This window comes from Gossypium raimondii, chromosome 6, assembly GCF_025698545.1.
Source record: "Gossypium raimondii isolate GPD5lz chromosome 6, ASM2569854v1, whole genome shotgun sequence".
NCBI classification, from domain to species: domain Eukaryota; kingdom Viridiplantae; phylum Streptophyta; class Magnoliopsida; order Malvales; family Malvaceae; genus Gossypium; species Gossypium raimondii.
The window spans coordinates 8,177,359-8,321,537 of NC_068570.1; the positions used below are offsets into that span (position 1 = coordinate 8,177,359).

The following is a 144,179-nucleotide window of genomic DNA, read 5'->3' on the forward strand; positions in this document are numbered from 1 at the left end:
CAAAAGAAAGGTGTACGGGCCAAATTTTACCCTGGCCTTAACCACAAAACACAAAATAATAAACAAAATTAAAACAAAATCCATAACACAACAGAGGCCCAAGATGGCAAAACCCTAGCCCAATTCAGCTCACAACCAGCAGCCTCAGTGCGCCGTACGTCTCCTCGTGCCTTCGCAGCGCACTCGACGCCCGAAGCACGACCAGTTTTGCACCAAAAGGGCTAGGTTTATTCTTCCAATACCCGTTGACCTCACCAAAATCTGCAAACAAGAAACAAGGAAGACAAACATAGAAGCAAGAAAAAAAGAAAACAAAAAAATGACATGTAAATCGGCTATAAAAGGCCGCACCAACCATGTATTTTTACAGAGGGAGATTTCATAGAAAATCTAATACAAAGAAAAATCAGTTCAAGGTTGATATTTTTAGTTTTTGTTTTCGCTGTTATACTGTTTCTATATTATTATTATTACTATTATTATTATTATTATTCTGCATACAAAGATAAATAAGTAAAGAAAAAAGAGAAAACTGACCGGTTCTTCGAGCCTGTACCGCCGAGTACGGCTGAGGGAGCCACCTCCGATGATAGGTGGTCGGAAGCCGAACGGTTTCTTGTGGGGGGATTTTTGGTTTTTTTACGAGATTTTGGGCGTCTCTATTTTGTATTTTTTTTCTACGAGATTCAGGAGAAAAAGAAATAAAAAAGGGTATTTACTGATTTCGATCTAAAATATTTCTTTTTATATTTTTTCACTCTATTTATTTTCACTTATTTTCATTTTTATCAAAAAATACGAAAAATAAAAAGAAAAGAAGAGAAAGGAAGGATTTTTCCTTCATCGGCGGGCCTCCGGGGTGTAAAAGCCTCAAAATCGAGCTCTATTCAAAAAGAGGAGCAAACAAAGGCCGTTTTGGTTTTTTTTCTACCATCATGACGGCGGGCGTGCTGCCGGTGGTCGATAACCGGCGCCATGGTGGAGGAGGAGGTTTTGAGAGAAAAGAGGAAGAGTTTTGATTTTTTTTAGGAATGGGGGTTTAATGAAATTTTTTAATAGAAATTTGGTTTAATACCCAAATGAAACAATACTGCTTTTGGCTGTTTCATTCGGCCTCAAACGACGCTGCTTTTTGCTACTCATGGCTAATTCGACCCGTCCGACCAGGATCCGCGCGTTTTTAAGGCTAAGGGTATATTTACCCTTTTAGCCCCTCCTTATTTCTCCCATTTTATAATTTAGTCCCTTTATGTTAGGTTTATTTTATTTTTAATTTTACCCTAAAATCTTGTTCTGATTTCATTTAAGTCCCTCGAAGTTCTACGTTTTGGTGGATTGGGATATTTTTCACCTCGGTCCCTCTTCTTTCAAGCGCGTCACGGATTAATCCTTTACTTCATTTCATTTTTTTATTTTTCCCTGTGATTTTGTTTTGTTTTCAATTTAGTCCCTTATTATTATTATTATGTAACTAATTAGTTATTATTATTATTATTATTATTATTATTATTATTATCATTTACTTATTTATACTGCTTTTAGATTTGTTATATACATATATATATATGTGTACATACTTATATACATACTTACATATTTCTAATTTTCATATATGTATATACTTACATTTTTATATATACGTTAATCTATATACATGTATACATACATATTTTTATAGTATGTGCAGCATATATGTTTTTTAGTTTATATATATATATACCTACCTTTATATTTTATATATTTCATAACTTTATATATATACATTAGTATACACATACATATTTACATATATATTTACGTATATAGATTTTTCACACTTTCATAATTTTATGCTTACGCATATATCTTTTACCTTTTATAATCTTATTCATTTATTTATTTATTTCATTTTCATTATTGATTCGAATGAATGCCTTAATTTTACTTGCTTGTATACATTATTGATTTGTACTTTTTATTTATCTTATTTTTGTTGCAAGTGCTCGTATTATTTTTGCACTATTGTATCCAATATCGCCTTGTTACGAGTATTAACATCGTGTTTTATTAGATTAATTTATTTCAATGCATAAACTACAATTTTTGAATAAGCAAAATCTTGTGTTTGGATTTGAGAATATCGTACCCTAACTTACTGGGTCTCGATTTTCACAATAAATCTAAATACACGAATCTTTTCAAACTCAAGTTCTAGATGATCTCCGGCATTAAAAAAGATCGTGTCCTAACTTACTGGGCATGATCCCTTTTCTAAACCCGAGATAATTAAATATCTTTTCTAATAAATTTTCGACATTTATTCTCGTATCGAGAATTCGAGACATTGTGTCCTAACTTACTGGATATGATTCTTTTTCTCGATTAACGTGAAATATGCCTATTTTCCCAAAAAATTTTAACATTTCAATAAAGTATTGTATTTTTAAATCTCTTTAAAGTTTTCAATTTTCGACTTCAAGACATTAAGTAATCAACTAGGTACCAATTTTGGGCGTTACGAGGGTGCTAATCCTTCCTCATACGTAACCGACTCCCGAACTCATTTTTCTGAATTTCGTAGACCAAAACCGTTGTTTTAAGAAAATTAAATTGTTTATTAAAAACAACCCCTTTTACGAGGTGGCCCGATCACACCTCACAAAAAAGGATTGGTGGCGACTCCCGTATTCGTTTTTTAAAACCCAAGTCGACCCCGTTTTCAATCAAAAAAATGGTGTCAACAGCTTGGCGACTCCGCTGGGGACTTAAATAAGAGAGTCAAGCCACGAGTTGATTATTTCTTGTCTTTTTGTCGAAAGTTAAAAATTTGGTTTAAATATACGATCCTCTCATTGCATTTCATTTGTTTTGAGTTATAGTTTTTATCATGTTTTGTATTTTAAACTTTTATGTCTCTGCACATCGCATTGCATGACCGTTGGTCACACCTTTTAAGTGGGAGTGAGAAACTACGCCTTCGTGAGGTTTTCACCTCCGCATGGGATAGTGAATCGCTTCTGGGATACATCCGTACCTATGTCTTCGTGAGATTTTCATCTCCGCATGGCCATAGGGAAATGTATTCCCCTGAATTGAACTCGGCCCATATGAGCCTATAATGGGTGAGGATCGAGGAATCTACTGGTTCAGGTACCCTTACTTTAGAACCGAACCACATGTAGTGAGCCATAGGAACCCACCTAGATGGAACTCCGCCAAACCTTAGTTCTTACCCAAATGGATGCTTTATTTATCATCATTTACTCTAGATCTTGTTCTGTGTTTAATACTGATTTGTTTGTTTGTGATTGCATGGCATTTTCATTCTAAAAGAGGTGTCGATTCACGTTCAGTATCTAGATAGAAAGCTTATCATGGAAAAGGGGTTTCTTGATAAAGTAGAAGATAATGCGGCTGTGCGAATATGGGCTGAGACGACACAACGAGAGAAAGGCGATAGTCTTACCAAGGGACACATGTCAGAATTGTGGGATTTCGCTTTCAGACGGTGTAATCCAGAATGACCTTCGAGAAATGAAAGAAGTCTGGGATCAATGGGATGTCGAGACCAAGCAGCTGTTCTATTGCAACTACGGTGACCTACCTTATCTGCTCAGTGTCAAAGTGGACAAGTATTTATTTCGAGCCCTTACTCAATTTTAGAATCCCGCCTATGGTTGTTTCACTTTTAGAAAAGTGGACTTGACGCCTACTGTGGAGGAGTATACGACCTTGCTTTGGTGCCCAAAGATTCAAGTCGACAAGGCTTATTCTAGAGCTGCTGGGGCCCTTCCATTATTAAAGAAATTAATGAACATTACTGGGATGAGTGAGCAGTGGAATGCTGCCCGAATCCAGCAGAAAGGCGATAGTAAATGCGTTCCTTGGAAAAGCTTACGAAATTTGGTACTGGTACATCCTGATGTAAAGAAAAGGGTCGATGTCTTCGCTTTAGGTATCTACGGATTAGTGGTCTTCCCCAAAGCATTAGGACATATAGACGAGGCCATTTCTGATCTGTTTGATCGGCTTGGTAAAGGGGTTACTCCCGTTCCGGCAATACTGGCTGAAACTTTCAGATCTTTGAACGCATGCCGGAGAGCTGGAGAGGGAAGGTTCATTGGATGTGCTCAGCTCTTACTAGCATGGTTTCATAGCCACTTCTGGAAAATAGAAAAGATCTCTTATCGGGTATTCTCTGATAGCTACTCTCCTCTAGAAGAATTGGTAACCACGCCAAGACGGGATGACGTTTCAGAAGAAAAGTGGATGGCGATACTCCAGAATCTCCGAGATGAAGATGTTGAGTGGAGGGCTCATTGGCTAATTCTTGATGAGATTTTATACAGGTGTGGATATTTTGACTGGGTTCCTCTACTCGGAATATAGGGAGCTATCGGATATGCTCCTCTACTCGTATCAAGACAGTTTAGATCACGACAATTCATACCAGCAACACAAGGGTTGGCCCATTGTGAATTTTCCTATAAGGAGGACAATTACAAGAAAAGGGTTCGAGAAATGTCTAATGCCTGGAACCAGACTCGCCGAATGAAAATCCTAGCTGTGGGACCGGTGATGACCCCCGAGTATAGTCAGTGGCGTGATCAAAGGGTCAACGATAATATCCCAGCATCAAATCCAGAAACTGCTCGATCTTTAGAGGAGCACCTACAAATATTGCCCTCAGAGATAGAAATCATCAAACAAGAATTTGAAAAGAGGAGTTTGGAGTTAGGGAAGAAGATAGAGCAACTAGAGGAAGAAAAACTACAGTTAGGACTGGATGAGGACATTCAAAGACTGGAGGCCGACAAATTGAGAAAAGGAAAGAACAAGGCAGAAGAAGATTTAGACAGCCTGAAGACGGACTACAAGAAGCTGCGTAGGTCTATAAGAACTGCTGGCTTGGGTAAAACGCCAGAACAATGGCGACAGGAAATTCAGGAGGAAAAAATGAAAGCTAATCAGTGGGAAAAGAAATTTCAGGATACTCGAGCTCGAGAAGTTACTTTGGGAGAGAGTCTACTAGTCTGCCAAAATGAGAAGACGGAGTTAAAGGTCCGAGTAACAGAACTAGAAAGATCGCTTTACCAATACCGTAGTCGTAATTCTACGGTTGAATTAAAGGCAAGCTTAGACAAAATTGAAGGATTAAAAGGACAAGTAGGAGAGCTCGAGGATGCATTGCAAAATAGTGAACTCCGAATAGAGCTTCTGGAAAAAAGTAATGAGCAGTGGCAAGGGCAATTCCATCGATCTCAAGATCAGATCAGAGAAAGAGATTATATTATGGGTGAGGCGGTGGCTCAAGTACGCGAAGTAGCTGATCATTTGCAGACCCTAGCAGTTCAGGCTGATTTATTAAGTTTGAAGTACGAGTCGGAGTCAGACCGGGGCCGTGAATTAGCTTGGCTTCTTAGAAAGGTTAAGGCTTTGAGTGTAAGAGCAAAGCCATATATGTAATCTGTTTTATGTAAAGAAACTTCTTTTCTAGTAAAGTTTTCTAATGAACTTGAATTAGAATCAGTGCCTCTTTTTGCATTCTTTTCATGCATTGCATCACATCATATGCATTAATGACCATTAAAGAACCCTAATCGAATAAAATTATTTCAGTTAACCTAGAAAACCGACAAAGTTACGGCACTCGAGCTAAGTCAAAAATTATGGACCAAAGGCTGGAAAAGCTAGAGCGACTTCAAAAGGAAATGCAAGACCAGTTGCAGGCGCAAATGAAGGAGCAGATAGAAAAGATTCAGCATGACATAGAACAAAAGATGCAGGAGTCTCAAAATGATCTGATAACTAAAATGACACAATTATTGAAGGGAGTAGATAAGGGGAAAGGACCTGTGATTATTAATGAGGAAGAAAACAATAGCGAACCACTTTATCCTCCAGGTTTCACGCCTCCGCACGCGCAGGTTCAGACTGAGCTGCATCTACGAAGACCCTCTGTGTCGGTTAGGCCTCAGCAGTTCCAAGGCGATGCTTCAATACCAATGAATTTTCAACCTGGAGTGGGCTCTAATCCTGGAGATAGCCTGAATAATATTACTATCCCAGATCTTGATGAGATGGCTGAAAAGGACAAGGCGAAGGAGGAACTTCCAAAAAACTTGAGGAGAAATGGAAATGGATAGAAGAGAAGTTTAGGGTAATAGAAAGCATTGAAAGCTATCATGGGATAGACGCAAAAGTCCTGAGCTTGGTTCCGGACTTGGTGCTACCTTACAAATTTAAAATGCCGGAATTTGAGAAATATAATGGGACCAGTTGCCCAGAAGCCCATATTACTATGTTTTGCAGAAGAATGACAGGGTATATTAATAATGATCAATTATTAATACATTGCTTTCAGGAAAGTCTTACAGAGCGGTGTCAAAGTGGTATAATCAATGAAAGCGAACAAAATTGCTACTTGGAAGGATTTGGCACAGGCTTTCATCAGACAATACGATCATGTCTCGAAAATGATGCCTGACAGGATAACTCTGCAGAATTTAGAAAAAAAATCGAACGAAAGCTTCAGACAGTACGCGCAGAGGTGGAGAGAGGTGGCGGTTCAGGTACAACCACCTCTTTTAGAAAAAGAGATGACGACGCTTTTTATTAATACATTGAAGGCCCCATTCATTACTCACATGTTGGGAAGCGCTTCAAAAAATTTCTCAGATATAATCATGAATGGTGAAATGATTGAGCATGCCATTAAAAGTAGAAGAATAGATGGAGGGGAGAATAATAGAAGGACAGCCCCGAGGAAAAGAGAAAATGAAGTGAATAATGTGAATGCCTACGGTAGGTCAATTACTGTGAATCAACCAAAGAAAGTGGTTGCTAATCAACCGGGATCGTCAAGACAAGAATCGAGAGCTAGGCAAACTACTGAAAAGCCCCAATTCACGCCAATCCCAATGTCATACAAGGAGTTGTATCAGACTTTATTCAATGCACATGTTGTTGCCCCTCGTTACTTGAGTCCTCTACAACCCCCGTATCCAAAATGGTATGACACGAATGCACAATGTGATTATCACGCGGGAATTTCAGGATACTCAATAGAAAATTGTACAGCTTTCAAGAAGGTAGTGGAATGACTTATCAAATTAGGTGTTGTTAAACTTGACGACTCACCTAACGCAGAAAATCTGTTACCTAATCACGCTGATAAGGGGGTGAATATGGTGAGCGAAGGTACGAGAGGAGAAGTCAAGTCTGATATTGCTGAAGTAAAAACTCCGTTGAAACGGGTCTGGAGAGAGATGGCAAAGAGAGGGTTAGTTATTTCAAATTTTGAGGAAGGGTACGAGCTGGGAAATTATTGTGAATTCCACCATAAAACAGGGCACGAAATCCAAGAATGTGAAGGATTCAAGGCCTTGGTTCAAAGCATGATGGATAACAAGGAGATGACGTTTTATGAAGAGGCGGAAGAAAGGAGGAGCATATGCGCGACAGAGTCAAGAACAGGAACCCCGAAAATAAATCATCTTGTGGTCGTTATCTCACGCCCTAAGGGTAATGAAACTAGGGCTCAGGTAACACCAAAAGTTGTAATTCAAAAACCATCAAATTTCTTGTATAAGGATAGCAAAATGGTGCCGTGGAATTATGGGTGCAATGTGACCATCTTGGGAAAAGAAACAGAAGAAAGCCAGGAAATAGGTTCTTACACACGCAATAGGAAACGATACAACACTCAAGCAGAGTCGTCCAGGGAAGAGAATTAGAAGAAAGAACAGAGGAAAGGAAAAGCAGCAGAAGTTGAGCCATTGATTAATGAACCAATAAAAGAAGAGGAGGCAAAAGAGTTTTTGAAGTTTTTGAAACACAGTAAATACAGTGTTGTGGAGCAACTGCACAAACAGCCAGCCCGCATTTCTGTATTAGCTTTACTTCTAAGCTTAGAAATACATCGGAATGCGCTTCTGAAGGTACTAAACGAAACATATGTGGCCGACGATATATCGGTAAACAAGCTAGATCGGTTGATCAACAACATAGGCGCTGACAATTTTATCTTCTTCAATGATGACGAAATACCATCCGGAGGAAGGGGTTCTACTAAAGCCCCGCACGCATCGTCGATGCAAAGGATACACACTCCCAGGGGCCCTGGTTGATAATGGATCTGCACTGAATGTATTGCCTCTATCCACTCTTGGTCGATTACCGGTGGACAGTTCGCACATGAAAGCATGCCAGAGTTAGTAAGGGCATTTGATGGAACAGAAAAGAAGGTTATGGGGAGAATTGAAGTACCGTTAAGGATTGGCCCAATCACTTATGAGGTGGACTTCTTGGTAATGGATATTAAGCCTTCCTACAACTGTCTATTGGGAAGACCGTGGATACACTCATCAGGGGCAGTACCTTCATCATTACATCAGAAGGTGAAATTGGTATCGGAGGGTCGGTTGGTAACAATAGATGCAGAGGAAGATATTATCGCAATGATGACCAGTGATGCACCTTATGTGGACATCAACGATGAGGCACTGGAATGTTCTTTTCGGTCGTTAGAATTTGTGAACGCGATATTTATTGCAGAAGGAAGCAGAATTCCAATACCGAAAATATCCAGGACCACCGAAATGGGGTTGCGATTGATGGTAGGAAGAGGAGCCTCACCAGGGAAAGGACTGGGAAAATATCTTCAAGGAAGGATTGAAGCTCCAATGCTGAAGGAAAAGTTCGATAGTTTTGGCTTAGGATACAAGCCAGACATGAGGCAGAAAAAGAAAGAAATAGAGAAGAGACAAGAGAAAAGAATGGCACGTTTGAGCGGATATGAAGCTAAGTGGGAGCCTTTAACCTTTCCCCACATATCTACATCCTTTGTGTCGGGAGAATTTATTCATTCTGAGTGCGGAGTGTCCGGTAGCAAAGGCATTGAAGGAATGCTGGAAAATGTTCATATCAACACTGTGGAAGCAGCGAAAAAAAGGGCCTTGTTGGAGATCTGCCCTTATGAGCCGGAGAGCGAGCTAAACAATTGGACTGCTGAAGAAATCCCTGTAGTCTTTAGGGCTTATTCAGAGTAATGCTCAAAACATTCCTGTTGTTTTGGCCTAGGAACGATATGGAATCTTTTGTGAAATAGGCTTTGGGCCTAAATATCATCATTTAATGAAATACATATCTACATTCATCTCGATCAGTCACTTTTTTCCTTTACATACAAATAAATATTTTCCATTTGATTAATTGTCTTACAAATAATTCTTTCATTTGTAACTCTTTTGCACAAATATTTATTCATAAATTTATATATTCTTGGTATATTCTTTGATACGCCTTCATAGGTCTTCAGATATCAACGACATGAGTGATGCTTCTTCAAACACGGAGCCCATTTTTGAGCAAGAAATGTGTTTGGAAGGATCTCACGACCTTGAAAATGACGAAGATTATGGTGTGTCTCCGGACTTGTTAAGAATGGTGGAACAAGAGGATAAACAGATCCTACCTCATAGGGAATTATTAGAAATCGTGAGCCTAGAGGATGGAAAAGAGGTGAAAATTGGTACTGAAATCACTGCAAAGACAAAACAAGACCTCATTAATTTGCTCCGAAAGTTCAAAGATGTTTTCGCGTGGTCGTACCAAGATATGCCCGGGCTAAGCACTAACATTGTGGTGCATCGTCTGCCCATAAAAGAGGATTGTAAACCCGTTCAGTAGAAGCTCAGGAGAATGAGACCTGATATTGTGTTGAAAATAAAAGAAGAAGTCAAAAGGTAATTCGACGCCGGATTCTTACAAGAGGTCAAGTATTCGGATTGGGTAGCCAACATCGTCCCTGTTCCCAAAAAAAGATGAAAAGGTACGAATGTGTGTGGATTATAGGGATTTGAACAAGGCGAGTCCAAAAGATAATTTTCCACTGCCTCACATTGATACCTTGGTAGATAACACGGCGGGCTATTCATTATTTTCTTTCATGGATGGCTTCTCTGGGTACAATCAAATAAAGATGCATCCTGAAGACATGAGGAAAACCACATTCATTACCTTATGGGGAACATTTTGTTACAAGGTAATGCCCTTCGGATTGAAAAATGCGGGAGCAACATATCAAAGAGCTATGGTGACTTTGTTTCACGACATGATGCACAAGGAGATCGAAGTCTATGTGGATGATATGATTGAGAAGTCTAGAACGGAAGAAGAGCATGTTCAAGTCTTGAAAAAGTTATTTTTGAGATTGAGAAAATTTCAGCTCAAGCTTAACCCGGCAAAATGCACATTTGGAGCCAGATCAGGGAAGTTATTAGGCTTCATAGTTAGCAAAAAAGGGATTGAGGTTGACCCAGACAAAGTAAAAGTAATACGAGATTTACCTCCCCCGCGCACTCAGAAGGAAGTTCGAGGTTTCCTAGGGAGATTGAATTACATTGCTCAATTCATCTCACAACTGACGGAGAAATATGATCCGGTATTCCGTCTCTTAAAGAAGCATAATCCGGGTGAATGGGATGAAGAATGCCAGAGAGCTTTCGATAAGATAAAGCAGTACTTGGTTAATACTCCAGTCTTATGGCCACCAAGTCCAGATAGGCCATTGATATTATATCTAACAGTGTTGGAGAATTCCATGGGATGCGTATTAGGCCAACATGATGAGACGAGAAAGAAAGAAAAGGCAATATACTATCTCAGCAAGAAATTTACTGATTACGAAATGAGATACTCATCAATTGAGAAGTTTTGTTGCACTTTAATCTGGGCAACCCGAAGACTAAGGCAGTATATGTTGTGTCATACGACTTGGTTGATTTCAAAGTTGGATCCTTTAAAGTATATGATGGAATCTACTGCTTTAAACGGGAGAATGGCTAGATGGCAGATCCTGCTCTCGAAATTTGACATAGTATATGTAAGTCAGAAGGCCATAAAGGGAAGTGCGATAGCTGACTTCTTAGCTAGTAGAGCCTTGGAAGACTATGAGTCTTTGAACTTCGATTTTCCAAATGAGGACTTGAAGTATGTGGCGAACACTGAAGAGAATCCTCAAATGGATAGCGTATGGAGGTTAAATTTTGATGGAGCTTCGAATGCTACGGGTAATGGAATTGGGGCAATCTTGGTATCCCCAAATGGAGATCATTATCCTGTTGCTAGCAAGTTGGACTTCGATTGTACTAATAATATGGCAGAATATGAAGCATGTATTATGGGCATTCGTGCAGCCATTGAACGAAACATTAAAGTGCTAAGAGTATATGGGGATTCTGCATTGGTGATATACCAACTCAAAGGGGAATGGGAAACTAGGGACCCTAAGCTAATTGATTATAGAAAACTAGTTCTCGAATTGGCTGGTGAGTTTGATGATATCACCTTCTGTTATCTCCCACGAGAGGAAAACCAGATGGCTGACGCATTAGCTACTCTAGCTTCGATGATTTAGGTGAATAGACTTGAGGCAATGAGGCCTATTCAGATGAGTATCTATGAGACCCAGCTCATTGCTGCAATATTGAAGAGGAGGGAAAAGATGATTGTCCTTGGTATCAGAATATCCTACGGTACGTGAAGGATCGGGAGTACCCTAATCAAGCGACAGAGAATGACAAAAGAACTCTGAGAAGAATAGCCATCGGATATGTCCTAGATGGGGAAGTGTTATACAAAAGAAGGAAGGATCAAGTATTGTTAAGATGTGTGGATGCCGTGGAAGCCAAGAAAATATTGGAGGAAGTACATGAGGGTATTTGTGGGACGCACACCAATGGTTTTATGATGGCCAGACAAATCATGAGATTTGGGTACTATTGGCCCACCCTGGAAGGAGATTGCATAGATTATGCCAAGAAATGCCACAAATGCCAAATTTACGGAGACAAAATACATGCGCCTCCTTCACATCTTCACGTTATGACCTCTCCTTGGCCGTTTTCCATATGGGGGTATGGATGTTATTGGGCCAATATCACCAAAGGCTTCTAATGGGCATCGCTTTATCTTTGTGGTCATTGATTACTTTACCAAGTGGGTAGAGGCTGCTTCATACACAAATGTCACGAAGTCAGCAGTTAGCAAATTCTTGAAGAAGGAGATTATTTGTCGATATGGAATGCCTGAGAAAATTATATCCGACAATGCGTTAAATTTGAATAATAGCACAATAGCTGAGGTTTGCAGCCAATTTAAAATCAAACATCATAACTCATCACCGTATCGTCCAAAAATGAATGGCGCAGTGGAGGCGGCTAATAAGAACATCAAAAGGATCTGGGGAAAATGACTGAAACTTACAAGGATTGGCATGAGAAGTTATCATTTGCTCTCCTTGCCTATCGAACATCTGTTAGAACTTCTACCGGAGCAACACATTTTTCTCTGGTATATGGAATGGAGGCGGTATTACCCATTGAAGTTGAAATCCCCTCTCTACAGGTACTATCTGAACTACAGTTGGACGAAGCCGATTGGGTCCAATCTCGGTACGATCAGTTGAACCTAATAGAGGAAAAAAGGCTTAGAGCTATTCGTCATGGGCAAATGTACCAGAAACGAATGATGAGAGCCTATAATAAAAAGGTCTGCCCCAGAGAGTTTCGTGAAGGAGACTTGGTGCTAAAAAAGATTCTCCCCATGCAAAAGGATTCGAGAGGAAAATGGATGCCAAATTGGGAAGGTCCCTATGTTGTAAAGAAGGCCTTTTCCGGTGGGGCTTTAATCATATGTGAGATGGATGGCAAAAGTTTGCCAAACCCTGTAAACGCAGACTCCGTCAAGAAATATTTCACTTGAAAGAAAAAAGAACCAAAGTGAAAACCCGCAAAGGGCGCTTTGCTTTCCAAAAAAAAAACTTTGGAGAGGCCAAGGATAAAACCCGCAAAAGGCACCTTGAGACCAAAGGGGGCTTGAGTCGAAAACCTGGAAGGGGCGGCTCAAATATTGATCGGATTGGGCCATGAGGTGATTTGAGTGGATCAAATTTTGATCAGGGGTATATGATGGTTTTGCTTTACCTGAACCAACAAGAAAGGATATGCGGCGTCTTGGAGCATTGACAGAGTATTGCAGATCTCCTAAACACATGTCAAACTCAGAATGGTCTTCAGAAAGTTTGTACAGAGAAATTCAAGCTGCGATAACTGGGGCACCTAGTTCTTATTCTATTTATATGTGTATTCTTGAAAATACATTTTTTTTCTTTCTTTTGTTTCTTCTTTTCGCTAAGATACACATTCTCGATCCACTTCTTTGTTATCCTTCTTTCACTATCTTCGATGTTTTATTTCTTTTGAGTTATGATCAGAGCCAGCTTTATTCTTGTCCATTGTTATGATCTTTTGCAAACATGTTGCATTGGAATAATGATTAATGGACTAATAAAACTTTCACGAAAGAAGTTTTGCATATTACTCTGAAAAGTTTCTAAATAATATAGGAACCCGGGACAAGACAATTGTTTAGAACACCAAATTTAGGAGTTGAAAATTTGAAAAGGAAGAGTCTAAATTTAGACTTTCTCCTTGGATTATGTTGTCAAGTGCATTGATTGAACAAAATGACAAGGTGTAGCGTTAACAAAAAGCTTAAATAAACAAGCAAGCAATGATCACCAAGCAATAGGAAGAAGTTTCCTTGGAGAAGAATTTTTTTTATGAGCATTTGGCATGACATCATTAGAATGGTATAAAGGACCAAAGAATTTCACATCATGTATCCTCGAATAGTGAATGAGAAGATTGAGGAAAAGCCACATATTTTTACCCTTGGATTACGTTGGAAGAATGATGGTATAAATTCTTGTGCCCCAGTGGATGAAACTTTAAGGTTTACAATGGGAGGCAACCTGGCTAATTGTTTCTTCAGAAAAGCCAGTCAGGCGAGAAGGCGTTGTAGCACGTCAGTCGCAAAGCTTTAATGAACTTCGAGAAATGAAAACCTAAGCGGGATCATTCTCAAAATAATAATAATAATAATAATAATAATAATAAAATTCTGCATTTCTGCAAACACCATTCACACATGTCTAGTTAGGAGCATTTGATTCATTTTGATCATGTCATCCTAATCATTAGGCATAATTAGGTTCATTATACAAGTCATGCTCCCCAGATAACTGAATAATGAATATTAGAGATCCTATCTCCCGAGATTACAATGAGCAGATCGAAGACACTATCCTATCTCCCGAAGTTACGATGGAGTGGATTAAAATAAAGGATCTTATCTCTCTGAAGTTACAGCAGAGTAGATCGCATCAGGTCTTATCTCCCTGAGGTTACAGTGGAGTAGACTGAAGAATTTCAGATCTTATCTCCCTGAGATTACAGCGGAGCAGATCGAAGACACTATCCTATCTCCCTGAAGTTACAGTAGAGTGGATCAAAATAAAGGATCTTATCTCTCTGAAGTTACAGCAGAGTAGATCGCATCATGTCTTATCTCCCTGGGGTTACAGTGGAGTAGACCGAAGAATTTCAGATCTCATCTCCCTGAGGTTACAGTGGTGCAGATTGAAGCAAGAGATCTTATCTCCCTGAGATTACAGCGGAGCAGATCGAAGATACTATCCTATCTCCCTGAAGTTACAATGAAGCGGATTAAAACAAAAGATCTTATCTCTCTGAAGATGTAGTAGAGCAGATCTCATCTAGTCTTATCTCCCTGAAGTTACAGTGGAGCAGACTAAAACCACAAACATCGTCCCCCAGAAGTTGCGGCGGAGAAAATTAAAGCTACAAGTCAGATCCTTTTGAAATGCAGTGGAGTGGATTGAAGCAACAAGACACAATGGACTGGAACGAAGTTATTTGAAGAAGAGAAGTACCAGAAGAAGTCAACACTCGGTGAGACCGGGCAAAATTGGCCCTTTTGAAGTCTTTGCTCTGTTCTCGTTACACGATAACGAGCAAAGAGGGGCAGCTGTACGGGCCCAATTTTACCCTGGCCTTAACCACAAAACACAAAATAATAAACAAAATTAAAACAAAATCCATAACACAACAGAGGCCCAAGATGGCAAAACCCTAGCCCAATTCAGCTCACAACCAGCAGCCTCAGTGCGCCGTACGTCTCCTCGTGCCTTCGCAGCGCACTCGACGCCCGAAGCACGACCAGTTTTGTACCAAAAAGGCTAGGTTTATTCTTCCAATACCCGTTGACCTCACCAAAATCTGCAAACAAGAAACAAGGAAGACAGACATAGAAGCAAGAAAAAAAGAAAACAAAAAAACGACATGTAAATCGGCTATAAAAGGCCGCACCAACCATGTCTTTTTACGAAGGGAGATTTCATAGAGAATCTAATACAAAGAAAAATCAGTTCAAGGTTGATATTTTTAGTTTTTGTTTTCGCTGTTATACTGTTTCTATATTATTATTATTACTATTATTATTATTATTCTGCATACAAAGATAAATAAGTAAAGAAAAAAGAGAAAACTGACCGGTTCTTCGAGCCTGTACCACCGAGTACGGCTGAGGGAGCCACCTCCGATGATAGGTGGCCGGAAGCCGAACGGTTTCTTGAGGGGGGATTTTTGGTTTTTTTACGAGATTTTGGGCGTCTCTATTTTGTATTTTTTTTCTACGAGATTCAGGAGAAAAAGAAATAAAAAAGGGTATTTACTGATTTCGATCTAAAATATTTCTTTTTATATTTTTTCACTCTATTTATTTTCACTTATTTTCATTTTTATCAAAAAATACGAAAAATAAAAAGAAAAGAACAAAAAGGAAGGATTTTTACCTTCATCGGCGGGCCTCCGGGGTGTAAAAGCCTCAAAATCGAGCTCTACGCGAAAAGAGGAGCAAACAAAGGCCGTTTTGGTTTTTTTTTACCATCATGGACAATGGCGCTGTCGCCGGTGGTCGATAACTTGGCGCCATGGCTGGAGGAGGGAGGTTTTTGAGAGAAAAGAGGAAGAGTTTTGATTTTTTTTAGGAATGGGGGCTTAATGAAATTTTTTAACAGAAATTTGGTTTAAATACCCAAATGAAACGGCGCCGTTTTGGCCTGTTTCATTCGGCCTCAAAACGACGCCGTTTTGCGCTACCCGCGGGCGACCCGACCCGTCCGACCAGGATCCGCGCGTTTTTGAGGCTAAGGGTATATTTACCCTTTTAGCCCCTCCTTATTTCTCCCATTTTATAATTTAGTCCCTTTCTGCTAGGTTTATTTTATTTTTAATTTTACCCGAAAATCTTGTTCTGATTTCATTTAAGTCCCTCAAAGTTCTACGTTTTGGTGGATTGGGATATTTTTCACCTCGGTCCCTCTTCTTTCAAGCGCGTCACGGATTAATCCTTTACTTCATTTCATTTTTTTATTTTTCCCTGTGATTTTGTTTTGTTTTCAATTTAGTCCCTTTTATTATTATTATTTAACTAATTAGTTATTATTATTATTATTATTATTATTATTATTATTATTATTATTATTATTATCATTTACTTATTTATACTGTTTTTAGATTTGTTATATACATATATATATGTGTACATACTTATATACATACATATTTCTAATTTTCATATATGTATATACTTACATTTTTATATATACGTTAATCTATATACATGTATACATACATATTTTTATAGTATGTGCGCATATATGTTTTTTAGTTTATATATATATATATACCTACCTTTATATTTTATATATTTCATAGCTTTATATATATACATTAGTATACACATACATATTTACATATATATTTACGTATATAGATTTTTCACACTCTCATAATTTTATGCTTACGCATATATCTTTTACCTTTTATAATCTTATTCATTTATTTATTTATTTCATTTTCATTATTGATTCGAATGAATGCCTTAATTTTACTTGCTTGTATACATTATTGATTTGTACTTTTATTTATCTTATTTTTGTTGCAATTGCTCGTATTATTTTTGCACTATTGTATCCAATATCGCCTTGTTACGAGTATTAACATCGTGTTTTATTAGATTAATTTATTTCAATGCATAAACTACAATTTTTGAATCAGCAAAATCTTGTGTTTGGATTTGAGAATATCGTACCCTAACTTACTGGGTCTCGATTTTCACAATAAATCTAAATATACGAATCTTTTCAAACTCAAGTTCTAGATGATCTCCGGCATTAAAAAAGATCGTGTCCTAACTTACTGGGCATGATCCCTTTTCTAAACCCGAGATAATTAAATATCTTTTCTAATAAATTTTCGGCATTTATTCTCGTATCGAGAATTCGAGACATTGTGTCCTAACTTACTGGATATGATTCTTTTTTCTCGATTAACGTGAAATATGCCTATTTTCCCAAAAAATTTTAACATTTCAATAAAGTATTGTATTTTTAAATCTCTTTAAAGTTTTCAATTTTCGACTTCAAGACATTAAGTAATCAACTAGGTACCAATTTTGGGCGTTACGAGGGTGCTAATCATTCCTCGTACGTAACCGACTCCCGAACCCATTTTTCTGAATTTCGTAGACCAAAACCGTTGTTTTAATAAAATTAAATTGTTTATTAAAAACAACCCCTTTTACGAGGTGGCCCGATCACACCTCACAAAAAAGGATTGGTGGCGACTCCCGTATTCGTTTTTTAAAACCCAAGTCGACCCCGTTTTCAATCAAAAAAATGTGTCAACAAAAAGAAAATACCCAACTTACCAGTGAAGGGATGAACCTTGCAAAGACTGGTTGTCAAGACATTTCAAGGGCTCTTTGTCTACTCCAAGTTCAACTGAGAACAACAAACCTTAGTAGCCCCCACTCCCACTAATATTCTCGCAACTAACCCTTACCGAACAAAAAACCACAAAATACGTGTCCACAATTTAGCTTTCCGATAGCCTTACGAACTAGAAAGACCAAACTCGAATCAACAGTCTCAACCGCGCGGGTCGTTTAGATCCGATTGCTATTTCTCTTAACAGGATCCAAGCAACTACTTAATCGGACACATCAGTGTATTCTTTGGTAGACTAAAAATGAAAGACGATCAACTCGGTACTTCCAACTGTACGCCTACCAACACCGAATCAATGAACTCTTTTTAATTAGATGTCAATATTACTTTATAAGATGACAGTGTCTATCTCCTAAACTGGAGAAACAACAAGTATCAGAATGAGGGTAGGTTCGAAACTCACAACTCTTTACTAGATTATTTATTAGTCTAAAACTATAAAAAAACAAAATATAAAAAAATAAAAAAAATTGCGCAATGTTGCGCGAGTCAAAAGAAAGAAACATAATTGAAATTTGCAATTGCTTTTAGTCCCACGTACAGGGGTTCAAAACGTCCCCCCTGCTACGCATATTTATAAATATATATTAAAAATATAAAAGCTTAATCCTACTTATCTCTAATCTAATCTAATATTAAAGAGTTATTTAAAAATAACTAAAAGATAAAATACTAAAAAATTAAAAATATCATTTTTACAAATAAATTTTCAAAATAGATAATTATTCATCAACTTTATTCTTTGGCCTAAAAGTTTTACAACAGCTCGCTTCTTCGACTTTTTTAATATTTTTTTAGATTTGTTTTACACTTAATCAAAATTCAAATAATAAAGCTAATTTAAAATATATCAAACTTAAACACAATAAATATGTAAATTGGACATATTATCAATAAGTGCATATTTAAAAATAATTTTAGTTAAGGAAAAATTTTATACTTAAAAGTGTCTATTGCCACTTGTAAAGAACTTACCTCGTGCATAAATTTTCCAATATATTCCATAATCGTTGTTCTTGATACTGTTGTGAGTTTCTTGTTCTTTAAAAGCTTAAGAATAAATTGTTTGATGAATGAGGAAGGTAAATGTTCCTGTGGGCATTGACCCAAAAAGAAATATTACAAAAGTACTCATAATTTCTTTCTGAAAATAATCCAGAAAATTTATTTTACACAAACTTCAAAAATATCTACCAAAATTTTTGAAACAAGTTATTTTATAAAATAAATAAATAAATCTCTTTCTACTATTAAAACTAATAAATCCCTAGTCTTTTATTTTCCTTCAACATTCATTACTTTTTTCTCAAATTTCTCTTAAGTGGGTCTCGCTAATATAGTAATAACTCTTCTTTCATTTTCAAGCTTTATTAATTAATCTCTAGAAAATTAAGATTATGATTAACCCCAACAAATTAGAATTGTGGTTTTTCTTGTCATAGATTAGGATTTTTCATGCAAGATTTAGTTTTTATTTTGTATGAGATACCTATCATCTTGATTGTATTTATAATCTGAATTTCTTGAATATTAATTAGAAATTTAACATTTTATCTGAAATAGTTGTTGTTAGTGTGATTATTGTGAATCTTGTATTTGAAAATTGACATATTGCATTCTTATGATATTAATGATTTTAATTTTTGTGAAAGAAAGTTAGAAGTCCTATGTTGGCTTCGTAACAACTTTTAAGTTTAAAGTTTATATTTTTTTGTTATAAATACTTAACAAGAATGGAAAATATTTTAAAAGAACGTTTAATAGTGAAGCCGAGTATTTTCTAAATGTTGACTTGCGTTGATTTTGCTAGTTGCTACAACAGGGGTGGAAACAATATTTTTTGCAATAAGATCTGTGAAAGAATCGTTTGAGGAAGTGAATTGGAGATCAATGAATGAATAATTATATGATTACATAACTTGAGAAAGATATTTTTAACAACATTAACAATGAAAAGATAATTTAACGGTTTTAACATATCAAAAAGCATCATGAATAATTATAAAAATAAAGTATGTATCATTCAAATTTATTTGATGTATATTTTTAAGTTACTCTTTTAATAGTTTTGTAATAATATTATATTTAACTAAATACATTGGTTTATCCACAATTAATATTATGCATGATTTTATATGACTTTTACAAATATTTTACAGCAATTTAAAACTTGTAATACATAAAAAATTATTTCCATTATTTATAATTTTTATATTTTTAGATTATATATTTTATGATTTTTAAATATTAATTTTATAATTTTAAAAGTTCACATATATTTGATAAAAGGAAATGTATATTTTACAAAAGACTGTCATGTGATGCTATTTGATTGGCCACCAATTTTTTAATATCTGTTAAAAATTGTACCATAAACTATAAGGTAGTAATACTTAAAGTATGAAATTAGACAAAAAAAATTAGGTGTCAAAGTGAGAAAATGAGTATACTTTAATAATCAAATCGTGAATTAAAACTTTTATTAATGAGGTATAGGTTCAAATCTTACCATAATTTTGGAGAATGATTTTATTTTTCAAAAATCTAAATTACTTATAAAAACAACTTACTTATTATTTCTTTTGGTTTACAATTTTGATTTATTTGTATTTTTTCAATGCATTAATATTTAATTAATTTGTAATATTTTGATTTAAATTCAACATGATTGCTAAAATTCCTCCAAAATCTAAAAAAGTCAAAAATATTTCCAAAAATATATGATAAATGATATAATATTGAAATGAATTGCAGCTAACATTACTCAGGATTTCAGTTTCTGTTTCTGCCTTTGAGATATTATTAGCATTAATTTGATTATACTTATGGCTATATATATTTCATTGTTCTCTCTCAAATCTCTTAATATTTGTTATCTGTATTTTCATAAAATATTTAATATGTTATTTATATTTTAAAAATATCTAATATGGTGCATGAATTATCAATACGTGTTTTATTATGATATATTTATTTTCATAAAATGTTCAATATGGTACTGTATTTTAAAAATGTCTAATGCGATATTTGAACTATCAATATGTGTTTTATTATGTTCTCTGGTGTTAGCAATGTTAGTGAATTGCTAAATTAGTCAATGAAAATTTAACATATAGAATTACTTTTTTTCCAAATCATCAAGTCTGCATGAATAATATAACATTATGTGAAAAACTAAATAAAAGAATTAAAAATGACTAAAGATATGGTTAATAAAAAAGTAAATACTAAAATTAAATAAAAATACATGTACCTTCATGGATAATAAAAAATATAATTCAAAATAAATTAAAATAATATTTCAAATGTGAAACTCTTTGGAGAAGATGACCATTTACTTTAATGGAGAAAATGAGGTTTTTGCTTATATTTATTCCTTTTATTAATCATATGTATTTTTTTATACACTGAGCGATATCCCTATCCATAATTATCTAGGAGAAGGTGATATCTTAGATGCCGTGGAGAATTTTTCGCATTGAAAGTTTTTTAATTGGAGAATTCTTCATTTTTTGTCTTTGAAATAAGGTTGATATTGAGTCTTAGGTCCATACCAGTACCAAGAGTAAAAAAAAAAATTAAGACTGTGATTAATACTTATCAAATAGTTGATAAAATGGACTTTTTTATTCCACAATTTATCAAGATAAAAAAAAAAACTCATCCAATAAAAAAGAATCCCTTTCGATTGAATGGAACAAAATGAAGAAATATTAATTATATTTTTTTGTTTAATTTAGTTTTTTATTTATTTTAATTAACCACATTGAAATGCCATGGGGCTAGAATTATAGTATGACAAATCGTGTGACCTTAGACAATTTCTTGGGTTCAAATCTGCCTAAGTCAGCCTTACTCTTGAAAAATGAGAATTCTCACAGAAATTTAATGTAACACCCCTCACCCGTCTCCGTCATCGGATTAAGGTTACGGGATGCTACAGTAAATAATAGAACAGAATCATGCTATATCAATTCAAATTTCTCTAAACGATTATTAATAATCAATCATAAAGTCAAAAACAGGTTATTCATACAATATTGGGGTTAAATCGAGCTTACTAAAGCTTTAAAAATAATTCAGAATAAAACATGGACTAATTTGAAACATTTTTTAAAAATATGGCAAAAATAGAAAACAGGGGTCACCCAGCTGTGTGGTCAAGCCGTGCGATAGGCTGAGGCCGTGTAGGGTTGTAACACACAACCGTGCCCCAAACCGTGTTACAAACTGAGGTCGTATAAAACAGGGCCACACGACCATGTCGATAGGTCGTGTAACAAACTGTGGCCGTGTGGACCTAATTGTAAAACTTTGCAAACATTCACACAGTTGGGTAGCTAGGCCGTTTGAGAGATTGTGCTCGTGTGTACTGAAAACCAACCTAATTATACAGAGCACATGATCGTGTCACTTGCCTGTTTGTCACACACGACCTTGTGTTAGACCGTATATATCATTATAGACCACCTAAAGCATAGCACAAACCAACCTTACCAAAATGACCTATAATGCAATCAATATCCAATGTAAAAATTGTCCCAAAACTTGATCAATTCATGATATATCATAGCATAAACTCTTTCCAAAACATACAACCAATATACCCTTATTGGCACCAACACAACATTAGACTCAAGTCATTATAATTCAAACCAAAGCCTTTAACCATTTCATACCAGATTTTATTTCATATTCATACCAACATCTAAACTTTGTCATTACTATTAACCTTCTAAATACCAAACTTGGTATCAAACCATTCATCACATAACAAGTTACCACATAAATTTCATACAAGCATAACCATACCAAAACGCATTCATCCACTTATACAAGTTTAACCATCCTATGTACATGCCATAAATAACCAAATTCGAAACATCAAAAGTCTATCGAATTGAGAGTCGAAAGGTGTGTGCTTCTCGCGGATTCGGTTGACACGTTTTGGATGTCCAAAATCTACAGAAAATTAATAACATGGGTAAGTATTTAAAAAAACTTAGTAAGCTCGTACGATATAAACGATTACTTACCTCAATTACTTGTCACACATTCAATTCATTATGCAAAATAAGTATCCCTATCAAGACACAATGCAACAACATTGAATACATAAGGCTTTGAGCTTAAACCATGCATATTACTTTGCCAACATCCAATGGAATACCATCACATTTTCATTCACAATGTTGCCCGATGAAACTTCGTAAAAGCACTCCATACACATGTGAAAGTAGTAATTCTAGGTTACCTGTTTGGGTTAAATCTACACGAATCGAATAATAGTGCTCGGTCACCGGTTAGAGTTGAACCTACATGAATTGGATAATAGTGCCTGGTTAGTTATTAGGATTGAACCTACACGAATTAGATAATAATGTCTGGTCACCCGTTAGGGTTGAACCTATACAACATATAGTCTGCCCAGGGCTTAATAAACTTGTATTCTCAAGTCCACAACACATGTTGGAGCTCAGAACCTACTGACAAATAACCCATAACCTCGTATATGAGACTTTTACTAATTTCATCGAGATTTATCTCACATTATATCACAATTCATAGTCACCAACACTCATCATTACCAAATCAAATATAACATATTAGTATTAACAATTTAATTATACTGTATGAAATTACTAGGGGCTAACAACAAAAGCAGAAGCGTCAGAAACTAGTTTGTAAATTTCTTTTTTCCTCGATTATCAACCGTCTTATTCAAATCTTGATCTATAATATAAATTTATTTCAATTTAATCACTCAAATATCATATATCAGCCTATTACAAATATATGTAATCTCAATTTCATTCTTTTGGTCATTTCTTTAAGTTTTATGTTTTTTCAATTTAGTCCCTAAAATCAAATTTATCATAACTTATAAATTTGGACTCCAATTTTAAACCAAATTCAAATATATCCAATTACAGCCCCTATTATAAAAAATTACAAAAATTAGATCCAATTTCAAGATATTAATAATTTAGTCCTTATTTTCCATCAAAGCTTCAAAACTAACAAAATCCCTTCAATTAACATCAATAAAAATTTTAAAAATCTTTAACATTTTTAAAAAAACATTGATATGGGTTAGTTGATCCCAATTATACCGTTCTCAAAAACATAAAAATTACAAAAAATGAAAGATTGATTTTGACTTACATGCATCAAAACAAAGCTCAACCGAAAGTTGGTCTTCCTCTCCCATGAAAAATCGGTGGTGAAGGAAGAACGAAAAGATGATAATGGCCACTTCCATCTTTTGTTATATTTTAATATACTTTTAACTAATATTTTATATTTTTAAACCTTCAAGATTAACAAATAAATTGTTAATTACTAAGCATGACCGTCCACATGGTCTAATTCTCATTTTCGCCTTTGCAATTATTTTTTTTCTCATTTAAATTAAGTTTTACGGTTTTTATAATTTAATTTTTTTTCTTTAATTAGCCATCTGAACTCTAAAATTTTCGGACCAAACTTCAATTCACTAAAAATAATAACTCTGTAAATATTCATTAATATGATTTACGGACTCGTTTTATAGAAATGAGGTCCTGAAACTTCATTTTCCAAAACCATTTGACTTTCGGTACGTACCACTTGTATCTTAACTAGCTAACCATTTAATAAAATTTATTATATCACGATTCACTATTATACTATATTTAACTCGTAAATATTAATTAAATATATCTATTGACTCACTCGTCAGAGTTGTGGTCCGAAAATCATTGTTTCTGATACTATTAAAAAACGGGTTGTTACATTCTCTTACTATTAAAAAACGGGTTGTTACATTCTCTAAGGCACCGAAGCAAAACAGAAACAAACTTGAAAGAGAAAATAGTTATGAATGAACAAGAAAAGCCACAGAAAAATAGTGCACACCAAGTGTTGACACCATTTTTTTGTAAAACGGGGTCGACTTGGATTTTGAAAATGAAAACGAAAATGGGAGTCGCCACCAATCCTTTTTGATAAGGTGTGATCGGATCACTTCATAATTAAATCATTTTAATAAAAATTTAAATTTACTAAAACGATAATTTTTGGTCTTATAAAATCTAGAAAACGGGTTCGGGAGTAGGTTACGCACGAGGAAGGGTTAGCACCCTCGACACGCCCAAAATTGATACATTGTTTATTAATTAGTGTCTTAATATTATAAATGTGCAAAGATTTTAAAATCCTATCCTTGTATTAAAAAACTTGTATAAATCAAATCACCCCTTAAGACCCTCTCATTTCGAAGAGAAAAAATATCAAATCCAATGAGTTAGGGTATGATATTTCACCTCCTCACAAATGAGCTTGTCTCAAAAACTCGTGCAATAAAATTTAAAAAGATATTCAATTGTTTAAGTCAGATGAAGAAATCGCAGCCCAATACGTTAGGGCACAATTTCTCAAAATTCTAAACATTGAATATTGTCTTTATTATTTTTTAGAAAAATTCTCATCTCGAGAAAACAACATGTCATATCCAATGCGTTAGGACGCAACGTATTGAATTCCCGATAATGAGCTTTTTATTTATGTTTTTTAATTAAATAGCATTCTCGATTATTTAGATTCAACGAAAAAAATTGGAACCCAATACGTTAGGGCTCAATCCTCTCGAAGATCCCAAATACCGAGTATTGCCTTTATTTTCAAAATTTTCTCTTTTTTACGAATTTGGATAAAAATTGATGTAATGTTAAATTTGATATATGAATAAATGCCGCATTAATAAATGACAATAATGAATACGACGATGTGAGCATAGATAACTCGAGCAACCACAATAACATTAATAAATAAAGAAAAAAAAGGACAAATCGATTGCATATAAAATAACAAGTAAATAGACAAATAAAACTAAAATATTTATTTTTAAAATGATAATGGACATATAAATAAATAAATAAATAAACACCAAGTGAAGCAATTATAACAACAAAGAGAATAGATAAAATTATAAAATATAAAATATATATATGTACATATAAGAAAAATATATATGTACGTGAATAAAAGAAATAAAAATATATAAAATATACATATTTTAAAATGTAAAAAATATATAAGTATGTATATAAAATTATGAAGCATAGAAAATATATAAAATTATGTGCATATATATATTTATAAATATTAAGAAATATGTACGTATATATATATTATAAAATGTATGCATGTATATATATATATATAACAAAATTTAAAATTTGAAAGGTATAAATGAATAAATAATAATAACACAATATTAATGGTATAATATAATAATGATAATAACATTAAAATAATTAATTAAATAATAAAATCGCTAAAAACATGGACTAAATTGAACTAAAACAAAAAATGGGGCGAATTTGAAATAAATGTAAAGGAATGACTTATTTGAACGCACGAATAACATGGAGGGACTGGAAGGGCAATTTTCCCTTCTCTTCCAAAACAATGCCGTTCAAATAAGGGCTAAACTGTAAACGTAACAAATTTTGGGGTACAAATTTAAAAAGATTAAAAAAAGAAAAAGGGAGTAAATTAAAAGAAACACAAATGCTGCAGGACCAGGGTTGCAAATAACCCATTCTGCGAAAACACGCGGATCCTCCCTGGAACGGGTCGGTTCGCGCGCGGGTCTAAGGCAAAACAGCATCGTTTTGCACCTGGAGAAGTCGCCCAAAACGCTGTGGTTTCGTCTCTTCTATTGAAGCCTCATTTTTTTAATATTTTTTTCATTTCTCTCCCTCATTTAAAAAAAACTGCAAAAATCCTCTCAAGGCCTCTCATCTCTCAAACCCCCACCCCACTCGACCTAGGGTTCCAGCCATTACTGCCGTCGTAGCGCCACCGTGGCCGGTGGCCAGCGCTGCGCAAGAAAGGCATTTCAAACCCTGGTTTTCGACGCGCACAAAGGCGAGGCCTTTTTTAACCGATGAGCCGCAAAAAAAAGGGTGTTTCGAATCCTCCTCCGAGTCTAAATTTGACGCCGACAAGGGGTCTCCGACGGCGTAAACTGATTCAGGTAAAACTTCCCCTATTTTATTTTATTAATAGTTTTTTTTAAGAAAAATAGATTTAAAAAGAAGAGAAAAAAATGATATATAAAAAAATAAAATAATAAATAGAAAAGAAACAGCAACCTTTTTCTTTAATTTTTGATGTTCGTAAAAAAAGGGTCCCCCTTTACATGCATCTGGTTTAGGCTTTTATAACCGATTTACATAACACTGTTGTTTCTATTTTTGCTCTATTTTTCTACTTTCTGTTGTTGTGTGTTCTCTTTTATTTTTGCAGGTGAAGCAGGTGGGTGAAACAGTGGCGGTGGCAAAGGAGGCGTGCGGCACAAGTGATGGTGACAGACCTTAGGGAGCAGCGCATTTAGGGTTAGGGGATTAGGGTTTTCTGATAGCTTTAGGTTATTGGACCATTGGACTTGGTTGGATTTGGTTTTAGGCTTGTAATTTTTGTATTATTGGGTTTGAAATTTTTGGGTAGTGGGCCTGGACAAATTAGGCTTGTTACAACTGCCCCTCTTTGCTCGTCGTCGTGTAACAAGAACAGGGCAAAGACTAAGAATGACCAATTTTGCCCGGTCTCACTGAGTCTTGACTTTTTTGGGTTCTTCTCTTATTCAAGTAGTCCCCTTCCAGTCCATTGCGTCTTGTTTCTTCGATCCACTCCACTGCAACTTCAAAGAGATACGACTTGTAGCTTCAATCTACTTTGTCGTAACTTTAGAGAAATAAGATTCGTGATTTTAGTCTGCTCCACTGCAACTTCAGGGAGATAAGACTTGTTATGGTAGATTTAATCCGACCTATTGCAACTTCAGAGGTATAGGATTCATCATTTTAACCCGCTCTACTGCAACTTCAGGGAGATAGGATTAGTAGCTTCAATCTGCTCCACTATAACTTCAGAGAGATAAGATTGAGTATCTTCAACCTATTCCGCTGCAACTTCAGGGAGATAAGGTTTGTTATTTCAACCTACTCTATTGCAACTTCAGAGAGATAAGGTTTGGTATGATCTACTCTACTGCAACTTCAAATAGATAAGATCGGTAATTTATAGCTTTAATATGTTCCACTGCACTGCTAGAGAAGTAAGATTCGCTGTTGTAGCTTCAATCTATTTAACTGCAATGTCGGGGAAGTAAGATTCGCTGTTGTAGCTTCAATCTATTCCACTACACCGCCAGGGAAGTAAGATTCGCTGTTGTAGCTTCAATCTTTTTAACTGCAAGGTCGGGGAAGCAAGATTCGCTGTTGTAGCTTCAATCTATTCCACTACACCGCCAGGAAAGTAAGATTCGCGGTTGTAGCTTCAATCTTTTTAACTGCAATGTCGAGAAAGTAAGATTCACTGTTGTAGCTTCAATCTGTTTCACTGCACCGCCAGGGAAGTGAGTTTCGCTGTTGTAGCTTCAATCTATTTAACTGCAATGTCGGGGAAGCAAGAGTCGCTATTGTAGCTTCAATCTGTTCCATTGCACTGCCAAGGAAGTAAGATTCACTGTGATAACTTCAATTCATCCCACTGCAACCTCAGGGATATGGGTAACTTCATTGATCTGTTTTCTAGGGAATATGACCTGTAGAATTCATTTTATGGACCTATTTATGCCTAGCAATTAGGAAACCATGATCAAAATGAATCAAATACTCTTAACTAGACGGGTATGAATGATATTTGTATGAAAGAAAAAGGTAATTTTTTTGAGAATGATCTTTCTTTATCGCTTAGGTTGTCGTTGCTCGAAGTTTATTAAGACTTTATCACTGACGTGCTACAATGCCTTGCTTAGCTGGCTTTGCTAAAGAAACACTTAGTCATATTGCCCCCACTGTAAACCTCCAAGTTCAATCCACTGGATGAAAAATTTGTACCATCTTCTTCCCGCTGTAACCCAATGGTAGAAAGATCTGGCCTTTTCTCAATCCTCTGCTATCACAATTCAAGGATATAGAATGTGAAACTCTTTGGTCCTACATCATTCCCAGGGTATCGTACCAAATGTTTATGCACAATTGTAGAACTTTCTCTTTCGAGAAACCTCTTCTTATTACTCAGTGATCAATGCTTGTTTGTTCATTGAAGCATTGTCACCAACACAACACCTTGTCATTTTGTTAACCAATGTTTGGACAACAAAATCCAAAAGGATAGTCTTAACTTAGACTCTTCCTTCTTAGACATTTCAATCTTTAAACTTGGTGCGTTCTAAATGATAGTCCCGTTTCAAGTTCCTGTATTATTTAAAAACTTCTAGAGTAATATGCAAAACTTCCTTCGTGAAAGTATTACTAGTCCATATTCCAATGCAACATGCTTACAAAAAGATCATAACAATGGATAAAAATAAAATTAATTAGGAGCATAGTAGCCAAGGCAATAAAAAGAAATTGATTGGGGCATATCTAAGAATAAGGTAATCAAATATAGCAAATTCAAAAATGGGTAAGATGAAAAACTAGGTGCCTCAGATATCGTAGCCTGAGCTTCTCTGTACGAACTCTCTGAAGACCATTCTTAGTTTGATATGTGTTTAGGAGATGTATAGTACTTTGTCGATGCCTCAAGATGTCGTCTATCATTTCCTGTTGATTTAGGTAAAATAAGATCACCACATGCCTCAATTTGATCCAAATTTGAGCTGCTCTGATCACTTCATATCCCATTCTGATCAAAATTTGAATTGCCCTTTTCGGGTTTTCAACTCAAATCCCCTTTGGTCTCAATGCGCCCTTTGCGAGTTTTCACCTTGGCCTCTCATTTTTTCTTTTCTTTTTCTTGTTTCTCTTTTTCTTTTCTTTTCTTTTTCTTCTTCTTCTTTTTTTTTTGAAATATTTTTTATTGAATCTAAACTCATAGGGTTAGGCATGTCCTTGTTATCCCTTCCGATCAAAATCAACGTTTTTCCAGATAAGGCCTTCCACATAAGGTCCTTCCCAGTTTGGCATGAAGCTCTTTCTATATGGGAATGATCTTCTTCAATACCAGGTCTCTCTCATGGAATTCTCTAGGGTGAACTTTTTTTTGTGAGCTCGCATCATTTATTTTTTGTGCATTTAACCATGACGGATAACTTTGAAACTTTCTTTTCAATCGAGATTGGATTCAAAAAACTCAGAGAGAAGGAATCTTGTCCTCAATAGGAAAAACCACGATAAACTCAAGAGAAAAGCATTGCCCCGGTAGAGTTTTTTTACTGCATTGTTCACATTGAGGTGACATGATGTTAATCTTAAACAGATTACAAATTTTTAATAGTGTGCTATTGTTCAAATTTAGTGCATTGTCAGATATGATCCTTTTTGGCATTCCATACCGACGTATGATTTTTCCAAAAATTTACTGACTGTCAACTTTATGACATTGGCATATGAAGCGACTTCTACCCACGAAGATAAATCGATGACCGTCAGAATATTTTGGCGAGATCGACCCAATGACCTTCATGCCCCACATAGGGAGAAGTCATGGATTACATTGATTCTTTGTAAGGTAGGATCTGTTTCTCATCTTGTCCTACTGTCTTTAACAAATCTGGAGATAAGTTACAGTCTTGGTCATCTTCAAAGTTCTGAGGTTGCTTTAGACATATATCTTACTCAAAAGGAGGCTTAGAGTCAATAGAAGTGTCGCTCATATCATTGATATTTGGATACCTGTTATAGGGACGAAGGCAGATCTAAAGAATAAAAGAATCTAAGAATATTTATCTGTACAGTATGATTATGAATGAAATGGAAACAATGAAAGAATATTTGCTTGAAGTGAGAAACAAAGATGCATTTTTATTGAAATAAGGATGCTGGACATAAGTCAATTTTACAAAAGGATTCTTATTGTTCCTAGGCTTAGAGCAATAAGCGTGTTTTAGACATTACTCTAAATTAGGTCTAAAAAATTGAGGGATCTCTTCCACAGTCTCATTGTTCAAAACACTCACATGTGTGTAAAGGCAAATGCCTGAAAAATTCTTTTCCCCGGCTCCCTCTTCGGATACGGCGTTAACGTTCAAATTTCCCAACATTCCTACCGGGCCTTTGACTTCTTCAAAGAATTCCAACTCTTTATTATATATTGGGCTTTGCACTAAAACTTTGAATTCAACGCACTCCTGGATTTCATGACCTTCTTCAGCGTGAAACTCACAGTAGCTCCTCATCCCTTTTGGTCTCTTCTCCGAATCCTGAATGATTAATCTCATGTCTATCATTTGTTTCAAAACCCATTTCAGTGGGGTTTTTACTTCTGCAACACTGGTTTTGATTTTTTTTCCTCCACTCTCAATTATTGCATTTACCCTTAAGTCAGGGTAACTGGGTAATGGATTTCCTGCCACATTAAGTCTTGATGGGTCGTCAAACTCACGATGCCCATCTTGATGAACTTTTCAACTAACTTTTTAAATGTAGTGCAGTTTTCAATTAAGTATCCTATTATTCCCGCGTGGTATTCGTATTGGGCATTCGTATCATACCATTTTGGGAACAGAGGTTGTACGGGGTCCACATAGAATGGGGATACCACATGTGTATCAAACAGATTTTGATACAATTCTCTATATGTCACCAGGATGGGTGTGAACTGGAGTTTTTCTGTGTTTGGCCTCGAGTTGGATTCTTGCCTTCAGGCACTTTGATAGCTAGTGGTTACGACCCTCGGCTGGCCTACAGTGATCGATTTAGAATACCTTTTACTATGCATACTCAGGTTATTCACTTCATTTTCTTTGTTCTTTAGGGTTAATCTTTTGACGCTTTCACTCATATCCATCTTCCCACTTCTTATTACATTTTTGATCATCTCGCCAGACATTACTATATCTGAGAAGCTCATGGTAGCGCTTCCCAACATATGGTTAATGAATGGGGCTTTCAGAGTGTTGATGAAAAGCATTGTGGTTTCTTTCTCCAAAAGAGGTGGCTGGACTTGTACTGCTACCTCCCTCCATCTTTGGGCGTATTGCTTGAACCTCTCCCTTTGTTTCTTTTCCATATTTTACAGTGTAATTTTGTCAGGTATCATGTCTTTCACGTGGCCATATTGCTCCATAAAATCCTGTTTTAAGTCCTTCCATGAGTGGATGTTGGCACGGCTCAACTGGTTGTACCATTTGGCAGCCGACCCGATCAGACTATCTTGGAAGTAATGAATTAAAAATTGATCATTATTAATGTATCCTATCATTCTTCGGCAGAACATCGTGATGTGAGCTTCAGGACAACTAGTCCCATTATACTTTTTAAATTCTGAAGTCTTGAATTTTGGCGAGAGCATTAAATTTGGGACCAAACTCAGATCCCTAGTGTCAACCCCGTGATGGTAATTAGCATTTTCTATTGCTCGGAGTTTTTCCTCCAACCACTTGTATCGATCTTCGAGCTGTTTTGGCATCACCACTCTTACTTTTTCTATTTCTACCATTTCATCTAGATCAGGAACTACAGGATTGGTTGGATTGTCCTTCCGATTGGAACCTGAGTAAGTTTGGTAATTCACCGGAGCCGAGGCGCCGACTTGATATTGTTGGGGTCTAATAGTAACGGGTGCCCCTTGTGGATATGCCTCCAGTTATGCCTGGGTATTAGTCGGGGTGAAACCCGGTGGATAGGTAGGGTCTTCATGATCATCTCTAAGATTGACTACAGGGCCCTTCCCTTTATCAAGCCCTCCTGCCATTAGTTGCGTTAATTGACTTATCATACTTCTTTGGGATTCTTCCATTTGTTCCCTTATATCTTACTAAATTTTAGTCAATCGTTCTTGCATCTAGTCTTGCATCTCTTTTTGGAGTTTTTCTAGCCTTTCCAATCTTTGGTTCATTACTTTGGTTTCGGTGCAAGTACCGTAATGGTGTTGGTTTTCCAAATTAGCTGAAATAATTTTACCTAATTAGGGTCTTTTAATGGTCCTTAATGATATGATGTCATGTAATGCAAATGCATGGAATGAATGCAAAAAGAAAGAGAGGTAGTGATTTTGAATTCAATTCCATTAGAACAACTTTTTTAGAAAACAAATTTCTTTACATAAAACGAATTACATATGCGGTTCTGCCCTCATATTCTAGGCGAAGACATCGATCTTTTTCTTCATATCCGGATGCTAGGATTGAATCTTGTGAATTTTCCATAATCTATCTCTACTATCTCCTTTTTGTTTGATTCGAACCACGACCCATTGCTCACCCCGCGATGCTCTTTAGTTTCCTTTGAGATGTGACAGCTTTCGAATAATCTTTGTTTGTTTGAATACTCAGGCAGCGAAGCATAGTCGTATATTCCTCCACGAACTTCCAGTCTTTTCTCGTTGTGTTTGATCAGACCATATTTGGGCAGTCGCATTATATTGCACTTTAGCAAGAAATTCGTTTTCCATGACAACCTTTTCTATTTAGCAATCAAATTTGAATTAACACCTCTTTTCTATGATGAAAATGCAAAGCATCATAAACAAAATAAAACAAAATACGTCAGTACAGAAAAAATAAACAATAGAATAGAACACCTATCTGGGTGACCACTAGGGTTTGGCGTAGCTTTACCTAGGGTAGGTTCTTAAGGTTCACTATATGTGGTTTGACTTCTAGGGCAAAGGTACCCGAACCAGCAGATTCCTCGATCCTCACCCATTACAGGTTCATATGGACTGAGTTCAGTTCAGGGGAATACATTTCCCTATGGCTGCACGGAGATGAAAATCTCACGAAGACATAGGTACGGATGTATCCCGAAAGCGATCCACTATCCTGCACAGAGGTGAAAACCTCACGAAGAACTAGTTTCTCACTCCCATTTAAAAGTGTGTGACCCACGGTCATGCAATTGAATGTGCAGAAATATCAAAAGGCTTGAACCAAAAAAGTAAACATATTAAAGACCACAAAAATGACGGACAAAATGCAACGAAAGGATCATACATCTAAACCAAATTTTCAATTTTCGACAAAAAGACAAAAATTAATCAACTCATGGCTTGACTCTCTTATTTTAAGTCCCCACTGGAGTCACCAAGCTGTTGACACCATTTTTTTGTAAAACGGGGTCGACTTGGATTTTGAAAATGAAAACAAAAATGGGAGTCGCCACCAATCCTTTTTGATAAGGTGTGATCGGATCACCTCATAATTAAATCATTTTAATAAAAATTTAAATATACTAAAATGATAATTTTTGGTCTTATAAAATCCAGAAAACGGGTTCAGGAGTCGGTTACGCATAAGCAAGGGTTAGCACCCTCGACACGCCCAAAATTGGTACCTTGTTGATTAATTAGTGTCTTAATATAAAAAATGTGCAAAGATTTTAAAATACGATCCTTGTATTAAAAAACTTGTATAAATCAAATCATCCGTTAAGACCCTCTCATTTCGGAGAGAGAAAATGTCACTTCCAATGAGTTAGAGCATGATATTTCACCTCCTCAAAAATAAGCTTGTCCAAAAAACTCGTGCAATAAAATTTAAAATGATATTCAATTGTTTAAGTCAGATGAAGAAATCGTAGCCCAATACGTTAGGACACAATTTCTCAAAATTCTAAACATCGAATATTGCCTTTATTATTTTTTAGAAAAATCCTCATCTCGAGAAAACAACATGTCATATTCAATGCGTTAGGACACAACGTATTGAATTCCCGATAATGAGCTTTTTATTTATGTTTTTTAATTAAATAGCATTCTCGATCATTTAGATTCAACGAATAAAATTGGAACCCAATACGTTAGGGCTCAATCCTCTCGAAGATCCCAAATACCGAGTATTGCCTTTATTTTCAAAATTTCCTCTTTTTTACGAATTTGGGTAAAAATTGATGTAATGTTAAATTTGATATATGAATAAATGCCGCATTAATAAATGACAATAATGAATACGACGATGTGAGCATAGATAACTCGAGCAACCACAATAAAATTAATAAATAAAGAAAAAAAAGGACAAATCGATTGCATATAAAATAACAAGTAAATAGACAAATAAAACTAAAATGTTTATTTTTAAAATGATAATGGACATATAAATAAATAAATAAACACCAAGTGAAGCAATTATAACAACAAAGAGAATAGATAAAATTATAAAATATAAAAATATATATATGTACATATAAGAAATATATATATGTATGTGAATAAAAGAAATAAAAATATATAAAAATATACATATTTTAAAATGTAAAAAAATATATAAGTATGTATATAAAATTATGAAGCATAGAAAATATATAAAAGTATGTGTATATATATATTTATAAAAATTAAGAAATATGTACGTATATATATTATAAAATGTATGCATGTATATATATATAACAAAATTTAAAATTTAAAAGGTATAAATGAATAAATAATAATAATAATAATAACACAAGATTAATGGTATAATATAATAATGATAATAACATTAAAATAATTAATTAAATAATAAAATCGCTAAAAACATGGACTAAATTGAACTAAAACAAAAAAATGGGGCGGATTTGAAATAAATGTAAAGGAAGGACTTATTTGAACGCACGAATAACATGGAGGGACTGGAAGGGAAATTTTCTCTTCTCTTCCAAAACAACGCCGTTCAAATAAGGGCTAAACTGTAAACGTGACAAATTCTAGGGTACAAATTTAAAAAGATTAAAAAAAGCAAAGGGGAGTAAATTAAAAAAAGCACAAACGCTGCAGGACCAGGGTTGCAAATAACCCATTCCGCGAAAACGTGCGGATCCTTCCTGGAGCGGGTCGGGTCGCGCGCAGGTCTAAGTCAAAACGGCGTCGTTTTGCGCTTGGAGAAATTGCCCAAAACGCTGTTGTTTCGTCTCTTCTATTTAAGCCCCCTTTTTTTTTTCATTTCTTTCTCTCTCATTAAAAAAAACTGCAGAAATCCTCTCAAGGCCTCTCATCTCTCAAACCCCCACCCCCCTCGGCCTAGGGTTCTGGCCGTTGTCGCCGCTGTAGCGCCACCTTGGCCGGTGGCCGGCGCTGCGCAAAAAGGGAGTTTCAAACCCTGGTTTTCGACGCGCACGAAGGCGAAGCCTTTTTTAACCAATGGGCCACAAAAAAAATGGTGTTTCGAATCCTCCCCCAAGTCCGGATTTCGACGCCGACAAGGGTTCTTCGACAGCGCAAACCGATTCATGTAAAACTTCCCCTCTTTTATTTTATTAATAGTTTTTTTTAAGAAAAACAGATTTAAAAAGAAGTGACAAAAAAGGATATATAAAAAAATAATAATAAATAGAAAAGAAACAACAACCTTTTTCTTTTATTTCTAATGTTCGTAAAAAAAGGGTTCCCCCTTACATGCATCTTGTTTAGGCTTTTATAGCCGATTTACACAACACTTTTGTTTCTATTTTTGCTCTATTTTTCTACTTTCTACTGTTGCGTGTTCTCTTTTGTTTTTGCAGGTGGAGCAGGTGGGCGAAACAGTGGAAGTGGTAGAGGAGGCGTGCGGCGCAAGTGATGGTGACAGGCCTTAGGGAGCGGCGCATCTAGGGTTAGGGGGGATAAGGGTTTTCTGATAGCTTTAGGTTATTGGGCCATTGGACTTGGTTGGGTTTGGTTTTAGGCTTGTAATTTTTGTATTATTGGGCTTGAAATTTTTGGGTAGTGGGCCCGAACAAATTGAGCTTGTTACACCAAGTGTTTGAGTAAATGCTCTCAAAAGTATTTTATTACTTTGAAGGTTTACAACTGAATGAATACAAATAAGGGGAAGATCTCTATTTATAGTTGAGCTTCCTCAAATCCAACGGTACAGGTTGAGTTACATCAATGGTTAAGATTTGTGTCTATCTATAAAATGAGAGTTTTAAAGGATTTAAACTCTATACATTTTTATCCCTCAGGATTTACATTAATTACTTTGATAACTCTAACCAAGACTTTAAGTAGATGGACTTCTGCATATGTTTCACGAATCGAATCAATTCAAGCGGGTCAAATAAGTCTCATTTAATAAGTTGACTTTTATGACACATTCTGTGCGTAATGGTCACAAGCTTTGATCCGTGACCCGTGACATTGAATTCTCATTCTAACGTTCCAAATTAGCGGTTTGCATCCACAAATTGAAGGTGAGAAACCAGTAGATTTTTCGACCCCATCAAGAGATCTCTAAACAAACCAATCGAAACAACCTTCGATATCATAGCAGTCAGCGACTCAACCTTCAGGTTAAAGAGAAGTAGGGAGAAGAAACAACCCTATCTAAGTCCCCTATTGATGAAAAATCTCCTTGTCGAGAAGCCGTTCACTTGGATAAAATTTGACACTCGGGAAATGCAGGTTTGGATCCACAATATCATCCACTCCCCAAACCCCATCTTAAACAAACAAAAAAAAAAAAAAAAGAATCAAGAAAGCTCCAGTCTACTGCATCATGAGCCTTCCTCAAATTCACTTTGAACATGACTCCCTTCAAACCTCACTTCTTCATGTAATCAATTGTCTCGTTCGCAATCCGTAATCTGTTTACTCTATTTTTCTTCTGGTACATTTAGATTTTATAATAATTTATGTATAGATGTTTACATTTAGATTGTAATCTTCTCATTTCCGTTGTATTATAGATTATAAATCGTGTCAAAATTTTAAGAAATATTGAAAACTTTAACAAGAAAACTACAGGAAGGAATTAATAGATGTATATACACACACAAAGGAGTCAAAGAAAACAACTCGATACAAAGCTCTGGAAGAAAAACCCGTTTTTATTACAGAATTCATGAAACATTTAAGTTTGTTGCTTGTGCTCCCTCCCTTGCATCGTTCTTGTTTCCTTTTTTTTCCTCAATAGAAAGAAAAGAAGAAGAAAATCATACATAAATGGAATTGGAATGCCGAGTGGCATATTATAGACATGCAAAAGAAGATTCCGTTATATAAAATCATGACTTACGTTTGTTTGAGACAATTTTCTTGGTAGGTTTACCAAGAACCCCACAAAAGCCACATCCTGAGATCTTAGGAGAAGGAGGATCGATGGTAGGGGATGCCGCAGTTACCGACATACGTCCATTGTGTCCTTCGGATCCGCTGCGCGTCATCAAAGCATCCGATCCTCGGTTTCCTTGATTGGTGTTAAGCTTTTTCATTAGGTTCAAATCCCCCGATAAAAACTTGTCGTTCCATATCATCCCTGACGAGCCTTGCCTCCTAAACGACGTCGTGGACCTCTGCAACTTCATCTCCATGATGATCTCTTGTTTCCTTTCCTCAAATCCTGTTGTTTTTATGGATTAAGTTTTTTGGGAATCATGTTGTTGAGTAGAGTTATTAATTGGAAGGTTGAGTTATGCGGTGTAGGTCCATGGAATGAGAGGATAAAACAACGGATGCTTACTATTTTCAATAACTAGATATATGCCCGCACCTTGCTGCGATATGAAATGATATTTTGTAGTAAATTTAGAAAAGAAGCAAATTAAGTAAAAAATGTATATGACAAAATTAAGCCTACATCAAATAATACTAAATCCAGAACATGAGAAATCATATATATAAAGTAAAACAGTCTTTTGGCGAATATTGCTCTTAGGGAGGAATCAAAAAAATTCTAATTATTTGGTAAATTGTCACATATTCCAATATGTTGCACATGATATTAAATATTCACATAAAGCCAAATTAGTGTAAATATGTGTGTACTCATATCGACTGAACATACAATTTAAATGCAGCAATTAAAGAACCTCCTCTACATTATATTGCAAACCTAAATTCACCAATGTCTTCAACCATTGTTTAGATCTGATTCTATTTTGGCATTTCATGTTACTGGTATCACAAGGTAAATGCCCAAGACCTTATTTTGGCATTGCCGCCTCACCGTTCCCATTTTCATTAAAATTAACTCTTATGTTTATGTCCAAATCAATGTAGAAAGACGTAAATTATAAATAATTATAAGCCGTATATAAAGCAAAATTAAACTCATTTGTCATCCATACCAGCATTCGTAGTTTTATACTTATCATTATTAAAAATAGTATAACCCCAATTTTAGCATTTAAAGTTCATCCTCAAAAGTCGCAATTCATTATTTAACTCTTAAACATCTTACCATATTAATATAGCTTTTAAATGCCTTTTATATGAAAATTATGAGTTTACAAATCACAATATTTTGGTAAATTATAATATTACTATTACTTAGGTAAAAAGTAATTTTATTTATGCCAAAATTACATTTACTTTCTCTTCTTTAAAATTGTATAGTGTAAATTTGCATTACGTATCTAATTAATAACTAAAATTTTATCTATTATATTATATTTACGATTACATGCATCGCATAAGCATAAGCACTAATGATAAAAACATAAACACCACGATAAATAAATATAATTTTTCAAAATCTACATAAAAATTATTGACATGACAAATTGAGAATTACTTTAATAGCGTTCATCATATTTTTAAATACAACATGAATATAATACCAAAAGAGAAAAACCATAATCATAATTATAAACTTATCAAAATCTATAAATATGTTAAAAACACCAACATGACAAAATTACATTTCTTTTTCTCCTTTGTGCACAAAAAAAAAAAACAAGGTGTTAGTTATACATAGTATTATATATCTAATTAATTAGATTTCAAAGTTACTTTTAAAATTCCTAAAATTACATGGAATATTGGGAAGACGTGGTTTTATTTCAATATTGTTTTGCAATTATTATTATTAAGGCAACTTTTCACTTTAAGATTTGCACTTTTTTCTTCATTTTAATGGTTGAATTTCACAATTATGTCCATTTTAATCTCTGAACTTGAAAAATATAAAAGTTTGATGATGTGACACAATCTCAGAGTACCATATCATCACTTGAAAATTAAAAAAAACTATATAAATGTTCAGGTGATGGTTTTATATAATCTCAAAGTGTCACATTCAGTGCTTTAATAATTGGACCAGTGCTTGAACAAGTTAGACCACCAATTCTTAATTCTATCAGTTTGACCGGTTCAACCGTTGACCAATAATAAGTAAATAATTAATTAAAAATTCATAAAACTATAAAAAATAAAAATAAAAAAGTTTATTATTCTATTCAAGTAGTTTTCGAGCAGTTTCAATTGTCTATTTTTGGCCCTATTTTTTTTTATTTTTACCAATTTCAAGCAGTTTTCGAGTCAATCAATTCAATCATTTTATTGGAACTATTATATCGACCAATTCTCGGTTTGTCCAATCCTATTCTAGTAACATCGGTCATATCATCAAATCTTAAAAAAAATCTAAGTTCAGAGACAGAAATGGACAAAAAATGTACAAATACTAAAGTGGGCCTAATTATCAATTTCAGAGGCAAAAAATCTTATTATTGTTTTTTTTTTCTCAAATTATGGTATTGTTTCTCCTGTTAGCTTTGATGTTCCAAGCTTTTGATATAACAACATTAAGATAAATTTTTATTTATATTTCCTAAGTCATTTGGTGAAAATAATTATTGAAAATTTTGTTAAACAATTTCAAAGCATTTCAAAGACTTATAAATTTACTCAAAAACTGTTGGATTTGGTGTCTTGAGTGTAGTATATTTGTTTTAAACTTGTAATTTTTCTAGCAGATTGGTTAATAAAATAAATCCATTAATTATTGATTTTTCGTAATTTAATACGTCAAATTAAGTTTTCCATTACACTTAAGGAGCTTATTCTTGAGCAATTTAGATGTCTTTTTGTTACTTTTGTTGATTTTTAATTTTATCATTAATAAATTATTATTTGTTAGTTTTATACCATTTTTAAGACCCAAATTGGCCAAACATGTCATGGGGAACCTAACAGGTTGATTGAGTGTTTTAGGGAGTCAATGGTGGGCCAAGAAAACATCATCTAGAAGGGGGATATCATGATATCGAAGTATGAAAGTCGTGATACCCTTGATAGTGTTGAAACGAAAAGGATTGAGGTAATCTACAATGGTATCGTGATACCAGCCATGGGTATCACGATACCAAGACATCCACGGACACCCAATTTCAAGACTGTCATGGGTATCACGATACCGTTGCTTGACGCATGAAAAAACTACAGGAGCAATTTTATGTTCAACAAGCTTAAGTCTATTTTTCACTTATGGGTATAATGGTCAATGTTATGTTAAATGTTAGTAGACTATAAATACAATTTTATAAGCCTTTCATTTCAGATTTTGTTGGTTGAACATTTCTTCTAGGGTTTTCATAGTTTTAGGTTAGGTTTTCCTTTCTTTTTCTTTTCTTTTCATTTTAGATTAAGTTTTCTCTTTCTTTTCTTTTCTTTTTAGATTAGATTAGATTTTATTTTATTTTATTTTTGTTGTTTTCTTTCTTGTTAAAAACTCTTGTAAATGAAGATGGATCAAGCTTTAAATGAGCATTTCTTACCCTTATCTTTATATTGTACATACTAATTGTTCGATGAAATGTCAATTTGGTTGTTAAGCTTTATTATGTGCTAAATTGTTTTATGGTTGGTGGATTGGTTATTTTTTAGTTTAAGTTAATGTTTATGCTTGATTAATTTATTGTTTGATTATATCGAAATGCTTAATAAGCTAGAATTGATGCCTCTAGTGGAAAATACAGATAAACGAGACAGAGATGAGAGTTTATCCTTAGATAGTTAGATATAATAGTGTCTAATAGTGAGACCGAGAGGAGATCTATATGCCTAGATGAGACCGAGATGAGAGCTTAGGTGGTATCTTTTAGTGGAGGATGACACCGAGAGGAGATTCCTACCTAAAAGTGGCAATAAATATAATCAATGTAGGTTTATTAGCTTAATTGGCGATTAACTAATCAATTGGTCATCCTTTTATCATTAACATTATCTAAAACAATAGGAAGAAAGTTTAGCTTAGTTGTTTAAGTGATAGGTTAATTTTAGTTTATAAACAATTTATATTTGATTTTACACTAATAATTTCCAAATCCATTAAATTAGTAATTGTTTAACTTGTAATTAACTTGATAAAACCTTATTTTTAAATTATTTTCATAAAAATTATTTGTTTTCTGTGTACACGCGCATGTGTTCAATTACATTAATATACTTTGTATAAATTGTCCTCATATGTTTTTTGCAAGCAAAGAAAATGGAAGCAAATATTGTTCAGTGGTTGTCTAATGTTTAACTAATACTAAGTGTTATTACGTGGTCAGATTGTAATATAGAAAAACAACTTATATTAGTAGACGAACCTAAACATGTCATTAGTCTAATCAGAAATGAGCAAATTGATTGAAACACTAGTATGTCGTTTATCAAGTCCAATTGGGGAGATGCCTTGTCTTGGACATTGGGGCGATTGACTCCCAGAATATAGAGACATAGATGTAACTAACTAGACTGACAATACATCGGATTGGACTCAAGCAGAATAAATTCTAAAACCGTTTATGGATTTATTCACTTGTGACGTTCACAGTGTGGCATACCTAAATTCTGAGTGGATGATGGACTATGTATGCATGACTCGTACACTTTGCTGTAAGTAAAAGTCTGAGTTTGAATAGATAAGGAACCGAAAGCTGGTGCGTTTGCTGTACGACTTCTACAGTATGTAGCATCATTCACAACAGTGAATTCATAAATTGAGACATGGGTAAATGATATCCTCTTATTAGTATTACATGTTTGATGAAAAGTAAACATGACAGTGGGTCGTTTGTCTTTGTAATGAATGACTTAATTACTATTTGATAGTAATTGACCTTTCATGAAGAAAGATGTAATGGTTATCACGAGATAAAATAGGATCATATTGGAAGAATGAATATTATCTCAAAGAGATTAAGGGTATCCTGTGAGAGTAACACACTTATAACAAGGTCATTGGACGAGAACTGAGTAGTTACTTTTGTAATGGCATGTCGTTAGGGAAAGTTCAGTCACAATACTATAGTGGAATGACTTCATGACTAAATGAATTTATAATTAATAGGCGAAAAAGCGGAACTTAATTATAAATCATTTGAGCCCTAATTACATATATCCAATTGGTCCCTCCGCTAACTCGTTGAAACCATAAACGAATTGCATGATGAATCAAATGAACAGATATTGATAGAAATAATAAAGTTAGAGAAATGTGATACATTAAGAATTGAATGTGGTTTTCTCACTTAGTATGAAAAAGACTTGAGAATTAATTTATGGTTTTCAATTATTAATTAATTAATTAATCAAGTTCGAAAATAAATTTATATTAATTGGTCATTGTGAAATCTGTTGAATGTAAAAATATTAAAGATATAATTGTTTGATGTAAAATGAGTAATGAAGAATAGTTTAGGTACCACTCGTGAACAAAAAAGTTTAAGTACCAACTTAGGGTTAAAGTATTTGGTGCTAACCTGTTTAGGGTATTAGAAGTACCAATTTTGGGAAGAAAAATAGTTTAAGTATCAATTGAGAAAAAAATTTAAATACTAAGATGAAAAAAATATAATTTAAATATTAATTTGTGAATTAAGCCAAAATGAAATGATAAACATTATCTAAAAAATCACAAAACTCTTTGAAACAAATCAAGAAAGATGCATCAAAATTTACAAGTAAAGAAACATAAAAGAAATATCTAAATTCATTAGAAAAGCAGAAAGAAAAATTAAAATAGTTTTGGTAAATAAATAACCCTAAAATCTCCATATCCTTAAAAAGGAAAAGGCGATAGCTAAATGCTCGGTGAAAATTGAAAAATGTGATATATAGAGAGAGAGATGGCTGAGTTGCAAACAACATTAAATAAAAACAAAAATGATAGAGTGAATAAAGGTTAGGGTTGAATAGAGAACCTTCTTGCAAGTGATAGGAGTACGGGTGAGTAAAATTCGATTTGATTTGAAAAAAATTTTGAATTTTGAGATAATCGAATCGAGTTATTCAAATTATTCAAGTCAACTCAAATAACTCTATTCGAGCTTCGAGTTCTAGTCGAGTTGAATTTTACAATTCGAATAACTTGAATATTTTAAATAACAGATTGATGCAAAATATCATTTTGGTCACTGTCAACTAGACCTGTCCATGGGCCGGGCCGGGCCCAGAAAAAAATTTTGGCCCGACTCTTAGGCGGCCTACCAAAATATGGGCCTGAAATTTTGCCCAGGCCCGGCCCGGCCCGGTTTTTAATAAACACAAAAATATTTTAAAAATAAAAAATTTAAAGTATTTTAAAATAAAAATATATATTTATTATATTGGTGGGCCCGGCCAAAAAGTTGAGCCCGAGCTGGCCCATTTTTAAACAGGTCTCGTTTTTTCCCAAGCCCATATTTGGGCCTATATTTTTACCCGAACCTCCCATATTTCAGCGGGGCGTCGGGCCGAGGCCAGGCGGCCGGCCGGCCCATGGACAGTCTCTTGTCAACTATGAAAATAAACAAATTGATCTCTCTCAACAAAAATTACAAAAAAAATTAAAATCATTTTAAAATTTAAAATATTTTTATAAAAATTTTAATTTTAAATTTTAAAATTCTAAAAATATAAAAAAACTTATGATTTTAAAATTTTTCTAAAATAATAATTTTGGGGACCTAATTAATTATTCATATTTATCATACTCAAGTATTTTATTTTTATTTTTTTAATTTAATTGAACAATTTCACTTGATTTAACTCAACCTAAATTTCATTTCACTTGACTCGATTCAAAAAAAATTTCAAATTGAGTTAGGATGATAAAATAGGACTCGTGAACTCGATTAACTCGAAATTTTTTCATTAGATTCAACTCGATTTGATCGAACGTTTACCCCTAGAGAAGAGAGGCTAATAAATAAACATAATTGTGCTACGTTTCCACAATCCTCCCTCCATTTCCTTCTTATGTAGGGGCGAAGTCAAAAAATTGTTTTGAGGGGAGGTCAAAATTAAATTGTATATTTTTACGATAATAAAAATGCAATTTCATCATTTTAGTAGCCTATATCTTTATAATTTTTAAATGATTAAATTAAAATTTTATCTTTTGGGGGGGAATGCAATTTTACTATTACTAATTTAAAATTGTATAAATTATAAAGGGACTTAAATGAAAAAAATTCATTTTAGGGTGCCAAGGCCCCTGCCAGCCCCCTTGACTTCACCACGGTTCTTATGTATTATAATTTATTGTTGTTGTGCATGAGAATGTGGCAAATAGAACTCTTTTTATAATTTCCTTCTTTTCAAAACATAAGAATGACAGAAAGAGGAATACTAGGTAAAAGTACTATAGAAGCTCTTGTATTTGGAGTCGGATTGTATTCTGCTCCCTTATTAAAAATGGGCAAACTGGTTCTTTTATATTAGATAAAAGAGCAAATTGATCATTTCTATTAAATATTTCATCTATTTGTACTATTAAAAACTAGTGTGGTTGACAGAATAACCAAATAGTGACATATGATGTGCCACATATATCTCATGTTGACGTACATGAACTCATTTTTAACACCAGAAATAAATTAAATTTTTAACAAAAAGACCAGTTTGCTCTTTGATATAATGTATGTTAGCTAATTTTCCTATTTTTTTTAGTACAAAAGGTAAAATACAATCTAACTCATAGTACAAGGGCCTCCATAGTACTTTTACTAGAAAAAGAGTGAAAGGAGAAAGTTGGGGTTGCATGGTGGAGGGAAAACCGAAAAAATGAAAGAGACAACGTTAGCGAGTAGCGAGCAGGGAGAATCCATTTCTATTTTTTTTTCGAGAGAGAGTGCACACCTAGCTTTCATTAATGGTTAAATAATAATAACTAGAAATTTTATAACATATGCGTGGAAATCATGTATTTAAAGTATAAATATATATTTAAAAATAACATACAACAAATAATAACACATAAAATTTGAAACTAATAATAATAACAGGTAAAGCACAAAAATAGTCACCCAACTATTTAGTTCATTCAATTTTTGTCACTCAACTATTAATTTTTTCGATTTAGCCACTCAACTCTTCGAAATTAAATATTTAGTCACTTTTGTCGTTAATTTAGTAATGGAAGTCTAATTTGGGCTTTTTTATTAGCCTAATAACAAATTAAGCCGTCAAATGTTTATACATTCTCTCAATTTGACCCTAAATCTAAAAATTCAACAAAATTTACCCTCAATATTTAAAAAGTTCATTTTAGCTCTAATTCTAAAAATGATTAAAAACCTTTAAAAATTTATATCTACTTTTTAAAAATTATATAATTTATATTTACTTTCTTATCAACCAAACATGTAAAAATCTATAAGTTAAAGCCTTTTTTTTTTTTGGTTATATTCTTCCTCTGAAATGCCTAATTAAAACTTATAAAAAAACTCAAAATTAATAAATTTATATTTTATTATTTTTAATTATAGTAGTATTCAAAATTAAGAGTATAGTGTATGTTTCAATAAAATAAGCCACAACCTTACAACTTTAATTAAATGCTGAAACTAGAACTCATACCATTTGATACAACATATATATATTTTGGTCAAAGATATATGAATCAATTATAATTAAAGTATAGATGCACTGTGAAATGATTGAGGGTAATTATTAAAAATAGATCCACCAAAATTATGAAAGATATTTTCTCCAAAAAGGGAAAAAACCAAAGAAAAATCTATTTTTCCATTTTCCTAAAGGGAGGCCATTTGATTTTCAGAAACCAGGAAAAGTAAGGAGGTGAGTAAAAGTTTTCAAAACGAATGCAGTCCAAACCAATAGTTAAACCAATCAAACCATCAATCATTTACCCAATTAGTTCATCAAGTTTGATTAAATAAACCATTCAAAGGTTCATAAAAAAAAAAAAAAAACACGTTCAACTGGTCTACGACCAGCCAGTCTGGTCTATTCAATCATTGCTTAAAATGACCAACTGCTCAAATTGTAACCAATCTGATTCGGACAGTATACCCACCCAACACCTGATTGCAGGGTCTCATAAAAAGCTCTGTGTCACGATTTCTCTAGTACAAGCCTGTGAAAATGTACTAATTTACATTGTATGTTTCACTACAAATATTATTCGATACCCTGGGATTTAAATTCTGCCCAATTCATTGTTCTTTCAGGAAGCTTTATTACACAAAATTTATGTTGAAACCCTATGAGAGTGTCGTCTCTTCAAATCCTTGAATTCCTCTATACTCAAAATTTGTAAACCATTTGCTCAGTGTATCCGAGTTCTTTGAGTATGCCGGTTAGCTGCATGTCAAGGATGGTTAAATTTAGATACCCAAATTAAGATAACAATTAGAAAGATGAGAAAAAAAAAAAACAGAAAATGTGTTTTATTACCTCTCCTTGTGAATAGTCTTTAGCCTTACCACCTGATATGTGTTCCATCATACCAGGTGGACCGCATACCTGAACAAACACGGGAGAGTGAGTGGATCTATTGAATATTGATCAGGTGGATTGTTTAAGGGGGTGCTTGAGACTTGCAAAATGAAATCGTAGGATTATGGCCATTTTCCAAAGCCATAACTTGGTCTTTAACATAGTTTAAGAATGTCCAGCACAACTCGAACTCTAAAATTCAAGAAACATGACCATATGAACAACAAAGGTTCATTCAGACTAGCCCTGAAAAGAGTTGCAGTAATGCACCAAGAGATCAAGCAAAAGCGTGATGTATGCTTATGGAAAAATCCTATTTGCAGGCTGCTTCTTAATCCGCTTAAATAGCAACCTCAGGTAGGTTTTAATCTGACAATACCTCTAGTTCAAGAAAGCAACAGATAAATAAAAAGCTTGAGCGCATGTTTGCAAGTTTTTTAATTTTTTCTTATCTTTACAAATGTAGTAAAAAGGTTCCTCTTTGTTGAACATTGATGTCAGTTCTTCACCATGAGTGACCAAGAAACAACAAAGAATGGGAATAAAAATGTATTCATGACTTCCTGAAGTTGAAACGATTTTAAAGAAAAAGGTGGCTCCACTTCAGATAAAACTTACTCCATGCCTTGGCAAACAGAATAAAAGAAGAATGGTTGATAATTAAGAAAGTGACTTACAAGGATAAGAGTATCTTCAGCAGGACCAGGTAAGCCTTTTGTGACCATATCCTTTGAAATGAATCCAGCACCTCCTTTCCAAGTTTTAGTTGGATTGTCTACAGTGTAATATACCTGGGGGAAATGAAAGATGAAAAATGAAAAATTGAAAGGAAATGAGAAAGTAAAAGTAAACAAGCAAGTTACTATTTGAATAACACGTCTACCGTTACAGCAACTATTTCATCATGAAAGAATTCGTACCTTAAGATTCGGATGACTAGCAGCAAGTATATCAAGCTTCTGCTTGAGCAATATATCATCAGGGGAGACATTGGCATAAAGCAGTGACACCTAATAGAATAAAGTTCAAACTAGGCTCATATTTGATCTAAAATAAGCACTAAACAGGTGACATTCAACAATAAGCAGAAAGTTAAGGTTGCATATCTACCAATCAGATATGCCTACCTGAGTCTTGTCATCAGGGTTCTTTAGTATAGCCTCAATAACCTGAAGCATTGGAGTTATGCCTGTCCCACCTGCAATCTGGAACAACAGCCCATAATTGAGTGTAAATGGAGATCATACTTTTTCAATAATCTTGGAAAACATAATACAGTTTTGATGATAACTATTCGGATTACTTGGCAGATAATTCGATTAAACATGCAGAAACCATGTGTCCACAAGTGTGAATTGTAGAGAATATAAAACTAGCATTGGATGAATTTTAGATATTAAGGGTAAAGAACACAAAATATACCATTAGCTATACAGTTAGTATCAATTTGAAAATGAAGTATAATATATAGAATCTGTTCGAAACATTGAATCCTTCAGCATAAAGCGTACAATTTCCATATGTGTTTTGCTTCTTTTGGAGAAAAATATAAACAGGAAAGTACAAAACCAGCTCTAACCATGCCAATGTGTTTCTTCATATTGGGTGAGTATCTGAGCTTTTCAATGGGCCTGCAAGTGATAACGTATTAGTTTAATATGGTTTTCAGCAAAATCTCTGTGGAACCTAGCATATAGGGATACCTACCCTTTCACCTCAACTACATCGCCTGGTTTCAAGCTAGCAAAATGCTGACTCATTTTTCCTTCTGGATACACCTGCAAAATTTATTTTATGGACAACATAATTCAATGTGTGCCTATTCATATGTGAGGCAAGAACATCCCCAAAAGTGGGAGAAAAAAGAGGACAAAGAGGTGACAACATTCATCACTTCATACCTTGATTAATAAGTCAAAGTATCCCTTAGCATCTGGATCTGATATAGGAGTATACCTGATAATTGAAATTATTTCATTACAATTATATTAACAACTAATATCCGTTAATTATGAAACAATTAGGCTGAAACATCATTTTGTATACAAAATATCAACTTAATCTTTTGATTTCTGCTTTTGGTTAAGAAACAGGCATACTAAGTTTAGTTTGGTTTAGAATAGGCATAAGAGATTCCAATTTTAAATCACGTCCAACTCGCACTCCACCTAAGCTTCTCCAATTACCTGATTTTAAAAGTTTCAGCTATTTCATTTATTATTCAAAAGGATTATTTTAATAGAACTCCAGATAAGTCATGATATCCATTATATGAATAGTTCTAAATAAGCAATCTCTAATGTAAATTCAGTTAAAGAAAACAGATGCATATAATCCTTTCTTATTTTGAAAACTTCTATAGACTATTATAGATTGGAAGCTCTCATCTATTTCAGTCTTCAAGAAGCAAGGCACATTAAAGACCTTACTTTAGAGGTATGGATAAACCAAAGCTTCAGAATTTTTTCCTCACAAGCAGATGATACTTGCCACAATAACAAAAGAATAAAATGGAAATTCGTGGAAATGCAGTTACACCATGTACAACTAAAATAACCTAAAAGCTTTAAATGACTAATGAATCACCAACTTGGAATAATGATCATGAAAAGGGAAGTCCAAGTCAAACCACTAATGAGTTCAGTTTGTAGGCTTACGGTCTTATAACATATTTGGTTTTTCCTTCAGCATCTTGTCCTAATGGAGCCCTGCAGCAACAATAAAGCATCAAAATAGTGAATGTAGTGGCATACTACTACTAAATCTCATTTAATATGCCCTTTTACATGCAACTTTCAAATTCTCTCACAAAAACAATAAGGTTTCTAATAAGTATCTCCGCTTATATTAAGAGAACATACCTAGTAAGGATGCATGAAGCGACATCCAATCCCAACTTAGCAGAGGGATCAAATGAAAACCTGTCAATTTTGAAGAAACTTAGTAACAAATTTACACGTTCTAGGACAGCTAGAGGAAGAATTTGACAATGCAAAAGCATAAGTTGAGATGTTGATTTCAAATTTGGAAGAACAACTTCTGTTCTGAGTCATATTTTCCTTTTGCTCTCAATCAGCAAGGACTGATTTCTTTTCCCACTTTAATTCCTATTTGAAAGTTCAGAATCCAAGAAATAGCAGTCTTCTCAATGTGGGCACAAATTAAATGAGAGAGATCAAAAAGATATTTAACTGCAAACCAAGGATTAAGAAGTAAATCTGATATATTCACTTTATCCTATGAGCCTTGAATGTCCATAAAAAAGGTTCAGGCAAATAACTAAGTTACTAAAATAGATTAAACCAGTACAACATATGAAAATGATTGATTAGAAGTTATATACCTGAACAAGTGAGTGTTGTGACTAACTCTTGCAGTATCTTGCAACTTAAATTCAAGCCACTTATCAGATTTCAGAGCTGCGAATATACAGGAAAATCTTCTGAGTTAAGCACAATATAAAAAGGATCAAAAGAAACTAACTCAGATAATTTATCTTTTATGCAACCACTTTCAACTAAACTTGATGAAATAGCTGAAACTTTAAACATCATCTGACCTAGATGACTGAATTGTGAAGTTTAGTTATGGCAAATATCATCTGCTTGTTAAGGCAAGGGGATCATGACCTAGATGGTTCAACTAAACTTAGCTATTCAGTCATCTAATAATGAGGAATACTAGTAAATTTGTGCTCACCAACTTTTCGACCAGTCTCTTCATTGACTTGATCTAGATGAACCTGTATTCAGAAAGCATAATAATACAATTACAGAATTTGGAATGTACACAATACACCGAGAAGTGCTAACAAAACAATGGTTAAAACTTAAAAGAGCTCATGTACGTAGGCCGCATCCAAATAGCTTAGTTTTTAATCATCAAATTTCATCAAGAATACCAAATCCACTAGAACCACCCAGATGTAACCTTTCCTAATTGAAATTCAAAACTCATGATAAGTATCAACATCCAACATTCATTTCAATATCAAAAACCTCCATATGAAACAATTCATTTTATAAAATAAGAAATCAAATCAAAAGAAAGTCCTACCTATACATTTCACCATTTAAAAAGTAAAATGCAAATATATGTAAACCCCATTACAATAAACACAATCCCTTCAATTTCCAAGCATCCCAAAATGCAACAAAGATCAAAGAGAAACAAAACCCAGATTGGAATTTGTGTAAAAACTCACCAAATTTGAGTCGGAGAAGCAGTAGTAAGTAGAGATTCCACCGGCAACGGTGGCGATGGTAGCGAAGCGAAATCCAGCAAAACCAGACTTGGGTTGACCTCGAAATGCATTGTTGAAGGTAGCTGGAGTGGCTTTGGAGAGTCTCCTAAAGAAGGTAGCAGCCATTTTCAATCTTTTCAACGCTGCAAGTAAAGAACAAAACGCTGAATCTTTTTAGGGGGAGGGTTTTAGACTTTTATATAGTGTGTGTGGAGTGCTTCGACTAACGTCCAGTTTGCAGGAAGAAGTAGTGGTACGGTGCCTGCCGTAGTTGGTTCTTTACGGTGAGTTCATTAATTATTTCCAGCCACGTTTCTTCCATCATGGGCTTTCAAACTAGTTTCATAAAAGCCCAAAAACTCAAGGGTGTTCCTTTTCTTTTAGTCACAAAGTTATTTAACGAGGAAAAATTAGTTTTTTTTCTCGAAATTTTAAAGGAATAATTCATTTTAATTTACACAATAATTTTAATTAAATAATCTTCAAATTTAAAATAAAATGAAATTAGATACTTTCAAAATTATGGCATAAGTATTAAATTATCAAGTAAACCTTTTTACATACGCTTAAAAGTATTTAAAATATATATTTTTTAAAAACACAAGTAACATAGAAACTGTTGAGGGATATGGCTCTTTTAGGAGAAATTTTTGAAGTACTATCCATCAGGCAACCGATCCAATCACCAAATAATCGAAGGTATTATCTTGATATTGGAGTTTTATCCTTAGCCTTCGCGAAGAGCAATGTAAGATTTCTAGAACGGGTGCCTCTATTTGTGATACCTGCAAGACTCGAGAAAGGTAGCATGAGGCTTGTGAATAATAATGGAATTACTTGAGTATAGAGCGACTTGGACCACCAACCTAAGGCTTATAGCCCACTTATCTAGACTTCTCCCGAAGAAGCCAGTCCCTCCTCAATCGAAACTTAACAAACCATTCGATACAAAAGATCCTTAGCAGCCTCAACTAACAACAAAAGGGGACAAACTAGCAAAATGAACATTATAAATACAAAGCAAGTCATTAAAACATAGTAGTTTCAAGGGAGAGGGATAAGAAAATTTACTCTTAAGACGACCTAGTGTGTCGACACACTTGTTGCCCTCTCTAAAGTTGTGTTTGATGGTATTTAGATCAAACTTTGATAGGACCACCTTGCCATCATCAATGAGAATGGAAAGTAAATAATTAAAATCTTATTTTCAGTAACTAAGATAATGACAACAATTGTATCCAATTCAATCTCAAGATTCTCAAACTAAAAGTTAGTTTGAGTTTATAACGAAAAGCCTAAAGTTTAGTTGCATAAGGCAATTTATGAGAAAGTAATCTAACCACGTATGACCTAGAATATGCTGAAATTAGGGTAGGTTCACCAAGATGGTGAGGTTGAAGTGAGCAAACCCAAATGATGGGATGTTAACGAGTCCTTCGAGATTACGGTAGGAAAAGTGAGGAGTCTGCCAAGGACTAGTCTAATCAAGTCTACCAATGAAGGTATGTTCTAAGAATCCTTGGGCGGGAAGACGAAAAAGTTATCATAAAGGTTCACAATAGGAAGTTGGTTTACAACCAAGTTAGTTTAAGGTCAACAAACATCCCGTGTAAGGGGCAAGTGTAAGGGAAGAAAGACGAGAGGTAAAGATAAGTTTCGCTGATATAGTGAAGCATCTAGGAAATAGTTGAGTGGAGAGTTCGACCGGAAGAAGGCCTTATAGTGAGTCGAGTGGTTCAGAGGATCAGGAGGAGCCTGTTGCCCTGATAAAGAACACTCGCTTTGAGCGTGCAAGGAGTTTATTTTACATTTGTTACCCTCGTGTAATAAGGTTTAATTATGGTGTAGTGAGGAACTCACTAAGTTCGTTTGAACTTACAAGAGTTTGTCCGATGTTAGTAGGATTTGCAAGGTTGACCGATGACTCAGAGGAGGGACCCAGCCAAACAGCAATGAGATAGGAGACTGTAAGAAGCTGAGCCATGCACATGGAAAGGGAGTACCATTGGAGGCTTCGCTTCAGAATCAATCATGGTGTAATCAGATGACGTCCTTAGGGTCTAGATTCTGAATTAGTTAACCCTAAATTAAAAATTTTAAGGTTTCATTGTAAACAAATAGTTTGATTAAAGGCAGAAATTTGAAGGACTAAATATTCTATAGCTTAAGGCCCTTGTTGTAAGAATTATTATTAATTTTATTTTTAGTCTGTTTTATAGTAGTTAAGTTGGCAAAAAATTAAGGATAGAACCTAGTCTTTTTGTGACACCCATACTCAAATCTGGCAGACGGGTCAAGTTAAGGGCATAAATGTGAATGCCATTAATCTTCATAATTTTTTCTTATGCTGCTCTTCATTACAAAAAAAACATAAATTTGACTTACAATTGCATCACTTCGAAGGGATGTTCTGCTTGACCAAATGTGGATGCCAAAACCTTGTTCTCTAGCAAAGGTTTTATAAAAGTTTTCGGCCTAATCCAAAGAGTCAAATTACATTATAGCAGATTTTTCTTAATCGCCTTTATATATTGATCATCACGAATAAGTGAGTTACTGACTAGTGATGATGTGAGGACTTAATCAAGGATTCAAGCGATTATAGTTTTTAAAGGAAACTTTTCTGCTATTTCTGATTCATTGAGTACATTGAGGATGAATTACAAGGTTGAGACAGAAATGAGGGATTAAGAAGGGAATAGAAAACTCAGTACAGCTGAGAGAGGGGAGGAGGTAGCAGCTATTGCTAAAATGATATCATGCCTCACCTGGTAATACCTACCCTTATTTATACAACAGTACCCAATGCCCTTCATCTGAATGGTTCCTAAATTGTGGCTAGCCCACCACATATCCACGCAGAACCACAGGTGTCCTTTTCTCCCGTTGAGGTCTGTTACTTCCTAACGGTTTGTCAGGTGGATCTTCATTGCTGCTCGTACTTGGCATAGGGGCAGGGTCAAGGCCCATTACATTACTTGCATCTACAAGATGAACCTTGTCCGCAAGGTTCGAAGGATGAGGGTCGATAAGGGGTAAAGGAATGCTTTGGCTTTCAGTGTTGCCGATGTATTTCTTCAGAACTGAAACACGAAAGACCGGGTGTATGCGAGAGGATGACGGTAAATCAAGCTTATAAGCCACGGTGCCAATGCGTTTTAGGACTTTAAAAGGACCAAAGTATCGTTGGCTTAGTTTTTGATTTCTGTGCAGGCGAAGGGAAAGTTGTCGATAGGGCTGAAGTTTAACGAAAAGCCAATCACCAACGGCATAAGAGATGTCTCGACGATGTTTGTCAGGACGATTCTGGGCTGTAAGTAGATTGGTTTTAAGCTGTTGGAGTATAATGTCACGATTGGATAGGTCGTGGTCGAGGGCTGAAAGTTTAGCCGTGCCTGGAATATATCGAATAATTGTTGGTGGTTCGTGGCCATATAGAGCTTTAAATGGGGACATTCCGGCTGAGGTATGATATGAAGTATTGTACCAATATTCGGCCCATGGCAGAAATTTAACCCAAGAGTTGGGAATGTCAGCAACAAAGCACCGTAGGTATATTTCCAAAACTTTGTTGACAGCCTCGGTTTACCCATCTGTCTCTGGATGATAAGCAGAGCTCAATGCTCGTGTAATGCCCTGTAATTTAATGAGCTCATCCCAAAAAGCACTCAGGAATAACGGATCCCGATCACTAATTATTTTTGTTAGAATTCCATGTAATTTAACCACCCCATTCAAAAACACCTCAGCTAATTTCATACTAGTAAAGGTACTGGGCAGTGCAAAGAAGTGAGCATATTTGGATAATCGATCCACAACGACAAAGATGACCGTTTTACCAAAAGATAGAAGGAGACCCGTGATGAAATCCATAGTGAGTTCCTCGAAAACTTGTGTTGGCAAGGGTAAGGATTGAAGTAGACCGGCGGGGGTCAATTGAGTTACCTTCATTGTTTGACAAACAACATATTCACGGACGAATTACTATATATCTTTGCGCATGGAGGGTCAGTAAAAATTCGCTGCTAGTCGATGAAGAGTGCGTGATATTTCGGCATGTCCACCGATGACTGAGCAGTGGAATTCTTCGAGTAGAGCTTTATACAAGGTGGCGTCCGTGGGCACTACCAATCTGTTTTTAAAGAGTAATAATCCGTCATGAAATTCAGAGTTACAAGCAGCCAACTGAGTATGAATGTGTAATAGATCGGGGTGAGAGCTATTTAGTTTCCAAAACTCCGCAAGTCGAGTAAATTCTTGAACTGATAAGGTAAGAAGACAACCTGTCGGGTAGCGAGATAAGGCGTCGGCCACTGTATTTAACTTATCGGGTCTGTATAATACTTCGAAGTCGAAACCGATCAATTTATAGAGCCAATGCTGCTGTTCTGGTGTTTGTATTGTTTGTGTGGTGAGATTTTTTAAGGCTTTTTGGTTCGTGATGATGGAAAATCGTCTCCCCAACAAGTATTGTCTCCATTTGCCCACTGCTTGGGTAATGGCAAACATCTCACGATGGTATGCTGGTGCGCCTTGCATTCTAGTGGATAACTGTTGGCTATAGTAGGCAATAGACTTTCCTCTTTGAACCAATACGGTGCCAATTCCCGTCCCGGATGCATCGGTTTCGATTGTAAATGGGGTTTGAAAAGTCTGGCAGGGCCAAGAGAGGTGCACTGCTCAAGGCTTCTTTCAACTGGATGAATGTCGATTGTGCCTCGGGGGTCCAATTGAAATTGTTGATTTTTAGAAGGTCAGAGAGTGGTGCTGTGATCTTTGCGAATCCTTTAATAAATCGTCTATAGTACCCTGCCAGGCCTAAAAATCTGCGGACACCCTTAACAGTAACCGGAATTATCCATTCACGAATTACCGTGATTTTAGAGGGATCGACTTGAAGACCGTTGCCGTTGACGATATGTCCCAAGTACTCGATTTGCGACTACCCGAAAATACACTTACTTTCTTTTACGACCAAGTGATGAGCTCGCAAAGTTTCAAATACGATGCGCAAATGGTTCAAGTGTTCGTCCTGTGTTTTACTGTAAACCAAAATGTCATAAAAAATGAGGACAAATTGACGGAGGAAAAGTTTAAAGATACCATTCATCGTGGCTTGGAAGGTAGAGGGAGCATTTGTAAGGTCGAAGGGCATGACGAGGAATTCGTAATGGCCCTCATGAGTGCGAAAAGCTATCTTCGGAATGTCCTCTATTTTAATCAAAATTTGATAGAACCCGGCAAGCAAGTCTAACTTCGAAAAGATTGTAGCCCCGAATAGTTCATCGAAGAGCTCATCCGCCATCGGAATTGGAAAACAATCACAGATTGTCACTGCATTTAAGGCCCGATAATTGACACAGAATCTTTAAGTGCCGTCCTTCTTCTTAACTAGCAACACTGGTGAGGAAAAGGGGCTGGACTCGGTCGAATGATCCCCTCCTTCAACATTGCTGATGCTTTTCGCTCAATTTCCTGTTTTTGGAAATGGGGATATCGGTAGGGGAATATATTGATCGGTGCGGAGTTAGGTTGAAGGTGTATGGAGTGATCCGTCGGGCGTGTCGGGGGTAGGCTGGGTGTCCGAGTGAAGACGTCTCGAAACTGGTTAAGTAAAGGGGAAAAAGCTGTAGGTGTGTGAGGCTTGGTATGGGACGGGTCAAACGATATCTGTAGGCTATAGAATGCTGCAACAACTCCTACTTTATGGGTACGCCGCAATGAGTTTAGCTGAATCTGTTTAGGACTCGAACCATGTAGTTCTTGCCAAGTAACTTGCAACGACCCGGTACCGAATTGAAAGGTTAAAGAAGCATAGTCGGTTATGACGGGGCCAAGAGTTGCCAGCCAAGCCACTCCTAAGACTACATCCGATCCATGAAGAGGTAAGACATAAAAATCAACAACTATATTAGTACCTTATATATGTAAGTTCACGTTCTTTACTCGCCCTTCACTGTGGATACTCTCCCCATTGCCCACTAATACTGGAAAAGACACCGATGGATCAATATCAAGGCCTAAAAACTGAGCAACACGACTCTGAATAAATTGATGTGTGTTTCCTCCATCCAAAAGTATCTGAACCGAATGTCCTTGTATCGAACCCATGAATCGCAAGGTCACTGGAGAAAGGCAACCAGACATGGCATTATAAGAAATCATTGTAGTGGTTGTCGAATATGTGAGGGTGGGATTAGGAGCTGGGGTTTCGATAGGTGTGTCGGTGGAGTTTAAAGGATCGGTTGGAGGCTCAAGGGGTTGCGATGATTGTTTGTCGTCGTCACTAGGGTAGCTATCATCTAAGAGGAATAATTGGGGTTTATTGCATTTATGCCCGCTCACATATTTTTCATCACAATAGAAGCACAAATTTAATTCTCTCCGATGCTGTGCCTCGGCCTGTGTTAAACGACGAGCAGCTAGAGGAATTGGCAATTTAGATTGGTCTGGAGTAGGCTTAAGTGTGGTTGAGGATGGGTTTGGTAGCAGCCCAGGAGTGAAAGACTTGGAGTAAGGTATTTGTTTTAATAAAAGTTTCCGGGTTTCGGATAGTTTAGCCTCTTGTAGGCGGGCCAAACTAATGGCATGGTTAAGTGTAGTGGGTCGAAAAGATAAGACATCGTTTTTTATGTCGGCTCGGAGTCCAGATATAAAACAATCCACAAAAAAGGAGGGGGGCAAATCGATCGTTAGATTGGAAAGAGATTCAAATCGGCTTTGGTACTCCTCGACAGTGGTTGTTTGTTGAAGTTTTGACAGCAAACCTTGGGGTTCTTCGAGAGTTGTAAATTTAAAACGGTCAAGCATTGCTCGCGTGAAATGGTCCCAACACGAGAGCTACTTGTTAGTTTTCATCCATCTATACCAGCGCCTAGCTTTGCCTTCAAAATGAAAGGCTGCCATTGTTATCTGAACAGTATCATATGTATCGTAGAAATCAAAGAATTCGTTGGCATTGAAAATCCATGATTCGGGATCGGAACCATCAAATTTCGAGAGCTCAACACGGGCTGGTTTGGGTTTGAATGGAAAATCTTCGCGGTTATATTCATCATCATTGACTGGGCACCGACGATTACCTGTAGCGGAAGATTCAGTGGTGAACCCATCGGGTTTTGGGTGGCGGTCAGGGAAGGGTTGTTTTTCAGTAAGGATTTGATTTAAGTTTTGTAGCTGTCGGTTTATATCTTCCATGGTGTTTTGTTGGGTAGTAACGATGGATTGAAGAGAGCTCAGGGCAGTGGATTGGTTGTTGAGGACGGTGGCTTGGGCGGAAAGGTCGTGTTGTAAGGAGGGTACGATTGTGTCAAGGCGAGCCAAATGAGTGTTGTCTGCCATAGGGAGGTGGAGTGAGCTTAATGAAAGCACCAAAATGTGAGGACTTAATCAAGGATTCAAGCGATTATAGTTTTTAAAGGAAACTTTTCTGCTATTTCTGATTCATTGAGTACATTGAGGATGAATTACAAGGTTGAGACAGATATGAGGGATTAAGAAGGGAATAGAAAACTCAGTACATCTGAGAGAGGAGAGGAGGTAGCAGCTATTGCTAAAATGATATCATGCCTCACCTGGTAATACCTACCCTTATTTATACAACAGTACCCAATGCCCTTCATCCGAATGGTTCCTAAATTGTGGCTAGCCCACCACATATCCACGCAGGACCACAGGTGTCCTTTTCTCCCGTTGGGGTCTGTTACTTCCTAACGGTTTGCCAGGTGGATCTTCATTGCTGCTCGTGCTTGGCATAGGGGCAGGGTCAAGGCCCATTACAGATGAATTTTTCATGTAACCTAGAAAAATAACATAAAAAAAAAAGTTAATACACTGTAATAATAAAATATGAAATTAGAGAAAGTTTTATTACTTTGGTTGAAAGACAAACAATAATCGAATAGAGAAGCAAATTCCATTTTCTAAGGATTTCCTCTATTGGAAGGTGATAAGTGTGGAAATCCATTTTATATAATGCTCGTACGACATCAAAATTATATTATATTTTATTTTTCATTTCACTGACATTCTTACTCATGTATCAAAGCTTCTTTAGTTTAAAATTATCACTATAATTTAATTTCATTTGGTTAGGTTAATTAAATAAGTTTATACATGAATATTAATACGATAAAATGAAAATTAAATTAACTAAATTAATATAAAGTACTATTTAATTAGGCTTGGTTTTCTATTTAAATCTAGAGAGGTAAATTTGGAAAATTGAACCAGACATTTGCTGGCCGTACCAACCGATTAAAGGTGAAGCAGTCGTGGCAATGAGAGTCCCCTCCTATGGGATGCCACGGGCTATGTCTCCCTGGAGTTCTAATGGAACTCAAACTCCATTTTTTTTTAACTAATTTGGAACTCCAAATAAGAAATAAACTTGCATCAACAATGCTAAGGGAAAACTCTACAAAAATTAGCGGTATTTTATTAAATTAATTTTTTATACATAAATAAATTCTATTTTTCTTGAGTTTAAATTCTACTAGAAGTTGAAAATTTTAGTTTCGGGTTAAAGAGATTTATGTAAAGACTCTTTTTAAGGAGAATTTTGATTTGGTTTTATGTTCGATTCTTTGAGTTAAAGTCTACTTTTGAAGTAATTGTGAGTTCCAAAATAATAGAGAATATCAAATGGTTGAAAGTTTGAAAACTTCAAACTTGAGTTCGATTAATTGAAAAGTTCGAGCAACTTCCCAAAGGATATCACAATTTAGACTATTCCTAAAAGATTAGCTACATAAATATTTATTATTTTAAATATCACAATAAATGGAGATTTTAATTTTTTTAAATGTACTATAGTTACCGTAGCATATTTTCCCAGAGATGTTTTAACAAATCCATGAGAGGGTGGAAATATTTCCACATTTGATCTTTAAGAGTTGTTGAAAAACAAACCGGGAAATTTTATTAACAACCAAAATTTAAATCAAAATTATATTTAATAAAATTGAGTATATGTAAATACAAAGAATGATAATCATTTAAATCCCACAAACTTGAAAAATTAAATCTTTGACTAGAACACATGTTGATGGAAAGCACAAACACAAAATCCTAAAAAGTTGTCTACAACAAAAATTAACCTTAAAAACTAATTGAATTGTCTTGGGGGCCTTTTTTAAGGTTGAAAAAGACCAATCTGTCCATGTCAAACTAGAAGAAATGTTGGTATATAAATTTAAATATTAAAAATAACAGTCATAAATCTCAAATATATAAGTAAATGAAGGTTGAACTGAATTGGTCGGAGCTAAAATTACGAGAGTGATTTTTCTGTTGTTAAACAACTGAGCTGAATAGTTGAGTGATTGAACTGTTGAAGTAGTTAAATAATTAAATAGGTAAGAAGTAGTTACAAGCATGCTATAAATGTGTAGAAAGAAGAGAAGGATGCGCATGGTTTTGTGAATTCTCTTCTACAGCTTCTTTTGCTGTTAACTGTTTTCTTGATCTATAGTTAGGGTTTGTTGAATGTTTAGCATGTACTATTATAAAATGATATCTTGATAATATTTTTAAAATTATTTTATAAAAGAAGGAGATGGAATATATAACATAAGAACCCAAAAGAGAGAACTAAAATGTAATGACTCAAAAGAAAAGATGTTACATTTTCCTAAATTCCATTCAGAAATCTAAAATCTAATTGAACCGGAAATTATAATATATTAAATAAAAATTTAAAATAATGATTTGATAACTGAAAAATCCAGTTTCAAAACTGGAGAGAAAATGCATTACGTCTTTAAATTATTATTAAAAGTTTGTAAAGCACATTTTTATTTTCATCGTACATTTTAGACACATTTTTATGTCCAAATCAAAGTTTCTTTTAACAATTAATGGGTTGAAACTTTAGTACATTTTAATTCCCATATTTAGCAAAGGGTATAACTAGTATGCCAAAGGAACCAATCATGCTTCAACACGATGCGATAATGAGTGAAAATGGTGAGCTAAGGCATTAAAATGAAGGGCAAAAGAAAGAAGATGATGGGATTTGACTTTGCTTTAAACTTGGCAGTCGCCAATTGCATCTATGCATTTAAAAGCAAACAGCATCTGGTTCTTATCTTCATTATTATATATATATACACTTGTTGCTTAAAGGGATCTTAAATTATTGCTCTGAGAAAGAAAGAAAAAAATGCCTCCCTTTTGAGATGAACTGCTCAAAGAGATTCCTTGAATCTTATTTCTGGAATTAAGCTACCTCAACTTTGAATTAGTTTTACTTTTTATATTAATATTTGCTTGAATTTACCATTGCCCATTGCCTTAATTCCTTGGACCACTCCCCCAAAAGTGGCATTCAATTATGGATGTTTTCGCCCACAGGGATTTTGACATGCACTTGAAACAAAGTATTTCCATTCAAATTTTCATGAACAAAAAGAAGAAGAAGAAGAAAAAAAGAGTTAATGGAAGATATTTCGAAGCTTCTTCTGAGTGATTAATGTTGAGTTACATGGCTATGCTTGGAAAAAAAAACCTTCACCCTTTGCTCACCCTAAACGTTATTCCACTCCAAGTTGAACAAAAACTGCAGGCAATGTTCTTTTCATAAATTCCTCCTAGGCATCCCCTAAAAAGTTGAAGAAAAAAAACAAAGAAAAAAGATAATGTCAGGAACTTGATTGAATAGCTTTTCAATGGGTTATGTTGGAGAAGATCAATGCTGCAATGAGTTCTTACCAAAATCCCTTGGTGTCTTGCACTTGAAGCACTCCAGCCTGCTAGCATAGTTGTGAACTCCACACCCATATCTGTGCAATCAAAATTGCAGTCATGTCAGATAAAGCATAAAGATTATAGGAATGCAATATTAACAAACTCATTAACAGAGACAATGCAGCTTATTTGTGGGATTTTATGCTCATGAACAACATTATGCAAGCTCACCTAGTGCACATCCAATCGCCAGTTTTCCAACCAGGGGGAACACTGGTCTCAGAACCCATCATACTATAACCACCATAATCGTTTTTCACGGTACCGCATCGATAACAGTTTGTTCTGCTAGCGTAGTTGTGAGCTCCACAGCTGATGGCAGTGCAATACCAGTCACCGGCCATAACTTCGGTCCGGTTGTATAAGTAAGTCGATACATCAGGGCCACCGTACTTGGGGTACCCGCAGCGTTGGCATGCTTCTCTCTTTTTAAAGTTCTGGTGTTGGCATGCTGCACACATCCAATCTCCTCCAGACCAGCTCATTTTTTTTTTTATATTGATTAACTGTATTTTACTTACCAGAATACGTTAAATCAGCCCAGATTTTAATCCTACATAAGAAACACAAACATTTGAAAGGCAGGAAACGAAGCTTACCTCCTTGCAAAATAAAGAGAGCCCGCAAATGTTTGTACTTAGTAGTAGCTGAATTAATAATTTCTTAGTGCAATTGGTGATTTTGGTGTTTGGGGTGGAAGGGCTATATATATACTAGTTAAGCCTTTGATTTGTGGGGACATGGATGTTGCTTTGTCAGCTTCGTTTTTTTTTTTTTTCTTTCTTCTCAGATGTTTAGATAAAATCTAGCTGACTCCCCATAGTTCTGCTATACATTTAACTATACAAAGGAAGATAGCTTAGGAGTGTATGTATTCATATTCCATAGTTTCATACATACTTTCTAAATAGAATAACTAGACATGCCCCCCCTCCCCAAAGCTCTTTATTTGATTCCCTATCATTATTGCTGAAAAACAATGTGAAATATTATTCTCTTCTCATCCACATTGCTACTAGCAACTAGGTGTTATGAGGGGACGATGTTATTTGGATACTGCTAATTCACATTGTTTTTGAAAGTTATTACAATAATCAATTGAGAAAAAGTCCGAATTTCTTTTCTTTTTTTTTTATAATATTTTTTAAAGTATTAAGGAATTTAACCCTTTTTAACCCTTGGTTTGGATGAATCAATGTTGAAATGCCCATATAGAAGTTTCCTTTATTCACATCTTAAACAAAAGGAAGTAGTTCAAATACCTTGTCATCATCAAATAAGCCTTTTTAGTCCTTGGATTATTGCTAAACGACATAAACTAAAGTTAAACTAACAAAAGTGTATAAGAACCAAAAATCGGAACTTGTTGATTGTTTTAAATGTTAGCTCTTTCAATGAGTCCAAAGAAACAGTTCAAAAACCTAGTCAAAGGTGGTTCATTCCACCCTGTTTGTCCACCCCAACATGGCACTGACCATGACACCGCCATAGCTTCATTTTACTCAAACGTCACAAGTCGCCAAAATTGCTCCTCCCACATGCAAAGCTGACGTGTTTGTACACGAGGAAAGACACGTCATGCTGGCTCCTGCAATATCCAAAGCTGATGTGGATGGACACGTCATCAAATGGCAGAATAGTTGTGGGGGCTCATGAGTCATGACCCAAGTAGCCAGATACACCTTCCAGGAGTAGGCTTAAGCAGTGCCGGTGCAGGTGGGACAATAAGAAAGGGTTAAGAAAAATAAGAGAAAAAATTAAGAAAAATAAGAGAAAAAATTTACTTTTTTCTTTTATTGGCATTTGGAATTTTTTCTTTATAATGCATATCCATTGCAAGCTTCCTTTTTGTTTCATGTTTCGATTCCCTTTCTTGCAATAATTCAAAAGTTTCTGTAGATTCACATTAACGGCCTCCTCAGTAGTAGATACAAGTATGTGTCCAATACTATATATTTATTAATTTTAAAAAATAATAAAGAAGTTGATGTATTTCAATCTCATACCCTGACACGTGTGGAAAACAAACATGTATGGATGGTTACATCTAAAAAAAAAAAAGGGAATGTTCTGCTGAATGTTTAACTCAGAATATGGTTTGCGGCGATCCGACGCTGGTGGAGTGGTGGGTTATAGCTATATATATATATATATATATCATGTAACTCCAAACTTTCATTTTCTTTCGCGTTTAACATTTATGTTTCATATATTTAAATATATATATATATATATATATATATATATATATATAAAAGTTAAACATATTCTTATGCCACACTCATCTTGAAATTATTCGGAGCAGAAAGAGAGAAAAGTAGAGCATTTGGAGATTGGAGTTTGGGCTCCATTGCACCTGAAAAAATTCCAAGGCATGCAATGTGGTGAGCTGCATTAGTTTGACCTGCATAAAGGGTTCCAATATTGTCATTGCCCAAGATTCCTAAAACCATGTCTTTTTGCATGCCATGCCATGCAGCACGCCAATGACAGGCGTGCCAAGAGGCTTGTCCAGTTGATAAAAATTCACCATCCTAATTTCCTAACCACTATTGGCTTTATTCATCAGCTTCACTTAGTTAAATTTAATTATAAAAATAAAAACAGTCTGGCCAAACTAGACAAGTCTGCTTGGTATCTTTGTGTTCTCTTTTAAGAAAACACTATCCATTTCTAATCTATTCATTCCTCTCCAGTCTCCCAGCTTAATTAGTCTCATTCGTCATGAACATGGTCTTTGCTTTAGTTGACGTTCATGCCCCTCACTCAAGGTTAATAGAATATACTGAGTTACAGGTTTCTTATGAGCCAAATTGCAAGGCAAAACCCTCACTTATTATGGTATTTGTGGGGTCTTCATTGCTTATAATGGCAACATATGCATAAATGCTTGATCGTTTAGCAATTACAGGACTGATAAGGAGGAATCGGAATCTTTAATCACCATTTCTTACCAGACATGGTGAATATTCCTCATGTATACAAAACCTCATAACTGTATACACATACATCTTCTTTTCAGAAGAGGTCCATCTCCCTTCAATAATACTTGAGAGAATCCTCATGGATTAGCCGTTGCTTTTAAATTTCGGATATTCCCCATTGCCACGTGATTCCAAGATTTTCAGCTTAACATTAATGAAACCTTAAATTTGGCTGGAAACATGAGGGGGCTAAATATTAAGTAAAGTTGTTTCATGTTTTTCGAAATCGATTTGAGCATCTATCATTGATTGTTGACCCTTCCAAAGAGATGATTGATATTATCCATGCAAAAGTTTCAACTTTCCAAGTGAGAAAATGACTTGTAACCCCGCATCTCCCCGAGTTGGCATCAATTATTGTACCCCATTTAGCTAGTCTTTGTCAATGCATGTGCTGTTATCGTTCCAATAAACTGATCTAAATTTCGATTTTTAAGAGGAATTAGATCAATTGGTAACGTATTGTATTGTAACCATTGCAGTTATATTCTAACACTTGCAGAATATCAACCAGGCCAAAATGTGGCATAGATTTTAACATTCCCTTGTTGCAAAGCAAACTCTTGTGTGTGTATATATATATTTATATTGGAGTGATGGTTTCACTCCAGTTAATGTCTTTGTAGGAAGCTTATTGCCTTAGATAATGCAAATTTAGTCATCATACTAATTGAATCCATTGGTGAACCTAAAATCAAGTTATTTGGAACACAATGGCTAGAGGGCTTTCATTGCCTTAGAATTCTATGTTAAAATGATTTTTTTTTCTTTTATTTTTCCCTTTCGTTTTAAAATCTTAGTGAAAATGGGTGGTAATCATCACGGATAAGTTTTGAAGCATTGGCTTGACTTGATGCTTTTGCTCATACTTCCCTTATTAGTAGTGAATTGGCTAATGCCCGGTGGTTGTTTGAGAGAAGTCCTCTAAGAGATGCAAAAAGGACCCCGTGTTTCGATCCTCCAGGTGGCCTGTGTAATAGACAGGCCGAGATCTGTTGGTGAATTGTGAGCGTTGAGAGTGGATAATGCAGTTACCTATTCATAAGGCGGAAAATATGGTAGAATGGTGGGGGAAGGCCTTTAATGAAGGGATGGGAGCAGTGGTAGCTAAGTATCTGCACTAATACTGTACAATCAAAGTTGTAATGGGGAGGACAGAAGGCTGACCCAACTTAATATTGGTCAGAGAAGCTCTAAATACGATTGCTATAAGAGATCTGCTTACCTTCCTTGTGGAGTACTGTGGTGCAGAGAGAAGGACATATGGCAAGAGCAGCCGTTTGTTGCAAATATCGAACAGGCTCCCCAAACATACAGGACAATCTCTTTGGTATAAATTAGATCGGCTGTCACTAAAACCAACACTCCATTATGTTATACTTGAGAATGATGTAGCTGAACAATTACGTCATTAATCAGTTTGCCCCAATATCTATTATGGGAGTAATGAACCAATCTGCAACTGCCATGTGTCAATATATACAAGTATTTCATTTTTCTTTTATTTCTTTTTAAATAAACTTGTTCCTTTTCTCTTCCTTTGTTTCTTTTATTTTTCTTCTTTGCTCTTCGAAACAAGAACGCCGGTGACCGGAAAACTCATGTTTTTGCCGGAAAGTTCATATCTTTTCAGATTTCAGCTACAAATTCCAAATTCCGACGATACTATTTTCCCTTTTTAAACCCCGATTTTTATCTTTTTCACCTTCCGATTCAAAACCCGTCAATTAATTTTTCTGAAAAACTCTAATCTAATAAATAGTTAAAGTTTAATCTTGAATGTTCCTCCTTTACATTTCTTTTCCAGCTTTTGAGGTTTGCGATTTCCTTTTATCCTAACCTAGTTAATCTTGATCTGATTTTGCCTTACAACACTTCAACGGTTGAATCTTTCCAAACGCATATTAAATTTGAACCAAAATTAAGCAACTCAATTTTGAAAGTTTTCATTTTAGGGTGCGTTTAGTATTATTTTTTAGAACTACTTTTAGGATAAAAAATATTTTTGAGATAAAAGTATTCCTAGAGTAGAAATATTTCTCTCTAACCAAAAATACTTTTTTTGAAAAGTAAAAAAATTTAACTTCTCCCTATTTTTTTTCTAAAAACACTTTTTTTTCATCTTGGGCGAAATACGATTAGGCGGGGCTAACTCAAACCCCTCTGGTAAATTAAGAACAACACCGTATTCAAAGCCCCTTTCTTGCCATTAGCAAGAACTTATTTCAGTTGCATATAATAAGGAATTCAAACAACCGCTTCAAAAGAATTATTGCTAAACTAAACCTTAATTATTGAATTATTTAAAATTTTTTATTTAAATGTTGCTAATTTTTTTGTTTTTTTTAAAGTTTGGCTAGTGACCTCAAACAACAAGTCAACAATCAGTACAATGGATTAGTTTTCATTGACAAGTAGAAGAATGTAAAATATTAAAAGTAAAACAAAGTAAAAAAAAGAAGAAGAAAATAAAATATTAAAAAATCAATGAGAAAAAACTCTAGTTAAAGTAAATTATCCGTTTGATTCAAGGGTTTAAATTTTAATGTTCTTTAATAAATTGGTTATAGTCACAACGAGCTTCTAGTGCCATGGGTTGCGCATGGGAGCCGGCAACCATGACGAACTCGTACGATCCATCACATTCAAGGGAGGTCATGTGGCCCAATTGGACTGGTTCGTTGCCTGGAGAAATTAAAAGCCCATCTCCTAAAAGCCCATCTCCGGAGCTTGGCAAATAAGGAAAGTGATCTTCCAAAGATATGTTTGGCAAATATGGAAGATGATCTTTAGAGATATATGATCCTAGATATTAAATGTAATATTTAGAAGATACGGTTATCTAATCTTAGAGATTTGATATTTAGATAGCTTTTAATTGTAGCCATTGATGTACTTTGATTTAGACCGTTGATTTTGGCGAGCCTCAGCTATAAATAAAGGACTCTCTGCTCATTGTATAAGATGGAGTTGTGAATAGAATTTTGAGGAGCATTCACTCAAACTTTTCTCTCAAGTGTTCTTGCTTTTCTGTGGCTTTTGTTCATCTTTCAAGGTTCATTCTTATTTCGTTCATCTACTGTTTTTCGTTGGTGCCTTAGAGGAATTCTGTTGAATCCTCAATTGTTGCAAGTAAAGGCTGACTTAGGCGTTTTTGAGTAAAGAATATGCCTAAGGCCGCACGGATCGCGTGGGAAAAATCTAAGTCCGTGACACTAGTCTTTAATCTCTTTTTACCTTCTCGATAATTAAGACAATCGTGATTAAAAATTTTCCTTATTGACATACAACTTTATAACGTTCGCTTAGTAATTTAATTTATTTTATAACAAAAAACACTCAATTTTAACTGACAAACACACTATTAGGGTTTATTTAAGTTAGATCGCATGCTCACATTATACAAATAATCATGCAATCGTCACAAATATTATAAATTAATAGATCAACTAATTATCTAATTGACAAAACAATTATTGTAAGGTATCAAATATCAGCTGAATATTTAATAAACTTGAACAATTGTAATTAAACCGGAAGACATGCAAATACTAAAGAGTAAGGAAAGATTAAAAGTAATTAATTTGTAGAATCAAACTTGAATATTACTTCAACTAGAAAAGAAGAGAAAACAAAATAAAACTAAAAACGGCTAGGTGTGAGTCCACCTAATCTTAACTAATCATGTCTATTTATATTAAAAATAATAATATAATGGACAAAATACAAAATTACCCTTAATTAAATAAAACAGAGTTCTTTAGGTTTTTCGACTATTTTCGTGTCAAGCTTTCAGACCATTTTTGGATGTCTTATTGACGTTTTTGGGCTTCATCCATGAAATAAATTTAAATAGATGTTTCAATTCTCTTCGAATCGGTACATTACGAGCTCAAAACGAATGCCTATAGCTCAAGTTATGACCAAAATATTAAAATGGCGCTGTATTGAAAGTTTAAACCGCAAAAATTTGCCAAAATAAACTTATCAAAGAATATACTTTAAATCCAAGTCGACCCGATGATCAATGTCGAAGATCGTAAAAGAAAATTGTTTAGATTTTAATTTACAAAAGTGCTATTTTAACTTTTTTATGCCGGAAAGTTAGTTGAACTGAATAGCTTATTGTGCGAAATGTGAAGTTAAGCAATTCAAGGTTCATGGGTATTGTTGTTAGGGATACATGAGATGTTATTGTAATTGAGTTTCTGTATTGAGAATCAATACATCTCGGGTTAATCTAGCTTTGCCTAAATAGATATAACCTTTGTAGGAAGCTGTTGCATCAAATAATGCAAATAGTCATCATACTATGTTAAATTGATTAGAGGACTTTCTTTGAGTTCACCCCCTGGACTCTCCTTAGAATTCTATATTATTTTCCTTTCATTTTAAAATCATGAGGGGAGATAGATTCATGGACAAGTTTTGAAGCTTGGGCTTGACTTGAAGCATTTGTTTATACTTTCCTTTTTAGTATGTATGAGCAAACTAGCCAACTGGACAATGCCCAGTCGGAGCTTGATATAAGACATGCATTCTCATCATTTCAACTATGGTTTCTGGTGGTGAAAGTTTATGCAGTTGCCGTTATTTTTGGAATGAATCAAAGGTAACATCCAAATCCAAGTCTTATGAGTTTTGTTACATTTGACTTATGGATACATGCCATCCAGGTTTACTTATAGATGGAAGTGAATTTACCTTGTGCACAAAGCTCTGATCCTAGTAAAGAAAACCCATCTTTATTTTATGTATTGAACAGGCGATGAATCACACAGTGAGTGGAACAAATGGCTTCCTAGAATACCAAATTCACCTCCCCAACCCCTTCTATGCACCCCCTCTTCTTAGCCGAGTGATCAAAAGAGTAGCGATTATGGTGTAGACCAACTAGAATTCACGGTTTCATGTTAGGGACATGTTTGAATGAGTTCTTGCGTGCTATAGCTAAAACAGTTTTGTCTGCAACTATAAAATAAGCAGCTCCTGCCACTGCAATCCAATCGAAAACTTCATTAACAAAAATGGAATTTATACTTAAAAATACCTTCTACAGATACTTGGTAATTAAAAGTTGAAGATGATAATGATGATGAATAACCTGTGGTGATAATGAGAGCTTGTGCAGTGTGATTAAGATTTGCTCTTGCCCATGGCAGCATTCTCACACTAGCCATCTGCAAATGCATGTCAAACACCAAGTTATTAAAATTTTGGACTCAATCCTCCCTTAGAAAAGGTTTACTACAGATATTGAAGCGTTCTTACAGTTGGAATGGCAGTGGCAATTCTAGCAGCAATGGCTGCCTTAGCTCCAGCAACTACGCCCTCTGGTTGGTTCAAAACAAAATCACTGAGGAAACCCAGCATTCTTGAATGTTAGATGTTGAAAGTGGTGTGTGAAGTTAAAAAGCTTACCATGAGAGCAGCGCTTGGCAAGGTCCACCTTTTGGTCAAGTGAAGCCAAGGTAGAAGAAGATTGAGCCACGCTTGTAGCCATGTTATAAGATGATTTTCCAATGAAACCAAGTCTCAGAAAAAAGATGGTATGAATTGAGTATAATTAAGCTAAGCTTTGAGTGAAGAAATTGTTTGGAATGGTGCATATTTATAAGCAAAATATTGGAATTGAAGTGGGTTTAGAATTGGTGGGTTTGGCTTGAATTCTAGTGTCGGAGACGCTTGTTTTCTATTTCATTTCTTCTAGTGTCGGTTTTACTTCTTTAGCTCTGGCTCATGTGATATATATACATATATTTAAATATTTGTTAAATAATAAAAATAATCAGTTCTCTTAAATCATGATGTAGATTCATGTTTCTAATACAGAAAAATATATTTTCAAGACTGGATCTATTTCCTTAAGAAAAAGATGTTTGAGCCCACCTAATTTTTAATCTTAATGGAGAATTTGCACAAAACCATGGGTGCGTTACCTTTTTAGTTTTAAGCCTTTAGGTGATTTTATTAAAAAAATTGGATCTCATCCAATGTTTTTACAACTACCAATGGATCCAACGATTAAATAAAATTTTAAAACTTTTTTTAAAAACTCTAATTTAATTGATTTTTTTATCCGAATCTATTAATTCAATCTTTAATCTCATCTCATATAGCAGATATATTACACTACCACTTATCTTGAAAGAAAAGTAATAATTAATGAAATCGCTTTACTTCTTTTTGTAAACTTGACATTAGATATAAGACTCGAGTTAAAATATTACTAAACAAAAAAAAAATCACTTACAATATTATATTAATGTAAGTAGCATGAAACATAAAATCAAAAGATGGCGCATGCACCATTCAATATACCAATAGGAAAACTATAAATATTACTTATTCATTCATCTTGAAGAATAAAATTCATTTATTCTCATATCTTAATAACTATAATTATAAAAAGAAAAAAAGAAAAACAAGAAGGTTAATTAGTAACGATGAACATGCAAAGCCCCATGGTACCAACTGAAAGCAACCTCATGATCAGCAGCAAATATGTTTTTGGTAATCATGCTTGAGATTCCAGTCATAACATAGCAGTACTCATTGCTTGATAGGGTCACCAAGAAGAAATCACCAGTTTTCACATCCACAGTCGGAATTCCTGAACAATCTCTACCGCTAGCAAGGATGTTAATTTGACCCGGTGACAAATTAGGCTTGATGAATCTATCAATGTGGTGCTTGTCCAAACGTAATATCTTGTTGTGAACTTCAAAATCCGTAACTATTTTCCTGAATGATGCTTCCACATCGTTACTGCTACAGCTAGAGCTTGATGCCATGGCTGTGTTGTGTTTGTGTTCTCTGTGGGTTTTCTTTTTTAAAATTTGTGCAGGAATTTATAGGTCAAGAAAGGAGAAGATCGAATTTGTCATCAATGCCTTCTTTTTTTTTTTTCTGATTTTCCTAGATTATTTTCTTAACTTTCAAGTATTTCCAAATATTCAACACCCTAATGTTTCACTGATTTTAATTTTCAAACTTTGCAAAGATTTCTCATATCTTGGCTTTGCGGATTTCACTTTTTAAAATCCCTTTTTCCTGTTTTATTGGTTTAATAGGCCGAAAATAATAAACAATTAACAAAAAAAAAAAGGTCAAAATGGAATTAGGTTAAAATAAAGGTAAATAAATATTGAAGAAAGGTTGACATTCAAAGATTGGAAATTAATTAATAAAACATTTGTGGTAATTGAAGCAATAAAAAACAAGTTATTGAGATAGTGCAAAGGTATGGCAAACGCAAGTAATTGAAACCACCCTAAGAAGAACTAATTTTACTACAAATGATGAATCTGAGTTTGAGTTGGAATGGCAATGGCAATGTTAGCAACAGTGAACAATTATTTGATGGTGTAAAATGGTGAAGGAAACAAAGAGCGTCGACGCGCATTATCTTGTTTAATTTATTTAATTCAAATATAAGACTTTGTTGTTTTATTCACGAAATGTAATTATCATATTTTACTCATTTAATGATGAAAAAGTTATTAATCTGAAAATCAAATTTATTTATGAAAACATAGAGACTCATAATAACATACAATATGTTAAAATAAATAATTGATAATTAAAAACACACTCACAATAATTAATAAAAAAAGTAAGGTAATGTAATTGAAAAAATATAATATAACAGACAAATGCAAAGTTTTATCAACTAATAATAATGAAAATAATAATAAAATTAAGTTATAGTAAATAAATGCTTAAATAAATAAATAAATATGGTTGAAATCTGACTTAAGAAAATATATCATTAATATTTATTTACTACTTTGTATATTCATGAGACGCATAAATTTAATTATGTGTATTAAATAAAAATATTTAATTATTTTATTAAATACGGCATAAAGGATATTTGAAAGTTATTAATTTTATTTAAATATAAAATTGATGGTATACTTCAAAACTGGTTTCTATATATATGTATTATGAATATTGATTTTAATTTGATGATTTTAAGTGAAATATGCATTTAATTTAATTTATTATTATTAATGGCAAGAAAATCATATTTAAAACTTCATTTAAAAAGCAAGAGTCACTTTAAATATAATTAAAAAATATTTTGGAACTCAAAGAATATCTCAAATTAAAACTCAAGGTGTTCGTATGTTCACGTACTTTCTGGTTTGTTTTAGTTTAATCAAAACGGATCGAAGTCGATACATGTAGTGAAATTGTCATAAATCACACTTTAGCAAAGTAACGTAAAATTACTTAAAAATAAATTTAACTAACAAATCGATACTTAAACTGTACTCTTTTTCTCATTTTGGTACTTACATTAGTTTTTATTTCTATGTTGGTACCTTCGTTATCCAACTATTAAGCCTATTTTTTTAAATAACCTATAAATTAATACCTAAACTAAACCCTTTTTCCCAAGTTAGTATCTAAATTATTCTTTTGAGCTCATTTTACTCAAAAATGTTATATTCGTTAAAAATTCCAACCAATAATAAACTGTCACGTTATATAAACTTAAAAAAAATGTTATGAGGAGAGATCCACTTATACAAAAAACTAATATGGTTTTACATCCTTTCATAACTTTTAAACTGTTGATATTTTAACAATTCAGTTGTTGAATTTCATGTTCAATTCTGTAGATTATCCATGTTAAGTTCAAGTATCAATTTTTCAACTATTTATTTTCTGTAAAAAACTTTCAACTATTAAATATATATTAATATAGTAGATCGATATAATAGAAATATTGGATTGATATAAAATTTTACATGTATGACAAGTGCAATTATATTAATAAATTCAATGACTTGATTGTTAAAATGTCAACGGTAGAAAAAGTTATGAAAGGTTGTTAAGCCATATTAGTTTTACATAGTGTTAGTGGATCCCTCCCCATTTTTTAAATTCTTTTATTTTCCTTTTACATTATTTCTTTCTCTTTATTTTTTTAAATTTTTCCTTCTTTCTTTCTTTTTCCTTTATAATGTAGGTAATGTCAGCAATGCTCAAAGTTCAACCTCTCGAGGTCAAGATATTGGCAATTAATTATGTTTTCAAACTTCACCATCTGCTTGCTCGACCTAACGGGATAAAAAAATTCTTTCATCCATCATAACTAGTGTTTCCAAAAATGGATTGGATCATCTAGTCAGACTGATTGGACCAAGAACCGGTTGGGGTACCGTCCAGAGATAAGGGTTGAATTGACTCGCGAATCAATACAAAATGGTTGAACCAATTTACTCTATTTTAAATTTTTTTATGAATCTTTTAATAATTTATTTAATTGAACTAGACAAACCGATCAAATTAAAAATTGGTGGCCTGATTGATTCGATCATTAGTCTAGTTCTAAAAACCTTGATAAAAACCATGAAGCCCAAATGCTCACACTAGTAAAAGAAGCCAAAGATGAGAGGAAGAATGAAACAATATAAAGTAAAAAAAATTATGTATAAAGAGAAAATAATGCTTTTTTATCCTTTTTTGTCACATGGCAATTTTTAATTAGTTACCTTTTTAAAATAGACTTAATAGTTTGACTAACAATTGAATTAATAGAGGTATCGACTTGGAAAAAAAGTAGTTTAGGTGCCACTTGTGATAGAAAAAAATGTTTAGGTATCAAAATAGTAAAAAGGTCATAGTTTGGATACAAATTTGTGGGTTAAGTTTTTTTTTTAAAATAAGATTGGTTTGAGTAATGGTTGGACTAACAAAGGTACCAACTTGGGGAAAAAGTAGTTTAGGTACTACTTATAACAAAAAAAAGTTCAGTACTAAGATGGAAAAAATGTATAGTTTATGTAGTAATTTATGAGTTAAGCCTAAAAAGTAAGTGATATTGAAAATATTACCAAATCTTAACACTATTAGTAATATCATATTACTAATTATTATATCGATACAAGTCTGCTCTTTGTAGCACGTTTTTGTGATTTATGTTTATTTTATTGTTTCTAGTTTCTCTGTTTTCACAGGTGTTCTTCACTAGTCTTTTGTTTTCGACATGGAAAAAGAGATGGCGGGTCTTAGCATAGAGGATGGAGAAGAAGAGGCATGGTTTCTTCCTATTGATGTTGAATCGCAGAAATCGATTTATGAGCTTTGTTTGGTAGGTTGTTTTCTAACGGCGAGTGTGGTGCTTTTCCCAGCGATGAGAAACACAATGGCTAAGCTCTGGCTCCCTTTGGGAGGAGTTCAGATATCAGATTTGGGAGAAAAACACTACTTGTTCAAATTTTTTATGAGTTGGACATTGAGCGGGTGATAAATGGGGCTTCATGAGCTTTTAATAACCATTTATTGATTTTTCATGGTTCTTATTTTTTCATCATTTTGGATTCAAGTTCACAATCTCCCACCTGGTTTCTTTTTAGAAAACATTGCGAAACAATTTGGTGATTTTATTGGAAAATTCATTAAATATGATACGAAATAGTTGAATCGGGGAATGAAGAATTTTCTTCAAATCCAAGTGCAGATAGATGTCCAAAGGCCTTTGAAGCGAAGAAAGAAAAGTATGATCTCTCAATCGAAATTTACCTATGTGCAATTTTGGTATGAAAGATTAACCATTTTTTGTTTCCCATGTGGATGTCTAGGCGATGGAGATGATTTTTTTCCAATCATACTTAATCAAGATATGAAGGAAATGGATATGGGTTAAATTTAGTATTAATGTACAAGGAGTTAAATTTGCAAAAAAAAAAATTGTAGAAATTGAATTAGGAGAACTATATATGTCTGAAAATATTTTTTAGTCTAGTTTCCAATGAAACAAATTGTAGATGCACCCAACATGAGGAAAAATAATAATTTTAAGTGAAGAAAGGTCGAGCTATCTAGCAACAACATTTGAGCAACTTTAAAAATGTAATGTTGTTAATGTAAAAGGATTTAAATTTTGAATTTTTTTTTATGGTAATAAGGTTATTTAGTCTAGTTTCAAAAATGACAAACAGATCTTAATTTTGAATTTCGTAGGGAAAGATATAAGTGATTTAGTAACTATTGTACGACAAAACAACCCTGTTTTGAAAGGCTAGAATATTAAATTACTCGCACATGAGTTGTAATAAAAAAATTGTAACACCCCGGCACCCGACCTGGCCATCGTGTTCGAGTTACGAGATACCACAGTCATTGCTGGAGCAACTACAGTCAAACACATTCAATTATATATCATTGTATGATTAAATTAAGATACTACGTAGATTTAATACAATAAACAACCATTTCTGAGTCCTACACGAGCTTATGAAATCTCTAATGTTAACCCAAAATCAAACAATGATCAATATGCAAAGATTTCAAAAATCTTGAGTTGACTTTGCGATGTGAAGGGGTTCCTCGTAATGACGCAATCGCTTGATGTCTCGACGTGACATATTGTTTTTGCAAAAAAAGTACCAAATGGTATCAAATGCTAAACCAATACCTTATTCCATCATTTGTGCTTGAAGAAGCTTTTCTTACTTGTGATTAATTAACTCCCAAATTAGGGATCTAAATTTCTTAAACTCCTAATTGGTCCAATTTTACCTCTAGGTCACAATTTTACTCAATTGGATGATTCAATCCAATTTATCTCTCGACCCCACTAGACTAAATTGGGAAAATCAAATTTGTTCGCAATAGGATCTCCTCTCGATTTCACCTATCTAAATGTTCCCCTACAGTCATAAGTTCTAGGTTTTGAAGTTTATTTGATTTAATCTAGTTTTTAGGATTTAGTCCCTAATTATAAAATTAATCATATAACATTTCAATCAATCAACCACTATGAAGTTTAGTTCCTACCCATCATAAAAACACAAATCTCAACCAATTTCATGCTTAAATGAATCATCAAATAATTAAAAAAGAGGTAAGGGTTAAGAAATGTTTAGTAAATCTTGAAGAGGCTTTTGATGGAAATTATGACAAGCAAGAATATTCCACAAATCTACAACCTAATTAAGTACTTTGCAACTTTTAGTAACTAATCATTTAAATCTATTGAATACTTGGAAAAAACTCAAAATTACATAATAAGTTATTGTTTCTTTTGAACTAAAAGAGAAAAGTACAACAAAGTAAAAGGAATAACAAAATAAAGACTAAGCTAAAAAAGGAAAAACCCAGGAACCTAAATGATTGAAGGAATGAAAAGATGATAGAAAATGAATGTCTAGTTTTTTGTGCTATAAAGAGGCTTTAAATATTTTGATTTCTTAAATGCTGCTATTAACAAAAATACCCTTTAAAAAATGTGATGACTTAAGCTTGTTTGGACACAAAATTACCCTTACAATTTTTTCACCCATCAAACTTCGATGTTGCAACACCAATGGCAGTTGGCATGAAGGGTGCATGAGAGGCTCTCACTGTTGTGACACACCCTTACTGGTGTCGCGACCGGGATGACAAGCCACTAGTTTCAACAACTTCATCTTTTGGGCTTAGAGTCGCAACCTCAAGGGCTTTGAATCGCAACTTCGAAACTTAGCGTCGCGACACCCATACTCTGTGTTATGGCCTCCACAACAAGCTACTTCCAAGTTGAGTTTTGGTGATGTTTGGCCCTAATCATCTCCCTACACAAGCTCAAATCAACCATTAGACTCCCAATGACATAGTTTTGTCTATTTGGGTATTAAAAGTGATAAAATATAATAAAAGCTAGCATTAAAACTAAAATCTAAGAATTGATAAAGAAAACATTAAAAGAATCGTAAACTACTTGAAAAAAAGCTCATTAAGTACCTAAAAGTGCCTAATTTGACATATCAAATTACAACAGATCAATGAGTAAGAATTTGATATTAATGTGTTATTGGCACAATGAGAAAAATAATTAATTTTTGGTATGGTAAGCTTTGTGAATTGTGTATAAATATGAATACATTGATGGAAAGGTATAAAATTGGAAACGAAATTAAGATTGATATGGTATAATTTGAATGCTCATTAACTAAACCATAAGTGCTAACTATGCAAGTCACTTTAATAAGTGACATGAAGAATGTGTAAAGAATCATACTTTAGAGTTGAAACCTAATGCGAAATTAACATAGAATTGGTAGAATTAAAACTCAACTATAATTTTGTAAAAGATTGACCACTAATACGAACAAGATAGGAAATCTAAAAGTACTTACTAAACTCTTTGAGCTTAACTCATTAGTTATTTAAATGCATAGTTGGAAAGCTTTTCCAGAAGCCTTGAGAATGTATTTTGGGAGGATTGCATCATCGGTGAAGTTTGAAGGTTGTAGCTAGGGATTTGTATTAGCTTATTAGTGCTTGGATTAAATCATTATTAGGTCTAGTTTCCAATAGAAAATTGGTTATTAGGTTAAATAATTATATGAGCTTATTCTAAAATTGGATTGTACATATAATTGTACCCAAAACATGAAAAAGGCCTAATGAGCTTATTTAGTATAAAGGGTGGGTGACACACTATGAACCCGGTGTGTGCTTTCCAATGTGTCACCCACCATATTGAGTCTCAGAAAGACTCTAGGTTTTCTAATAAAATATTATTTTCTCTCTCCTATTCTAGTAAAACTTTTGTGATTTTTTCCTATAAATAGGGTTTATAGGTAGTTGAAAATAAACACAATTGATATGTAGATACTCCACTAAAATTTATGAAAAATTTATTTAGCTACGAATAAATTCTATTTTTTGTGAGTATTTATGATTGCAAATTTCAATTCTGGTTTCCTATAAAAAAAAGTGAACTTTCCTCGTTAGAAAGTTACAATTTTCGTTTTGTGTTCAGTTTGCGATAAGAGTTCGCTTTTTAAGCATCCGAGTGTTCGAGAATAGTGAAGAAGATCATTCGGTCAAAAACCAAGATTCGATAAAACACCTCAATCTCGGAAACATAGATACTAAATTTGGAAAAATTTATTGCTATGGATAACACAACAAAAATAATAAAAAATTTTGAAATTTTGCTATGCATTCATAAACAATTTTTCCAACACAATCTTCATTTGGGAAAGAGGGCTAATGATAGAATTTTATCTAGTGATGATAGAAGTTGGCTCACTATCGTTTTCCTTATTTGAATGTTTAAATGAAGGTTTAGTCATAAGAGCAGCGGCTGGTTTGACACATTAAAGGTGAGAGTTGAATTGAGTATTAAGAGGAGATCTACCATAAATTTTTTTTTGGGAGCTATAATGAGTAAAGTGGATCTACCAGAGATGAGGGCAATGAGTCTTCAAACAATGGATCATTTCTTTGGAGACATTGTGTAAGGAAACAGAAAACTCCTGACAATTAACAAAAAGTGTGATCAAGTGATTCTATCTTTAAGGTATTTCGTTTCGTTTCAGTATGCAAGTGTTTAAACTTATTAATGTACATCTTGTACCTGTATGCTTTCCTCATAGTACGGTTGACAAGTTCAACTGACTCTAATTTTTTTGTGTTTCAGGTAAGACAGGAAGAGAACTATAAGTCCATTGCTTGAGTATCTGTATTTGTATTTATTCCGCAGAACGTAAACCAAATTTGCTTAAGTTGTTGGCCATAGGATCAAACGAGTGAAACTAAACTTTAATGTATCAATCAACAAGTAAATCCTTTTTTTTTTCAACGGTAGTTTCCTTTTGTTTCTTTATGACTACTATACTTTCTACTTTCAATTATTGATATATAGATGTTAATGGTTGAGTTAAGAAGCCTGATGTTGCCATTAGCTTAAAAAATATTCGTTATGAAAAGATGGGAAAAATTCAGTCAATCCACGAAAAGAAATGCAAAACCAAATTCATTATAGATTCAAATGTTATAAAATCACTACTGATAGGTATTATATCAAAGATATTTTGACATACCACTTAATAGTTATTAATATATATTTTTTAAAATTCTAATATAATTTTTACAAATATATTTATGTTATAGATAACATTCTGATTAATAATAAATTCCAAACTACAAAAGTTGATGAGCAAAGGAGCTAATAATGTTGTCTTGTTCTGTCCATGACCAATAATTAAACAAAATATTGAACTACAAGCCATGTAATGCAAATTATTTTCTACACCCATAACCACCACGATTTCGTCTAAAAAATGCAACACATCTATCCTTAAGCTCATCGACTGTCAAGCCCCAGTTTTGATGTTAACCAAGTGCAGACATCTTCCATCTCCTCTGGGATTGTATAGTGACCAAGTCTATATATTGTTTATCAAAGTATTTCGATAAATTGTTGAACGTATGAGAAATCATGAAAGTTTTTTATTTAGATCCTAAAGATCCGTACCCATTGTAGGATTTGAAAGTCATGTTCTCAAATCCATTTGAACTCAGTGCCAATGCAGATTTTTCACCAAGCTTATATGGAACCACATCATCTCCTGCAACTCAAGTTCATTATATACAATTACATACTTCCGAAGGAATATTTACAATAGCCATTGATGATGCCAATAATAAGGAAACAAGTAAAAAAATATGAGCTATAAATTGAATTTGTTAACCTGATAGCAGCCACCAAGTTAATTACTAAATGTTTAAAAATATTACCTTAGGTTTCAATAATGACAATATTTACTTGAAAGTTTGGGAAGCTGACTTTATAATTCTTTGAAATGACTAATTATATGCAAGCACCAAAAGAAATGTCTACTTTAATAACAACTATTTAATGGTTGCCCATAGAGGATGCATAGAATAGTTTCAATCAGTTTTTTCCTTTTCAATGTGAAATAGATTACAAATAGATAAGGCCCTCATATAACATTGAATGTATACAACAATATGCTAACAATAGTAATTTTAGGTTTTATGTCAATGCATTTGGCTGGTTAAATCACTAAACTTGAGAAATCAAGTTTGCTTTCCTAATTTTGAAAAGTTGACACTAAACATATTTGTCTGGTTAAATCCCTCGAGTAAAATATATTCTAGTCTAGGTACCATCTTGTTATATCCCACTATTTCATAATAAAAACAAATGATGTTAATTTTAACAGTGCCACTATTGTAACAGAGGAGTAAGATAAAGCTAGAAAAGAAACACAATGACCATACTTAAATCCATATGATAGTTCCCATAAACAATGTTACTAAAAATACCTTTTCCATGGCATAGCAAAATGGGTAAGGATGCAACGCGTCTAGCAACCTCATCATGTCTTTCTATTTTGGCTTTCAAATTCCTAGAAAAGAAAACAATTTATAAACCAAATATAGTTGGGGTGGAGGGGGAGCACTAAGGTTATATGCGAAGGTGCAGACGTAGGAAACCAACTTTGAACATGGAAGCCATCCACTAAGACCTACAACTGCACTCAAATTGGTAGGATATAAATCGCCATTTTCATATTTTCCATGAATAAAACAGGTTGCACAGTATAGAGAGGTTGCTGCACCCATACTGAACCCTCCAATACCAAGTTTAACTGTAATAAAAAAAGAAGAAGCTACTGTTAGAATAATGCCAAATTAGTTACAATAAACAAAACTTTCATGGCTAAAATTGAAAAGTAAGATGAATACAACATTGCATCGGCTGTAAGCAAAACTAGTCAAGCAACAAATTACTTAAATATAAACCAATCTTAAAACAATAATCGTTGTTTATAGGAATTTATTGGAATGCCATTAAATAAAAGGGATTGTTATAAAAAAAAGGCCATTTTGGTCAAGATAAAGAGAAACATAAATAAGAGGTGAAATCTGTAAGAGCTCTTACACCATTTCAAAGTTAGGAGGTAGAGGTGCATTGTTGTCAATCTTTTTAAAAAAAAAACTTCTTAGGCGAATTTACATTAATCGAGTTTGTATTGGAAGGATTTCCAGCTAAATCAATGAAATCCATCAATGTGTATTAACATCTAGAAATAATATGTTAAGGCTAGTGTTTTGAAGTGGTTGCGAAAGTACCAAGGTAGTAGTCACTACGGCTAACATTGCGAAATTTCTTATTAATTGTCATATTTGAACTTAATTTTAAAAACTAAATCTTTGGGGTTTGAATGATGCCAATATAATAGAAGTACGCAAGCCCAACTATGAAGTTCAATCCATTTGAAGCAACTTATCCTAAAGATTGGATCAGATCAAGCTATCGGATCTCTTGGATTATGGAGATTAGATCAGGATGGCATTGAAGACATATCTCCAACAATCCATTTTAGATTAGTCTTTATTATTATATTGTACTTTGCTATTTTAATTGTTTTTCCAAGGGGTTTGGATTGTAATTTATCTCTAGTATATAAGTAAGTCTCAAAACTCTTATATCTTTTAGAAACTTGTATAGGTTTTGTATAGAGTATTGAGAGATCTAGGTCTTTAGATACATAAATGAGGTTGCTTTATCGGGGTGTAATAGGAATTAAATCACTTGTTGTATTGGGATTAAAGATGAGTTTTTTTCACTAAATTAGGCTCCGCAGACGTGGGGAAATTAAACTGCATAAACAATCTTTTGTGTTATATTTTTCTATTGTGCTCATCGTAGTGACATCTGAAGTGGCCACTATGGCTATCAGCTCTATTCAAGCACTTTTTTTCTAAGTAATTAAAAATTTTCTATTTCAAAAATTGATATCAGATCCTCCCACTTAACGTAGCAAGTAGTGTTTTATGGTGTTGTTAATTGCTAGATATGGAAGGATCTTCAATTGCACATCCTTTTATGTTGGAAGGTTCTAACTATACTTATTGAAAGGCAAGAATGAAACCTTTCATTAAGTCCACCAATGAGAAAGCATAATGTTCTTTTCTCACAGGGTGGCAACCACCTATGGTTGATACAGAAGTAGGAAGAACTCCTAAGTCTAAGTTAGCTTGGACCAATAATGAAGAACGTCTTGTGAATGCCAATTTGAAAGCTCTTTATGCTATCTTCTGCAGTGTCAATGAACAAAAATTTTAGAGGATCTCAAAGGGTATAATTGCTAAAGAGGCATGAGACATCTTTGAAATTGCACATGAATAAACCATCATAGTAAAGCATTCTAACATATAGATGTTATCCACCAAGTTCAAGGCCTTGAAAATGTAGGGTTCAAAAACTATTGGTGAATTCTATTTAAAACTTTGTAATCTATCTAAATCTAGCGTTTACTCTTGGAAAAGAATATTCCAATTCCAAGTTGGTCAAGAAGGTATTGAGATTATTACTTGATAGGTTTGATTTAAAGTCACTACCATTGATGAGGCAAAAGTCTAGATAGTCTGAGGACTGATGAACTAATTTAGGTAGATACAAACCTTGAAATAAAATTGGATAAAGCCAAACATAGTGATGCGGAATCCCGGATCTAGACACAAGAGAAACACAAATTAGAAATAAAAAAATGAGAATAAATAAAATTAGTTAAATAATAATAATAAAAAGGATAGATTTACCCTATAGAACCCTTGGTTAACTTGTAACCAAAAACGCCAATGATTGAGCGGCTCCCAACGAAACCCCTAGAAGAAGAACCTCTAGAAACACCGATGAACGGGAAAGAAATTTGAATATTTGCAACTCTGAAATACCCTCGAAAGTAACAAACTCCAAACTAAATAGCAAGAGAAGAATCACTCTACTCCTAAAAATTTGCCTCACACAAATTTGAAAGAAAACAAATACTCTTCTTTTTCTATCCTCCCAATGTGTAGAAAACAAGCCTATTTATAGGCAAATTACAAGAGTAATTGAATCCTAATAAAACTCTTTAAAATTATCTAAGAAAATAAATAATAACCTAACCAATAAAATTACTTAACTCATAAATGATGTGTCCTAACCAATGAGAATTAAGTAAATAATAATAAGATACATAAAAGAGTAATCCACCAATTTATGGGCTTTCACTATTCCAAGATTGGTCCAGTGAATTGCATTCCCGTATTTGTCAATGTCACGAACATGATGAATTAAATTTGTAGCAACAAAGTCTTGGACAAAAGCATTCATCTTTGATTTTAATTGTCGTGCCTTGCTTCGAGTGATTGGACCACTAGGAAAAACAACCCCTTGAGTGTCACCTCCTTGGCTCGTATCATTCTCCCCCTCTTCAAGAAGATTCATCCTCGAATCTAAGCCTACATCAAATTCAAAAGGAGAAAGATCAGAAACATTGAAAGTAGCACTAACACTATACTCACCAGGAATATCAATGCGATAAGCATTATCATTTATTTTCTCGAGTACTTGGAATGGTCCATCTCCTCCTGCATCAAGTTTATTCTTTCTCTTAGAAGGAAATCATTCTTTCCTCATATGCACCCATACCCATCTCCAGGTTCAAACAAGACTTGCTTTCGCCCTTTATTAGCTCGATATGCATTGGACTCATTCTTTTTCTCAATGGCTTTACGAGCCTTCTCATGGATCTCTTTCACTAAATCAGCTTTCCTTTCACCATCTAAATTAGCAATCTCATTCAAAGGTAAAGGAAGCAAATCTAAAACAGTAAGTGGATTAAAGCCATATACAATCTCAAAATGAGTAAAACCTGTGGAAGAATGAACAGAACGATTATAAGCAAACTCAACATAGGGTATCCATTCTTCCCAAGATTTAACATTCTTACCTATTATGGCTCTAAGCAAAGATCCCAAAACTCGATTTACCACATCGGTTTGACCATCAGTTTGAGGGTGGCATGTAGTAGAGTAAAGTAGTTTAGTACCTAACTTACCCCATAAATCCTTCCAAAAGTGACTAAGAAATTTTTCATCTCTATCAGAAATGATAGTCCTTCGGATTCCATGTAATCTCACAACTTCACGGAAAAATAGATCGGCAACATGGGTTGCATCATCAGTCTTATGGCATGGAATGAAATGAGCCATTTTAGAAAATTGATCCACAACCACAAAGATGCTATCTCGTCCACGCTTTGTCCTTGGTAAACCTATTACAAAATCCATTGAAATGTCAGTCCAATATGAAGTAGGAATAGGAAGAGGAGTATATAGACCATGAGGCATCACAGTGGATTTAGCTTGTTTACAACTAATGCAAGTAGAGAAAATTTTCTCAACAAGTTTTCGTATATTAGGCCAATAAAAATGCTCATGTAAAACATCATAAGTCTTAGTGACTCCAAAATGACCCATAAGACCACCACTATGAGCCTCTCGAACCAACAATTCTCGCATTGAACACTTTGGTAAGCATAGTCTATTATTTCGAAAAAGATAGCCATCATGCTTATAAAATTTGTGAAATGCACCATGTTCACATGCGTCATAAATGCTTTCAAAATCAAAATCAGTGGCATATAAATCTTTGAGATACTCAAAACCTAATAACTTAGTATGCAAAGTACTAAGTAAAGTGTACCTCCTTGATAGAGCATCAGCCACAATATTATCTTTACCTTTCTTATACCTTATAACATAAGGGAAAGATTCAATGAATTCAACCCATCTCGCATGTCGCTTGTTCAACTTACCTTGTCCCTTTAAGTGCTTAAGTGATTCATGGTCAGTGTGAATCACAAACTCCTTTGGTAAAAGGTAATGTTGCCAAACTTCTAATGCCCTTACCAAGGCATATAACTCTTTATCATAGGTCGAATAGTTCAAATGTGCTCCACCAAGTTTCTCACTAAAGTAGGCTAGTGGTTTACTATCTTGCATAAGGACGGCACCTATACCTACACCAGAAGCATCACATTCAATCTCAAAGGCCTTTTTAAAATTAGGTAAAACAAGAATAGGAGCATTACACAATTTATCTTTAAGTTCATTAAATGTTAATTCTTGCTTATCTGTCCAATGAAAAGATATATTCTTTTCAATAAGTGCAGTCAAAGGGGTGGAAAAGTTACGAACAAACCTACGGTAGAAACCGGCTAACCCAAGGAAAGACCTTACCTCAGAAACAGTTTTAGGGATAGGCCATTCTTTAATTGCCTTTACCTTCTCCTCATCCACATGGATTCCTGTAGAACTTATCACAAAACCCAAAAAAACAAGCTTATCCATACAAAAGGTGCATTTTCCAAGATTAGCAAAGAGTCGTTCATGCCTTAACACATCCAATACTAATTTAACATGCCCAACATGATCATTCAAAGTTTTGCTATAAATCAGTATGTCATCAAAATACATAACGACAAATTTTCCTAAAAAAGGTCTAAGTATGTGGTTCATTAATCTCATGAATGTGCTAGGAGCATTAGTTAAGCCAAATGGCATGACTAACCACTCATACAGGCCATACTTAGCCTTAAAAGCAGTTTTCCATTCATCACCTTGTTTCATTCTTATTTGATGGTAACCACTTTTTAAGTCAATTTTAGAGAAAATGCATGCACCGTTAAGCTCATCCAACATATCATCTAATCGAGGAATTGGATATCGATACTTTACCGTAATCTTGTTGACAGCACGACAATCAACACACATTCTCTAAGAACCATCTTTTTTTGGGACGAGAAGTACAGGAACCGCACAAGGGCTTAGACTCTCACGAATCAACCCTTTCTCTAAGAGATCTTCTACTTGCCTTTGCAACTCCTTAGTTTCTTTAGGATTGCTTCGATAGACTAGTCTATTCAGAATACTTGAACCAGGCACAAAGTCAATTTGATGTTCAATCCCTCGTAAAGGAGGTAATCTCTTAGGCATTTCAGAAGGAAATATATCCTCAAAATCCTGCAAAAGATCAACAAAACAACTAGGCAAATGTGTATTAGGGTTAGTCAAAACAAAGCTTTCCCTAAACCTAATAATTACAAATGTTTGTTTTGTACAAAAAGCAAATTTGATATCTCGAAACCTAGCGAATAAACTCACTTTCTCATCTCGTGACTTGTGTGTGCAATCACTCACCAATGTTGGGCCTTTAAGTTGGCTTTTAACACTAAGGGCCTCTTTACTCTTAGCCTTTTTCAATGATTTTACCTCACTTCCCTTACCCATCTCACTAGCAAGTTTGAGTTGATCATTGTAGACTTCTTGAGGAGGAAGTGGAGCCAAAGTAAACTTCTTTCCAAGGAACACAAAGGTATATTGGTTAAGGAAACCATCATGATTTACTCGTCGATCAAACTGTCATGGCTGTCCAAGTAATATGTGCCCAGCTTGCATTGGAACAACATCACACAAAACTTTATCAGAGTATCTACCAATGGAAAATGAAACTAAGCATTGTTTAGATACTTTTACCTCCCTACTATCATTCAGCCATTGCAAGCGGTATGGCCATGGATGCTTCACACAAGGTAGGCCAAGTTTCTCAACAAGGGAAGAACTTACCACATTGGTGCAACTTCCACTATCGATGATCAATGAACTAGGTTGTCCACCAATCAAACATCTCGTGTGGAAAATGTTATCTCTTTGTTCGCGCCCTTCCTCTTTAAACTGGACATTTAAAGCCCTTCGAGCAACAAGTGCTTTCTCACCATACTCCAAGTATTCTTCATACTCATCATGAGTACGCACATCATCAGCATCTTCCAAAGGAGGCATCTTATCTTCGTTATCAGACTCAAAATCAACCTCGCCATCTTCTCGAATCACCAATGACTTTTTATTAGGGCATTCTCGAGCATAGTGACCCCTTACTTGGCATTTGAAGCAGGTAATATCTTTTGGCTGCTTAATGACACTAGGAGAAGTAGAAGAAGAAGATGGAGCTCGATTAGTAGAAGTAGAACCTTTAAATGAATTAGGCATACCTTTATCTTTGAAGTAAGTTCTAGGCTCATTTGGCTTGAACCGTGCATCTCTCCCATTCCACAATCTATTATCTTGTTTTTGCCAATTTCCTCTCCAAGCAGGATTAGAAACTGAACTAGCACCCCTCGGTGTCCCTTTCTTTCGTAATTGCTTTTCAATGGTGAGTGCGGTTTGAAGCATTTCTTCAACATCCATGTAGTGTTGTAACTCAACTCGATTTGCAATCTCAAGCTTTAGGCCGGCAAGGAATCTAGCCATAGTCACCTCAGCCTCTTCAACAAGATTAGCTCTAATCTGAATAGTCTCCATCTCTTTGTAGTAGTCATCCACAGATCTATCTCCTTGAACAAGATGTTGGAGTCTTTGATGGAGTTCTCGATAATAGTATGGTGGAACAAACTGTTTTCACAAGATGCGCTTCATTTCAACCCAAGTAGTAATAGGTTGCTCTCTATAAAGAATCCTGCTTTTACATAATTGATTCCACCATGTTAGTGCATAATCAATGAACTCAGCTACATCGTATGTTACCTTTTTCTCATCAGAGTAATTGTAACAAGCAAAGACTGCTTCCATCTTTTCCTCTCAATCAAGGTAAGCATCAGGATCATTCGTCCCTGAAAAAGAAGGAAATTTTGGTTTGGGGTGTCATTGTTTCGCTCAAATCTTTCTCTAGATACATACTCGAACTCAAAATCATCATCAAAAACATGGTCCTCCCTTCATTTAAAAGTTCGATCTCGTGAATTTGATCGGCTTATAAAGGCTTCGTTCAACTTCTTTTAATTATCGGCAATGTATCTCTCTTGAGTTGTAAGTTTTGTATCAAGATACTCCCTTTGCTCTTGTAACATCTGGGTCATGCGATGTTCGAATTGAGTTTGCAACTTTTTCATCTCTTTGTGTAACAACTCAACCAAAGGATCGTTCTCTCTTTTTTGCTCATCCTCTTCATTTTTACTAGTTTGGGATCTAGTGATCGGCATGGTATCTGTGAAAAAATCACACAAACAAGAAAAAGAAAGAAAAAATAATAATAACCTCACTCGTTAGCTCTCAAAAGAATAACTCTCTGAATGATTCAAAACTTGTAAATATGTTTGGAGAGGGTTACTAATCAAGATCAAATAACGGAGGTGCAAACTTCAAAGAAACAATGAATATCCTAATTACTTTAAGAGGCCAATAAACTTGACGAGGCAATTTGTAATGGAGGCTACACGGATGAAGGAATTGTGCGTGCCTTTAATATCTGCTAACACAAGAAGAAACAAAGTGTTAGAAAGCGTAAGAGAAACAAAAAAAACCTAGACCTGCAACGATCCCTAACTCTAGAGTCAAAGAAAAGCTTTAATAAGAAGAAAACTTAAGAAAACTCTACCCAATTTTTAAAAAAAAATCAGAAACGTTCGGTGTCTTAAGATTTTCAAAAAAAAAATTGAAGCTTTAATTATACTTGAGTCAAGAAAAGATGAAGGAAAAGAAATTCAATTTTCGGAAAAATAAAAAATAATAACAATAATTGGAAAAGAAGAAACCTACGTATGAAAGGTAGGCAACTTTTTTTTGCGGTTTTTTTGCGGTTTTTTTGCGCTTTTTGCTTCTTCTTTTTTTCTTTTTCTTTTTGCTGTTTTTTTAAAGAATAAGAGGAGAATAAACACAAACTTCAAAAAAAAAGAATCGATGAAACCGATGAAAAGTGTTTTTGGTATTTTGACTCGTTTCGGATTTGATTTTAGCTTCAAAAATAACACCAACTGGCCTGAAACTGATACCAACTGATGCAGAATCTCGAATCTAGACACAAGAGAAACACAAATTAGAAATAAAAAAACGAGAATAAATAAAATTAGTTAAATAATAATAATTATAAAGGATAGATTTGGGCTATAGAACCCTTGGTTAACTTGTAACCAAAAACGCCAATGATTGAGCGGCTCCCAACGAAACCCCTAGAAGAAGAACCTCTAGAAACACCGATGAACGGGAAAGAAATTTGAATATTTGCAACTCCGAAATACCCTCAAAAGTAACAAACTCCAAACTAAATAGCAAGAGAAGAATCACTCTACTCCCAAAAATTTGCCTCACACAAATTTGAAAGAAAACAAATACTCTTCTTTTTCTATCCTCCCAATGTGTAGAAAACAAGCCTATTTATAGGCAAATTACAAGAGTAATTGAATCCTAATAAAAACTCTTTAAAGAGTAATTGAATCCTAATAAAACTCTTTAAAATTATCTAAGAAAATAAATAAATAATAACCTAACCAATAAAATTACTTAACTCATAAATGATGTGTCCCAACCAATGAGAATTAAGTAAATAATAATAATAATATACATAAAAGATTAATCCACCAATTTATGGGCTTTCACTATTCCAAGATTGGTCCAATGAATTGCATTCCCGTATTTGTCAATGTCACGAACATGATGAATTAAATTTGTAGCAACAAAGTCTTGGACAAAAGCATTCATCTTTGATTTTAATTGTCGTGCCTTGCTTCGAGTGATTGGACCACTAGGAAAAACAACCCCTTGAGTGTCACCTCCTTGGCTCGTATCACATAGAAAAGCCAAAGGTGCAAGAAGTATTTCTTTATATGTGACAAATAAAGTGCCCTATTGACTCCACTACGATTGAAGCCCTTCAAGAACAAATTGTTTTGCTTACTTAAAACAATTTTGACATGCACATTATGAGTAATTTCTTACCAAAAACGAGCCCATTCCATAACACTTTTCGCGGAATAATCAAATCAGGAACCACAAACTCAATTTCTTTCAAAAAATGAAGTAGTTGAAGCTTATCTCCCACCTCTGTTTGAACATATCTTTGGTCGATTTTTATCGTGAGATTCCTTCTAAAATGTTTGAAAAATGTGTTGGCTCCAAATTTTCACTTACAAACTTTTCAAGCACAGTAATCTCTTCTAAAAATACTTCTACTCCCATCTCTACATCTATATTAATAGGATCGAAGACTTCATCAATAATACCTAGCACTTCACTTAATTTTCCGATCTCTATCTCTTGTTGAAAATCAACCTCTAAGAATAGCCAACAATCGTATAGGAGACCTACTCATCAAGTTCAGAATTATTTGACTCTACACAACCACAGGAACATGCTCCCCAACTCAAATGTCAGATGACTTCTAACAATAACTCTAACTGATTTTGCATGCTTTTCATAGTGTCTTGGCACATAGACATATCATCATCAAGTATGCCAACTCGAGGGTTTAAATAACGATTTTAACTAGATTCTTCATAATACATACCCTCATCCTGATAATAATACGAGGAATATAGATGACATGTTGAGTTACTACCTAATCATCATTGATTGTAACTATCCATTTCATTTGTATAGCCATGAAAATCCTAAGGAGACTCATATCTTTGACTCTCATAATCATCATCATACCTCAAGCTAGGCATTAAAATACCATTCACATCAAACACAAATTAATCTTCTGGCCACTTATAGTTATTATTAAACATGACTAATAATCAATTATCAATAAGAAAAAAATTAAGAAAACTATTAAAAAAATAAAGCGTCGTATCTATAAACCTAACTTTCACTAATTATCTCCCTAACAAAGCATGCAAAAACCAATGCGGTTCAACTTATCACACACACATCTCTCCGACAATGGCGCCGACAACTTGAACACCCCACAGCATACGGACACTGAGCAAAGGAATAGCTCAAAATATAAGGATGGAAGACTTTTACTACAAGTGTAATAGGACAATTTTAATATTTATAAGTGTTCCAATGAAACACTCCAAGTGTTCTAATGAAACACTCCAAATATTCCAAGAATCAAACTCAAGGGAGAACGAACGATAAGATGAATAACAAAGATCAAGTATGCAATTAAGAAATCTAGTTAGCTAATGACTAAGTACTATATTACGAAATTTATAATTCAAAGTTAATTAAGCTAAACTATGCTTAGAGGACTAAATTGAATAACAGTCAAAAGTATGAAAAATATCAATTTAATGAGATAAAGTGATCGATTGATTTCCATGTTACCAAATAATTCTTGGATTAGAGACCTAAATTGCTCAAACTTCTAATTGGTCTAATTTTACCTCACGATCATCATTTTATCCAATTAGATAATTTAATTTGATTAATCTCCTGACCTCACTAAACTAAATCGAGACAATCAAATTAGTTCACAATAAGATCTTATCTCGGTCTCACTTATCTAAATGTTCACCTAAGGTAGTCAGCCTTAGGTTTTGAAGTCTATTAAATTTAGTCCAATTTTTGAAATTTAATCTCTGACCCTAAAATTAATCATGCAACATTTCAATCAACCAACCACTCTAAAACTTAGTTTCTACTCATCATCAAATACAAAGTCTAGCCAATTTCATGCTTAAATGATTCATCAATTAACCACAAAAGAGACAAGGGTTTAGAAATACTTAGTGACTCTTGAAGGAGCCTTTAATGCAGATGACATCAATAATGTTGATAAATCCATAGCCCAAGTTAATATATTTACACTTTTGATAACTCACAACATGTAAGTATTGAATGCTTTAAAGAAAAACCCAAAATAATATTGAAGAATCTTGTAACTATTTGAAAGAAAACTAAAAGTGCAGAAAAACTAAGAAGAAAACAATAGAAAATAACTACTAAGCTAAAAAAGAAAAAAAAATCTAAAAAGCTAAAAATTGTGAGGGAATAAAAGATGTTGACAAAAAGATAAAGGATCTCACCTTTTAGTTGTGACATAAAGATAACTTAAATACATCTAATTCTTTAACCTTAACATTGACAAAAACACCCTTCAAGAAAATGATATGACTTGAGTTGAGTTTGGAAACAAAATTTCCCCTACAATTTTTTGCAACCGTTAGAATTCAATGTCACAACACCCAAGCTTTGGTGTCGCGTCATCCATAGTAGTGGGCACGAGTTTGGCTTGAGGGTTCTTGGTGTCGCGACACAACCTTGTTGGTGCCGCAACATCGACGATAATGGCACTGGGTCTCCCCACTTCAACCATTGACTTGGCGTCACAACATCAAGGCTTGTAGTTAATACTCGAAGGCTCAATGTCGCGACACCACATACTTAGTGTCGTGACTTCAACGATAGGTTACTCCAAGTTGAGTTTTCATTGAAGTTCACTTCTTTAAGGTGATGGAGAGTCAGTGTCGCAACATACATAACAACTAAAGTCCTTCTCAATGTTCGACCTTAGTCATCTCCCTACACAAGCTTAAATTGATTATTACACACTCAGTGGCATAATTGTCAATTTGGATTTCAAGAAAAGTAAAATGTAAAAAAAATCATTAACACTAAAATCTAATAATCGGTAAACAAAATTAAAAAACTACTTGAGTACAAACTCATTAAGTATTCGAGAGGACCTAATTTGACATATCAAATTAAGTAGATCAATAGTCGCTTAGAGTTATAGGCCATTCAACAGATTAGATATAACAAGGTTGCTTTGTGTAATGATTTACTCACCCCAAATAGTGATGCATTGGCAACTCTTTTGAATAAAAAGATGGAGTAGTTGAGCTGAAGTAGCTGGAAGCTTGTCCAAATGCTTATGGAAGATGATGGTGTTGCTAGTTTGTTCTTGTAACTCTTGATGAGAGTTATTTTGTTTTGTTTACTTTTTTGTTACATACTTTTTATTACAAGTTTTGTAACTGATGAACATTGGAAATTTTATGGGTGATTGGTTGGTTTTACATTGTTTCACATGCTTTTATCCTTATCTTACTTGCATAAAATTATAGTATTTTAATTGTTGATGCAATTACTCATAAGGCATTAATGGTTGAAATTGCCTAATCATGTTTTAATATAAGATTGATGGACAAAGAGAATTGTACTTAAAGGGAGCAATTATTGTTGATAAGTCTCCTCACTTGATTGGTTTTGTTCAAAAAATTGCCAAAGGTAGAGATTGTTGACGCGAGTATTTTGAAATGGCTGTCGAAGTGTCAATGGTAGTGGTCACTACAACTAACACAATGACAAACCCTATTACTTTTCATATTTGAAGTTGACAAATTTTTGAACAAAATCTTTGGGCTTTGGATTATGCTGATATTGTGGAAGTATGAAAGCTTAATTGTGAAGCTCAGTTCATTTGGAGAAACTTAATTTGAAGTTTGGATTGGATCAAATCAATTGAATCAGATCCCTTGTATGATATCCCTAACTTAACAAGTCGAGTTAGATATACTTGAGAACTTTAGAAATATATAATAAGAATTTGTTTAATGTTAGTATAGAAAGTAGTTAGACCCGATACACTACACCAAAACAGGTTTTTATCGGCGCTTTTTTAGGCCTTTAGCGGCGCTTTTTAGCGCCGCAAAATGCCGCTAAAATTGCCGCTATTGACAACGCCGCTCACATTTGCGGCGTTTATTTTTAAAAACGCCGCTAAAGACCATGTTCTTTAGCTGCGCTTTTCCCACAAACGCCGCTAAAGACCTTGACCTTTAGCGACGCTTTTCCCACAAACGCTGCTAAAGACCTTGACCTTTAGCGACGCTTTTTCTCACAAACGCCACTAAAGAATAAACCTTTAGCGACGCTTATTGCAAAAACGCCGCTAAAAACATAACCTTTAAAAATATATATTTTAATCAAATAATATTTATTTTTATGACAAATATTTTATTTTATTTTTTTAAATTTGAACTTTAAATATACATATGAGAAACAGACTAACTAGTTGAATAAGCCTATGATTATAGACATTGCAAGGTAATAAAAATACAATGCATTTTCTTAATCAAGTAAATCTTGGTAATAAAAGATATAATACAATTTACATGACTCAATAATTTACAGTTTAATAAAAGATATAATCAAGCAAGTATGAAATCCAAATCCAGAATAAACACCTATTTACATCTCTAACTGCCATGCATTACTTCTTTACATGACACAACAATTTACAGTTTAACGGAATCGAATTTAATGTTTACATGAAAAAAAATCTAAACCAAGGGACAAGTTTTGAGTCCAGACCTCTCCCCGTCCTTTATGCCATCCTGATCATCAACCCAAAATAGATGGGAACATGCGTAAACAGCTCTGCACTGATCAGCCTTCTTCAATAGCCGAGCTGAATACTGACCAAAGTAACACATATTTAAGTTTTGTATAAACAGTTCAATGAAGTACAATGAATCAGAGAAGAGGAAGCAATATTACTCCTGTGGCTTTGTGTGTCAAAGTATCTTTGTTCTCAACACCAAATACATTCATCCTCTAGAGAGTCCCAATTATCAGATGAATTGCAGTCACTTGGGCTTTAGAGTCCTATGATCAATAAACATTCATGAAACTCTACACAAATTAGAAAGGCATAACAGACTTCAACAATAGCTGATCTGAGTAGTACAATTACCGCAATTTCTTCTTCATATAATACAAACGTTTGTGTGAAAAATTCATACGCAACATGCTCAATATCACAGCCATTAGCTGCCTGATAGTCAGGAAACAGAACAAGGACAAAATACAGGTTAAAAAGTTAAACATAAAATTCAAGCCTCTCTTCATCAAAAAGGAATATAACCAAAGACAAAGCTTGCAATACTGTTCACTATGCATATATTGCTAATATCATAATGATAATATGCCATTCATTAAACTTAAAAGTCATAATGATGGGAGATTTATGATGATAGCACACCCTTCGCATCATCTTAAAATAAAATTATTGATCCCTAATGCCTAGAATCAACATAATAAATTAATGGAACATTGGTAACAGCCCTAAGAATGTCACAAATAAAGCTATTTATTCTTGTAAGCACCTGTTCCATCAGAAACCTTGCACCCTCGTGAGCAACATTATTTATCTCAGTATGCCTTTTCCCAACTATCAATTAGAAAAATGGCATCTCTTGAAGTTCAATAAAATTTGTTATCATCTAAAATAATTTTCAGGGTTCAATTCACTATTTAACCAATGACTGTTATGCAGAGTTGGTTTAAGTCAAGTCTCAAGATTACCTCAGCACATTGCAGGTACAACCTTAATGCAAGTTCAGGGGATGGAACAGCTGAAAGGGACTCAATGATCTGAAAGAAGGGCTATTAGAGTGTCTTTTGCATAATGTGATATAAGTTATTAGATTGTAGTATAAAAAGAAAATCAGTATTATAAAAATAAAACATCTGATAACGTTTTAATTCCACTTGTGGAATTAAAATTTAATACTCACAATATATCAGATGCTAATTTATATTAACATATCAAAATATATAATTATAAAACAAAAATATAAACACAATATATATATATGAGAATTAAGGATCGTTGAATTTTTAAATTTAGAATTAAATTAATATAACATATAAATATTAGAGGATTAAATTTGTTATTAGACTAATAAAAAACTCACAACAACTTTTCAATCACTCATCTACAACTAATGAAAGAATATATTAAATATTTAATTTCAAAAATTAAATAATTAAATAAAATGAATAATTAAGCGACTAAAATAGAATAAATTATATAATTAAGTCACTCTTCTTATATTTTACCCTAATATAATAGTGAAGGGAGGCATAATTATTTGGTTACGTGTCCCATGATTGTGTATATTTTAGAAAATAATAATAATAAAAGGTACTTGTACTTGAAACGCAAGATACTGGTGGCTTCTACTCCAGCTAATATACTAATTAATTAATACCTATTCTTATAATATTCCATTTCTTAAATCTGTTCAGTGACTGCATTTCACGTCCCCAACTTGTTATTCCCTTTTAGATATCTTCACATGCCTCTCACCTTTCTTCTAACTCTTTCTTTATTTTTTTAAATATTTATTCAAATATCAATTAAAAATATAATATGTACTTTTTTAAAAAATATATATACTATAAGGATACTCATTCAATTATAAAATTTTTAGATGTTTTCAAAATTTGATTTTTTTTGTTATTCTATTATTAAATAGTTAAATTTGTATTTTTTATATATAAGAAAAAGAGGGAACTTATTAAGTAAAATATTCATTACAGTGCCTAGGAATGATTATCCTGTAACAAGACACATGCACAAGTAACTTCACTAGTAAATCAAACCACATCATCATATTCGATTGTATAGTACACATTGGGGGAGCAAGGTGAAAATAGCAGTGGTATTCCCTAAATTCACTTAACAAAACCTTTTTAGAAAGTCATTCTCTGTTGTGATGGTGAAAGACCTAAGAGTTAGGACAGACAATTGCAAGAATGACAACAATAAGACACACCAAAACCAAAAACAACTCAGCAGTGGGAGATTTATATTTCCTCAAAGGTCTTTTTCCTTGTAAATTTAGCTGTTATAGATTAGTTATGTCAAAAAGAATTACACAATTCAATGGTTCCTTCACTAGTGTAACAGAATTAATGTAGACGCAAAACAAGAGCTTAACAGATTAGAAGATATGCTCACCTCAATAATACCTCTCTCTGGACCAGTTGGGAGAACACCATAGGGAAATAAATAGAGATTAAGCCCAACAGCTGTAAATATGTCTCTTAGAAGAGCTATCACTTGAAGAGCAAGAACATCTTGTCGCCAATCATCTCCAACCTTGAATAAAAGTCAATTATAAAAAGATGGCAGCATGGCTTTATGTAAGAAATCAAGATAATGCATTTTATCCAGCAAAACAAGAAAGCTAAACAAGTTCAATTATGCAACCTGGAACTGTATTAGGAACTTAAAATTGAATAACTAGAAAGTGTAGTACATAAATGCAACTGTAATCTCAATCAGTCACCACATAACAGCATTACGTGAACCTATAGTTGCTGCTGCAAAATATATATTCAAACCAAACCATGAAGTTATTAAACAATGTCAAAAAGGAAGTTCAGATTTACAAAGCTAAAGGCTCAGTCATGCAAATACTATCAGGAGAATAAATACAGGTATGCCGCCAGAAGTTTCTCAATTAAACACAACAATTTCATATAGGCAACAACAAATGCATAACATAACAGATTAAAACCGTATAAAAGGACAAAATAATAGTTTAGCATATCCAATCACCTTAGCTTTGACTTTCTTGAAATCTAGAACACGGAGTGATTTGAGTTTGTGAATCACATATAACCTATAATTAGGTTTTTTTGTAATATTGTTATCCAACAGGCTAAGGAATTACAGCTTAGGGAGTGCTGAAAGAGGGTCAATCTTCACTAAGTTCACCAGTCGGTTATCTGTGAGAACCAACGTATGTAAACTTGGCAAGAACTCTGCAAGAAAGGGAAATGTGAACAGCATAAGAGCCTTCCTACCACGAGACAACACCAAAAGGCAAAGGGCACATGCTAAAGTACAAGGGAAATTGAAGTGTTGATTCAAAGCTTACCCCCAATATTGGGATTGATACGAGTAACTCGGTTGTTGTTTATAAGTAAAGTACCCAAGCGTTTAAGATAAGGGAAGTTGTCCAGCTTTACAATCTCATTGTTAGATAAATATTTATGGTATCAAATTGGTCCTATCAATTTAGCAAATGTAACCAAAAAAAAAAAAGAACCCACCAGTAAATTAAAGCTACGAATGCACTAAAAACTGGCACAAACAAAGTAATACACACCTATGGTATCGAATTGGTCCTATCAATTTAGCAAATGTAACAAAAAAAAAAACCCACCAGTAAATTAAAGCTACGAATGCACTAAAAACTGGCACAAACAAAGTAATACACACCTCGGTAGCACCCAAGTTTTCGATTACAGCAATTTTGTTACCTGAAAGGGGAAAAAGGAAAGAAAGGGAATTTTGAGAACATTATTATGATGAGGGTTAGGGTTAAAGCGGAAGAAGGGCGAAGCAGCACCTCGAAGATCCAATTCTCGCTCCTTGAGGGCATTGAAGAAGTGAGGACACTTCCAAATCAAGTCGGCCGTGAGCTTCACCATGCCTACCTACTTCCTCCTTTTTTTTTTTTTGCTCTGCTAAAACCATAAACCACCGCCGCTGTCTTTGTTCAATGAACCCTAAACTTGGAATCATCTCATAATCTACCATCGTAAGTAAACCGAGACAAAAGAGCCTATCATGTGACGAACTAACAAAGAGTACCAAGAAGAAATTGGGAGAGGCGCAGTTTAGGGATTGGATTTGGTTGAAAAATGAGAGCTTTTTAACTATGTTTACGCGATTTTCTTTAAAGTAAAATGATTTTTTTTTGTAAAATTACCGTTTTATTAAATTTTAATTTATAATTCTGGCATTTTTGTAAAAACGCTTATTAAAGTTAAACGGTGACGTTTTGATAAAAGTTTTAAATAAATAATTCTAAAATTTTTAAGTAATATTTATAAGAATTAGATAAAATTATAATTTTATTTATTTTATTTCATTTTTATTTTTGTATTTTAATTTTATTTCTTATAATTTGGTCCTCTCCAAAATAAATAATTATACCTAAATATCCATATCAATCTATTACTTTTTTAACTTATTTATTAATTCTATTTAAACTAATATTTAAATATATCAAATGATTTAGATTAAAATTTTTAAATATAAAAGCATTAATTAATTGTATAAAATTTTATCATTTAACAAATCTCAAGTAAACATTAACCTTAAACCCTAAAATTAACCATTCAATACATATAAAGTCTATCTATTATATATCTCTTAAATAATTTAAACTATACTCATAATTTCAATATATTAAATTTATTATTATCTCTTTTACAATTATATAAGAACATATTTAAAATATAAATTAAAAAACTAATTAATCTAAACCCAAAACCCCAACCCGGCCCCTGAGGCCTAAACCCTAAATCCCTAACTATTAACCTCAAAACATCTAGCCCCTAAACCCCTAAACCTTAAATCCCAACCACTAAACCTTAAATCCCAACCCATAATCCCTAAATCTATACCCCCTAAACCTTAAAATAGTAACTCCTAAATCGGCCTTAAATCTTAAATTAATCATATACCTTAAACTAAAAACCCTCAATAAATTTATTATTATTTCTTTTACAATTATATATATATAAGAACATATTTAAAATATAAATTAAAAAGACTAATTAATCTACACCCAAAAACCTAACTCGACCCCTGAATCCCTAACTCTTAACCCCATAACCTCTAACCCTTAAACCCTTAACCCCTAACCCCTAAACCTTAAATTCCAACCCTTAAACCATAATCCATAATCCATAATCCTTAAATTCATACTCCCTAAACCTTAAAATAGTAACTCCTAAACCGGCCTTAAATCTTAAATTAATCAGATACCCTAAACCAAAAACACAAAACCCTAAACTATAGTGATAATTAATTTAATATTTTAAAATTAATACTATTTTATATAATTAATTATATAAAAAATTTTAATATATAAATTAAAAAAAATCAGTAATCATATACCCAAAAAACTTTAAAATTATTTTAAATAATAGTATTTTGCATTAGCGGCGCTTTTGCAAAAACGCCGCTAAAGAACAGAGCATTAGCGGCGCTTTTCCAAAAAAACCACTAAAGGCAAGAGCATTAGCGGCGCTTTTTTAAAAACGCCACTAAAGGCCAGAGCATTAGCGACGCTTTTCCAAAAACGCCGCTAAAGACCATAGCATTAGCGGCGCTTTTATAAAAACGCTGCTAAAGACTAGAGCATTAGCGGCGCTTTTCCAAAAACGCCGCTAAAGACCACGAAAGGTCCAAAAACGACGCCGTTGGGCTTAGGTTTTTTGCGGCGTTTTTCGAAAAACGCCGCTAATGCTCATTTTTAGCGGCGTTTTTTAAAAACGCCGCTATTGCTCAATCTTTAGTGGCGATTTTCATAAAGCGCCGCTAATGTTCCATTTTTAGCGGCGTTTTTTGTCCAAACGCCGCTAAAAGTGCCGCTAAAAGCCTGTTTTGGTGTAGTGATAGAAAATTAAAATTACTTTTGAGATGGGAAAAATAAATTCGGAATATTAACTTAATTGTAAGAGAATGAAAAGTAGTGGGGCAAAAGTAAGAAAAATAAAAAATTGAAATGATTGCTTTGAATTGAAGGAAATAGGAAGGAATAGAAAATAAATTTTACCAAAATAAAGTATGATTCATGGATGGTATTATAGAGAATGTTAGAGGATTGAATGGTAATTACTCAAATAAGACAATTATGGAAAATAAAAAGATTAAGGACTAAAATGTGTCAAAGTATGATTAGTGGACTAATTTGATAATTATCATTTTAATTATTAAATTAATTAAATATTTTTATTAGAAAAGTTGAGAAAGATGAAACCATTCATATTTCCGTTACAAATCACGCCACCTCCAATTCTCCATCCTCTCAACTTTTGCTTTTATTACAAATAAATCCTTTTCCACCATTTTCAAGCGTTTCAAGCATAATTCCTCCAATCTCTTTCATCAATCATTAGTGAAATCAATAAAGAAGCTTATTAGTCACCTTAACTTCATGAAAAGAGTATCAATAGTTGTCTAGGAAGAGAGAGAAATAAGAATTAGGATTTTATTACAAGTGATCAAGATAAGAATTATAAGTTTCTTCGTGAAATTAATTGACGTTGCTTCGGCAACAAATGTAACATTCCGATATTTTGACCTGGCGATCGAGACAGGTATAGGGGTATTACACCTTGAATTGTGGATATTCGATCGGAATAGTATTGAAAACATATCTCTAACAACCCCCTTTACATTGGTCTTTATCATTACATTGTATTTTGCTATTTTAGCTACTGATTAATAGGATATTAGATTGTAATTTATCTCTAGTATGTTAGGAAGTTTAGAAACTATTATATATTTGAGAGACATGTATAAGTTTTTTTTATAGAGTATTGAGAGCACTTATCTGTTCATAGTGGAATGTACTTTGTAAACACATTTTGTTTACCGGCTAAGGTCTTAAGAGGAGAACTTAAAAATGAGAGAACTAGGTATTTAGATATAAAAGTGAGGTTGTTATATTTGGGCGTGATAGGACTTAAATAACTTGTTGTACTGGGAGTAAAATAGTGGATTTTTCTCTCTGAATTAGTTGCAGACGTAAGGAAATCGAATTGCGCAAACAATCTTGTGCATTATGCTTTCTGTTGTGCTCATCACAGTGGAATCTGAAATGGCCATTGCAGCCATCACTTCCATTCAAGCAATCTATTTTTCAAAGCAATTAGCGCGTGTTTGATCTAACATAATCAGCAAAAAATAGTACATATAATTGTCCTGCCAGCTAACATTCAAGAATTAGAAAATGAAACTAAAACTAAAACTCACAGTAAATCTAATGAGTTCCAAAATCAGTGTTCTATCTTCTAAAAGGAAAAGAATATTGTTCACATTTGATAGCCAAAATCATGAGAACTTAATAATCTTGTAGAAAGTAAGACTGATAAATGGCAATTGTATGATATAAAACATCGTTCCTTATGAACTCTCCTTATAGAAGAAAACACAGGTGTCTACAATGCAATAGTACCTAAATCAGAAGAAAAATCGAAGACCCAAAGTAAAAGAAAATGGAAAAAATAGCATAATAAAAACATTATAAAAAAAGTTGTGAGGAAACATACTGTCAGCAGGCTCTATTGACAACAAATTTGCAACATGTGCAGCAGCAGCCTCCAAACCCTCTACATCATCAGGAGCATCTTCTGAAAGTTCTCCCACATCGAACCCTGATGTATGTTATATTTTAAAGCACCATCATCAAATAAAAAGGTTGAAGAGAGTGAAATTTTATTCTTGTTTGCATCATATGAGATTGAATCAATAGTTCAATACAGAGTTCTATGAATATACTTACAAGCAGTTGCTGGAAAGCCACCAAATAAAGTTATTGGTCGAGTAGGGGCAGTTGGGCATATCCATTTAATCTACACGATAGGGTCACATGCATGGAAATTTATGATGTTATCAAGAAATGCTAAAACTATTAATTAATTCTTAGAATATATTCTCCTAAATATATTTGGCTAGAATAATCATATCCTTACATTCGGAAGAGGGAGGGTCTCCAGAAGCTGGGACCAGCTGATGAATAAAACAAAAAGGTAAATGAGGATGAGTAGATATTGCAAAAGATACCAAGTACTTACATTAGATCATAGATTACAAGATGGGGAGCCTCAGATGACAAAATAACTACATGATAATTCAAATTCCAAGAGGCACCAATATAATAGATTGGATGAAAAGACTTGCCAAACATGAAACATAAAACGTATTGAAGACATGCAACATTGAAATATGAAGTGAATTAATGACTTGCTTTTTGAAGACTAAACCACTTGAAAAATAAACATGAATTAATTTATTATCAGTTTAATTCGTAGTTTATAAGATAAAAGGCATAAAACAAATATGGATGAACGAGGTTCTTACGCATGCAATGATGAATTCCCTACAACTTATTTAAGCATCATAGTAACAGTACTATACTACAAGAACGAAAATTGCATAGAGAAAGGGAGCTTTTTGCTTAGTTCATGTACTGACAACATCCATATCATTGATATGCAGGACTACTAAACTAAGAGAAAGGAAATACCTCAAAATTTCTGAAAGGAAGACTAATATAACATCTCAAAGGTATTTACTTCTTCACTGTGAAATAATAATTCATATAAATAGAACCATGGCCTCATGGGCCTAAATGGTCTTGCTTGTTGCTGCACCCAAAAATAATGAAGAACATGACACAAAAATGCTAAGAACATCTTAAACTCTTGGGACTATACTTAATGGATGTAATCATCCAGATACGAAAGGGGAAAAGAAAAGGTGAAAGAACTTTAACTAACAATATCAGAGAAAAAAAAAAGAATCAAAGGCAAGCTAAATCTGCTCAGGGAAGGGAAGAGCTAGACATGCATACACCTACCAAATAGAATATACATAATATTTCTTCCTTTTATAGTTGACACTTTAGGAGAAAATGCGAAATTTGAAAATTAAATTGTTTTATTTTCCTAAGAGAAAATAAGTTAAATTACTGATGCTGAGAAAATAAAGTTAAATTTATTTCCCAAAAAATAAAAGTAAGAATTTTAAAAAGCAATACCTTGAACCATTATCACCAAGGTCATGTAACCAAACTACAGTTGCTTGGTGCCTACCTTTGGGCCTAACCACATGAGTTCTTCCAAATTCATGTGCCTCCCTTCTACCACCTGATATTTGTCATAGCACAGTTCAAGTATTAACCGTTAAAATCTAACACAAGGAGGAAAAACATGCTTGTGAATTTGTAAAAATCTAACTCAGTCAATATATATACCAATCCACCATGCATACAATGAAGAACCGATTGATTCAATTGCCTCAAGAACAATCAAAAAAATTATGCAAACTTGCTAAATCATTATAGACATTACCCCTATGAGGAAGATGGAGCAAAGCAGATTAACTAACCAGAACCAATAGAAGGACCTGTGAAGCTCATTGTATCCCACCGAAAAGCAGCAGTGGCCAAACCCACCTATTGCACTAGAAGGAGCACTGATCCTAGAATTAAGAAAGAAAAGACTGATATTTATTTCACATCAAAAGTTAATTTAGCAAAATGATTAATTTTCACTAAATTCATATATATATTATCAAAATCTACATAAAAGCTTGTCCAGAAATAGGTACATTGCAACAAATTCATAGGAGAGAAGACTTTTCTATCTAATCCAAATTACATATATTTCAAAACCCTTGACGAAAATGGGATTTGAACTCGAAATAAATGATGATATCCATTGCACACACACAAATATTAAAGTAGAATATATTAGATGAAAATTCATATGAAACTAAGATTAAAAATAAAATGAAAAGCCCAAGCTGAAACAAGAAAGAAACTTTTAAAAGTCAACTGTTTTTGAGAATTAACAGGTTGAATAAAGCAGCAAATTGAACTCTAAAAATTTCTACATAAAGAAAAATAGAAAAGGGAGAAACAGGGGAAAATATGATATAAAAAAAAAAAGAGGCATTCGCTTTAGACACCCACGGAAAATAATAATGATAACTTTTTTTATCTCCAAACCGAAAGGCAATTTTCTTTTGCTCCCATAAATTTGTGGCCAAATTAGCAATATATGCCAAAACTTTCTGTGTCTAAAATTTGTTAGATGAAATATTACTGAAGGATTATAACATGTTTTCATGTTATTTTTAGTGTTTAAATAAATCCATGAAAATTGGAATTAAATAAAAAAAGGTTTGGAGCTCATCAATCATCACCAATTGTAATGGTGGTACCCTGATTATGTGGCGGACAATTGTTAAATGCAGCGTAATTACCAGTTAAAAGAATTTGATGTTTTTCTACTTGGAGGAGCACTCTTTCAAAACCTGGCTTACTTGCATTATGGCCGACCAAAACTACATGAAAGAAAAATTGCCAAAGACTAGATTGGTCTTAACCTACCTATCATCCATTCTGGTCATGAACCTATGGTAGTTTCAACTAATAGAAAGCTCCCCTACCAACCAAGAGCTTATTGGTTTGAGCCTATGTGGAGTGGGCCTTGCACCCGCAATGTAGGGAAGTAACTGAAACAGCTTGGAATACCTCAACTTATAATTTGATTTGTAAACTTAAAACTACAAGTTTTTCTCTAAGAAAATGGAACAAACAAGTCTTCGGTGATCTCATTGAACTGGAAAATCTATTACTAGATGCACAGTCTTGTAGTAACTCTCCATGCTTTTGGTCCCTTGAAAAAGAAATCAGGGATCAACTTCGACTCCTTGAAGAACAAGAGGAATAGAATAAAAGGGATAATAACTTAAGCAACTTGTGAATTGACGACCCTAATATGATAAATCTTTTACCATTTTGAGGATATTTACTACAAGCTGGATCTTTCTAATGTTGGTAAAACAATAGAGGTTTTAAGGGACCTTAGCATCCCTTGCCTGTCTTAACTTCTTCATCAGCTTTCACGAAAGGGGAAGCCAAAGCGACGGCGCTGTGAAAGCCCCAAAGATTGATGGTAAACCTTGCTTTTTCTACCAGCAATTATGGGACATTGTAGGATCTCTCACTACTGACACCACTCTTTCTTTATGCGGATAGAGCTCAGTAAAATTATTATTACTTTCATTTTGAAAGGTGACTCAAATTTCAATTACATATTTTAGGCTCATTAGCCTTTGCAATGTGGCGTATGACATTTTACTATTTAAAGTGTAAATTATTACTGTCGTTAACTTCAACATATTATATAATTATTATAATAAAGTCAATGTTATCTTCTTTAATAATTATTAGTTTAGCTAGCTGACTTTTAACTTAAATCATAAGTATCTATGAAAGAGAAAACAAACAAAATTCAGGTCTCATTTTTAGCATGTCTTTTTTTTTTTAATTTCAATGTTATAATCCAATTAATAGATTAACAATCAGATAGAACTTTACACAAAGTCACTTATCAGTTACGAAATTTCAAATATATATATATATGAAAGAAATTGGATCGGGACAATCGTTTTATCTATTTATTTTACATTTATTGAAGTTACCATTTATAATTATTTTAATTATATAATAATATTTTCATATATTAGTTTCTTCTTAGCTGAAGGAAGTGACCAAGTAAACATACTATTTTTACATTATTCAGAGAAGAACATGTTTCGAATGGAAAATAAATAAAATAAAATAAAAACCAAAATCAGAATGCAAAGGAATGTTATGTTAAATCAAATAGCACTACTGATATTGTTTCTTTGGAGAATTCTATTTGAAGTAATTATTCAGAGGTAAGTTATGATACTCTAAATATATGAAAATTTTTATATATATTGCGTTGAACCTCGAATCCCTGTAATAGGAAGAAGTAACTACCGTCCCGATAGCATGGACATTGCAAATGAGGATGAAGATGAGCAAGGAATGTTGCAGCCGTTAACATTTGATCCCATTGCAGCAATTTTTGGCCTGAAATGACAATCGGACTCCTCTTCGTCCATCGATAAAAAATTGACCATGATCATTTGCGGATCCGGTGGTTCCTCTACCGGCACACGCCCTTCAAGCATCTCAACCACTTGTGCCATGGTTGGCCTCAGTTTTGCACGCTCTTGTATGCACCACAGTGCTACGTGAACCACTCTTTTCACTTGCCTCTCATCAATGGCTCCCACTTCAACTAGCCTATGATCAACAACTTCTATTACCTTCCCTTCTCCAAGTTTGTCCCTTGCAATCTTAGGAAAATACTGCCATTTCCTTTGAGATTTATCACTGCCATTTTCAATCAGAGTTACATTCCTTTGGCCTCCAATCATCTCCAGAAGAACCATCCCATAGCTATAAATATCACATTTCTCCGAAACACCATGTTCCAAGAGCCATTCCGGGGCCAAATAACCTTTAGTACCCCTGATTGTGGTAATAACCCGGCTCTCATCTTTTCCCATCAACTTCGAAAGACCGAAATCCGCTACGATCGCCCTATAATTCTCGTCGAGAAGTATATTTTCTGGCTTGAGATCGAGGTGTAATATTCTTGACCGGCAATCATGATGTAGGTAAGAAAGTGCCTTAGCCACATCAATGGCAACCTTATATCTTAAATCCCATGACAAGCAACCTTCGGGTCGGTTTTTCGTTCCCTTTCCGGGGAAGATCCAATGATTCAATGAACCATTTGGGATGAACTCATAAACAAGGAACCTAGGCCCTCTAGGAAGACAACAATACCCTAGAAGACGCACAAGGTTCACATGTTGCACACTAGCAATAGCTGCAACTTCCGATCTAAACTCCTTTTCCCCGTGCTCCTCCCCATTGATTCGCTTCACTGCAACAGCGGTGCCGTCACTAAGGATACCTTTGAATACCGAAGCCGACGCACCTTGGCCTAGCAGTGCCTGAAAATTATCTGTTGCATCCTCAAGCTCTTTAAGCCTAAACTTGATTGGAACACCAGCAACTTTTCGAAGAAAACTGTACTCAATTCGAAGCTCTCGACCTTCAGATACCAGTTTTTTCTCTAACAATTTCCGTCTGTGATTATAACGCCCTCTAATCACAAGGCATACAAATACCGCAAGGATTACTGCGATATCTGCCCCTACAATAAGGAAGAAAGCCTTGGAAAGTTTCAATGATAAACGAGCAACGATGATGAAAATGATGAGGCCTATGATTATTAGAACTGCTGTTATATTTGCTTTCTTGTCCTCCATTAGAACCTCATCATCGTCTTCTTGACTTTCTAGCTTTCATTTGTTCTTTATGTTGAGAAGTGAAATCATGTATTCATTGTTCTTATAACTTCCATTAGCTGTAGTGAGCATTCATTATAATATTCAATTCTAAAGATGGATAAAAAATGTTAATTTATATCAGGGGGGGTTTGAATATTTGAAGTTTCATTGTGAGTTTTCTTTTAAACATTTTTTTATGGTCAAATGTTTGGTTCATATTGGTGACACAAGTAATGCAGTCCTTCCACCACTAATATTGTTTTCCCCTTTTTTGGCTTTGTCAAATTAAGCAGGTGATTTGTGTATTAATTGTCTTCTAGTCTTTTGTCCATTTCAATACAGATTAATTAAAAGTACATGACTGTAAAATTTGAACCATTCATAAATCCTTACATCAGCGAACTAAGTCAAGACGAATATGTATATGAGTTACATAAAAAAAAAAATCAATTTTGAGTTGTTGCAGATCTGAACGATGAGTTTGCTTCTTGTTTAAAGTAAAGACCAAGTCCTGCTTCATTAAATTTCATATTCATATCAGTCAACACTGATAGCATGACTTGTATATCTGTTGAGGTTTATTTTCAAGTGAGAAAACATTACAAATTAGTAGAGAATCGAAATGGCTCTAGAGAGTGGTTATGCAAGTAAATAGTTTGAAAAGTTATCATGCTTGTAGTTAAGCTTGATTATGGGTCGGACCACTCAAAAGGCTTTTGAAAAGTAGAAAGGTTTGAATAAAAATATAGTCTCAAAAAATTAAGGTTCGTTTTGCAAAAAAAAATTTTGCAACCTAAATTTGCAAAAAGAAAAGGCCTTGAGTAAAATTTTTTTGACTTGGGTCCAACCTGAATTTGCAAAAAAACTACTATTTTTTTTTACTATTTTGCCACTATTTTGTCATTATTTTGCTATCCTTTTACTATTATATAACTACTATTTTATTGTTATTGTTTGGACGTTGTATAAGTCTTATTTTATTATTAGTTTTGCTATCATTTGCTAATTATATTGCTATTATATTGTTGTTATTATTTGGATATTGTATATCTTAGTGTTATTTAAGTGTAATTTTTTAAAATTTTCTTCATTTGTTAGGAAACATTTATTTTAATGATTTTAGTATATTTAATGTATTATATTTTTTAAATTTATTTTTATATAAAAAAATATAAAATTTTTAATATGGGTGGATTGGGTCGAGCTTGGGCAAAATTTTAAATTCATTTTTCAAGTCGGGCCTAGAAAGATGGCCTAAAATTTTGACTTGACCCGACCCGACCCATTACCAACTCTAATTATAGGCTTGTAGTAATTGTAGAGAGATGAGATTTTAGGGTGTTTAACTTTTAAAAAAAACATTCAAAAATTTTATTTATAGCCTTTTCAAGGAAGTAATGAAAGAATGGTTATTAAGGAGGTAGCGTGAATGTGATGTAACACTTCAATAAGAATAGGTAACACTACCATGACACAAGACTTACATTTGCAACTTGACATTAAAAACAACAACTTTAAAATCAATAAATAAGTTCAAAATTTGAGTTTGAGTTAAATGAAAATATTTGAAAATAATTTTAAATAATTACATATCATTACAACGGTGTTTGAAGGGGGTTTAGAAACATCAAACAAACATTTAAGGACTTAAAACAATCAAAACAATGTTTTTGTAGAAGTAAGGGAGGTTGTATCCATACATGATTCAGATGTATTAGTACTTGTCTGTTATACCCCCATTTAGACCGGACATTTGGCACTCCGAGAGAGCATTAGAAAGACACCTGTGGATGGTTCTCCACCTCTCATCCTCTGAATTGTCATTAACTGCTCAACCTCCGAGGCGAATCACCTCTCATGGGACCATCCTCTAGTAGTAGGAACATCTCCAATATCATGCCACCCTCTACTATGGTTAAGTCACCCATTTTTCAGTGTGAACACTCCTTTTAGAGACTACTAGGGTCCACCTAAGCATAACAACCTTGTACCAGCTCAAAAGGAATAATAGAATGAGTCCCTCCAAACACACCTCCATGCACTCCATAATGATAACAAATTTGTAACAACCTTGCCACGTCACCACTACCAAAAAATAGGATCTTTTGCCTTCATAGTAACCTTAAGCAACCACTCCCTACACTTAATCTCCTTTGCCTTCATAGTAACCATCATCCTCTTGTCTTTCTCTGGCTCTCTGCCTATTTAGGTGAACCAGCCTCCTTTACATCACCACCTTCTCCTCCTTGTCTCATCCGTTGTTGATACCCTTCATCAATATTGTCCAAATTACTATAACATTTTAGCTACTAATTTGTCAAGTTCTGATACAAGTATGAGTTGTACTGATACATGGGTCATTTGTAACAATACAAAGGAACCACAGAGCTAAAAATTGGTTAATGACTTCTGTCACGTCCCGAAATGTGGGTTAAAATTTTCAAGTTATATCTGTAACTGTTGATTTTATTTTAAATTTATGTTTGAGTGTGCAACTGGGCTTCTGTATGGGCTTGATCTGTCAAAATGTTAAAAATTGTATCGAAACTTACGCAAGTATTGATACCTTTCTAAAAAGTATCGATACAATCAATCACAGATCATATCAACAAACCTTTCATATCAATATTAAACAATTAACTAAGCCCAACCAGCAAGTTTAATCAACATTTAGATCATATAAAATATTATCAAATCATTCAAGTTTAACAAGTTAGGACCCACACCTTATTTTTCGCACTACTATAGCACACTAGCAAAACCCGCAATTTCTCCTTAAGGCCTTAAATCAAGCCTAAATTAAAAATCAATATTTTATCAAATTAATATACCACTTAAATAGCCCTAAAACACCCTCTTAAGGGTTCAATCCAAATAACATAACTATAATAATTTTTCAGATCTAAATTAGCTAGGTTTCTTACACTAGTTTGATGTAAAACATACTCACGAACGTCTAACGACTTCACTGTTGGTTTGGGGCATTAGGATCGACACCTAACACCATTAAATACTAAAAAATAAGTATCTATATAATCACAAAATTCTTTAATCCAATCAATTACCAATTCCCCAAATAATTAAATCAAAACTATGCACTAACCGACAAACTACCACACTCAATTACCAATTCCCCCAACAATTAAGTTGAAACTATGCACTAGTCAACAAATTACCATACTTACGCTTCCTGAATTAATAGATCTGAATCATCGAATGATCAAGATTGAATTTCCCTAAGGAACATATGATTAAAGGCTGATTAGGAAGGGTGAACCAAAATATTTTTGGAATTAAATGGGAAAGATTAAAGAAAATGGTAACCCCTATTGGTGGCTCTAGGTGCGGCGCACCACCACCAACGATGGCAAATCGAGGTTGATTTAAAAAGCCAATTAAAAACACTTCTAAAGGCTAGAAAAATACCCATAAAATCATTAAAATTTCTCCCAATTCCAGATCTGGAAATTTGGGTATTCCCTTGAAAGATTCATAAAAAAAATCAAAGAAAATAGACACTTAAACTAGCTAGATGAAAAGGGCCGCAATGGAGCTTCTTAGGAAGCAATGGAGATTGTTCTTGGAGGTCAGAATTTTAGATTTATGGCTGGAAAAATAAGGGATAATGAAAGCAAGAATGAGGGAAAATAATGGTGCAAGAACCCATTGCAAAAAGAAGAGAAATTGATAGTGAATCTTGGTGGCTTAGGTGATGACACACAAGGGAAGAAAGAAAGAAAATTGAAGAGAAAAAAGGAGAGGAAGAGGATGAACAGCTAGGGTAGGGAAATTTTGGGTGGCACAAAATAAGCAAAAGGAGAAATTTTAGCAAAAATTAAGCCATTTTGCAAGGAAAGGAATAGAACTTTTTACCTTAATTTAATTTTCATGCTTTCTCATTTTTCTTTTAACCACTAGGCTATTTCCTTATTCTTTACATAACCTTACAATATTTATTTTAAAAACAAGACGTGTCCTATACTAAGGTTTGATGCAAATTTTGCAAAATAATAAAAATGGTATAAGAGAAGGGATTTGAACTTGGGTTTCAATGATAGTTTCACTAGCACTTAACCAACAAATTAGTAACTCATTTATTTAGTAAAAATGCACAAATAATCTCAAAAATTAGGGCATGACCACTCTCTCTCGATTCACAAGCCCGATTCTACTAACCCTTAATTTTTTGGATGTGACAAAAATTGCTACAATACTAGAGTAATGTCTTGAGACATGTAGATTCTTGTCTTGAGTCATACATATCGTGACTAGAAATTTTCTCATTTTACTTTGGAAAGGACACTGAATGACCTCCATCCAAAACCAAGTCATAAGGAAAGTTTAGAAATGGTCAAAGAACATTTAAATAACCTTAAATATGTCTAAATGATAAAGTGGAACATAAATGAATAATTTGAACTTTGGTGAGGTGATTGACTCAAAAATATGACATTTTTTGCTCAAGTAAGGGGTGTTACATCAACTAGACCCTTCTACTATCTAGCTAAGTTAATCCACCTTCCCCACTAACTGTATTCCTATGCTAGACAAGTAAGGCGAAGTCATGAAGAACAAACTTATTGGGTTGATTAGGGAATCAAATATATTCCTATCCTAGCCGCAAATTAACTCTTTCATCAGTGCTACTAAAGTTAATTCTAATCTATTCAATCTAGATCTTAACCTTAAATTCTCTTTTCTAAGACAAATCAAGATTATCAAACTAATACAATTTAGTGATCAGGTAAGCAGATTAAATAAGTACGGGACTGGATAAACAATTGACAATGATTGAAACAATTGAAGAGGAAATAAACTAATTAACTAATAAATAAGATTTACCATATTGTTCCAAAAAATAAAGTTTAGTTCATAATGAGTAGAGAAAACAACACAAAAGATATTCACAACAAACATGCATCAATAAAAGATAAAAAAAAAAAAAGGGAAATTATTTGGTACATTACTAATGGAATTTTTAGACTCCACAAGCAGGTTCGGGGGTTGATAAGTGTCCTATAAGGGTATAGTAAAATATTAAAAAATATATTTTTAAAAAAAAGACATGCCAAATTTTTAAGGTTGCATATAAAATAAAAAAATACAGTGTCAATGTACCAAATACTCACCCAATAAATAATATAGAGAGAAAATAGTTAAATAATTTATGTCAAGCCTTCAAATCTCTTTTTCTTCTTGTCTTTACAAGCTTGAAATTTCCTTTCATGTGAGAGAGTATTTCTTTAGCCTCCAACTTGATTTCTTGCTCTTCTCCTCCTGTTTTTCTTCTTAAATTTTGTTACCCTTGTTTTTAGGGTTCCTTCTTGTGTAGAGCAGACTGCTTGCTATCAAAGTTTCCAAATTTAAAAACATGCTCCAACGCACTGAATTAAATTTGATGGAGTGAAAGACTTCTCTTTACCACTTTTTGCTCTATACTTCAAGTCTTTCATCCTTGATCTGAGACCTACAATATAAAAAAAATAACAAAAAACTCGAACTAACTCTAAAAGAATAAAAAGCAAGCGAAATTTAAATAAAATATAATTAATCTGAAATTTATAAAATGTAACTAACCTAAATGCTAAAATTAACTCCTAAAATACTATAAAAACTATACTAAAATAACTCTAAATACGAAAATTACGCACAATATCTATATAAACCAACTCAACTAAACTCAAAATGAAAACCCAACCCAAAAATTATATAATACTCGAATATAAAATAACCCAATCCAATTAAATTAACCAATTAATTACCCAAATATATCTAAATATAAAATACATGATTAATGAATTAATTTCGACTAATTAAAAGTTTATTTTATAAAATAACCAAAATTAAATACCCAAAATTAATTAACTGGATTAAATTAACTTACCCAAATTTGACAAATCACAATTTTATTTTATATAAAATTTAAAAAATGGAAATTGTCAACATGTAAAGCAAACCAACAACGTGGCTTACCATTGAATTTGACTTGATGAAAACAAAAGAGATGGTAATTGTTGTTGTTGAAAATCATTTAGAAACATTTAGCTGGCTCAGACAACTTAACGGTTGCTTACCATCCCATAAAGGTGAGTATTCAATCGAGTTGAGTTTTGAGTAAAAAATTTTTAAGTTAGTCGAGTTGATATATACTATTTTAGCAACTGAACTCAATTTGAATTATTTTTCGAATCAAGTCAAAAAATTTCGAGTCAAATCGAGCCAAGTTAACGAATCCTATTATTTATACTTAATGTTGCGTTTAGATGGACCAATTATTTAACTAGTAGACGAAGTACAATATTATTTAACTACATGAATAATATAATGATTTTGCCTTTTAACTTAATGGGTAAACATTTATCAAAACGACGTAGTTTTGTCTTTTCTTATTCGGATTTTCGGATAACTCGAATTGTCTAATTCATATTCGAGTAAACCGAAAAAATAAATTTTTTTATTCGAGTTTATCCGAATAACTTGATTAACTCAAATAACTCGAATTATTTAATTCAAAATTTAAATTTTTTATCGAATTTTTCAAATCGAATTGGATTTTGCTCACCATTACCATCCCATGTTATGTGAGAAGAAAAAGCATAATCGCTTAGGCCTTCTAATTTTAAAAAAAAATTAGTTTTTTATTTAATTTTTAATCTTAAATATGTATTATTTGTCAAATCATTCCAAAATAGATGAAAAAGTTAACGTTTAATAATTTTGTTGATATGTCATACACGTGGATCGTCACGTTAATAATTAATTAATTTTTAAAAAATTTAAAAATTATTTTTAAAAATTTTAAAAGTGTAAAATTATAATTTTTTTATATTTTAAAAATTAATTAACGATTAACGTGGTATACATGTGGACGTCATGTTAACAAAGTTAACATATGTTAACTTTTCTATCCATTTTGAAATGATTTGATAAAGAATAGAAATTTAAGAGTTAAAATGAGACAAAAAATTTAAATGAAAGGTCAAATAAATTATTATATTAAACACCATTAATTTAATAAAACTATTTTCTCTATAGCAAGTGATTAAATTTATTACATGATGGTCTTTTATTTTATATGTAATGATAATATAACAATATTTGGTTATACAATATAGATAAATAACATATTAACTTTTTTCCCATTATCGATAGCTTTTGGTTTTCTTTTTAATCAAAACAAAAAACCTATGAAAGGATTCATAGAGATTATCTCTTTTTTTTTTTTTTTGAATTATAAAGGAGGGTAAAACCCTAACAACAACGCGATTAGCGCGACCTAAAATCAAATTATAATTGAGATAGTAAATATTAGAGGTGTCCATGGGCCGGGCCGGGCCAGGCCGGGTTTGGGTTGGGCCCAAAAAAATTTTGGCCCTCGACCTAGGCTAGGGCCCGGCCCGACCTAAAATATGGGCCTGAAATTTTGTCCAGACCCGGCCGGGGAAACAATTCCTAAACTCGAGCCCGGCCCAGCCCGACCCATTTTTAATACCAAAAAATTTATTTTAAAAATAAAAAATAAAAAAAGTATTTTAAAAATATTTTAAAATAAAAAATATATTTATTATATTCGGTCCGGGCCCGGGCCAAAAAAGTGGTGCCTGAGGCCCGGGCCTATTTTCTAAACAGGCCTCATTTTTTTGTCCAAACCCATATTTCGAGCCTATATTTTTACTCGAACCCTCCCATATTTCAGGTGGACCGTCGGGCCAGGCCGGGCCGCCCGACCCATGGACACCTCTAGTAAATATCTTAATCATTAGGCCAACACACTGATTCAGATTATATCGATTTTTATAAATCCATGGTACTTTTTCTCTTAAAAATTTTATTTAAATAGTTTACCATGGTACTTTTTCTCTTTTATTTTTTAAATAAGTAAATCTTAAAAAAAAATCAAAACAACAAAAAATTATTTCAAGTGAACCTAAGAAGTTTTATTTATTTTAATTTAATGATTTAATCAGTTTATTCAGTTATTAGTCTATAAAAATTGAATGAATTGAAATCACGTATTTATTTTTTACCCGTCGTACAAAACTAATTGGCAAACAATTATCACAATTGTTTTCTTGAGAGAGCCAATTATTTAGGCTTAGTTTGGATGGGCGGTGTGTTTAGCTCCGGTGAGGTTAAAAACAGCGGTGGCTGTGAGATTAGTTATTGTAGTAGTGAGATTGGATACTGTAACGGTGAGATTAGAAACAGCGGTGGAGTGTGTGCTTGGATTCAAACATAATTGTAGCGGTGAGGTGCGAATAGAAAATGACTTTTAAGGACATTAGATTATAATTGATATATATCAAAAGTTTTTAAAATTATTTTACTTTTATAAAATTATTAAAATATGTGAATTTATAAATTCATTTAATAAAATATTAAAATGTATCTTTTAATAATCTATTTATTATCCTATAAATTAACATATTTGTATTTATTTAAATGATAGTTATAACATTAAAACAACTTAATTGTCTTATTTTTACACCCATATGAAAAATAAAGTGGTAAAAATATTACCCACTGATGTTTCTTTTTATTTACTGGTGCTTGACCCTCCAGTCCAAAATTTCCTCACCAGTGCATTGGAGGCTTTTCACTGGCCAAATTTGGATGCTATCCAAACAGGTATATGTGGTGCGATTGCACCAAAATCAATGGTAAACGTGCTTCACTGATAGTAACTGGGCATCCAAAGGAGCCCTTAGTCGGACAGACTAATGAAGCACGTGGGTAATATTTATAGGGATGATAAATTTTGAACTATCTTAAGGATTCTAAACCAATCTATTTCAAATGCAGTGATTTCTTTTTAAAAGTGGATGCGTGGTAGGGGAAAAAAATTTATAGTAGTTGTGGAGCGGTTGCAATAATTGCTTGCCCCATCCCACTATATAAAATTACAATTTTATCTTTGTATATAACTATTAAAAAAATAAAAATATGTTATAGATAAAACCGTAAATTCTTTTACTTTTTCCCCTTAACCATATTTTCAAAAACTAATGTCCAAAATCAGAATATTACAACTTTGTTGAAGTATGTTTAAATATTTTCTTCCTTTATAATTTAGCTTGAAAATTTTAAAATTAAATTGAGCTAAGATAAGATGGGGATGGATGTATTCATGATCAACATCTATGAAAGTGGTTGCGATTTTTAAGATTACACATCCTTATTAGACCAGAGTAGATGGCGGGCAAAGTCACAACTGTAAAGTGGTAGATTAGACAACATTTGTCATGCCCCGCTCTATTGTCATCCCTAAACACTTATTGAGCAATCCAAACTCAAATATATAAGCCTAAAACCCTTTATATTGAAAATGAGTTTCGAACAATGTAGTCAATATTGCACCAATAAATGCACTATTTTTCTATTGAAACTACTTTTGATATATTATTTTAGATTTATCAATGTTTTTTAAAATATTTAAAAATATTTACAAATATCAAATAAATAAAATTAAAATAATTTCAAGATTAAAAATACATTAATTATATAAAATATTCAGTAAATAAATTTCACAAATAAAAATTCATCATTCAAAGAAATCCAAAATAAATATAATATATTAAACATCAAGCTTATGCACAATAAAATCATATTATACTAAAAATATAATATCAAAATTTAATTAAAAACATACATATGAAGCTGTAAGGCCCAATATTTGCCCAGCCTTTAATAAAAATATATATCAAATCAAAATAAAAATAAAAATAAATTTTTATGTCCATTAACCTTGCCCAAATGTAAACCCGATTCTAAACCCAATACAATACCAATACACCACCTAATTACAAAACTCAACTACAAAATAGCGCAAACCCGAATTCCCTAATGCTCAACCTAATCAGCCCAATGTCGAATCTAACCTCAATCAGGAAACCCTAGCCTTCAACAGCTTTCGGCTCCAGCCGCCGCACGAGGAAGCTGGGTTCGTTCGTGCGTGTGCCACAATATCCAACTCCTCCACGCGCGTCTTTTCCTGGCCTCGCACCTGCAACAACTCGCAGCAAACACATAGCAACAAACAATAACAGAAAACACAGCAGAAAAGAGAAAATTTGAGGGATTTCTCTGTATTTTTATTGTCGAAACCATTTTTATGAAAACAAAAATTTGGTTATCGACTTAAAAGAAAACAAAAATTAGGAGTCACCACCTATCTTTTATTATGGTGTGATCGGATCACCTCGAAAATAACTTTAGGTCTGCGAATTTTGAGAAAACAGGTTCGGGAGTCGGTTACGTACGAGGAAGGGTTAGCACCCTCGTAACGCCCAAAATTGGTACCAAATTTATTGTTTATCGTCTTAATGCCGAAATTTTAAAAAGATTTTAAAATACAATCCATTTATCTTATTAAAAATATTTGGATAAATCGATGCAGATTCCAAAAGCCTCCTTATCCTAGAGTAATAAAATGACACACCCAATACATTAGGGCACTACATTTTTAGTGCTCGAGAATAAGTTTGTCTTTTGATTTTCGAAACTTGTGTGGTGAAATTCAAAAAGGATATTCAATTGCTTTAAGCCCGATGAAAAATTGAAACCCAATACGTTAGGGCACGATTTCTCAAAGCTCCGAGCATTGAATATTGACCTTATTATTTTATAAATCCTCATTTCGAGAAAACGACGTATCACATCCAATACATTAGGACACGACTTATCAAATTCCCGAGAGTGGGTTTTACGTATTTTGGTTAAAGAAAACTTTTGATCATTTAGATTCAACGAGAAGAATTGGAACCCAATACATTAGGGCTCAATTCTCTCGAGGATTCTAAATATCGAGTATATGTGTTACTTTGAAAGGCTTTTGTGTAAAGGATTTTAAGTAACATGAAATGTAATTTTTTAATAAATAAAATGCGATTGAATGATGATATACAACATGAATTGATCAATCATAAATTTAAATATACAATAATGAATACAAACAATCAATAAATAAATTTAAACGAGCAAACAATAACAATTTCATTATGTAACCAATAAGGGGAACTAATTGAAAATCAAGCAAGAAAATAAGACTCATGAAATATGCAAATTTAAACATAATTTAAGAAGTAAGTATAACATGGATAAATTAAAGGTTAAAATAAATTTGAATAGATTAACAACATTGAGATAAATTAAAAAGGTTAAAATATTAAAAGAGATAAAATATGTATATAATAATAAGAAGTTGATATTAAATTATGTGCATGGATAGTGAAAATAATTTAATAGGAAGTATGTACACATATAGTATTATTATATAATAACTTTATAAAGAATATTTACAAATCTAAAAATACGTAATTAGTGAGTTTTAAGGAAATATAATATAGAATAAAATATTTAAAATGTATATGAAACATTGAGTTTACAAGAGAACACGTATAAAATGTGAAGATTTAAACAATGATACATAACAAATTTTGAATAATAAAATATGATAAGTTTATATAATATTAACGTTAGATTCAAAATAATAATATATTAATATCGGAATAGTGTTGATAATAAACTTAAGAAACTTAGGTAAGAAAGAAAGTTAGATTTTTGGGTGAAATTGTGTTAAATTCTAAATGAGAAGGAAGAAAATGAAAATAAAGCACATTTGGGGGGCCAAAAGGGGACACGCGAATAACATGGGGGACTAGATGGGAAATAATTCCCGTCCCTCCAAAACGCGGTGCACAACCTGGGCCAAATTGAAAACAACAACAAATTGTACTGCCCAAAATGAAATAAATTAACAGGACCAAATTGAAACACATCGCGAAACGGGAAGGATGTGGCACGCAAATATCCCTCCCCACCAAAACGCGCGCAACTGGGTCGGGTCCTCGGTTTAATGGCCCAATACGGCACCGTTTTGGAGCCATGAGAACGACTTCAAACGGCGCCGTTCTATAGTATGCACAAAAATAAAAAATAAATAAATAAGGGACAAGGCACTAAGCCATCTTGATGGATCTGCGAACCCTAAGCAGATCGCCCTTTGCGCGCCGCTCTGCCAACCAGCGTTTGGAGGCTCCGGTTCCTCACAAAGGATCGACCACCAGGTACGCTCTTTACCCTCTAATCTCTTTCTTTTATTTCCTTTCGAACCGTCAATCACACCAACACAAAAAGGGATTAACAGAAAAGAAAAGCCAAAATTAAAAATTTGAATCACCTCCTATATTCTGAAAATTTCCTCTGATTTTCTATTTCGAATCTTTTAATCTGTATCTGTGTGTCAAAAAAAAGTTTACAATGCGTATTTGGCTTTTATATAGCCAGAAAATAGAAAGAAAACGAAGAATTGCAACAAAATATCCTTTTTTTCTCTTTTATTTTACTGTTGTTTTCTGCTTGTTCGTTTTGTTTGTCTGCTTGTGCAAGTACGGGGTACGGCGTCAAGGACGTGGCACATACGGAGGCCAGCTGGGGCGAAGCACGCGCATGGAGGTGCAGCACGCGCGGAAGAGGCCCTGGGTTCGACGGCGGCGTCACTAGTTGCTGAAAGCTAGGGTTTCGGTTCTGGGGAATGCTTTGGGCTAGGTTGGGCCAGGGTTAGCTAATTAGGTTTAGTGGGTTAGGTTCGTATTGGGCTTGGGTAGAAAATGATTAGGCTTAGTGGGTTAAGTTACCATTGTAATTGGGTTAAAATGATTTTGTTTTGGTTTGGATTTGTAAAAAAACTAGACATTTATTATTGTTTATTTTTATATTTTATTTGGGTTTTAATTTTGGGCTCGGGCCGGGCAAAATTTGGGTGTTACATTTATTTTTTATTGTTATTCTTTTATTTTTGGCTATAAAAAGCCAATTGTAACACTGAAAGGGGGATCTTTTTTTTTAAAAAAAATTGAATAGAGAAAGCAAAAAAGTTTCAGAGAAGCAAAAAAAGCAAAAAACCAAAGGTGATTGCAGTGTTCCTTTTTGTCTCTGGTTTATTCTTTTCTATTTATTTATTCAGCAATTATGGAAAAAAAAAAGGGGGAGGAATAAGAGAGGAGAAGGAAAACTTACCATCGGGGGGCACCAATGAAGCCCTCCCTCCGAGCAAAACGGAGTTTACGGGCAGAGGTAAAGGTGAAGCGGCAGAAAAAGGGAAGCTAGAGGCTGTGCTCTCCGTTCTTCTGCGAGTTTGAGAGGAATTTTACCTTTGCTCGCCGTTGGAGCCATCTTCTACTCTGTCCGAATCGGAATGAGAGAGGAGAGCCCAGGCTTTCAAGGCGGCGGAGAAGGGAGGGGCATCGTTTAGGGTTTATTCCCTTGTTGTTGTTGTTTTTTTTCTGACTGAATGAACCTTGTTTAGGGTTTATTTATTTATTTATATCATTCATCCAAGCGGCACCGTTTTGTTGGCTATCGACCCGCGTGGTGACCCGATCCAGGGAAAGATCCGCGCACTTTGGTCGTTTGGTCTATTTGCGCATACGGTCCCCTTGGTTTTATAATTTATCTCTAAATCATTTTATCTATTTCACCTTATTTTATTTTATTTTTATAGCGTTCTAGTCCAACGTAGCACTGCGCATAGAGGTTATTGGGATATTTTCTATTTAGATCCTTGTTATCTTCATGCATATGTTAATATGGTCCCTGACCTCTTTTCTTTATTTATTATTTATACCCCGTATTTTGTGGTAGTTCCAATTCGATTTTAACCTTTGTTTAAATTGTTTTGATATATTTTACATTTCAAACGATTTCATTTCCTTCTTTAATTACTTTATTTACATATTTTAAACTATTGTATATAACACCTATTTTTAATATATGTACGTATATATATTATTTAGTTTGAAGTGTTTTACATGCTATTTTAAAGTTTGATCATCCTTAAATCTATTTATTTTAAAATCCTCTTTTATATATCATATTTAATTTATTAGGTGTTACTTTAACCTACTTTGCAAATGATTTATTTTAAGTTATTTTATGTGGTTTTATTTTTAGTTGCTTTATACTTAAAATTTTAAATTTATTCCATAACACTAGCTTTAAATCGATTTGTACTAGTCTTTTATTTTATTTTGTTTTCGTGTGCTATATATTTAAATTTTTATTACCATTTATTCAACTTGTTTTACGTATCTTATCTTAAATCCTATTTATTTTTAAAACGTTTGGTTACTACCTTGAAATTTATTTTACGATTATTTCATTTTAATTTATTTTGTATTATACAATCAATTCATTGCTAATCGTTCATATTAGTATTTAAATGGTGCATGGCATGAGATTATTATCTTTATGTATGGTATTCGTCTATTGGTATTTATTGTTTTATTTATGCTTGTTAACATGTATTGTGGTTTACGAATTTTCACATCGCGTCGAACACTATCATTCCATTGCGCTTTTACTCATTCAAAGTTGTGTCTAACATTACTTAAGTATCAAAACCAATTTATTCAAAAACTTTCAAAGCCACGCGACATTCGAAATTTGGATCCTCGAAAAGATTGTGTCCTAACTTACTGGATTCCAATCTTCCTCGTTGCATCTAAGAAATTCGATATCCTTTTCAAAACGTAAATAATAAATTCATTCTCGGGAAGTCGATATGTTGTGTCCTAACTTATTCGATATGACATATCCTTTCCTCGAGACGAGGATTCTTTTGACAAAAACAAATAAAGGCAATATTCGATATTTAGGAATTCTGTGGAATCGAACCCTAACTTACTGGGTTTTGATTTTCTCATTTGACCCAAATAATCAGATATCCTTTTTAAAATGCATAGGTTTTAAATGTCAAAAGATAAACTTAATTTTGATTTAAAATGTTGCACTCTAACTTACTGAGTGTGACAATTTATAAGTGAGTCTCATCTTCCAATCCATTTTATTCAAATTTCTTTTCAAAGGATCTTATTTTAAATCTTTTCAAAATTTCGACATTAAGACATTAAACAATCGATTCGGTACCAATTTTGGGCGTTACGAGGGTGCTAATTCTTCCTCGTGCGTAACCGACTCCTGAACCTGTTTTCTCAAATCTCGTAGACCAAAATCGTTTTAAGGTGAGCCTATCACACCCCAATAAAGGATCGGTGGCGACTCCCATTTCCATTTTTAAGTCTATCCCCGTTTTTTTTAAAAAAAAATCTTTACTTAAAATCTTTATTAAAAACATACATATGAAGCCATGTTCGTGAAGCTTTTAGTTTTTTTTTCTTCCTCTTGATTGTTTGTTATATAAAATCTTTACTTCTTTTATTATTCATTAATTTTTTATTTTAAAGTTTAAGATTTTATGGTTTATTAGCAATTCTTTAAGCATCGGATGATTAATTGCAAAACTTTTTAAAAATTTATAACATCGCCTAGGGCCAAGGTAGACTGGCCCAAAGCCTAAATAATAAGCCCATGTGATGGAGACATTGTTTTTGTTTTTTTATTATATATTTTAATTAAGTATAGATAAGTCGGTATATTTATTTTTAAAATTCAATTAAATGGGTTTTATTAAAATATTCGATTCAGATGAATATTATTATCAATATAGGAGGGCGTGGGTTCGAGTGCACTAAAGTGCATTATCCTCTTATTTATGAATTGCACGCATTATATAAGAAAAAATAAATATAATTTTAAAAATAAAAGGAATATGACAGAATAAATTTTTTGTTCAGTGATTATCATAAATAATTTATAATAATTAAATATTCTAAATATAAGACTCTGTTATTCGCTAAACGTGAAAATGAAAGATGATATTTCTATTAATGAAACGGAAATAACGTGCACAGTTTTAAGAGAGGAAAAATAAATAAAATTTATTTATTTTTTTAAAAAAAGTAACTGTTCCAAATTTGAAATTATGAAATAATTATAACACATGTATCTAATTCTATTATAAATTAATATGTAAGTTTTTATAATAAAAAAGAAAATTGAAATCCGAAATGAAACCGGCGGTCCATTGTCGGTATGTATATATGGAAATGGTTACAGATTCCATGGTGTGCCACTTGCAATCTAATTTTCTCATTTATATATACATGCAAACACAGATTCCAATTTAAGGTTATATTCGGCAATGTCATATAAAAAAAAATGAAGAATAGATGGTTGATGATACAAGGCATTGGTGATTCCGTGGGCTAAAATAAAAAGCAAGCAACAACCAAAGAGGGTGATAGGAACAAGTTTGTTAATACCGGCATGGTTCATATTTCTATTAATCAATTTTATTTATTTATGAGTTTAATTCTTTTAATTATAAAGTAGTTTAAATAGAAAAGGAAAGCAATTTCCTTTGGGCTGCTTCACTAAATAATGAATTTGTCATCTTTATTATTTGATAAATTAGCAATGTATTTTTTATTTCTCTCTTTTTATTTTAAATATTTTATTATACTCTTGTAGATAAAACACTTGCCAACTCCGACTCAATAAGTAACACAATGATTTCTAACTTTATTTAGAATCAAACTGCAGATTATATTTTCTTTAAGTATCTTGTAAGAAACTGTTATTCCAGCTGCATTTTTCTTTTTGCTCTACTAATAATTTAATTGGAGCTTGAACCCGAATTTTGTTGAAGTTAAATTTACTTTTTTTTTTCATTCTATCTTTCTTATTTACTTTATCTAATTCTAAAAAATAACTAAAATAAAAAAGAGGTGAAAAAAGTGACTCATATATATATATATATATATTAAGTATACAAAATCCTTTTTGTCACCTAATTCCCTGTTGGCGAATAGCTTCCGCTAGAAATATATATAAAAATGATGATGAACTGTGCAATCCACGCAATTAGTTAGCTTGCTGCAAACCTAAACACCTAAACTTTGTTTAAAGAATAGAGTTGATAAAATGAAATAAGAAAATGGTGGCACACAGAAATAAGCCTTTTTCTTTTGAACCACTTGGCTCTATTATTCATCTAAATTTATAGATTCAGCGTAAACAAAGAATAAAAGTAAAACAAAATAGAGTTTAAACAGTCGAAATTGATCCTTTCTAAGAGTAGAAGATGGGTTGATTTTAAAAGAAACCAAAGATTGCATTCAAATAATTTGGGTATGTTTCTACAATCACAGAACTCCTTGCTCTACTGAATGCCATGAACACATTACAAATATCACCCTTTTTTTCTTTATTATGTAGTTACAACTTGGGTACTTAAGGAGATCAAAACTCACAACTTGGAAGTTTCTGATTTCATGTCATTATTTTCACGTATTTGAATTACTAAAATTAATTATATAATCCACCCTAAAAATATATATATGTAATCCATTCACTTTTTTTTTTATTGTGAGTTTCAACCTAATTCAGAATTTTAATCATTGCATGATTGATTTAATTTCTTAAAATAACATCTAAAAAGGTCATATTTGTTATAATTTTTTTATAAATTTATAAGTACAGTATCTACAATATAATCATGTTTGGATAACTATAACTGAAATTAATTTAATGTAAAGTATAAAAATTTGAAAATCGGAATATATCTAAATTTAAACTAAAATAAATCTAGACAAGCTCACACACAAGGAAATTTAAGAAAAATATCCATATTGTAAAAACAGAAACTATGACTATAATAGAATTAAAATATAAATTGATAAATGAAGTGCTAAATTTAATTTATAACAACTGTTTGGTGTTAAGTATGAAATATGATAAAATTGTTTGATGAATGTAATTTTAAAATTTAAAGGTAAAATATTTAAAAGATAATATTAAAAGTAATAAGTAAAATAACTTTAAAAGAATGAAGAAAAATCTACATAAATGATAAATAACTCTTTATCTGCTTATCATTTTCACATTTTTTATAACTTTTATTATGAATTATCAAATACTTAAAATATTAAGAATATTTTCAATTGATTTAAATTTTTAATTGGTAATCAAAAAAATCCTAAGTGATGATATATCAAGAATCAAGTCACACTTATTCAATTGAAGAATTGATAAAAAAATTAGACAATGTTTGATAAAATTGAAAAATTAAGTGTCAAAAAATTAATGATTGAAATTTATAAGAACTAAATTTATATCATAAAATGTAAAAAAAATTTGTTTTTTGAAAACTCGTTATTTTATAATTTTAGTCAATTAATATTGTATTATTTATTTTATTGTGAATAGTTTTAGATAAAATTAAAATTTTAATATTTTAACAAATTATTAAAAATAAAATCAACTTAATATTTTTCACATTAAGTGATGCAACTATTAATTTACTTATCATATTCAACACTTTTTTTGTTTAAAATTTTATATTACTTAAAAATTAATATTGTTATCAAACACAATTAAAAAAATTAAAGGTTGAAAATGTTCATTTTCAATGAAATAAAAATTTTAATAATTTATCAACCATAATAAAAATAAAAAAAAGGTAAGATAATTTTAAAAAAAATCTCATTATAGGTTCGATTTTCTCTTTTTGACACAATAGATAGAATTATCTATAGCCTCTAGCCTTTCAACGCACTTAAACCAATGTTCTTTTGCATTAACAATAATACCTATAGTAATCGAGTCAAGACTCAATCGGATAAAAACTTAAATTCAATAAAAAAACTTAATTACTTTTTTTTTGAGAAAAACTTAATTTATTATATATATTTAAAAAGTTATAATTATTCATATGAATTATATCTATCCACGACTGGATTTGACTTGATAAGGGTTTGAGCAAGGAGAAATTATCCTAGATAAATTCGGTCCATCTCAACACAATTTAAATAATAAAAAGAAATCTTAACTTTATAAAAATAATTAATATAAAATAGAAATGAATTGGTAGGTCGGGTTTCGGTCTGAGTATATCTATTGTTCATCTGAATGTCTTTTTTTATTATTACTTTATTTAAATTTTAATATTTTTTTCACATTGAAATTAAAAGAAAATAAGAGAGAGAGAATGCACAATGAACACAATAAGATTGGAACAGTTAATCGCAACCACAACAAGCTATTCTTAGGCAGTTGGCAACTTGGCATAGAAAGCTTACCATATTATTCCTTGTTTATTATACTCAAATTTCCCTTATTCTTTCTTCTTCTTCTTTCATTAATAAAGAAAAATTAAAATTAAAATTAAAAAATCTTTCTCCCCAATAATCAATAACAAAAATTCATAACAACAAATTAAATTCTCAAAGCATTGAGAAACAAACAACAACAACAAAAAAAATCTCTGTTTTTTTCTCTATTCAATCCTCCATCGAAGGTTAGTTGAACTCTTCATCAATTTTATGATTATAAGTATTTATCCTTTTTTATGATATATTTATGATTGTTTAGATTATGAGCAACTTTAATTTTTGTTTGCTTTACGACTCTCTCTGTCTTTTTTTTTCATTTTTGTTAATTGTTGTTTTTTTTTTTTCTTCTGTTTGGCTACTGAGAAAATGGTGGAGACATAGACAGAAAGGAAGAAAGGCGATTAAATTTCTGTTTATTAACTTTTTTTAAAATTTTGATTATTAAGGTAGAAAGAGTTTGAACTTAGTAGATCACTTTAAAATTTTCCTTAAAATCCTGATTTCTTTTTTTTTTCCTGCATTTTCTTGCGTACCAAACAGACTCCTGACTGTTTTGTTTTGTTTAGTTTATTTACTTTAAACTAATTTACAAGAATGAATAACGCTTGCATTAGATCTTTTTGTTGTTCTTTTGAACATAAATTTTTATTTGTTACATTTTGTAATTAAAATTTGTTTTTAATTTAATTTTGTAATCCTAATTCAAAATTTTGATCTTGTTTTTCCTCCACTGTTCCCTTGTTTTAATTTTTTTCTGGAGGATGCTAGGATATTCTAACTGTATTCGTATGTTTTATTAGGTGTTTTTTGAGTTTTATGTTTTCGTTTGTTTTATGAATTAATCATCTCCTTTGTCTACGTCTTTTGCTGTTAATAGGGATCATGAGATTCAAGAAAGGGACCAAAGTAGAAGTCTTGAGCAAAAAGGAGGTGCCATCAGGCTCCTGGCATTGTGCTGAAATAATCAGTGGCAATGGCCACAACTATAAGGTTAGATATGAAGCCTATTCCAATGCTGTTGATAAGACAATTGTGGAGATGGTATCTAGGAAAGCTGTTAGACCTTGTCCTCCTGCATTAGTAGTTTCAGATAATTGGGTTCCTGGTGATGTTGTTGAGGTTTTTGACAATTTTTCTTGGAAGATGGCAACAATTTTAGCGATTTTGGAGAAAAAGTATGTTTTGGTTAGGTTGCTTGGATCGTCTCTGGAGTTTAGGGTCAGTAAATTTGACATCCGTGTGAGACAATCATGGCAAGACAATGAGTGGGTTGTGATTGGAAAGGTACTTCCTAATCTATGTTCCTCGTGCATTTGAAAATTTTAAGTTTTCAAAGCCATTTCAGCATTTACTTTCTCCAGTTAAGCGATTTTATGTTATACAAAGTTCATTTATATTCATGTCTATCTTTGTTCGTTACCATATGCATTTAATATCTTTTTGTAAGTTGAAGTTGAATATTTTCATCTGTCTAATCTAAATGAAATCCCTTCATTCAGACAGTAACCCTACTTGATCTAAGTAGTATCAATCATTTCCATTAAGTTATGATAAATGTGATGTCATATGTTTGGTTCTCATTCTGCAAGCAAGATATTCATTTGTATTATGTCTACTTGCAGGGTTCTGGTAGTTGTGTAGATGTTAAACATGGTGAAAATTCCACTCTTAGATGCAAGCAAAATTCTAGCTCCCAATTTCAAAATACCATTAGAAGGACAAATAGGCATGTCAGGGATGAATGTGGTCCTGTTAACACAAAGGTTAATTACCGAGATTCTGTTATTGCTTCCTCAAAGACTCTAAAGAGAGGATGCTACTCTCAGGTTGAAGCTCATGCTGCCGCTGGACAGAAGCTTAGAGCAGTTGAGAGAAATGAAAGATTGTATCGACTGGTTGCTGCAAATCCATCGGTTCTTGAACAGGTAGATGCCGTTGCTTTCCCAAGAGATATGTTGGGTGAAAAATACGTACATTCTTCTCTTAATGACAAAACTGGCTTGTCTGAAGTGCATGGAGACTGGAGAAAACCAAATGGTGCTGTTGGATGTTATTTTGCAGAAACCAATGATGCTGATAGTGTTACATGCTCTGTTGGTAGTTGTAGCGTAAGTAGTAACAATTTCTGTAGGTTGCCTCATTGCGTTTCCACAGGTCCTATTGAAGTTGTTGATGGTCAATGTAGTGATGCTGAATCTTTCTGTCCAAGGGGAGACGAGGGAGGAAATTGTCTCCTTCCTACGAAAGAGGAACTGGCTGCCTTGATTCATAAGATAAAGTTACATGCATACCGATGCACTTTGGAGGCCTTGCACGCATCAGGGCCTTTAAGTTGGGAACAAGAAGCTTTGGTGACAAATCTTCGTCTTTCACTTCATATATCTAATGATGAACATTTGATGGAGCTAAGAAACTTAATTTCCTCTGATAGTAACATTCCTATAAGATAACCAGGAGTCTCTCTGGTTTTTTTTTTTTTCTTTATTTTTTTCCCTTAGGAATAGACTTGGATAAATAATTACACTGGTGACTCCCTCAATTGTATGAAGCTTGATGAAATATGCTATCAATTTTCCTCATTTAGGTATAGAGCATATAGTGATATATTTTGAAATGAATGTAACGCAACAGAAACTGAAGACCATTAAATGTTTCTGAGCTAAGCATTGTGTATCAGTTATTCCATCCCTTCTTGTCTCCCTATTTTGTATGTTTATTTTAGCGAACCAAATCTTTGAGAAATAGCATACCGGGAATTTGCTAACAATTGAGCAGAAATCAAGAATGCATTTTTCTGAATCATTCTCTTCTGTATATTTCTTGCATCTGTTAGATGCGCAATTGATATTTGACTAATCTTCTGGTGACATTTTAATGCTTAGTTATTGAAAACAAGATTGTCATGTGATAAAATCCCTCTGGTTGTTTCTGATTAAGTGTTTGTTTTTATGTTTTTCTTGATATTTGATTAGTACTAAGCAAAGATGTTTCAAGCTTTCAATTTGGTGTGAATGTTCTCGGGGTATAGTAATATGTTTGAAGCATATTCATTCTCAGATTGAGGAAATTATTGATGCATCCCCCTGTATTTTCCAGGGTTGAAGAAGGAGGCTTAGACACCTTTCTTCCAAGTGTCTGAACTCTGAAGATGATTTTTGGGTTTGGCACCTTTCTCTTGCTTTTCAACAGTGAGGCAATTTGTAGGGGAAGATTTTTTGAGGCACTAATTTCTTTAGTTTGGCTTGCTGGATTCTTCTATTTCAGGTCTCATGCGAGCCCTAGATATCTGTGTTCCTACCTGAATCTTGTGGCTGCCATGGGATTGACCTAATATCTGGAATTCTCCAAAAGGTTTTCTTTTGGACCTCAATATAAGCTTATCCATGTGTGACATTTTGCTGGGCCATGCGTGTTTCACTTTGCTTGTTGCAAAGTAATCATGCTGAGATCTTTACTTTTCATGTTTTCTGTATTATCATTTCATAAATTGATCTTCGTGCTTGTTAATAATTGATGAAGCGAAATTTTTGAAGAGGATTGTAATAATAATCTTGCAAAGAGCAAGCATAAGATAAAAACTGGAAAGACATGTTTTTTGTGAATTTGGAGAAGTATTGCATAAACCATCCTCACATGGGATATCTTTGTTTAAGCCACTTGAATGGCTGTAAAATAAAACTGTTATTGGCTAAGCTGTGAAGGTGCTCCTTAAGGGCAGCTTTTTTCTAGTTGACAACTTGATAAACCTTTTTAGTAATGCTTAGAAGGTTATCCTAGTTTCACACTTCATTTTCTGTGTTTTACTATGCTTCCTGTCCAAGTCTATTAATCCTTGTTTTTGAATTTCTGGAGACAGTTTTAACGATTCTATCGTTTTACCTTTGATCCAATAAGATCTATCTTTGTCCGGCGTAAAAATAAATCTGTATTTTTTATTAAGATGCTGCGTCCTAGCTTCACATGAGACAGTAGCAGTTGTCCTAATTGGCTGAGTAATAATAAATGCTAACTATTCATTACTTAAAATACATAGACAACTGGAACTAGATTTTTAGGTAAGCAACCGCTCCAGATTCTTGAGTAATTTGCTTCACAATCCAACTAAGCATGTTGTCTGTTCATTTACATGCACGAGGAAAATTGGACTAAACATAATCGCATTTCCAGTACCATTGGCTATTGCTTCCTCAGGGAAATGCATCACTGCTGGATTATTCCGTTTACCCTGGAAGATGTTTACAATGTATTTCTCATCACAAGTCATGTTTGCTTACAGTAATGATATTGTCTTGCACTAATGACACTAATCAGAATTGATATGATCTGTGGTGTATTTAGTATCCAAATTTCATCTTGCTAGGAAGGGTTATTCATAAGCTGAATCAAATGCGTTCTTTTCCATGGAAAAAGGAAGAGAGGCGATGTGAAAGGTGTGGAAGTGAGCTGGTATCCTTGGCTTGGGTTTGGGGCAGAAGAACGTTAAAGTTTTGTACATTGCTTGTATCTTGAAACATATATGGACACTTTTCTGTATTTCCGGATCCATTTGCATTGCTTGGATTTTGGCAGGTTAAGACTCTTACTATGTAGTTGGAGTTGGAAGAAAATCTTGAAAATGGGGCAGATTGCTAGAAACTGATTCAAGATACTGCTGCAGATGGAGTTATGTAGCAAAGCTCTGGGAATTTTTTAACCTGCTGATACTTAGAACGGGTAGAGGAACAAATTACCAAAGTTGCCTTTGGAATAAGTTGATTTGTTCCCCAAGTGTGTGCTAAAATTTTCTTTGATAACCTGGTTAGCAAACTTGGACATTTGAGCAGCCTTTCCAGCCTTTCCATCATGCGAATGTAGTGATCACCCATTTTTCTCTTGTAGTTAATTCAAAGCCCATCTACCAGATGCTACTGCAAGAACACCTGGTATTTGTTTAGATGAGCTTAGCTGGGTGATCAGTACTTTAAAAGGGAAGTCATCCAGTCTACTTTTTACTTGGACTTGCATTGACCGCATGCATATTTTGGAAAATACCGACCAAACTAGTTGCTAATTTTTGGTGTTTCCTTCATAAACTTTGTAATGGAAGGGTTTCTGCTTACTTCGGATGTTGAAATGGAACTCAAATCATCCAAAAATGAAAGGGTTCCTTCTGCTTTATTAAAACATATTGGAACATTCTTTTTAGTGACTACAAATTTTGTTCTTATGTCAACTTTCCCTTTAAAAATTCCTATCATTTCTTTACATGGGATGCAATAAGCATATGATGCTTTTAAGCTTGAACTTTTACTCTTAGGGCTGATGAGTATAGGTTTGTTTTTTTGTTGTCTACTCTCAGAATTTCATGTCCCCTTCTCGAGGATAGGTCGATCCCCGTTGTGCTGTTTTGTTGTAGTGACAAACGTGCCAAAGATGCAAAGGTGTCTCTTTGCACTCCTTTCCTCACTCTCTCTTACTCGAGATTTTGTTTCAGGCTATTTGGTTGGGTCACTCAGCTAACCTACTGAAGTTATTACAATCTTGTGCTTGCTTTAGAATTTGATTATTTTGCCTGCGAACGAAGCTCAACAAAGAGGCTTATGTTAGAAACAAATGCAATTGCCAGACTTTGGTAAAGATGCAATTGACAAGGGTTGGTAGTTTGAAGGTGGAAGTATTGATATTCCTACATTCGCAGTATGCTTCTCTTCTGTTGCATTGCATTGGAAAAACACTTCCCATTTGTCACGGCAGACCTATCAACATGCTAAATGTCCATACTAGACCAGGCAGTTCATATTTTAAGTGTTGTGTTATATTTCTTTTCGTGTTATAATCGTGTCCTTCTATTTACTAGTTATATTGTACTATATTATAGTATTTTATGACTAGAATTTGGATTATATTACAATAATGTAATGCAAAATAAAAATACTTATAAAATTTGAAAATAATTTTGATGTGTTTGAGCCAATCTGACTCGAACCAATCCAAGCCAAAAAACTTTCAAATATGATAGGACCCAAATTTAAAAAAGTCTAAATTTAATAAAATGAGCTCGAGCCTAAAATAATTAAATCTAAAATAAGATGAATTTGGAGAGTTTTATTTGTCATTTTGCCACCTTCACTATTGAGGTTTCAAGTGATTTAAAATTAAGAAATAATTAATTGTCAATATTATCATATTTCTCTTTTAGGTTATTGCACTATCGACATTTCTTGATCATTCAAGCTTTATCCTTACTTTAACTTGCTTTGTTAATCCTACTTTGACACCCTCTCTATCTATCTGTTTGCACTTAAAAATTTTGGTGTTTTAATGGTTTCAAATGTTTTTACTCGAAATATAATTGTAACTCAATGCACAGATGCTAAAATTCATAATATTACCCTTTGTCATTCTATATTCAAACATATTTAATATTAGTATCGAGATATAATCTTATAGAAACTTTACAAATACATGAAAATTTTAGAAAAAAAAAATAGATATGTTCGAAATCCATGCAATAGAGCTGAGTAGTTGATGGGCCTAAAGCAAACTTGTCAGCAAAAAATTGAGTCGGTGCATGTTAACTCTTATTTGTTTGTCCTTTTCAGTCATCTCGTAGGGTACTATTGGATTAATGTAAAAAAGTATTAATATGTATTTAAACCGGTGTAAAATTAAATAATTTTTTATTTTTTATTTTCTATAATTGATATTTTAATAATTTAATAGTTGAATTTATTAATATAATTGTATATGTCTTTTAACCTATCCAATATCTTTATCACATTCATCTAAAATGTCGGATAAAATTATTAAGGAGGCCTGCCCACTTTACTAAAAATATGAATAAATTAGACTAGGTATGTTAAATCAAAGAGCAAAGTGGTCATTCTATTAAAAATTTTATCCATTTTTACTGTTAAAAATTGGTCTCTTACGTCAACATGAGGTACACGTGGCACACCATGTATCATTGTTTGGTTATTTCGTCAATCATGCCAGATTTAATAGTGCAAATGGATGAAATTTTAACAATAAAAACCAATTTACTTTTTGATCTAATGTACATAAACTAATTTGACTATTTTTTAGTAGGAGGGGCAATAAACAAATTGACTCCTAGTACAGGACCTCCATGATACTTTTTTACCAAAATGTTGTATATTATTAAACAATTGGAATGTTTTTTCTACATAAAATTAGTTAAGAAATTTTAATTCACATCAAATTTATCATGCATAATTTATATAAATAGAATATGAAATATTACGATTAGATAATTAAAATATTAATTGTATAAAAATACAAAAATAAACTATGCAAAAATATGCGAAAATTAATAAAATTACTTTAAATTTATATTAAAAATTATAAAATAATTAAACATTTAAAAAGTAAAATAATAATTAAAAAAAGAAGGGAGAGGGAGTTGTCACATAAATGAGCAGCAAAGTTCAGAGGTGTCATTCCTGTGGTCAATATATACAGCAATTTCAGAAGATTAAACATTAATTTGAGTGTCTTTTATTTTTATTTTTCTGGTTGGAGACTGTTTTAAAAGAAGAGTGGCTTGAATGAGTTGGGCATTAATGGAGCACCATCAAATCCACTACTAGTGTCTCATTTGAGGTCTACCTAAAGAGCTTTTCCCCTTATTTTTTTCCCAATAAAGTAGAATCTATATTCTTCAACACATATTTCGAATTGAAATAAGATTCAAAAATAAAATAATCAATGAAATTTTATTTACGAAATTATGAATTACAATTTTTAAATAAATTTTTTAAATTTTTTTAGTAGACTTCTTATTTAAGAGTTGTTTAGATAATTTTAGATGGATTTGAAAAATTATTTGTTTGAGAATTTGATTTGATTTGTATTAAAGAGTTCCAATTACACTTCCTAGATGCAACTATATTTGCAACTCAGTTTGCATCTGGCAAGAAATGTAATTTGTCATATTTGACTGGCACCGTTTGATGGAAAAATTTGGTCTTTTTAATATTTACTTGGAGGGTTTTTTACAACACTTTATTGAGTTAAGACGTGTAAAAGATCAAGTTAAACAAAGATTCTATGAAGACTTTCAATGTGATTGAGTTTCTTTATTTAAAGAGATTTGATTTCCAAAAACATTCATTCCTAGAATATCTTTGTTACTTTATTGCATATTGAAGACCTAATTGATCAGCCGAATTCAAGGAGACGCAGATTCACATTGATTGTATTTAAGCGAACCATTATATGTTTATTTAGGAGAAGACTTGTTTTACTTTTACATGCGAGATTGAGAGCATTTGTTCAGGCAAGAAACTTATTTTAGTATAAATTATTGTAAACAAATTGCTTGAATTATTTATGTTAGCTTGAAAGATCAAGCCGAAATCTTTAAGAGGGGTGAGTTGACTTTTAGAAAATTAGGAAAGCTAGAAAGAAAAGATAGAACAATGAACACAACCATTTAGGGTGGTTCGACCCCAATTGCCTACTTCACTACCTTAGCTTTCCACAACTAAAGATTTTCCTAAATTCACCAATTTGACAATCTTTGAGGACAATGTTTAACCTTACAATTTCCCTTAAGATTTCTACTCAAAATCTTAAGATTACAACTCCCTTAATGTTTCTATCTAAACCTTAACCATCTCAAAGAGAATAACAAATAGCAAACTAAGAAGTAATCCTTACAAGATTGATGTGTTTGTCAATTAAGCACAAATACAAAGAATAACACTTGAACTGAATGAATACAATGAAAGCTCACAAGTGTTTACAAGAAGAATATGAAAGAATTAAGTTCATCTTTAAGCTTGATAATCTCTCTCCTTGTTGTAGGACTTTTGGAACATGGTAGTTATACCCTCTAATACATTTCCAACCGTTAGGGTTGTTGTGAAAGTTAATAGAGTCGTTGGGGATGAAAATACCAGATTATTAAATTCACCTACAGCAAAAGGTATTGATACTTTTTCTACTAGTATGATACTATTAGCATTTAATGTCTGATTCAGTGACCGTTGAAGTTAGTTTACAACGGTACCAAAGGTAAATTATCGATACCTGGTAAAAGATATCAATACTTTTTGTGTTGGTTGAAAACAAAATGTTAATTTGGTATCGATTTTAGAATGGGTTTCGATATCTTGAAAACTATCGATACTTGGCCAAAAATTATCGATACTGAAAATGTTTAAAAATAGTTTTAACATGATTGAAATGTTTAACTCAATTGAAACCATTTTAATTAGATTTTATCAATTCTCCAATTATGTTCAACTTAAACTTTTATTTAATTTATTATATCAAAACATATTATCAAATAAAGCTTGATTTAACAATTTAGTTTGTAACTAAGTTTTCAAGGTAAAAGTGTTATTGGAGAGAGCAGTCTAGATTATGTATAGGAGTGAAATTACAATTTGGTGAGTGCATTGAACTTAAATCATATATGGCACAAAGAAATTTATAGTGGATCACTTTTTGGCCAAAGCATCTCAAAAAAAAATATTTATACACTGCATAAATATCCATATCTTATTAATAATTTCAGTTGCAATTAAACCTAGATAAGAATATTAATGAATTGTCAGTCATATCATAAGATAATAAATATAGATCCATACAACAACCGGCTAAACCTAATGTTGTCATCTCTAGTGAGTGCATCGACCCTTGGGTTCACACTACATACCTTTCATCAATGCTCATCAAATGGTAGAGCATACCCCGAAAATACTGTACAACTAATAATTAAAAACTGGGATATATGAATCATACATTATTGTTTCATAAATAAACAAGAATGAAGACACAATGTGGTGGAGGCTAATTCAACAGTCTATTAGAATGAAGAAAATACCTCACTCAACATGTATATCAATATAAAATTAGGGCAATCATCCCGAGAAGGGAGGGACTTGTCTTCTGTCTAAGAGAGAGCAGACAAATGGGCAATAATCAAGGGTTAGGGAAGGCATATAAAATAAGCGAGCTCAATAATAATGGGATAAGTCCAAAAGTTTTCGGACATTTGGGATTAAACTAAGACATGGTTTTATTATTATGTTTTTCACCAAGTTATTGACATTAACTTGATGATAAAATTACTTGAAAGTCTCTTTTTAAAGAATTGAATTTCGTTTTTCTACTATTTTTATATGAAATGTTTAAATTAAATAATTAAAAATGCAATGTTCAAGATCAACAAGTATTGCGTGTAGTGATAAGGCACATTATACTTCTAAAGTTCAAAGAGAAAAAATTCCCATGAACTATGAACATAAACCATAAAATAGATATGAAGATACCAAAATACAAGATTTAATAACATGGACAAATTTTGTAAATATTTATTTTATCCTTATAATTAATATAAAAAAATATGATAATGGGCGAATTTAGGCGTATCGGGGATCAACCTCACCTAAATTTTATAAATATTTATTTTAGCCTCTTTGAAATTTTTATTTTATTTTATCTTTGAAATATTTATTATTTGTGTTTGGCCTAAAATTTTCAAATATATTTTTAGCTTCATTCTTTTATAGAATTTCTAGATTTTATAATAAATTTGTGTTAGTTTAATTTGGTAAAATATAAGGTTAAGTAATTGCAGAATTTAAATATTAATTTAATAAAATAAATGTAATATATATTTAACATATTTTACTTTTTTAAAAATATCTTATGTAAATATCCCACCCACCCCTTGAATAAAGAAATATTTATTTATAAGCACTTTATCATTTCATCTTTAACTATAACAAAATTTAGTTATTATATTATGGATGTCATAATCCTTTTCCCTTTGCAATTACTAGTTAGCTAGCTAGACCTAAGAATTCATATAAAAGTTTATATGTTCCAGCTGTATTTTTTTATTTTTTTAAGGCTTAAATAAAAAAATTCTATGTAAGTTATATATATATATTAAGTAGGTACTTAAGAAAAACAATTTTGTTACAACTTGTATAACTATATCCATTATCTAAAGTGGTATCTAAATTCTATCATTTTGATATCTAAACTTTATTTTATCATGAATGATACCCAGTGGTATATAAATTATACTTAGTTACCTATATTACCCTTGTCGTTAAAAAATCTATTAGCTAATCATTTTGTGATTCATGAGAATTTTAACTAAACCCCAAATGTTAAATATTATTTTCTTAACTTTTTTTAAAGTTATAAATGTATTCATCATCCAAAAATTTAGTGATGAAAAATTCAACAACTCATTGAAAAACTAAACCAATCCATGTTTCGTACAACAAAACCTAAATTTTGATGAGTTTCTTTTTATTTTTAAACCTTGATTTCGGTTCCTCTCTCACATTGATTTAAAATTTATGTATTATTGGAATTAATTATGTAAATATGTATGGTAGTTTTTGTGTATATCTATTTTCTTTTAATTAGGAGATTAGATGCTAAAGTTTAGGAGATAATATTTTGTTTTAATTAGGAGATTAGATGCTAAGTTTAAGAGATAATATTTTGGTTTCTATCTTTGTATTTTACTGTGTATATATGCTCTTGATTTTGGGAGGAATAAAACACAGAGAAAATTCCCACAATTCTTGTTATTTTTTCATGGTATCATGAGCAGGTTTTGAACGTGTAAAGTTTTGCTAATGGCTGGTGGGAAAGGTGATTCTGGTCACAAATTCGGCGAAGGGGCGGTTGTGCGAAAAACGATTTCTCCGTACGATATAACCTCGCTTGATAATCCTGGACTTGCAATCACTCAAGTACAATTGAAAGGGGAAAACTATGAAGCATGGGCTCGTTCTTTCCGAACGGCGTTGCGTGCTAGGAAGAAGTTTGGATTTATTGACGGATCGATTAAAAAACCAGATGATACATCAGGCGACATTGAAGATTGGTGGACCATTAACTCGTTGTTAGTTTCGTGGATTCGGAATACCATTGAACCAACTCTTCGATCCACCATATCTCATGTCGAGGTGGCTAAGGATTTATGGGATGATATTCGAGAAAGATTTTCAATGGCCAATGGTCCAAGAATCCAACAACTCAGGTCTGATCTTGTAGAATGCAAGCAAAAAGGTTTGACTATTGTCAATTATTTTGGAAAATTGAAACTGATATGGGATGAATTGGCGATTTTTGATCAATTGCCGACTTGTAAATGCGGGAATTGTACTTGTCAACTATCAGCCGAGTTGGAAAAGCGACGAGAAGAGGAAAAAGTTCACCACTTCCTGATGGGATTGGATGGGACATATAGCACGGTTAGATCCAACATCTTGGCTAACGATCCATTGCCATCCTTGAGCAAGGCTTATTCGATGGTTATTCAGGAAGAACGAGTGAAGACCATATCTCGTGAGATGGAAGATCGCTCCGATGTGATGGCTATGGCGGTGCAAAGTCGAGGCCGTGGAGAAAGTAAGGAGAAAGGGGGGGTTTGTTCCCATTGCAAACAACTCGGACATGATATTGATAATTGTTTTGCTATTATTGGTTATCCTGAATGGTGGGGAGATCGACCCCGAGGAACTATGAAGGGTGGAAGCCGTGGCAAGAATTTAGGCCAACGTCAATCAAGCGATCGAGGACGAGGGGGCAATGAGCTAATGCTGTCCGGACCCACTGGGGGAGTATCGTCTTCAAATGCTAACATCGATGATCTTGAAGCAAACACTTTGCCTGAGCTTAGCAACGAACAGTGGCAAGTTTTGCTCCAAACCTTAAAGGGTATGAGATCAACTACGACTGAGAAGATGATGGGTAAGAAATAATCTTGGATTATTGACATAGGAGCGTCAAATCATATGACGGGTAATCTAAAATTTTTACATAATATTCATAAAATTCCTAATTGTCCCGTCGGGTTACCGGATGGGAGTGAATCTGTGGCTACTTTGAAAGGATCTGTTGCTCTTGGAGGAGATTTATTGTTGCGAAATGTTCTATTTGTGCCGAATTTGACATGCAATCTTATCTCTGTGTCACAACTTATGGAAAATGCTTCTTGCTTTATCCAGTTCACTAAAAAATTATGTGTTATACAGGACCGTACCTCGAGGATGCTGATTGGAGCGGGTGAACAAAGGGATGGACTCTACTACTTTCGGGAAATTCCAAGAATCAAGGCAATGAGGGTGACTGCCGGTAACTCGTTAGAAATGTGGCACAAGCGGTTAGGTCATCCATCTATGCAGATGACGAAACTTGTTTCGAAGGTAGATAGAGATAGTAGGGATGAGATTTTGAATAAATGTTGTGATGTGTGCCTTCGAGCAAAACAAACTAGAGAAGTTTTTTCTTTAAGTGAACATCGTGCAGTTGATATTTTTGAATTAATACATTGTGATTTATGGGGTCCTTATAATACTTTGTCTACTTGTGGAGCATCATATTTTCTGACAATAGTTGATGATTTTTCAAGGAGTGTGTGGATTTTCTTGATCAACAATAAATCTGAAGTACCTTCAATGTTTAAAAATTTCTTCACTATGATCAAACGACAATTTGATAAACAAGTAAAGATGGTACGTAGTGACAACGGGAAAGAATTTACTTGCATGAAGAATTATTTTGTGGAACATGGTATTATTTTCCAATCTTCATGTACCAAGCACTCCACAACAAAATGGGAGAGTCGAAGAAAGCATAGGCACATCTTAAATGTTGCGCGTGCTCTTAGATTTCAAGGATCGCTTCCTATCAAGTTCTGGGGTGAGTGCATTTTGACTGCAGGTTACCTAATTAATCGAACTCCTTGTTCGGGTTTAAATGGAAAGACGCCATATGAGGCTCTCTATGGTCGACAACCAGATTTTGGTCACCTAAGAATTTTTGGATCTTTGTGTTACGCTCACTGTAAGACTAAGGATAAGTTTGCCAGCCAAAGTAGAAAATGTGTGTTCATGGGTTATCCTTATGGGAAGAAAGGTTGGCGTTTATATGACTTAGAAAAACTAGAATTCTTTGTCTCTAGAGATGTTGTTTTCTTTGAAGATCAATTTCCTTTTGCTACAGCTTTTGCAAGTCAGTCCATGATCGACACAATTGCACTCCCTCAAAGTGAATGACTTGACGAGGCATGGAATGAGGTAGTGGTTTCAAATGATAGTCAAGCTACTGATGTAGATGAGCAGCAGGCTGAAAATGAAAGTAGCGAAATTGATACTCGAAGTGGTGAAGAAGAGTTGGGACGTGGACGGCGTTTAAAGCGATCCTCGGTTAATTCATGGACTTTGTCATACACACCATTCGGAGGAAAAGTCCATCCCGAAATTCTCCCTCCACGGCATTCGCAAGGTAAGTCCTATCCTATAGCGCATTATGTGAACGTGATAAATTTTCATGCAACATCGAATTTTCTTGCGACCATTACCGCAGAACAAGAGCCGAAATCTTATTCAAGTGCTAGAAGCAAAGAATGGCGTGATGCCATGTCTAGTGAAATCGAGGCTTTAGAAAAGCAAAGAACTTGGGAGATTGAGGATCTTCCGAAAGGAAAAAGGCACTTTCGGATGCAAATGGGTGTATAAAATAAAATATCACTCGATGGCTCGTTGAACGATTCAAAGCTCGTCTTGTGATTCTTGGTAATCATCAAGTGGTGGAATTGACTACACCGACACATTTGCACCGGTTGCAAAGATGGTTCTTGTTCGGGTTTTTCTTGCTATTGCAGTGACCAAGCAATGGGAATTACATCAAATGGATGTGCATAATGCTTTTCTACATGGGGATCTTCGGAGGAAGTTTATATGACGATACCACTCGGATATCGAGTAACACAACCGGAAAAGTGTGTAAGCTTGAAATCTCTATGGGCTCAAGCAAGCGCCAAGATCTTTGGTTTGCCAAGCTTTCGACAAATTTTAAAAGATTATGGATTCAAACAATCGCATTCGGATTACTCACTTTTTACCTTGCAAAGAGATACATCTCAAGTCAATGTTCTCGTCTATGTTGATGATTTGATTATCTCGGTAATAATCATGAAGCTATTGAGTCTTTTAAATCTTATCTCGGTGATTGTTTTCATATGAAGGATTTAGGACCCTTAAAATATTTTCTTGGGGTGGAAGTTGCGCGTTCTCGGAGGGATTGTTTTGAATCAACGTAAATACATTCTTGACATCATCTCGGAAGTTGGACTTTTAGGAGCCAAACCATCAAGTATTCCTATTGAGCAGAATCATAAGTTAGCTCTTGCTACAGTTTTTTAAATGATCCAGAACCGTATCGTCGTTTGGTTGGACGACTTATTTATTTATGCTTCACAAGACCGGAGCTTGCATACAGTGTTCATATTTTAACTCAATTCATGCAACAACCACGCATTGATCATTGGAATGCGGTAACGAGTTGTTCGTTTCTTGAAAGGAACTCCGGGTCAAGGAGTGTTTTTGAGTAGCAAAAGTGATCTGCGGTTGCACGGTTGGTGCGATGCGGATTGGGCCGGTTGTCCGTTGACAAGACGATCACTCACAGGATGGTTGATTTTCTTGGGTACTTCTCCGGTATCTTGGAAGACAAAGAAACAACACACGGTGTCTCGATCCTCCGTAGAAGCCGAATATCGATCCATGGCTGTGACCACATGTGAGCTCAAATGGTTAAAGGGATTATTAGGTAGTCTTGGAGTCTCTTATCCGCACTCAATAACGCTTGCTTGTGATAGTCAAGCTGCTCTTCATATATCTCACAATCCGGTCTTCCATGAGCGTACCAAACATATCGAGGTGGATTGTCATTTTGTTCGGGATGAAATTCTCCACGGCAATGTGAAACCTACCTATGTTCCAACAACGTCACAACTTGCGGATATATTTACCAAGGCTCTTGGTCAGACATCTTTTCGTTCTGTCCTTTGCAAGTTGGGCATCCGTGATCTTCATGCTCCAACTTGAGGGGGGTATTGGAATTAATTATGTAAATATGTATGGTAGTTTTTGTGTATATCTATTTTCTTTTAATTAGGAGATTAGATGCTAAAGTTTAGGAGATAATATTTTGTTTTAATTAGGAGATTAGATGCTAAGTTTAAGAGATAATATTTTGGTTTCTATCTTTGTATTTTTTGTGTATATATGTTCTTGATTTTGGGAGGAATAAAACAGAGAAAATTCTCACAATTCTTGTTATTTTTCATGTATTATTTTTAAAATAATAATAATAATTTTCTTCATTCTTTTATATTTACTTTGGAATGAATTTCTATTATAAAAAACAATATGATAAAGCAAGGAATTCAAATACTAAGAAGAAGAAGAAAAGATTGCCAAGATAAGTTATCTAATAGTTAAAAAAAGTGCATTAAAAGAAAAAATATGTGGGAGGAGCGACACTTCTACCTTGAGTTGAAGCTTAGAAAGAACTTTTACTAGAATATTTAAAGATTTATCAACACTTTTATGAACTTACCAATATTTTTAAGGATTTATCAAAATCTTTAAATATTTGAGTAAAGTCTTAGAAATATAGATAAGTTTTTTAATGGATCTCACCTTAGAATTTCTCGAAGAGAGAGTGTAAAAAAATGAAAAGTTTAAATTAAATTAACGGTTGGGGTAACTTGGGTAATGGAGTAGAGTTTAAGTACCACTTTAGGTAACAAAATATAATTTACGTATTAGTTGAGACCGAAAAATTTGAAGTACTAACTTAAAAAAAATGTATAATTTAAATACCACTTTAAATAATGGGATAAAGTTTAAGTACCACTTTTAATAAAAAAATTACAATTAGGTACCATTTTACTATTGAAGGTGTTTTTTAAAAAAAAAAAAAATTAGGGTTTGGGTCACATAAACTAAGAAATGGAATTGGAAACATGGGTGAAGAGTGAAAGTGAAATGGTGCTAAAGGGTTTCCACTTTTGAGTACTTAACTCCATAATTAATTGTATTAAGAGAAAGTAGCATGTCATGCACGATATTAATGTAGATTGAATGCCATATGTATCATCCCCTTTTTGGTAATCAATATCATCCATTTCATTTCAAACTATAATTTATTTATTTTGGTGGAGCAGAAATGGAAATGTATTATAATATAGTTTTTAACGTATAGTGAATGTGATGGGTCCACATGGTATTCAATTTTAAGCCTATGATTAAATCATGGGAAATGAGTATGTAAGACTTTATATTTTATTTTCCTATTTAGTATTTAAATTTGATATATATATTTTATGTGTTTTTTTAATATTTGATAAAAAGTTATACATTTTGGCATTCAAAAGTAATCGTGTTAGTTAGTTCAATTTTAGAATTAATTTAACAAAAATTCATAATTAACTAATAATACTATAATTAACTTTGACAATAGTCGGGTCTTCCGTAATAAA

At 33.4% G+C, this 144,179-nt stretch overlaps 9 protein-coding genes and 1 long non-coding RNA gene across 15 annotated transcripts; 3 read left to right on the plus strand and 7 right to left on the minus strand.

Moving 5' to 3' along the window:
- Nucleotides 1–4,500: 4,500 nt before the first annotated feature.
- Nucleotides 4,501–5,445, plus strand: LOC128041676 (uncharacterized). Its single transcript, XM_052631964.1, has one exon. The coding sequence runs from the start codon at nt 4,501–4,503 to the stop codon at nt 5,443–5,445; it is 945 nt and encodes a 314-aa protein (XP_052487924.1).
- Nucleotides 5,446–36,922: 31,477 nt separating this feature from the next.
- Nucleotides 36,923–37,899, minus strand: LOC105772309 (uncharacterized protein At1g15400). Its single transcript, XM_052631965.1, has 2 exons — nt 37,605–37,899; nt 36,923–37,029 (listed from the first exon to the last, which is right to left on the minus strand). The coding sequence occupies exons 1-2, from the start codon at nt 37,897–37,899 to the stop codon at nt 36,923–36,925; spliced, it is 402 nt and encodes a 133-aa protein (XP_052487925.1).
- An 8,605-nt stretch (nt 37,900–46,504) lies between these two features.
- On the minus strand, nt 46,505–51,533 carry LOC105773683 (NADH-cytochrome b5 reductase-like protein). The gene is made up of 13 exons (XM_012595762.2): nt 51,225–51,533; nt 50,720–50,762; nt 50,364–50,439; nt 49,882–49,941; nt 49,678–49,728; nt 48,922–48,976; nt 48,728–48,798; nt 48,600–48,651; nt 48,148–48,225; nt 47,941–48,030; nt 47,698–47,811; nt 46,979–47,047; nt 46,505–46,885 (listed from the first exon to the last, which is right to left on the minus strand). Exons 1-13 carry the CDS (start codon nt 51,387–51,389, stop codon nt 46,829–46,831), a joined length of 981 nt encoding a protein of 326 aa, XP_012451216.1. The 5' UTR covers nt 51,390–51,533; the 3' UTR covers nt 46,505–46,828.
- A 10,094-nt stretch (nt 51,534–61,627) lies between these two features.
- LOC105773684 (RNA-binding protein involved in heterochromatin assembly dri1) lies at nt 61,628–62,840 on the minus strand. Of its 2 annotated transcripts, none has more exons than XM_052632864.1 (4): nt 62,609–62,840; nt 62,181–62,525; nt 61,974–62,044; nt 61,628–61,863 (listed from the first exon to the last, which is right to left on the minus strand). In XM_052632864.1, exons 2-4 carry the CDS (start codon nt 62,492–62,494, stop codon nt 61,853–61,855), a joined length of 396 nt encoding a protein of 131 aa, XP_052488824.1. In that variant the 5' UTR covers nt 62,495–62,525; nt 62,609–62,840; the 3' UTR covers nt 61,628–61,852. The 2 variants fall into 2 exon arrangements, with proteins under 2 accessions (XP_052488824.1, XP_012451217.1); XM_012595763.2 differs by having other exon boundaries at nt 62,181–62,515; nt 62,609–62,839.
- A 7,053-nt stretch (nt 62,841–69,893) lies between these two features.
- LOC105772332 (early nodulin-93) lies at nt 69,894–70,496 on the minus strand. Its single transcript, XM_012593621.2, has 4 exons — nt 70,415–70,496; nt 70,265–70,326; nt 70,098–70,173; nt 69,894–69,988 (listed from the first exon to the last, which is right to left on the minus strand). The coding sequence occupies exons 1-4, from the start codon at nt 70,494–70,496 to the stop codon at nt 69,894–69,896; spliced, it is 315 nt and encodes a 104-aa protein (XP_012449075.1).
- Nucleotides 70,497–80,084: 9,588 nt separating this feature from the next.
- Nucleotides 80,085–104,161, minus strand: LOC105774335 (uncharacterized). The gene is made up of 9 exons (XM_012596795.2): nt 104,067–104,161; nt 103,717–103,825; nt 102,650–102,686; nt 102,460–102,529; nt 102,227–102,331; nt 81,246–81,396; nt 81,071–81,153; nt 80,256–80,349; nt 80,085–80,166 (listed from the first exon to the last, which is right to left on the minus strand). The coding sequence occupies exons 1-9, from the start codon at nt 104,095–104,097 to the stop codon at nt 80,085–80,087; spliced, it is 762 nt and encodes a 253-aa protein (XP_012452249.1). The 5' UTR covers nt 104,098–104,161.
- On the minus strand, nt 94,428–98,849 carry LOC105774336 (uncharacterized). 3 transcript variants are annotated; one of them, XR_008196966.1, is made up of 7 exons: nt 98,509–98,846; nt 98,379–98,419; nt 97,110–97,250; nt 95,669–95,737; nt 95,058–95,138; nt 94,862–94,969; nt 94,428–94,779 (listed from the first exon to the last, which is right to left on the minus strand). XR_008196966.1 is itself a non-coding variant. In XM_052632735.1 (6 exons), exons 1-6 carry the CDS (start codon nt 98,588–98,590, stop codon nt 94,919–94,921), a joined length of 465 nt encoding a protein of 154 aa, XP_052488695.1. In that variant the 5' UTR covers nt 98,591–98,848; the 3' UTR covers nt 94,428–94,918. The 3 variants fall into 3 exon arrangements, 1 of the variants encoding a protein (XP_052488695.1); XR_008196967.1 differs by lacking the exon at nt 95,669–95,737 and having other exon boundaries at nt 98,509–98,849; XM_052632735.1 differs by having other exon boundaries at nt 94,428–94,969; nt 98,509–98,848.
- Nucleotides 104,162–106,373: 2,212 nt separating the features above from the next.
- On the minus strand, nt 106,374–107,989 carry LOC105772341 (probable receptor-like protein kinase At5g20050). Its single transcript, XM_012593627.2, has one exon. It carries the CDS (start codon nt 107,838–107,840, stop codon nt 106,491–106,493), a length of 1,350 nt encoding a protein of 449 aa, XP_012449081.1. The 5' UTR covers nt 107,841–107,989; the 3' UTR covers nt 106,374–106,490.
- An 11,830-nt stretch (nt 107,990–119,819) lies between these two features.
- Nucleotides 119,820–121,353, plus strand: LOC105774571 (uncharacterized). Its single transcript, XR_001127430.2, has 2 exons — nt 119,820–119,926; nt 120,249–121,353. It is a non-coding gene; the product is annotated as an uncharacterized LOC105774571 (long non-coding RNA).
- A 5,436-nt stretch (nt 121,354–126,789) lies between these two features.
- LOC105773716 (uncharacterized) lies at nt 126,790–130,494 on the plus strand. Of its 3 annotated transcripts, XR_008197013.1 has the most exons (5): nt 126,790–127,056; nt 127,749–128,155; nt 128,494–129,222; nt 129,968–130,030; nt 130,136–130,494. XR_008197013.1 is itself a non-coding variant. In XM_012595806.2 (4 exons), the coding sequence occupies exons 2-4, from the start codon at nt 127,754–127,756 to the stop codon at nt 129,971–129,973; spliced, it is 1,137 nt and encodes a 378-aa protein (XP_012451260.1). In that variant the 5' UTR covers nt 126,790–127,056; nt 127,749–127,753; the 3' UTR covers nt 129,974–130,494. The 3 variants fall into 3 exon arrangements, 2 of the variants coding, with proteins under 2 accessions (XP_012451260.1, XP_012451256.1); XM_012595806.2 differs by having other exon boundaries at nt 129,968–130,494; XM_012595802.2 differs by having other exon boundaries at nt 128,494–130,403.
- Nucleotides 130,495–144,179: the final 13,685 nt, after the last annotated feature.

Excerpts from the sequence above, each read along its gene's own strand:
- LOC128041676 (XM_052631964.1), top strand. The coding sequence starts at position 4,501 with ATGTCTAATGCCTGGAACCAGACTCGCCGAATGAAAATCCTAGCTGTG.
- LOC105772309 (XM_052631965.1), bottom strand. The coding sequence starts at position 37,899 with ATGGAGATGAAGTTGCAGAGGTCCACGACGTCGTTTAGGAGGCAAGGC. Across the intron at positions 37,030-37,604 it reads GAAAATTGTCTCAAACAAAC|ATGGGGTTTGGGGAGTGGAT; the intron begins GTAAGTCATGAT and ends TGTTTGTTTAAG.
- LOC105773683 (XM_012595762.2), bottom strand. The coding sequence starts at position 51,389 with ATGGCTGCTACCTTCTTTAGGAGACTCTCCAAAGCCACTCCAGCTACC. Across the intron at positions 48,226-48,599 it reads TGAAGAAACACATTGGCATG|ATTGCAGGTGGGACAGGCAT; the intron begins GTTAGAGCTGGT and ends CTGTTGTTCCAG. Across the intron at positions 47,048-47,697 it reads CTGAAGATACTCTTATCCTT|GTATGCGGTCCACCTGGTAT; the intron begins GTAAGTCACTTT and ends GTGTTTGTTCAG.
- LOC105773684 (XM_052632864.1), bottom strand. The coding sequence starts at position 62,494 with ATGAGCTGGTCTGGAGGAGATTGGATGTGTGCAGCATGCCAACACCAG. Across the intron at positions 62,045-62,180 it reads GGCGATTGGATGTGCACTAG|ATATGGGTGTGGAGTTCACA; the intron begins GTGAGCTTGCAT and ends TTGATTGCACAG.
- LOC105772332 (XM_012593621.2), bottom strand. The coding sequence starts at position 70,496 with ATGGCTACAAGCGTGGCTCAATCTTCTTCTACCTTGGCTTCACTTGAC. Across the intron at positions 70,327-70,414 it reads TGCCAAGCGCTGCTCTCATG|AGGGCGTAGTTGCTGGAGCT; the intron begins GTAAGCTTTTTA and ends TGAACCAACCAG. Across the intron at positions 70,174-70,264 it reads TTGCCACTGCCATTCCAACT|ATGGCTAGTGTGAGAATGCT; the intron begins GTAAGAACGCTT and ends ATGCATTTGCAG.
- LOC105774336 (XM_052632735.1), bottom strand. The coding sequence starts at position 98,590 with ATGGTGAAGCTCACGGCCGACTTGATTTGGAAGTGTCCTCACTTCTTC. Across the intron at positions 95,139-95,668 it reads TGTACCTGCAATGTGCTGAG|GCAGCTAATGGCTGTGATAT; the intron begins GTAATCTTGAGA and ends CCTGACTATCAG. Across the intron at positions 94,970-95,057 it reads TATATGAAGAAGAAATTGCG|GACTCTAAAGCCCAAGTGAC; the intron begins GTAATTGTACTA and ends TATTGATCATAG.
- LOC105774335 (XM_012596795.2), bottom strand. The coding sequence starts at position 104,097 with ATGAGCTTCACAGGTCCTTCTATTGGTTCTG. Across the intron at positions 80,350-81,070 it reads TTTGCTATGCCATGGAAAAG|GAGATGATGTGGTTCCATAT; the intron begins GTATTTTTAGTA and ends CTTGAGTTGCAG. Across the intron at positions 80,167-80,255 it reads ACTTTCAAATCCTACAATGG|ACTTGGTCACTATACAATCC; the intron begins GTACGGATCTTT and ends AACAATATATAG.
- LOC105772341 (XM_012593627.2), bottom strand. The coding sequence starts at position 107,840 with ATGGAGGACAAGAAAGCAAATATAACAGCAGTTCTAATAATCATAGGC.
- LOC105773716 (XM_012595802.2), top strand. The coding sequence starts at position 127,754 with ATGAGATTCAAGAAAGGGACCAAAGTAGAAGTCTTGAGCAAAAAGGAG. Across the intron at positions 128,156-128,493 it reads AGTGGGTTGTGATTGGAAAG|GGTTCTGGTAGTTGTGTAGA; the intron begins GTACTTCCTAAT and ends GTCTACTTGCAG.